General features: G+C 37.4%; 1 protein-coding gene across 1 annotated transcript; it reads right to left on the bottom strand.

Moving 5' to 3' along the window:
* Positions 1 to 58855: 58855 nt before the first annotated feature.
* Positions 58856 to 133055, bottom strand: LOC131049130 (uncharacterized). Its single transcript, XM_057983160.2, has 2 exons — positions 132569 to 133055; positions 58856 to 59126 (listed from the first exon to the last, which is right to left on the bottom strand). Exons 1-2 carry the CDS (start codon positions 132841 to 132843, stop codon positions 58997 to 58999), a joined length of 405 nt encoding a protein of 134 aa, XP_057839143.1. The 5' UTR covers positions 132844 to 133055; the 3' UTR covers positions 58856 to 58996.
* Positions 133056 to 144179: the final 11124 nt, after the last annotated feature.

Raw genomic sequence — 144179 nt, 5'->3', positions numbered from 1 at the left:
GGATCTGACAATAAACCAGAAGATGGAGAATTGTTGGTGATGAAGAGAGCTTTGTGTCATACCAGAGGAGATGAAGAGCCCTTGCAGAGGAAGAATCTATTCTAGAGAATATGTAAGGTATCCATTAAGTGTTGTAAAGTTTTATTGATAGTGGTAGTTCAGATAATCTTGTTTGAGAAGACATGGTGAATAAGTTGAAATTGGAGAGATTGAAACATCCTAAGCCTTATCATATAGCATGGATTTAGGATGAACATAAGTTGTTAGTAAGTGAACAATGTTTGGTGAAATTAAAAATTAGGAATTATCATGATGAAGTCTTGTGTGATATTATGCCTATGGATATTTCTCATCTTTTGTTGGGTAGACCTTGATAGTTTGATAGACAGACAGTACATGATGGGAGGAAAAATACATACACTATTGTGGCCAATAGGATGAAGAAAACCTTGTTTCCTTTGGAGGAACCTTTGAAGAATGAAGTCTGTATGAATGGTAGAATCTGTTTATAGTAGATGGAAGGAAATTCATGGATGGATTGAGACATGAGAATGTGTGCTTTGCCTTAATTCCTAAGAAGACTGAGAGACCACAACTGGAAGAAGAACACCCAGAAGAGATAAGAGAATTGCTGACATAATATGAGGACATCATTTTAGATAATGTACCTGATGGATTTCCACCTCTGAGAAGTATTAGTCATTGCATGGACTTGGTTCCTGGAGCTAATTTGCCTAACAAATCTGCACACCGGTTGATATTGATAGATAATGAAGAACTGAATAGACAAGTGTAGGAGCTTTTGAAGAGAGGTTTGATCAGGGAGAGCCTAAGCCCTTGTGCAGTACCAACAATATTAGCACCTAAGAAGAATGGAGAGTGGAGAATGTGTACAAATTTTAGAGCAATAAACAAGATCACAATGAAATACCGGTTTCCTTTGCCTATGATGGATGACACAATGAACTGTTTGAGTGGAGCCATATACTTTACAAAGATAGATTTGAAGAGTAGATATCATCAGATCAAGATCAGAGAAGGTGGTCAGTGGAAGACAACATTTAAGACAAATGAAGGATTGTATGAATGGTTGGTGATGTCTTTTGGATTTTCTAATGCACCAAGTACTTTCATGACGCTGATGAATGAGGTATTGAAGAAATAATTAGGTAAGTTTGTTATTGTGTATTTGGATGACATTCTGATTTTCAGTGAGACAAAAGAGGAGCACTTGTTGAAGTTAAGACAAGTTTTACAGAGATTGACAGGATAGAAGTTGTTGATCAATATGAAGAAGTGTACTTTCATGAAGGATGAGTTTGTCTATTTGGGATTTGTGATATTTGAGGATGGTTTGAAGACGAACCCTGAGAAAGTGAAATCAATTATTCAATGGCCTACAATGGAAAGCATTGGAGAGGTAAAGATCATTTCATTGATTGGCTATTTTTTACCGAAAGTTTATTTAGTTCAATTTGTAACCTTGTGACTGAGACCATGAGAGGAGATCGAAAGGAATTCAAGTGTACCACCGGAGCAAACAAAAGTTTTGAAATGTTGAAGCAGAAAGTGACTGAGCAGCCTATGTTAGCTTTACCGGATTTCAATAAAGTATTCCAAGTGGATTGTGATGCAAGTAGAACAACAATAGGAGCAATCTTGAGTCAAGAAGGAAGAGCAGTAGCCTATTTCAGTGAAAAATTGAATTATGCCCGAAGGAAATATTCAATGTATGATCAGGAGTTTTATGCCATAGTTCAAGTCTTGAAGATGTGGAGACATTACTTGTTGCCTAAGGAGATTGTGTTGTATACAGATCATCAAGCTTTGCAGTATTTAAACAGTCAGAGTAAGTTGAATCAGAGACATATGAGATGGGTAGAATTGTTGTAGAGTTACACCTTTGTGTTGAAGCATAGAAATGGGAAATCTGACAAAGTTGTTGACGCATTGAGTAGGAGAAGGAATTTGCTGATAGAGTTGAGAGTGACGGTATTAGGATTTGCAGATTTGAGGACCTTGTATGATGATGACCTAGATTTTGCAGAACCTTGGAAAGCATGTAGAGAATCGATTATGGTAGACACAAGCAAATGGCTGGATTACTTCATTCAGGATGGGATGTTATTCAAAGGAGTTTAGTGGTGCATACCTAAGAGTTCTATGAGGAAGAATCTGATAAATGAGAAACACAGCGGAGGATTAGCTGAACATTTTGGCATTGACAAAATAGTAGTATTGGTGAGTGAGCAGTACTTTTAGCCCCAGATTCATAAGGATTTTAAGAGATATGTGCAGAGTTGTAGAGTTTGTCAAGTTGCAAAATGTAGTAGTCAAAATGTGGGATTGTATAAGCCTTTGACAGTACCGGTAAGACCTTGGGAGGATAAAAGCATGAATGTTGTACTTGGATTGCCTAAGACATTGAGAGGGAATGATTCTATATTTGTGGTAGTGGATAGATTCTCAAAGATGGCTCATTTCATACCTTATAAGAAGACATCAGATGCATTGCATGTAGCAGACCTATTTTTCAAGGAAGTGGTGAGATTGCATGGATTAACTAAGAGCATAGTTTTAGATAGAGATACTAAGTTTGTTGGCTATTTTTGGAGAACACTTTGGAAGAAGATGAAGACAGATTTGAAGTTCAATTCTAATTTTCATCCACATACTGATGGACAAATAAACATTGTTAACCGGAGTTTTGGAAACTTGTTGAGATGTTTAGTGAAGTAGTCACCAGTGAGGAGGGACCTCAAGGAGATTAGTCCGGACTGGTCAGGAATAGTAAACACAATGGAAACACACAAATATGATGGAGGTAATGTAGAACATATAGTTTTATTGCATGAAATTTGATTACATCCAATCGGTAACAACCGGGTTACAATATACTATCACACAGGCCTGGTAGAATAGGTCACAACCAGGACCTTGAATCAAAAGATGTACCTTCGAGGCAGAGTCTATCTATCTGATACTCTGATTGATTCTAATTGATTCTGATTGGTTAAATTCTAAAACATGATTCTTGAAGCAGTTACCGATGAGGAGGGACCTCAAGGACATCAGTCCAAACCGGTCAGCAAGAGTAAACACAACATAAACACACAGATATGATGGAGGAAATGCAGAACAGATAGTTTTATTGCATGAAATTTGATTAAATTCAACCGGTAATAACTGGATTACAACATACAAGCATGCATGCTTGGTAGGATAGGTCACAACCGAGACCTTGAATCAAAAGATCTGTCTTCTAGGCACAGTCTATCTATCGAATACTCTGATTGATTCTAATTGATTATGAATGATTACGTTCTAAAGCATGATTACAAATATATATATATATATATATATATATATATATATATATATCGATCCAAAAGATCCAGTCAGCCCAAAAGGGATCAAAACCCGAAGAACAAGACCTAACATGCAAAATGAACAAGGTCGGCCTCCACCCAGAGATTCCTCTGGAAAATCCAAAGGATAAAACATAGATCACAGGAAAACGATGGCCACATGCCAAGGAACATCAAAATAAATTCTCAAGGCTCTGCAAGCTTTGGAATGGGTTTTGGTAGATCACTAGAATAGGTCTCAGACAACTGGTAACAAAGGAACAACCGGTACTAATAAATTTTCATGGAAACCGGTAGCGATATCTTGCCAGTAAGTGATCCAAATGAGATGCGGTCTGAAAGCAAGAAAGATGATCAAGTCTTTAAGTAGAATCCAACTCCATAGGATCCGGTGAGACAAAAACAAGACACACAGAAAGGAAAACTGAAACTCCAAACAAAACATAAAGGAAAATGTTTTTGGTTGACGCAAGATTGTTGTGAACCAGGGATGCTCTTGCATTTGGCATTTGGGTTTAATGAAAAGTGAACCTCTCACTTTGCTAGGGTTAGAGGGAAACCAAAGCAGTCTAGCTCTACCTGAGAAATCCAAGATGAATCTTCAACCGGTATACTCTTCCACTGTACCAGATATTCTTTGTACTGACTGTTCCGGTTACTACGCCCAATCCTACTATCCAAAATCTCTTCAATCTTATCCAGTTCCTTCTAGAGCAATTGTTTCTCAAGGTCTACAACACTGTCCTCACTGAATTCTAGTTTATGGTACTCATGAAGATCTACAATATTGAATATAGGTGAAATACTTAGACTATCTGGTAGCTCCACTTCATATGCATTTCTAGAACTGAACTTCCTCAAAATTTTACAGGATCCAAACTTCTTCATCTGCAACTTATTATAAGTTCCAACTGGGAATCTCTCTTTTCTCAAATATACCATCACTTCATTGCCAACTTCAAATTCCTTATGTCTCCTCTTCTCATCTGTTTTCTCCTTATATTTGTTGTTCATGTCTTCCAAATCTTGTTTAACCTGAATATGCAATGCCGCCATGTGATCTACAAAATCTTCTTCTTTTGAACTCTTCCGGTCTTCACTGCTAATGTCTCTCAATTCTGCTATACCTCTAGGATGCAATCTGGTAAAAATCTCAAAAGGTATTTTTTTGGTACTTCTATTCACTGAATTTTTGTAGGCAAACTCTACTTGTGCAAGGATCAAATCCCAACTTCCGGTTTTATCTCCCACTAAACATTTCAACAAGTTTCCCAAATTCTGGTTAACAACTTCTATCTGTGCATCAGTTTGTGGATGAAAAGTAGAATTGAATTTCAAATCTGTCTTCATCTTTTTCCAAAGTGTTCTCCAAAAACAACCAGCAAACTTAGTGTCTATGTCTAAAACTATGCTCTTAGGTAATCGATGTAACCTAACCACTTCCTTGAAAAATAGGTCTTCTACATGTAATGCATCTGATGTCTTCTTACAAGGTATGAAATGAGCCATCTTTTAAAATCTATACACTACCACAAATATAGAATCATTCCCTCTCGGTGTCTTAGGCAATCCAATTACAAAATCCATGCTTATATCCTCCCAAGGTCTTACCGGTACTGTCAAAGGTTTATATAATCCCACATTTTGACTACTACCTTTTGCAACTTGACAAACTCTACAACTTTGCACATATCTCTTAACATCCTTATGAATCTATGGCCAAAAGTACTACTCACTCACCAATGCAATTGTTTTGTCAATGCTAAAATTTCCAGCTAAACCTCCACTATGTTTCTCTTTTATTAGGTTCTCTCTCATGGAACTCTTAGGTATGCATTACTAAACTCCCCTAAATAACGTCCCATCCTGAATGAAATAATCCAACCATTTGCTCCTATCCTCGGTTCTCTACATGCTTTCCAAGGTTCTACAAAATCTAGGTCTTCATCATACAAGGTCTACAAATCTTCAAAACATAACATTGTCACTCTCATCTCTGTCAGCAAATTCCTTCTCCTACTCAATGCATCGACAACTTTGTTAGATTTCCCGATTCTCTGCTTCAACACAAGGTGTAACTCTACAATAATTCTACCCCTCATATGTCTCTGATTCAACTTACTCTGACTATTCAAATACTGCAAAGATTGATGATCTGTATACAACACAAACTCTTTAGGAAACAAGTAGTGTGTTCATTTCTTCAAGGCTTGAATTGTGGCATAAAATTCTTGATCATACACTGAATATCTCTTTTGGGCATCATTCAATTTCTCACTAAAATAGGCTACTGCTCTACCTTCTTGAATCAAAATTTCTCCTATTGCTATTCCACTTGCATCACAATCCACTTGAAATACCTTATTGAAATCCGGTAAAGCTAACACAAGTTGCTCAGTCACTTTCTGCTTCAACAATTCAATACTTTTGTTTGCTCTGGTAGTCCACTTGAATTCCTTCCGATCTCCCCTCATGGCCTTAGTCATAGGGTTACAAACTGAACTGAAATTTCTGATAAACTTCTAGTAAAAACTAGCCAATCCATGAAATGATCTTACCTCCCCAATGCTTTCCGGTGTAGGCCACTCAACAATGCCTTTCACTTTCTGAGGGTCCATCTTCAAAGCATCCTCAAATATCACAAATCCTAAATTGAGTAACTCTGTTGGCATTGCATGAAGATTTAATTGAAGAAGTATATTAGGAAGTGTTGTCATTGATGTCAATAGCAACCGGTAATGAAGTAGTAAAAGCAACCGGTAATGCAGCAATGAAGATCAACCGGTAACCCTATCCAGTTGAGAAGCAGAACCCTAACCGATGAAGCTTGGAGATCAGTTGTGATGATTTATGATCAGATGATTATCGATGATGAAGATGCCATGAAATCATGTTGCACGTGATGAGTTTCTAGAAGGTTTTGGCGCGTAAAGATAATCGTTTATCTTGGGAATGATCAAATTCATACTATGAAGTGACAAACGTGTGATGTGTTACAAGATTCAAAGTGTGATGATCCAGGAGCGGTTGTAGATGCCTAGAAGAATGTAAAGTTGTTGCCGAACCAGAAGGTGTGTTTGTAAAATGATGTGAAGGTAGATAGGAGCGGTAAAGGATCTGATTCAGCAAGGAAGTGTTATTTCCATATCGGCCAAAGAACCTGTTCTTCTCTAACCATTATAGTAGTTTGAAATCCCCTCATAGGGTAAGCTCTAACAGGCTTGTTGTTGAAATCCTCTAACCAGGTGATCCATTAGCATGGATTTGAAATCCTCCACTGAGGTTACCTTTAATAGGGTATTTGTAGTCAATCCCTTAACCGGGTGGTCCTTAATTGGATTTGTTCCTAATAGAACATTCTTGTATAAGATTCTAACCAGGCTTGGCTCCTAGCAGGGCGAACTTCAGAAGAGTTCAAAGAATACTCGTGGGTATTCATCCCCACCTTGGTTTTTCCCATTTGGGTTTCCACATGAAAAATCATTGTGTCCCCACTTATTCTAGCAAGCTGATGCCATAAGGGGTGGGTGGTAATTTAGTTGGTGGGTGGGAGGGAATTTTCATAGAATAGTAGGGGGTCCACCCCGAAAATTGGTTCTACTCTATTGTTTTGCCTCGATTGGATCTAGTTATCCATCAACTATAGTTAGGGGGTCCGATTGAACCTGTTGATTGAACCTTCCTTTCGGAAAGAATGTTACTTTCTTGTATATACATACACACACACACACAAATATATATATATATATATATATGTATGTATGTATAAAAGTGGTGAATGATTTCATGGATGTGTTTTTGGTATGGTTGATATGAATGATTGGTAAACCTACATAGATATATTTTAATGACTGGAAATGATATGAAATATGTTATTATTGGTATTAGTGAAGTGATTTAAGGTTTTGGTCATAGGATATTTAAGTTTTAGATCTATTGCATTATATTACTGAAGTATTAGATCAACCGGTAAGGTTTAATGAAGCAGATGCAGATTTGTTAAAGTGACTAAACAGATAAACTTTTTGAATTGATTCTAAGTTGAAAATAAGTTTGGTGAAAATTTCAGTTAATTTTCCAACTACTAATTCACCCCCCCTCTCAGTAGTTGACCGAATATTTATAGTTTCATCATATTATCAATTGGTATCAGAGCATTCCAGGTCCTCTTGAGTATAAGCCTAATATCTTGAGGAAACGATCCTAGAGAAAATGATGAAGAGAGAGGGTCCGAAGTTCAATAGAGATAACTACAGAATCTGGAGTGATAGGATGAAGATTTATATCAATAGCTTAGGAAGTCAGTATTGGGATCATGTTGTTACTAAGTATAACTTGCCTAGTGAAACTCTGACAGATGATCAGAAGAAGGAGAAACGGGAGAACAACCAAGCATTGGAATCCATCATCAGTACCTTGTCAGATTCAAAATATGTTGATGTTCATGGATTGGAGACTGCACATGAAGTTTGGAAGAAATTGTAAGAAATCTATGGCGGTGATGAGCATGTAAAGATAGCCAAGGAAGAGAGTCTCAGAGGAAAATTTGATGATATGAGAATTTTTGAAGGAGAAAACATTCAATAGTATGGTCAGAGAATCAAGGAGATAATTGGAGAAATAAAAAATGCTGGTACAGTGGATGATGCCACTGTGGTTAGCAAGGTATTGAGAACCCTTCTACCGGTCTATGCTATTAGAGTTGCAGCCATTCAAGAACTTAAATCTATTGACAAGAAAAAGATAACTCTTGACTCTATCATTGGTAAATTGACTGTATTCAAATTAAATGGTTTTGATGGAAGTGTTCAGAGGTCAGAATCTGCATTTAAAGCCTCAGTTTCAACCCCACTAGTAAGGAAAAGGAAAGAAGTAAGTTACAGTCATGAATCTAGATCCAAGAGAGAGGTAGATGACGAAGATAGCTTGATGGAACTCGAAGCATTGTTGGCCAAGTGGCTACCCAGAGGTATCGGTAAGTATAGAGGTAAATTACCACTAAAATGTTTTGCATGTAACCAGATAGGACATATTACTGCTAACTGTCCTAATGGAGATAACGAGGAAAAATAAGAGAAATATAGGAAGTTTAAAGGAAAAGGAAAAATAAATTGTCTCATTGCAGTGGATGAAGGTATTACAAATGAAGAATCTGAGGTAGATACAAATGAGGACATTATCTTTGTTGCTATTAAAGAAGACATATCAGATCAAAGGGCATTGGTCTCTCACTTGGATAATTCATATGATTGGATTATAGACAGTGGTTGTTCACACCACATGACTGGTGACCGGAGCAAGTTTCTAACATTGGACGAATTTGATGGAGGTGTTGTCAAATTTGGGAATAACTCTCCCTACATGTTGGAAGGCAAAGGATCCATTTCCCTAAATGGTAAGAGTAGTCTAGATGATATCTATTAGGTTGAAGGTCTGAAACACAATCTTTTGAGTCTTGCTCAAGTCAATGACAAAGGTAACCCATTAGAATTCAAGAATGGAGTTTGCAAGATCTTTGGAAGAAAAGGTGAACTCATTGCAATTGGCAAACAAACCAAAGGTAACCTATTTCACTTAAACTCTAAAGTCAACAGTTGTTTGTGTTTTCATGCTTAAAAATCATTAATGCAGAAATAGGAAATAAGGACAAATCACTAAATCCTTAACTATCAAAGAAATTTCAAACATAAACCAATATAAATTAACACAAGATAAGAATAAATTCAAATAAATGAAACTCCCTCATCTTGCATCATGGCTTTGATTGTGCTTCTCCAAATTGTGCTTGTAGGTGGCTCTCAGGTATTGCACTAGGATTCCTGCATAGATTAGACAAGTGTTTAAAGACTGTGATTCTTTGATTCTCTGATTCTAGAATGAAATGAGAAAAGAGGTTGAATTTATAGATTTTCAACACAAAGGGGGTGAGAAATAAAACTCGAGTGTTGATTGATAGACAACTGATTTAGATTGATCAGTTAACCAAGTTGATTGATTTGTTAACTCATTTGATTGGCTTGTTAACTCATTTGATTGGGTAGTCAACTAGATTGATTGGAGAATAAACTGAATAGATGGATTAGTAAACTCATTTGATTGATTAGTGAACTAAATAGGCTAGGGAGATGACTAAATTGATGGATTAGTCATAAAAAACTGATTTTGAGTTAAAAAGGATGCTTGATGAGTTAACTGAGTTAACTGATTTGATCAATCAGTTCTGATTTTAGCATGTGTTGTAGGAATTTGAAATTGAATTTGATTTTCATTTTCAATTTGAATTTGAATTTGGTCATTCCAATGATGAAATGCACATAAAATTAACTGAAATTCAGATTTGGGGGAATGTGAATTTGGAAATATGAAATTAGATGAAATGAATTGAAATTCGAATTCGGGGAAATATGAAATGAAATTAGATGAAATTAATTGGAATTATAATTTGGGGAATTGGAGGATTTTAATTAATTAATTTAAATAATTTAAAATGAAATTATTTAAAATTAGGAGATTGAATTAATTAAATAATAAAGATTATTTAACTAAGGAAAAGATCATAATTAATTAAATAATTGATATTTAATTAATAATTGAGATATGGTTAACTGATTAAAATGATTTGAGAATAGAAATAAAATAATTAAAAGTGTTGAAGGGCGATGATTAGAAGAAATAGTTAGCTTAATCAAATAATTAAAGAATTACTTAATAAATAGACGAATAATTAATGTAGAATTAATGAGACATTTTTAGGTGTCTACATTTGCCCCTCTTTGAGACAATATCGAAACAATATTGTTTGAAAGAAAATGAAAAAGAAAACTTCCCCAATATGCCCAGTGACGCTAGGGTATAATGCCCCCTCGAGAGATTGTTTGTGCATTGAAGACATGATTGATCTCTCAAAAGAAGAAGAATGTTAGATGAACGATGAAGAATGATTAATTTATGACATGAATTAGTTTGATTGGAGAAAAGAAATGGTTAGAATGATTTATAGATAAGATTGATAGAATTGATCTGATAAAGATAAAGTCTGGTTTTAGGAAGGACACATCTTGTATAAGACAAAAAATGATCAAAACGTCTCATTTCAGGAAGGATACATCTTGTATAAGACTGATCTATTTGGTTTCAGGAAGGATACATCCTGTATAAGACAAAGATAGATGATCATGTCTGGTTTCAGGAAGGATACATCCTGTATAAGACAAAGATAGATGATCATGTCTGGTTTCACGAAGGATACATCCTATATAAGACAAAGATAGATCAAAAACGTCTAGTTTCAGGAAGGATACATCTTGTATAAGATGAATACAGATAAAATTGGATGAGTGATAAATATGATGAAGGTGAGGAATAATTGATCGATAGATAGAATAGTTGATATGAGAAAATGATAGAATTATAGATGAAAAGATTGAAATTAAGTGACGAGAGAGATCATGTTAGATGAAAGAATGATTGGAAAGAATGATCAAGTACAAAAAATGCTTGATGAGAGAATGATATGAAGTGACAATCAACATGATGAGATTAAAAAAATGAAATGATATGATTGATGATGAATAGTCTTCTTGTCTTTATTCATAGTGCAATACATTTTCATCATTGAGCCTTATTATGTAACAATGAAGCTTTGTACACCAGGGTATAAGGAACCAAGATGCATAGATATCTCATTGCAAAAAAACAAACACATAGCAGACAAGGAATGAACCCTCCATTCTAGGAATTACACTAGGGGTCAAGGTATGTGTGGCATTCACAAGCTGAATGCTCCTATCACAAACACCCACTAGAGCAATTGCCCCAGAACTTCATTGGTTCAAACTACAAACAACAAACAAAGAAAAGGATCATGCCCATCACGGCTCCTCTAGTCACTTTTTGGACATCCTTGAGTAGCTAAAAGCAATGATTTTCGCCAATTGATAAAATATAAAACCAACTAGAACAAAATGCAGCAACCATATTGATTTGTGTCTTCATGTGATTGCTTGATGTGATTTTGATAATGTCTGGTTTCAGAAGTTTTGGACCCCGTATAAGACCGATCTGTCTCGTTTCAAGTGTACTGATTTCGTTTAAGACAAGATGTTGATCACATTGATAGTTTGATAGTTCGATAGATTAGACAGTTGATTAGTTTGATTGCAAATGTTTTGACAAGATAGTTGTATCCTTTGTTTAAGTTCGTGCGAAGTGTTTGTTGTATAGCTGTTAGGATATTTGATTCTTGTGATACATGTTTATTGAAATTTTTTGATGGTTTTGGATTTTTAGTTTGTTTTTTATTGATTTTTTTGATATTTGATGTTTTTTGTGTTGATTTTTCCAAGACTTTTTCTGAATGTTTTTGGTATTTTTTTTATGGTTTTTAAATGTTTTGTTATTGATGAAACATGACTTGCCATTAATTGATAAAGATAAGACTAACTTGGACAAATTCCAGCAGTCATACTAATCTATGTCATTGTTTTGATTTGTGTGATCATTGATAGGAATGTCTGGTTTCAAAGAATGAGTACCCCGTATAAGACCGATCTGTCTGGTTTCGAGTGTACCCTTCCTTGTATAAGACATCTTGATGTTTGATAGAATTTGATTGATAGATTGATTAACAAGACATGTGATCAGTTTGATTGTAGACTTTGAGAGTTTTCTTGTTGTTGATTTGATTTAATGGATTGCTCATGCTTTCTTGCTTTGATTTGTAGATTTTGTTTTTTGATTTTTAAGGCTTTTTTCAAGACATTTTCTGATTTTTGGATTTTTTCATGATATTTTCTGATTTTTTAGGATTTTTTCAGGATCATATTTGGTTTTTAGAGATTTTTTTAGTTATACCCCCAGTATGCAGACCTATGATGACATCATGATTTAGGTGATGCATATGGAGACAATGAATTTATCATATGAGTTATGCTAATGCAGGATGCATGACAAAAATGCAGTTCCTATTCGAACAAGGATGAGTGTGTGTGTCTTTCATTCTGAAATGCACTAATTGGATTAAAGGTGTGAAACGTTTCAGAGATAGAAGTTCAATCCATTCTCAAAAGACTTAAACCATCTATCCTAACACACTATGTAACCAAGATTTATGAATGGAGGCGCAAAAAACTTCTCCATCAATTCTTGAAATTTTTTATCTTCTTTTGCCCATGTGTGTGCAATTGAGTTCATTCTGACTCTTATAACCATCAAAGGCCCTTGGAATCCTATGTGGCTAGCTATGTGAGTTATTCTGACTTCAAAAGCAACCTAGATAGAGCCTCGCTACCAACAAGCTTTTAGGGCTTCGGCGAGGTTATGCATTATAATCTCTCAAACATTGCTCCATTGCCAATAGGCATCCATAGCTCTGATGGACTTACTTGCATGTTCCCATAATCAAGATTTTTTTTGTCGCACTTGTATGCATGATATTTCAACAATATATAATTTTTTTTATTTTGCCTTGAGATTGACATAACACTTTCTTTTATTTTCTTGTCTTTACTTCTAAGTAATGAAACCTACCTGGGTATGACAATTATAGTGGTGTTGAAGCAGAATTTTGGATTTTTCACTAGCCACATGACCAACTAGGTATCTGTAATGACTTAGAGCTTTTCATTAATGTGTGAGATATAGAAATTGATATATTTTGGGTAACAAGACTTGATAGTGAAACTTCTACCCAACCAAGGATAAAGCTTAATCACAATGTGACGTTGAAGATGAATGACTAAAGGCCTCCTAAAGACTTCGTGAACAAGTATCTAGGAAATGAGACAACCTTCGTTCCTTTTAGTGCAGACAGGTGAATAACTCAGACAATCATCATGTTTTATTAATGCAACTATATGAGAAAGCAATAATGATATGTAGCCATATGTTGTGCAATGGTGATATGCAAGCAACTATGATGCACTCTAAAATGGAGATATACAATGCAATAAAGAAATATGCAAATGCAGTACTAAAAATTGAAAGGAACCCACCCTTAGATGTAATATCTTTTTAGGTGCATGTTGTTATTGAGTTGGTATGAACTTTGTGTAGATAATTCATTAGTCTTTATTTGAAGAGTTGGATGAACCTAGCTTTTGCAATAGGATAGTTAGCTAGGAGTCTTTCATGTACAGTGTTTGCTATAGCCTCCTTATTTTCAAACCATTTCAGTTGTGGTAGACCTTCTTGCCCCCAGTCTTTCAAGTGTGGGTGTATGAGGAAAATAGATTTTGGTTTCGAAGTTGTGACAAGAGGGGGTGCTATGCCTGTTTCTATTGATGCACTTGAAGAGTATGATGAAGCCAACCAAGTGTTGATCTCATTAGTTGGTGCTATGCTTATGCTTGAAGAATACGATGTAACAATATGGGTGTTGATTTAATTAGCTGGTGTTATGCTTGTTTCTGTCATGACATTGGCATTTGATGATGGTGCATATACCATTGTTGACAAGTTGTCATGTGTAGTATGATCTGGATTGTTGATTTTATTGATAAGGGGTTCATTAACCACTTTTGTAGAGGCATTGGGATCATGAGGGAGACTAGGAGATATGGTAGATTCATTTGGTGAGATGGAATCTTGTGAGAGACATGGAGGATTATGACATGAAAATTATGGGATGTAGGGATATTGACTTGAAAAGATATTATTAGGAAGGGTGGAAGAGATGTGTTGATCTTGCTTAGGAGGTGGATGTTGGATGGGACTTGAAAGAACATCTTGCTCTTGAGAAACATGAGTGTTATTATGAGGAATAGAAAATAATGAGGGGATCATCATAAGATTCTTGATAGGTGGTCTTCATCAAAAATGGGTAGGATGAAAGGGTTTGTTCTTGATCTTGGTTTATTTTATGATTGATTTCTTCTGATTTTGGATTGTCCTCCTAACATGGGGAAGGAGTTTGGATATTCATGGTAGATTCTTAGAAGGTTTCAACCTTTTGACTTGATGAGAAAGGATTTTGAATGAGACTCTAAATCATGACTTGGATTGGATTGGGTTTGTGCTATGGATACCCCTTGGGAGATTGTATTATTGGATAGAGATGGCATGGGTTGGTCTTGTGTGACTTCAGGGATGATGAAATGGTGGATAGATATGATTGATTTGGATTTTGGTTGAATGGGATTTGATTTTGGTTGAAACGAGTATGATTTTGGTTGAAATAGTTTTGGTTTTGGTCGAAAGGAGTTTGAATGTTGGGTTGATGTGATGGGTATGTTTGATATGTTGGGTTGAAAGAAGGTTGACATGACTCTAATGTTGGTTGAACTGAGGTAGGAATAATTTTGTTGAAGAATGAGGGTTGGCATGTTTGAATGGTCTCACAAGAAGAAGAAGAAGGTTGGCTTGATAATGATTCCCTCGCGGTTATCACCTCCCTCATCATATTTTCTAACCAGCCCCTATGGTTGCTAGGACTAGTCATGTCTCTCATTTATTGAGCTAAGATTTCTATGGATGGTGATGGAATAGGAATGGAAGAGATGAATTCTTCACCTTCCCTATGAAATGCATAACGACAATTCATGATGTTTGTTTGATTGGTTTGAACCTAAGATCACAACATGTAAGATGTTTTCTTCATTTCCAGAATGTTGCAAAAGTTTGATTTGATGTTGATGTTCACAAGCTTGTTTGTTGCAGGGTTTTGATCTTGTTGATATTGCAACTTGACTTTGTTGAGGGATTTGATCTTGTTGATATTTTTGACAAAAAATTGGTTGAGATTCCACTTTGTTTTTGGTATTTTCTAAGATGTTTGAACTTGGTGAAATGTAGCAAAGGACACAATAGACACATCAAAAAGAATAGAACCATGAAAATAATACTTGTTTAAGGAACTTTTTTCAAACTCCCATGAATGTTGGAGTCTGTTTCAAGACCCCTTTTGTTTTCGTTTTATTTGGGAAATTCAATATCACATCAAGCAGGCTCTCCTAAGGTCAAAAGGTCACAAGTGTTATCACAACCCACATCTTGATACTCCATCAGCTCAAACAACCCTATCACACCTTAAGGTGCGCCCGTTTTTTTGCCTTTTTTCGGAAATTAGACCAAAGAAGATTGCTCCTCAATTAGCCCGTTATCCTGGGAGATATATGGTGAGTGTCTTGGGGGCAGATTCTTCCCGCACTGTGATAAAACAAGTGTCTAGTTACTAACTCATCTTGGCTTCTAATTTCTATGGTGGTTAGACAGGGTTCCGTTCGAGTGGTCACAATCAACGGTATTTTACACTCCGTTGAGGGAGGTCTCCAATCTGTAGAGGTTACGATCTATAGATTTTAACTCACCGTATAGGCATTGAGGGCATAACCTCGTTGTGACATCATGTAACACTCGTCGCACATGATTTTCATCACATACGCATTTGATTATAGTGTCTTGGATTACTTGGCTTTAGTTGTTGCCACTTAGGTCGTTTCCCTCTCACCGACCTTAATGGCTCCCTAAGGGCAACTCGGGAGGGCAAGCCTTCTTAAGGATTTAATCTCAAAAAATAAAGGAAAGCATGAAAGAAGAGAGTCTAGTTTTATCACCCATTGAAGGGGAGAGCATAATACCTATCTCTTCGAAGACACAAAAAACAAAATTATTTTTACCCTTCCATTGCAATGATTTCCTATTCTAGGTGGAGATGTTGCTCCACACAGACATGGTGTTCATTTTAACTAGCATAGCAATGATGAAAGTTGTATTGTTCTTTATTAAAAGCACCAAAAAGAAATATTTCTACTCTAACCCTGCAGAAAAATAACGTTAGTCAACACATGGTGGGCTATCCAACCTAATTTTCTAGTTATAGAGTTCTGTATTTTCACAGATAGAAAGATATCCTAGAAACTAGAACTGCAACATGACAGAAAATGAAAAGCTGAATCTATCAAATGCGACTTACCTACAAAGCAAATAAAAACTGATATCACATCAATTGTGAATTACTGTGTAAGCAATTGATACATGATGATTGTTCAACTGCGACATGATATGATAGCAATTGCGACCTTTAAAAAAAAAAAGATAGAAGAAAAAGACAGAAGATTGAAGGGTTATTCTGCAATGATATTGTCCCACACTGCGTGAGCCATAACATTAATTTCATCGAAGAATTTGTACTTGGTTAAAAAATGGTGGATGGTCCTATGATATTGAGCAATCTCCTCTTTTTCTTCGATCTCACGGAGCTCCATTTCTGCCTTGAAAATCCTTTGATAAGCCTTTTGTTGTCTCCTATGTTGTTTTACTTTCCTTGCACGTGAAATTTTGAAGGTCACCTTTCCTGTCATTGGATGAAATACATTTTATATGCAGAAATCATTTTTTCCAGAATTTAATGAAATTTCAGGGTTAGATGCGCAAGATAAAATAATGCAAAAATGACACTTTTTTTTTGAATTGGCAATCCTTTAGAGAAATTGTGATCTATTTAAGCAATTGCAATATCCTATCTGAGCAATTGTGATATGATGTCATAGCAATTGCGATATGTTATAGGCAATTGCGATAAGTAGTTTTATGTGCACGTATGGATCTGCAAAATTTGTCAAAACAGAAAATGAATGTTAGAGTGTTTCATGTCGGGTTCACCAAATATTTTCATGCTTAAAAATCATTAATGCAGAAATAGGAAATAAGGATGAATCACCAAATCCTTAACTATCAAAGCAATTTCAAACACAAACTAATAGAGATTAACACAAGATAAGAATAAATTCAAATAAATGAAACTCCCTCATCCTGCATCGTGGCTTCCATTGCACTTCTCTGAATTGTGCTTGTAGGTGGCTCTCAAGTATTGCACTAGGATTCCTGCATAGATTAGACAATTGTTTGAAGATGGTAATTCTCTGATTCTAGAATGAAATGAGCAAAGAGGTTGAATTTATAGATTTTCAACACAAAGGGGGTGAGAAATAGAACTCAAGTGTTGATTGATAGACAACTGATTTAGATTGATCAGTTAACAGAGTTGATAGATTTGTTAACTCATTTGATTGGCTTGTTAACTCATTTGATTGGGTAGTCAACTAGATTGATTGGAGAGTGAACCGAATAGATGGATTAGTAAACTCATTTGATTGATTAGTGAACTAAATAGACTAGGGAGATGACTGAATTGATGGATTCGTCATAAAAAGTTGATTTTGAGTTAAAAAGGATGATTGATGAGTTAATTGAGTTAACTGATTTGACCAATCAGTTTTGATTTTAGCATGTGATGTAGGAATTTGAAATTGAATTTGATTTTCATTTTCAATTTGAATTTGAATTTGGTCATTCGAATGCTGAAATGGACATGAAATTAACTGAAATTCAGATTTGGGGGGATGTGAATTTGGAAATATGAAATTAGATGAAATGAATTGAAATTCGAATTTGGGGAAATATGAAATGAAATTAGATGAAAATAATTGGAATTATAATTTCAAGAATTGGAGGATTTTAATTAATTAATTTAAATAATTTAGATGAAATTATTTAAACTTAAGAGATTGAATTAATTAAATAATAAAGATTATTTAACTAAGGAAAATATCATAATTAATTAAATAATTGATATTTAATTAATAATTGAGATATGGTTAACTGATTAAAATGATTTGAAAATAGAAATAGAATAATTAGAAGTGTTGAAGGGCAACGATTAGAAGAAATAGTTAGTTTAATCAAATAATATAAGAATTACTTAATTAAATAGACGAATAATTAGTGTAGAATTAACGAGACATTTTTTAGGTGTCTACAGTTTGATTGCAAAAGTAGAAGATAGTTGGCTTTGGCATTGGAGGTTTTGCCATGTGAAGTTTGATAACATTGTAAGAGTCGGCAAGTCAAAATTAGTAAGAGGATTGCCATAGTTGGACAAACCGATGAATGCTTTGTGCAAGGAATGTCCGTTAGGAAAAATGGCATCCTCAACCTTCAAGAGCATATCTTTCTCAGTTGAACATTTTCTAGATTTAGTTCATACTGACCTATGTGGACCAATGAAGACTAGGAGTATTCAAGGAGATCGGTACTTCATGATATTTACCGATGATTGCTCAAGGATGATGTGGGTCACATTCTTGAAAGACAAGACATAAGCATTCAACAAATTTAAAGCATTCAGAGCCTTGGTTGAGAATGAAAGTGGAAGGAAGCTAAAATGTTTAAGAACTGATCAAGGTGGTGAATTTACTTCAGAGGAATTCACTAGATATTGTGAAAACAATGGGATCAAGAGGCAGCTATCTGCACCAAGGACACCACAGCAGAACGACAATGCAAAAAAGAACAACCGGTCAGTGGTTGAAGCTGCTAAGACTATGTTAATCCAAGGAGGTGTAGCTAAGACATTTTGGAGAGAATCTATCAGCACAACTATTTATACATTGAACCGTATATTGGTCAAAAGAGGTAAGGACAAAACACCCTATGAATACTGGTATGGCAGATCACTGAATGTCAGTTACATCAAAAAAAATTGAAGACATATTAGTGTCATGGAGAAGCTCATTGCAGATCGGTGAAGCATGGATAAGAAACATAATGGTTTACCTTCACTTTGGCATTGTTGTCAAAGGAGGAGAAAGGTATATGATTAAGAGACAAAAAGGAAAAGTATATAATTAAGTGACAAAAAGGAAAAGTATATTATTGATAGCCTTATTTGTTAAGGAGAGAAGACAGATTGCAGACCAGTTACTAGCTAAAGATATGAAGATACAGTTGAAGGATGGTATATGTTGAAAAATGTAAACCAGGATTCCTATAGCTGAATCATTTTATAGATAGTATATGTTTTACTCTCAATCATGACAATCAATTGGTATTGATATTTGTGTTGCCATCAATGCCAAAGGGGGAGAATGTTGCCATTGCATGAAGATTGCATTGAAGAAGTATATTAGGAAGTGTTGTCATTGATTTCAATAGCAATTAATAATGAAGTAGTAAAAGCAACCGGTAATGAAGCAGTGAAGATCAACCGATAACCCTATTCAGTTGAGAAGCAGAACCCTGGCCGATGAAGCTTGGAGATTGGTTGTGATGATTTATGATCAGATGATGATCGATGATGAAGATGCCACAAAAGCATGTTGCACGTGATGAGTTTCTCGAAGGTTTTGGAGTGTAAAGATAATCGTTTATATTAGGAATGATCAAATTCATAGTATGAAGTGACAAATGTGTGATGTGTTACAAGATTCAAAGTGTGATGATCCAAGAGCGATTGTAGATGCCTAGAAGAATGTAAAGTTGTTGCAATGTAATCTAACGGTCAAGATTGAACCGATTTTTTTGTAATCTCTATGAGAATTTTATTGTTTGTGTTGTGTTACCGACCTAATGTATTTATTTATTAGGTCGATGGATTGATTGAATGAGTCGTTGACAAATTTGATAAAGTGTGAAAGTGATTGTTGTTGAACCAAAAGGTGTGTCTGTAGAATGATGTGAAGGCAGATAAGAGCGGTAAAGGATCTGATTCAACAAGGAAGTGTTATTTCCAGATCGGTCAAAGAACATGTTGTTCTCTAACCATTACAACAGTTTGCAATACCCTCATAGGGTAAGCTCTAACAGGCTTGTTGTTGAAATCCTCTAACTAGGTGATCCAGTATCTTGGATTTGAAATCTTCCACTGAAGTTACCTTTAACAAGGTATTTGTAGTCAATCCCTTAACTAGGTGGTCCTTAACTGGATCTATTCCTAACAAAACATTCTTGTATAAGCTTCTAACAAGGCTTGGCTCCTAACAGGGCAAACTTTAGAAGAGTGCAAAGAATACTTGTGGGTACTCATCCCCACTGAAGTTTTTCCCATTTGGGGTTCCATGTGAAAAATCATTGTGTCAAGTGGTGTATGATTTTATGGATGTGTTTTTGGTATGGTTGATATGAATGATTGGTAAGTCTACAAAGATATATTTAAATAATTGGAAATGATCTTAAATATTGCATGATTGGTATTAGTGAAGTGATTTAAGGTTTTGGTCAAAGGATATTTAAGTTTCGGATCTGTTGCATTATATCAATGAAGTATTAGGTCAATCAGTAAGCTTTAACAAAGTAGCTGCAGATTTGTTAAAGTGACTATACAGATAAACTTTGTGAATTGATTCTAAGTTGAAAATAAGTTTGGTGAAAAATCAGTTAATTTTCCAACTATTGATTCACCCCCCCCCCCTCAGTACTTGACTGGATCTTTATAGTTTCATCATATTATTAACTCATCCTTAATGAAAGTACACTTCTTGATATTGATCAGCAACTTTTCTTCTCTCAACCTCTGCAAAACTTGTCTTAATTGCAACAAATGCTCCTCCCTTGTTTTACTTAAAATCAGAATGTCATCCAAATACGCAATAACAAACTTACCCAAGAATTTATTCAATACCTCATTCATTAGTCTCGTGAAAGTACTTGGTTCATTAGTCAACCCAAAAGGCATCACCAACCATTCCTATAGTCCTTCATTTGTATTAAATGATATCTTCTACTCATCACCTTCTCTGATCCCGATCTAATGATATCCACTCTTCAAATCTATCTTTGTAAAGTATTTTGCTCCATTCAAACAATCCATTATATCATCCATCCTAGGCAAAGGAAACCAGTATTTCACTATGATCTTGTTTATTGCTCTTGAATCGATACACATCCTCCATTATCCATTCTTCTTCGGTGCTAATATTGTTGGTACTGCACAATGGCTAAGACACTCCCTGATCAAAACTTTCTTCAACAACTCCTGCACTTGTCTATTCAATTCTTCATTCGGTGTGCAACTTTGTTAGGAAAACTAGCTCTAGAAATCGTGTCCATGCAATGACTAATACTTCTAACAGGTGGCAATCCATCAAATACATTATCTAAAATGATGTCCTCATACTCTATCAACAAATCTCTTATCTCTTTCGGGTACTCTTCTTCAAGTTCCGGTCTCTCAGTCTTCTTAGGAATTAATGCAAAACACACATTCTCATGTATCAGTCCATCCATGAATTTCCTTCCATCTACTAAACAGATTCAGGCATTTCTACAAACTTCACTCTTCAAAGGTTCCTCCAAAGGTAACAAGGTTTGCTTCATCCCATTGGCCAAAATAGTGTATGTGTTCTTCCTCCCATCATGCATTGCATGTCTATCAAAATGCCAAGTTCTTCCCAACAAAAGATGACAAATATCCATAGGCATAATATCACACAAAACTTCATCATGATAATTCCCAATTTTCAATTTTACCAAACACTGTTCACTTACTAACAACTTACGTTCATCCTGAATCCATGCTATCTCTCCAATTTCAACTTATTCACCATCTCTTCTGACACGAGATTATCTGAACTACCACTATCAATAACAACTTTACAACACTTACCAGATACCTTACATCTAGTCTTGAACAGATTCTTCCTTTGCGAGGGTTCTTCATCTCCTCCGGACAAAGCTCTCCTCATCATCAACAGTTCTCCATCTTCTGGTTTATTGTCTAATCCAGTGGGGTTTTCTTCCACCACTGTTTCTCTTCTGGTAGCCTTTGTCTTCTTACATTTGAATGCACGGTGTCCTTCTCTACACATTGAAAGAAAGTTCCTCTAAATATCCTCTTGTCTTGTCTTCCAAAGTTCTCATTCTAGTAACCATCTAGTTCTCTCCTCCAATAGAAATTTCTATCATCCTTCCGGTATGAATCACCTTCTTTGCTCACTTCGTTGTCCTTGTTTTGACCAGTATTGGTTCCTTTTCCTCTTTGAAATCTCCCTCCGATAAACCTTCCACCTCTACCTCTCTGTCTCTGCTCATGTCTTTTTCTGTAGCCTTTACTGTATACGGGTAAGCCTCTTCAACACTCTCCAACTTGATTATACGGAGTTCATCTTGTATAAACATCCGCAATCCGTTCAAATATCTTGTAATTTGTTCAACTTCATCATCAACATGTCTGGATCTGATGTTCAATTTGTAAAATGCATCGGTGTACTCCTTCACACTAGATTCCTTCTGTCTCAGATTTTGTAACTTCTGAAATAAATCCACTTGATAATTCACCAGTACAAATTTTGATTTCAACTTAGCAATCATCTGATCCTGTGTCTTAATCTTTTCTTTACCTCTTCTTTGTCTATCAACTTGCAAATGCTCCCACCAAGGAGATGCATGACCTTTCAAATGGGTATAGGCATATTTCACCTTCCTCTCTTCTATAGTATTTTCAAAATCAAAATACTTCTCTATCTTTGAGATCCAATCCATCAATTCATCCGAATCTAACTTTCCATCATATTCTGGTGGGGTAAAATGAGGTTTAGTGTCTGCCCTACTTAAAACCCTTAAGAACTTTTCTTCATCCAAATCAACTGTCGGTAGGTTTACTTGTTCTGCTAGGGCTTCTTCTCCTTCATCTTCACTTACATCTTCAATATGTCAGCCTCTTCTTTGGGCTGTCTCCATGGCTTCTAACCGGGCTGCTATTCCTCGCAACATCTCCTTCACAACAGGGTATGCATTCCCATGCTCTCCACAATTCCTAGTTCCTCTCTGCGCCATCGATTCATGCTAGTCCTCTGCAATTGCAGGTCAGATCTGTAATCCGCCACCGTACAACAAAATTCAGGACATGTAACCTCTGGAACGAAATTTCGCTCTGATACCACTTGAAACAATCACCGATGAGGAAGGACCTCAAGGAGATCAGTCCAGACCGGTCAGCAAGAGTAAACACAACTGAAACACACATATATGATGGAGGCAATGCAGAATAGATAGTTTTATTGCATGAAATTTGATTACATCTAACTGGTAACAACTGGGTTACAACATACCGGCACATAGGCCTGGTAGAATAGGTCACAACCGAGACCTTGAATCGAAAGATCCATCTTCTAGGCACAGTCTATCTATTTGATACTCTGATTGATTCTAATTGATTCTGATTGATTACATTCTAAAGCCTGATTATATATATATATATCCAAAGGATCTAGTTAGTCCAAAAGGGATCAAAACCCAAAGAACAAGACCTAATGTGCAAAATGAACAAGGTCGGCCTTCGCCAAGAGATTCCTCTGAAAAATTCAAAGGATGAAACGTAGATTGCGGGAAAAGGTCGGCCACACACCAAGGAACATCAAAATCAATGTTCAAGGCTCTGCAAGCTTTGGAATGGGTTTCGGTAGATCACCAAAATAGGTCTCATGCAACCGGTAACAAGAAATTGTCATGGAAACCAGTAGCAATATCTTGTCGGTAAGTGATCCAAATGATATGGGCTCTGAAATCAAGAAAGATGATCAAGTCTTCAAGTAGAATCCAACTCCACAAGATTCGATGAGCCAAAACCGGGACACACATAAAGGAAAACTGAAACTACAAACAAAACATAAAGGAAAATGTTTTTGGTTGATGCAAGATTGATGTGAACTGGGGATGCTCCTGCATCATTTAGTGGGAGAAAAATCGGAAGTTGGGATTTAATCCTTGCAGAAGCAGAGTTTGCCTACAACAATTCAGTGAATAGGAGTACCGGAAGAACCCTTTTGAGATTGTTACCGAAGTGCATCCTAGAGGGATATCAAAATTGAGAGACATTGGCAGTGAAGACTAGAGGAGTTCAGAAGTAGAAGACTTTACAGAGCACATGACAGCATTGCATATTCAGGTCAAGCAGCACTTGGAAGACATGAACAACAAGTATAAGGAGAAGGCAGATGAGAAGAAGAGACATAAGGAATTTAAAGTTGGCGATGAAGTTATTGTATATCCGAGAAAAGAGAGATTCCCGGTTGGAACTTTTAACAAGTTGCAGATGAAGAAGTTTGGACCTTGCAGGATTTTGAAGAAGTTCAATTCTCGAAATGCATATGAAGTGGAGTTACAGGATAGTCTAAGTATTTCACCTATATTCAACATTGCAGATCTTCATGAGTATCATGAACCAGAATTCAGTGAGGACAGTGTTGCAGACTTGGAGAAACAATTGCCCCAGAAGGAACCAGACCAGATTGAAGAGACTTTGGACAGTAGGATTGGGCATAGTACCCAGAGCAGTAAGTTAAGGAATATCTTGTGAAGTGGAACGACAATCCAGTTGAAGATTCGTCTTGGATTTCTTAGGCAGAGGCAAACCGCTTTAGTTTCCCTCTGACAAGGACAAAGTGAGAGGCTCACTTTTTCAATAACCCCAGATGTCTGATGTAAGAGCATCCCTGGTTCATAGCAATCTTGCATCAACCAAGAATTGGTTCAATATTAATCAATATAAATGAAACATCACTTACATTAGTCATGTCATGTATTGCATGTAATTAGTGCGAAGAAGAAAAGTTACATATGGAGTACAAGTCAAATAGGTACCATCTCTTGCTTCTACTCTTGTTTTGTACTTCTATCACCCTTTGGGACCTGGCCTAAATTAAATATCAATTGAGTGAAAGGTTAAATTGATCTTGTGCCTTTATCCATGTGGCTTTAATTCTTATTTATTATGACACAAATAAACAAGAACAAATTTAACAAGTAACAATGTAAAAGAACAATTTTTGGCTCTCATACACATATGTAATGCCACTTTTATCTCTTATATAAAATCGGTTAGACTTAATATATCAAAGTTACCTTTAATAGATAGTGTATTTATTAACTTGGTCTTATTTCAGTTCAAACATTATAAAATATCTCTATTTAGAATATATACACATAAATGTGCTTTTACCAATAATTAATAGTTTAAAACTTTAACGTATTATTATCACCATCATTAACATATAAATTGCTATCCAATAATATAAATATTATGGAAAGAGAAAAAAATAATATCTTTAGAGAATTTTCATTATACTAACTTCGACTTAATTATATGTACTTCTAAATATTATTTAGCAATAATGAGTTTGATACTTATTTGAATCAAAGAACTTGGAATGATCATTCTAATCCTAGGAATATTTTAATGGTTTTGGTCCTCATATCTATGACAAACTCCAATAGAATATAATTCTTAATCAAAATATAACATACTAAAAAGTAATTACTCAAAATGCACAACATAGCATGCTCCAAAGTAATCACTCAAGATAAACAACACTACATTCTACAAAGTAATTACTCAACATGCATAACACAATATGCTCTAGAGTAATCACTTAACATTCAAAAAAGTTTTGGCTAGGATAATCTTGAGCATACTTTGTACCCCAACTTGGACACACTTTGTGTGCCTCTTCTTCAATGCCATATCCCACCAAACCACCACCTTCTTCCTTGAGTGATCTACATGCCACTTTGAAGTCTCACGTAACATCTTTACATAACCTTTAAGGGGTGTTTTTCAAACCATCCCACCCTTTCACAAAGATTTCCTTTCATTATTATTTAATAAATAAAACAATCCTCCCTCTTAAAAGAGTTTTCAAAAATATTTTTTATTAATATTTGTTTTATTCAAATAATCATATTATCCTTTATTTCTCTCTCCCTTTTATGCTAAATTATTGTTTCATAACTCTCTCTTTCACTTTGGGGAAAAAGTTCCATAACAAAATCAAGAGTAAAATCAACTCACCTGTCTAAACATATGTGAATGATCTAACAAACAAATAGGAGATTAGCTAATTAAAGAACACAAAGAACATCCTAAAATATTTCATTCCACACGTTAACAAAACCTATCTAACACACATTCAAATGGAGTATCATCACCCATTAAAATAGTTGGCATAGAACAAAGCTCCAAATATGTAAACTCGTCTCGAGATGAAGCCATTTGGTATGAATAACCTAAATCAAGAGGTGTAGAAGAAATTTCAATGAGGAACTTACCCTTTCCTTTCTCCTTGTTATATTTTGCTTTATTAGACCTCTCATGTGAACTCTTGAAGCAGTCACCGGTGAGAAGGGACCTCAAAGAGATCAATCTGGACCGGTCAGCAAGAGTAAACACAACGGAAACACAAAGATATGATGGAGGAAATGCATAACATATTATTTTATTGCATAAAATTCGATTACATCCAACTGGTAACAGCTGGGTTACAACATACCGACTCACAGGCCTGGTAGAATAGGTCACAACCGAGACCTTGAATGTTATAATATATCTTCTATGCACAATCTAGCTACTTGATTCTTTGATTGATTCTAATTGCTTTCATTCTAATTAGTAATTAAAAATATATATTGATCCAAAGGATCCAGTCGGCCCAAAAGGGATCAAAACCCGAAGAACAAGACCTAATGTGCAAAATAAACAAGGTCGGCCTCCACCAAGAGATTCCTCCGAAAAATCCAAAGGATGAAACGTAGATCGTGGGAAAAGGTCGACCACACGCCAAGGAACATCGGAATCAACGCCCAAGGCTCCACAGGCTTCAAAATAGGTTCTGATAGATCACTTGATTAGGTTTCAGGCAACTGGTAACAAAAGAACAACCTGTAACAGGAAACTGTCATGGAAAATCGATAGTGATATCTTATCAGAAAATGATCCAAATGCGATGTGGTTTGGAAGCAAGAAGGATGATAAGGTCTTCAAGTAGAATCCAACTCCACAGGGGCCCGATGAGCCAAAACCAGGACACATAGAAAGGAAAACTAGAACTACAAACAAAAAACAAAACAGAAAGGAAAATGTACATAATTCTTATCTCAAATGTGAAGGCATCATGCATTTATGAATTTTTTTGTGTTAAATCTTTAGAAAGAGAGGGAGGGGATAAAGATAACTCACAAGGTAAGATATATTCATATTTCTCAATATGTTCTTATTTCAGTTGTTTTAAAATAGCTACACAACAAACTATTAAGAAATAGTAAATGTTAAACACACTATAGCCACCACGCGAGACAAAACACTTGAGAGATAAATGAATAATAAAACCCCACATAACCTAAAATAGAAAGAGATATTCATGATTCATTGAATCACTACAACATAAAATACAAAAACAACTTACATCGAATTAGAATTTTTTATAATCAATGATGATAAAAATGAGAAATCAACCATATCTAACTCAATTTGTAAATTAATATGTTCATAAATCATTATCAAATATGATAAAAGTGTCATTGGTACTTGTAACCAAAATGCCATAGTTGTACGAATAATTTAGAGTTGCATGAACAATGTTCACAAGTAGGAAAATAAAAGGAATAAAATATAAAAGTAAATCCTATAACATACCACAGTTCTGTTAAAGTATTTGACTATAAGAAAAGAAACTCAAGCACATTCCTTATTACTTTTTACAGCTAAAATTCGTAGAATACATATTCACAAAGGAACGAATCATAGACCTGTTTGACATTTTTGTTTGGAGCATGCACATCATTTTGTTTGGTGGTTATTTGAGCCTCTTTGTAGAATGCTTCATAACACAAAGGGAAAAACAATTTGATACCAAACAAATGCTTTTCATAAAAAAAATTCATCATATTCTTGTGATGATGTTTTGCCTCTCCCCGAGTAGGAAGTTTTGCATTTTCTAAACAATGGAGGATATTGGAGTCAAAGTTTTTGAGGTTTGGGATAAAGTGTGATGTGGTTCCCAAAGTGTCCGAAGTTTTTATGCATGAGAACATGGGATGCATTGGAAATATATTGCATTGGCTCCCATGGACATTCTTTCATATTGAAAACATGGTATGAAAATTTTAACTTAGATCTCTAGGAAGATTTGGGACGCTTAAAGCATTTTCATAAAGTACCTATTTTATTGATGATATCAATTTTCACAATCTATTTTGTTTATTGCTGCAATTTTTGGATTTGATTATATTTGTATTTTTTGTTTCAACATTTTCGAATCACATTTTTTGTGATTCATCATCAAGATGATAGAGAGCTCAAGGACTAGAAAGATAATGAATCACCGTGTGATTTGAAACATTGATGAAAAATACAAGCACAATCAAATCCAAAAATTGCAACAATATACACCCATTTTATTTTATATTTAATCATAAACAATCTACCTTTGTGATCACATATACTTGACTTTTCCATCAAAGATATTTCTATTGTGCTACTCAACATTGAGTACATAGAAAGAATGAACTTGTGCGTCAACAATTTCATGGATATTAAGGTTGCATGCAAAATATTTTTTGTGATCGATAAACGAGGATATAACCCATCTATTAACCACACAACCAGAAATTGAAACAACCTCAAACTGCAAAGTTATATTTAAAAAATGTCGTAGTTCATATTTTCTACAAGCAGTTAAGGCAAAAACATGGTTTGTAATCAGGGAGGTAATTGTTTAGTGGAAAAAGATGCATAAGACAAAATATGATGTAAGTTAGATATATAGAGGTTAATTATGGGGAATGTATGTTCTGATAAACCTATAAGGCACTCAAAAGGGGGGGTGAATCAGTGCAAGCAAAAACAACACAAATCTGATCACCACTTTTATCAATTTGAAACTTAACAAGCATGCAAAGAAAATAACCACATAAGCTAACACCCAATAACACAAGCACTGCATAACACAATGTTTTTCACGTGGAAACCCAAAAGGGAAAAACCACGGTGGGATTTGGTACCCACAAGATCAACTATCTACAGAATAGGGATCTGACCGGTTAAGGTTTTACAATTTCTATGTTAGGAGCACACTCAGTTAAGAGTGTTTTAGCCCGATTAGGAGCTATTACAATAAGGTCTATTAGGACCAACCCTGTTAGGAGCTACCCAGCTATGGTATTTAAATGACACAAGTTAATGTGTGACCCTATTAAGGGATTTAACCTTCGGACCTATGAGGATTGTATCACACCCTCTTAGGAGTGACCTTGTTAGAGGATTTTATCTTGTTGCAACTGTTAGGGAACAACAAGTGATTGATCCTCATATAGCACCTCTGTGTCTGATTAGATCCACTTCAAATATACTTCTAACACCGACTAAACATTAATACAGAGCTTCTTCTTTCACCGCACAATCATATTCGCACTATATCTCATATCTCATACATCATCACACAATATACTCCTTTTTATAAATAGCTTTGCTAAGTTGGCTAAGAACCCTTGGAACAATTTTTTGGTTCAATGTATCTAGTCAATCTTGCTCATCACACTTTCCTTATGTCGACAAAACATAACATGACACAAAAACATAACATTATGTCTACCAATTTATCGATCTAAGTAATTCTGCTCAACCTGTTTTGTGTTCGTCGTGACTAACTACTCAGAATATCATAACTCGCTCATTTAGTTGAATCTGTCAATGTGGTTCAAGTCATAGACTCCTGCCAATGTCATGAACATGTGTTTCAAAACACAACACTTAACTCATCACCGATCTTCCATACAGGTCGCTTGAACATCGCACTGTCCCTATTTGCCGATTTGTTGTCTTGTTTACCGATTCACTGTTTAACTGCTTCCACTACCTGTTAAGCTTTACCGGTTGGACTAAAAGACTTAGATGACTGACAAAACATGGTTGCCATCAATGACAACACAAAACAAGTCATCAATCAACCTATTACAACAAAATCATCATCATCAAGCCAACAATCTCCCCCTTTGGCATTGATGGCAACACTTAGGAAAAATTTTGTCAACTAAATGTCACATTACAAAAATTATGACTCATGACTCAAATACATACAAAACTCCCCCTTAGCAATTACATGCTATTACAAAATTTTATCTGACCAATACTACTCTCCCTTTGACAACAATGACAAAGGTAAGCAAATACATGTGAAACAAAATGAATACAATAGACCAAAATTTGTATTACCGATGCAAAGTGTATAAGAGTCAACAAGTTACATATTACATTTTTGAAAAAATGTCATCAAAATTAATCTTCAAAGCCTGTAGGTCATTATCTCGTGTTGCCAAAAGAGTGGATGTGATCTCTGTTAGAGTCATCTTTTATTAGCTAATAATTATTTATTTAATTATTAGTCTATTATACTTTATACTTAAGCTAAACTTAGGAATCCTATAATTTTTTAGGGTTTTCACCTTTAGGGTTTCGAGTATCCTTTTATATGGATTCTCTCTTTGTATTTTCATAACAATTGTAATTATTGAATTGCATTCTTGCTGCACAATCAATATGACTCCTCTTTTCTGGATCTCTGAATTCTCGCCTCCATAGCTTTTTTGCTTCTCTCCTTATGTGGCAGGTTTGCATGCACGTGATCTTTGGGAGCTGTAGAGTTGATTTTTCCTCAACTCCTATAATCTTAATGTGTGTACGGATCTAGTATGCAAGATCTTCCATGGCATCTAGAGTGATCATCTTCGGTATTAGCAAGATTGCCTTTATTTCATTGTAGCCTCTCTGCAAAATTTGTAACTTGGGAGCTATATGTATCTGTAACTCTTGTAGAGTTGCAGTCCTCTTAACCTTTTCTGCCTCATATGACTTCAACTTATGTTGTATAGCTATAATAGAATGGCCAAAAACTGTAGCTGAATCATTTAGAGGATCAAATGATTCACTCATAACCTTTATTGCCCATTATTCTGCCTTGATCTTCTTCTCTGTATCATCAATAAATAATGAAAAATTACAAATTGTAGATAGTATTTTAACTCTGGTCTTGAGTGCATCTTTTATCTGTTCCATATTATCACTAAGACCTACCCTGTATCTATCAATTTCCTTGGTCAAAATTGCAATCCTTCTCTTCTCATATTCCTTCTCAGCATTCTTGATTGCATCTTCTTTCAGGCTCTTCGTCTACTCACCTGCTGATGTAACCAAATGTTCCAGTTTGTCAATAGGTGTAGGAAGACTGTCAATATTAGTCTTCGGTAATATACTGGAAAGTATATTTATTGAACTTTGAATAGTTTGTGCTTCTTTTCTCTGAGCCTTCGTAATCTTCTTTTGTGCCTTAGATTGCATGGTAGATGCAATCTCCATTAGCTTAGTAGGACTCAACATATCCATGTTTATTGGTCCTTGTATGCTCACAGTGTCATCTTCCTTATCATCGTCAATTATCTTCTTTGATCTAAGGGATCGGGGAGTCACTTCATGTTCTTCCTCTTCCTTTTGTTTTTATTCCTCCTTCTGTTTCTCTAGATCCTTCTCATGTTCCTCTGTTTTCTCTTCAACTTTTTCCTCTTTCTTCTCCTTGTCCTTCACCGGTGGTGCAGTGGTTTGCACATCTTCTATTTGTGTAACTATCAGTGGCTCTTGTGCTTCTGTCTTGTCTGGTTGCTCAGTGGGTTGTTTTCTCATTCACTGGTTGGTCTGTCATTTCTTCATCTTGTTGTTGTGCCTTCTCTGCATCTTCTTTACACGTATCGGTTAGATTCACTTCCAGTAATACTGTCTCATCATCAGTGATAGTGATTGTTTCTTACTCAGTGAGTGTATCAACTGTTGTGCCATCAAACACAATTTCATCCGGTATGATTTCATCAATATTCACATTGTTAGGGAGATCTTCTCCATTAAGTCTCTCTAGTTCCTCTTCTTCTTCTTCTTCAGGGACTAATCCTAAAAACTTCTTCAAAATCTCCTTAGTCTCATCTTGTACCGACTGGGATTCTCCAGCAAGTAATATTGTAATCCTTTTCTTTGATCTAAATAATGGTTTTGAATTCAAAAAGATATTTTGCAAATCCTCCTTTGAGGATTCTGGTTGTAAACTTACAAGAACAAATTCAATAATTTCCTTGTCTTGTTTTATTGAAGCTTGCCATCTTGCATATAATTTATTGTACAAAGAATTTGGTATTTGCCATTTTAATTCAATCATAGCTTTATTGAATTTATTCATTAACAAAACTACTGCATCTTCAGTTTGCCTTTGCTCTTCTTCACTAAATTTGTCATAAAGTTTATTCAAACCAGCTAATATACCATACTCCTTAATGTGTAACACCATTTTTCCAAAGGGAGTAAGTTTAGTTACCAGTTTCTTAACTAATTTTACAGTAGACGCTCCAACAACCTTTGATTCCTTACCACTGGCTCTCATCTCTTTCTTCTATCCTTCAGACTTTGTTTCTTCTTCATCTGCAACTCTCTTTGCTTGCTCCTTCTTCCTCTTACTGGTGACTACCGGTGCTTTAGGTGTAGGGGGCTTGATTTCTTTCCCCTTTCTCTTGAATTGAATTTTAGGAGGTTTCTCCTTAGCAGTTGTGCTTCTTGTTTGTCTACCAGTACCGGTATCGGTTGGGGCACTAGAGGATTCAACAACCTTCTTTGCTTCAAACTAAGCTCTAACCTCTACAATTGCCTCTTTAGTAAAACCTTCCTCAACTGCAAATTGTTCCACTTCTTTTCTTACCTTCCTTACAATGACCAGTTTTTATAACTTAGAATGTACCTCAATAGATTTCTCCTTATATGTTCCAAACCTTGTTGCACTAGGATCTACTGGTGTAGATATAAGATGATCAGCATAAACAATCAAAAGATAAACTTCTACCTCATAACCCATCGACATCACCCATGATGTCCTAGGTTCTACTGCCTCCATCTGACAAGTGTCAGTATCAACCATGAAATAGATAGAATCTTCATACCTTTTAACAACCTGTTCCAGTGTCCTTTCTCTTTCATGCATCCTCTTCTGAAAATCTTTAAAATATCTCCAAATTAGCTTTGTAAACTCATTACTGATCATCTTGATATTGTTCTTTATTTGTAACATTGTCAGTGTACCTTCTGACCATTGTATGTCACCGATATCGGGAAAGGAGTTCTGAAAAATCGAAAAAATAAACCTATGATCTACTGTCCAAATTTAAATTTCTGCCTTTTATCCTTCTTGATAGATTCTAGATATAATATCAATTGGGTTCTCGGGGCTTCAGCAACATCATAGTCTGCATTTTATTTTATCATCTAGTAGGCACTGTGAATCGGAGCTCCGAGAGTACTGTTTGTTTTGCTTGATTGATCAACCCTATATCCAATGACCATAGATGCAAATTTCACCTCGGGGTCTTCAGTCTCATTTATAGTCTCGACCATCCCATTTAGACTTTTTTAATTGGTCGACTTCATCCTTCGAGATTGATCTTAGCACAGGAAGTTCACCGGTTGCCCACAATCCGATGAAGAAATGAATAGCTTCCTTTGTAATCTTATGAGGTCGATTAAGCCACATAAATTGATCATGTATTCTGCTCAAGACATATCTGATATGGTCTTCTTCGAATTCATCAAGAAAGTTCAACGCATGGTGAAAACCCTTGTCGGTAACCCTTCGAAATTGATCTTTTATAACTCCTTGCTTATCACAAAGTTTGATACTGATTAAAGATAGCAATAGTTCCCAAATCTTCCAATTCGCAATTAATATAGGATTAGACATCTTCCACATATAATACATCATAGGGTACGCTGGATAGGGCTCCGGTTGGATTGGTTTGTGTCGAATTATGTGGATGCCTCTTGAATTCCAGTCAAGGCCTTTCAGTAGCATCTACAAAGTGAGGTGTATCCATTGCAAAATATCAAACACAACCTTAGATTCTCAGATAAATACCTTTTCAACTTCTTTGCTGCTAGGGTTTCTGCACTTTGTGGTCTGAATGCACTACACCGATTCACTTCTCCACAAATCTCTTCAATCCGCAATCAACCTTGCCAATGCAGTAATCAAAAGCTCTTCTTTGCTTTAGTCGCTCTCCAAATGTTCTCTAGAATGCAAAGGTAACAAATGAAACTTGTAAAACACTTTTTATTTACCTTTTACAAACTGTACTAAATGCAATACCCGGTTGAACAAAGCCTAAACACCGTTCAACCCTAAAACATGCTATCGGTTCTCATAACACATCCAATTTATCGATTTCAACTCAAAATCATTACTCATCGTCAAATTACATCTGAATATGCAGATTTAACTTACCCCACAGTCCTTCAAGGGGTCCAAAAAGGGATCTGACAATAAGCTCCCCCTAAGCTTTATAACTAGCTTAGTTTACCGGTGAGGGGTTCTCCACACTAGGTGAAGAATTAGAATCTTCCGATGGTTTCTCCTCACTTTTATTTATCCGGATCTTGTTCATCTCTTCTCTGGTTTCCTACACATCAACCTTCTTCTTACCTTTCTGGTCAACAGACTGATTAACCAGTTGGTTCATTCTTATTCTGCAAAACTTCGCAAGGTGTCTCAGTTTGTGACAATGAAAACAAGTCATTCCAGATGCTCTCCAGGGTCCAGCATTGCCTCTACCAGTTCTTCTCTGACAGTTCATAGCAACATGTCCAAAGTTGTGATAAATTGAACAAGTCACATTATGTCTATACTCCATCTCATAAGGACTAGACTGGTTCACATAAGGTCTCTACCAAGTAGGGTTTCTCTGGTTATTGAAAGATCTTTGCCATTCACCATTAGGTCTCTGATTCATGTAAGGTCTCTGAATGTTTTCTCCAGGCCTGCACTCAACAGATCTATGCCCATACTTGTTGCAAGTGTAACAATAGCCATCAAAATTTCTAGGCTTATATCCTTCATAAGTGTTAGACCTATAACCATCAAAAGAACTAGAGCTACTTCTACAAACATTAGTAGTATGACCTGACTTATGACAATTAAAGAATACTGGTTTGTAGGGTTTTTTACCGGTGTTCTTCTTTGTCTTAGGTGCAGATTTTCCTTCATGTGTGATGTCCTTAGTACTGGAAAGCTCTCCTTTCTCAAAGGTAGTGTATCCCAAGCCATGTGTATCTCCATTATGCCTTTGTGAGTAGATATGGTCATCAAGCATAGTAGAGCTCTTGTTGTATTTAGCTAGGATCTCGTTAGCAACATCCAAGTCCTTAGTAAGATCTTCATTCTTCTTCATAGGACTTTCTCTAAGAGATATAGCCATGTCTAGCAGCCTGTATTTCTTCTTTTTCCTCATGAAGATGTGCATGCAGAGTACCAATCTCCTGATTTAGGTTAGAGATCTCATGATCCTTCTCTCTGATCTTGTCTTCAGTAGCCCTCTTGGCTTCCAGCTCTTGACTCATCCTAATAGTTAGGGCTTCCAACTCTCTCCTCGGATTTGACTTATCATCATTCAACTTTTCCACCTCATTAGCCAATGCATCAATGTTAGCTTCTTCATATGAACTATTTTCACTAATTTCATACAACTGTTTAGCTAGCTCTCTCCTCTTAGCCAATGAAGCTTTATACTTGACCCTTAACTCACCTAGGGCTTCTTCGGATTCTGCAAGCTGGTTATAAATCTCTCTATAACTCATATCCCCCATGATAGTCTTAAGGATCCTTCCCAAGCAGTTAAGCCTTAAGGGAATTAGGCTCTGATACCAATTGATAAACTTATAAGGCACTACGAGGGGGGGTGAATTAGTGCAAGGAAAAACAACAACACAAATCTGATCACCACTTTTATCAATTTGAAACTTAACAAGCATGCAAGGAAAATAACCACATAAGATAACACCCAATAACACAAGCACCACATAACACAATGTTTTTCATGTGGAAACCCAAATGAGAAAAACCACGGTGGGAATTAGTACCCACAAGATCAACTATCTGTAGAATAAGGATCTGACTGGTTAAGGTCTTACAATTGGTCTGTTAAGAGCACACCCGGTTAAGAGTGTCTTAGCTCAGTTAGGAGCTATTACAATAATGCCTGTTAGGACCAACCCTATTAGGAGCTACCCAGCTATGGAATTTAAACAACACAAGTTAATGTATGACTCTATTAAGGGAATTAACCTTAGGACCTATGAGGATCCTACCATACCCTGTTAGGAGTGACCTTGTTAGAGCATTTTATCTTGTTGTAACTGTTAGGGCACAACAAGTGACTGATCTGCATATAGCACCTCTATGCCTAATTAGATCTGCTTCAGATCTGCTTCTAACACAACTAAACATTAATGCAAAGCTTCTTCTTTCACCGCACAATCAAATTCACCCTATATATCTCATATCTTATACATCATCACACAATATACTCTTTTTTATAAACAACTCTGCTAAGTCGGCTAAGAACCCTCGAAACAATTTCCTAGGTTCAATGTATCTAGTCAATCTTTCTCATCACGCTTTCCTTATGTTGGCAAAACATAACACGACACAAAATCATAACATTATGTCTACTAGTTTACCGATCTAATGAATTCTGCTCAAACGGTTATGTGTTCTTCATGATTGACTGCTCAAAATATCATAACTCGCTCATTCAATTGAATCTGTTGATGCGGTTCAAGTCATAGAATCCTGCCAATGTCATGAACATGTGTTTCAAACTGCAACACTTAACTCATCACCGATCTTTTGTATCGGTCGCTTGAACATCGCACTGTCCCTATTTGTCAATTCGTTGTCCTGTATACCAGTTCACTATTTAACTACTTCCACTACCAGTTAGGCTTTACCGGTTGGACTAAAAGACTTATATGAATGACAAATATGGTTTCCATCAATGACAACACAAAACAAGTCATCAATCAGCCTATTACAACAAAATCATCATCATCAAGCCAACATGTTCAAGAGTTGATAATATGTTCATTCTTATAAAAAAAACATGTAATCTAGGAGTAATCTTATGTCATGAAGCAAGGTCACTAAACTAACATTTGTGAGTTGGATTATAATACGGAGTTCCACATATTCAATCATCAACATAAATAGAGAATATTAAATGTCTTTGTAGAGATATCATTTGTAGCTTTGATATAGTTTGTACAAAATGCATATTGGATAGTTCACAAATATTAGATGAATGAATTTTGTGTTGTGTTGGTAGCTTGTTTAGCTCATTGGTTGATGAGGATAGCTTGGATTTAGAAATTCAAGACAAAATTACTTGATGATTGGTACACCCCTTACAAACTCAAATGCACAACAACAATAGAGAATAAACAGAAAATGCAAGAAAGGAAACACTTATTTTCTATTATCCCAATGAAATGAAACTACGAAAGTATGAAAATAACATGTACAACCACATTGGCTTTCTCATTATAATAATTTGTATGCCAAAGACACAATCTACACTACTAGAACCTTATTTCGTAACCCTTGTTAACCTTCTTTATCTAGAATGTATAATTGCCCTATAATGTTATGAAAAGTGAAATCCCCTATTTTTGGGTGCCAAAAGACTAACCAACCACTTTCCCACCCACTTAACATTTTATTGGCTTCCTCATACTCAAACTTCTTGGAGCTACAACTTTCATACTGGCTGTAAAATCTTTAATCATCATATATCATTGGAAAGCTTGTAAGGAGAATTTTAAAGTGGAGTGTGCCTCCAATTTGAGGCCTCTAAGACCCCCAAAATTGCATTTGAAACTATATTGGGGTTTTTGTTTCCCAAAAAACTCAAATATCTCTCAAATGCCACAAGATATTGAGATAATTCTTTCACCATTAGCTTCATTTCACCATTTTGGAAGTTTGTGTAAGATTTTATGCAAAAATGACAACTTGCTAAAAATAGCAACCCTACCAAAAATAGTGACCCTATTGTTATTAGTCCTTGTTGAAAAATGAAACAATATTTTTGGGTGATGCAAGATTGTTCTTACACCCTAGATGCTCTTGCATCAGACACCCAGGGCAATTTGAGAAGTAACTTTGTCACATCTTAGATAGTCTAAGGAAAACCAAGGTCAACCTCTACCTTAGATAGCCATGATGAATCTTCAACAAATCTTCCTTTCCATTTAACCAGTTACTCTTTGTATTTCTTGTTTCTTCTGCTTCTACCCGCATGGCTATCCAAAATGTTTTTTATCTCTTTCTTTTTTAAGTAGGTGTTGGAATATTTCATTGTGCTTCTGCTATTTCATCTTTAGTACCTCCTTCATGATACTATGGCAAATCTAAAATATGAAACACATGTGAAGTGTTAAGTCCACTTTGCAACTCTACCTCATAAGCATTTCTTAAATCATGCTTCTTTAGGATTCTATAGAGCCCAAATTTTTTCATCTCTAACTTATTATATGTTCTTTTGGGAAACCTTTCCTTTCTCAAATGAAGCATGACTTCATCTCCAATATGGCATTCCTTATATCTCCTCTTTTGATCTACCCTAATCTTGTACTGAATATTCATTTTATTAATATTCTTTCTCACTTCTTCATGCAAATTCTTCAGGTGCTCTCCAAAGTCTTCAACTTCAACACTAGTTTTTTCTCCTTTGTCTATCTTCCTTAACTCTAAAGCAATCCTTGGACTACTTCCATATACAATTTGGAATGGTAATTTACCAGTGCTCTTATTGACAAAATTGTTGTATGCAAACTTTGCTTATGGTAAAATCAAATCCCATCCCTTGGGATTACCTCCTACTAAAAATATTAGTACGTTACGAAAACTCCTATTCACCACTTCTATCTTTTCATCAATTTGTGAATGCTACATTGAACTAAACTTCAAATATGTCTTCAATTTTTTTCACAATGTCCTTAAAAAACACCCAACAAACTTGGTGTCTCATTATGAAACTATACTCTTTGGTAGACCATATAGTCTTACCACCTCTATGAACAACATCATTAGTCTTCTTACAAAAGATAAAATGTGTCATCTTTAAGAATCTATCCACCACCCTAAAAATGGAATCATGTCATGTCTGATTCTTTGGTAAACCAAGAACAAAATCTATATTGGTATCTTCCCATGGCCTCTCTAGAACGAGTAATGACTGATATAGCCTTGTATTATGCCTAGTTCATTTTGACATCTGACATACTTTACAACTCTGCACAAACTTCTTCACATCTTGTTGCAATTGTAGCAAATAATAATGCTTAATAACAAGAGCAATGGTTTTATGTTGACCAAAAGTGTCCATCCAACCCTCCACTATGTTTCTCCTCAGTCAGGTTCTCCCTCCTAAATCTCTTTCGAATGCACAATTGGATTCCGCTAGATAACATCTCATCTTGGATTATAAAATCCAACCACCTTATCCTATCCAAAGTAATAGGCTCCATGCAAGCTCTCCAAGCCTCTCAAAAATTAGGATCCTCTAGATACCAACTCTTGGGTTCATGGAACCCAACAACTTTTATTTGCATCTCCATCAACAAATTGTGCCTTCCAGTCAAGGCATCTGCAACTCTGGTTGACTTTCCACTCCTGTGCTTCAAAACAAAAGTGTAACTCTGCAAAAACCCAACGCATTCAAATGTTTTTGATTCAATTTTCCTTGATTATTCAAATACTGTAATAAAACAAACCCTTTTTGCAAAAGATAATGTCTCCATTTTTTCAATACCTAAACTATAGCATAAAACTCATGATTATAAACAAAATATTTTCTCTTGGCATCATTCAACTTTTCACTGAAATAAGTGGTGGGTTTACATTCATGCATTGCCACTAGCATCACAATCTGTTGACTTCGTCAACACCTCCTTTAGGATTTGCGACATGTGCTTCCTCTCGCCTCCCATGGATCCTTGTCTCTAGTCGCTCTCTCATTCATTGATAGCTCGAGCTTTTGGCATAACAACAATAATGATTCCATCAATTGGTATTAGAGATCTAGTTTACGGGTTCGAATCCCAGGAGGCCTCCTTCATTCCATGGATGCGGAACCCTCAGTCGGCGCTGAGGGGGAGATTGTTGACTTGGTCAGCACCTCCTTCGGGATTTGCTACATGTGCTTCCTTGTTGGTCTCCTTCCAGCAACACCCAATTTTAAATTTTCTATATGATCCTTGATCCTCATGTTTCACCCAAGTGATCTTATCTTCACCATGTTATGGTACCCGTCACCAAGAGTCAATTTAAAAAAATGGTCTGGTTGATGTATTCAAAGCACCAAGTTCAACATTCGTTTTAATGTATAAGAGAGCCAATTAAGTTCTAGCATCACATAAACCATTTGTGATAGTGGACACGACTAAGCAATTTTTAAAAAAAAGTGTTTAGTGAGTTCAAAACCTATTAAAGTCAGGTAATCGACACCTTGTAGAAGTCTAGAATCGAGTTCAAAGTTTCTTATTTCCTCTGATCTACCAATCACAAAGACCAAGAAAGGGGAAAACATAATGTCAGCTAGTGAGTTCTCTCTCGAATACTCTAGACTTGACCCAATTCATGGAAAGTTATCATATTAGTCAGAACTCGTGGGAAGTTTGAAACAAGCCAATCAAATTCCGAAGTTCTCCAACTCTTCGATACTCTAACTTAATGCATTGTCGGATGATATTCATAGTTTCAAAGTTCTTGTAATCCTCGACTACCCAACACCAAAAGGATCACAATATTTCAAGGACAGTATGAGACCCATACAATATAACCCAGAGTTAAGGCAATATTGTATTTGCGGAAGGATTGGTCAGCATAACTTCGAGCAGTAAAATGACACCTGAAGGAAGTAGAGGGAGAACAATATAAGGCTGAAGGAGACGTTGTTGCTTCTTCTTCAACAACAAAGTATTAGAAGCATTGGCCGCTTAGGTTATGCAGCTAACAACTAAACAAAAAAATGCCATTCAAGCATACAATGGCCTTATTTGGCTATATAAGCCTATCATATGGAACATCAAAATCATTTGTTAGATGAAAGCAAACAACTTAATTGGAGAACTAGCGATGCTATGAGGTTTTGATCAATAAGAATGAAGGAACTTTCCTATTGCAACACGTTGTGGGTGTGCAATTCTTAAGTTGAGTTTTTTGTCAATGATAGAAGAGATGAGGAACGAAGGTACTCAATGTTTTCAGGATGACTTCCAAGATGATTGGTCATTAAGAAGTTAAGAATGTTTGCCATTAATCATACTTTTATAGCCGGTGAAGTGTAATTCTGCAATCCCTGAGAACATCGAGATTTCGAAAATTAGTTCAAGAGACAATATTTGAATCTTATTGTTGTCATTGAAGAGGTCAGTATGCTTACAATGAAGAAAGGGTCAGGAGGCACACTAATTGTTTTCTTAGTTGTAATTTTGGAGAGTTCTTGCCATAAACAATCACCTTTCAATTTTTTTTTAGAAACCTCAATCCTCTTCATGTGGAACAAAATGAAATTATTCAACCTTCTTAAAGCTCAGACAACATTGATCAGTAAAAGAAGTAAACATAGCATGGAAGGATCTTCTAGGTTCTATTAATCGGGAGAAAATATAAATGGTAGTGGCTTCAAGAAAGCTCCCATTCAGTTATCAGCTATCTATATTTTACATCGAAAAAACTAGTTCAAGGATCAACGATTGACAATAGGCAATCAATTATCAGGGTTTTAAACAGACAAACCAAGGAAAGATATCTTGAAATCAATAAATTTCCATACCCTTTTGATGATACAATTTGACGAGAAGTCGGGAGATCTATTATGGGTAAACTTTGGTATTTGCTAGAATGCTCCAACAATCATCTGCTAGCTATCAATCTCAAGACAAAGTACTTAATTAAAGCTTGTATATGTAACGAATTAAATGAGAAACATAAAGGTCGAATCAAGAATCAATTACCCGCAACTGATAAGGAGAGAGCCTTTCTCTTTCTATTTATTTGCAAAAAATCATTCGAAGGAGGGAGGGGGAGACAACAATGTTTGGTTATGAGGAATATAATCTTTGTGCAGGATTGAAAAGTCTTTGAACTTTCTGGTTTTGTCTAAGAAATAAACGGGATTTAATGAAACTTCGAGTTCATTTATCATTTTTTATGATTGTCAATTTTCCTATGTTGATTGCAATCTCTTCTTGGATAAATTCTTTTGTCACATGGGTTGTGATTGTGATTATTTCATAAGCTTTGAATTCTGAATATTCACATTAGCTTGAGGGAATTATTTTTGTTTTCTTGTTTATCTGTTGAGCGTATTTGGAAGATGGGTTTTGCGTTGTTTATCCTTGTACCTCTTTGTTTATAAATCTGTTTTTCACATATGTATCATGGCTATCAACAGATGTTAGTTGCCTTTATTGCTTTCTGGTTAAAAGCATATATAGAAAACACACATTTTATCTAACGAAGGGAGTTGTACCTTCATATCAAAATACAGAGAGGAATGATTACGATTTTCTCAACTGTTGGTTGCAATTGGTATTTTGCGCTGAAGTGAGTCATTTGATTATAGTTTAAAAGGCTAAATCTGTTAACCAACAGGTTTTTGGCAACTCTGCTGGGGAGAACAAAGAAAGGCCACTGTACTTTCTTGTTTTATATATTTAATGGTGTCTTGCCAACATGAAGGCTGGCGACTTTGTTCTATTTGAAAATCTCAGGAAAATGATTTGAGGCTAGGCTCAATCAAAAAGTTGATTCAGATAAAGATCTGCACCAACAATTGAAGAAATTCTTGCAATAGATGATCCCATACTTCAATCTCTATGGAATGGTCTCAAAGTAAGCATATCTGAAGCTGAAAAGAAAGGGTTGCATCCATCTCAAGATCATAAATAGATATCTTATTGTCCAGAGATTTGTGTTGTAGATATTATACTCTCAAAGATTTTGAGAAAACAAAGATAAAAAATTTAGAGAGGCTCAGGGAAGAATCAAAATCTGAAAAGTCCAAAGTTGTTCTTATTCCAAATTGGTGCCTAGAAAGTTCCAATGACTTTTTATGTGGGATTATGGAAAAATACAACCACATGACAAAAGTGAGGGTAGCGACTTGTTCTCCCAACGAAGAAGGAGAAGGTATAGATGATACTATGTTTACTCCTAAATCATAAATCATTGGTTTTGATATGGATAAAAACGTAATAGAAAATCCTTCTTGTAAAGTTGGAAAGGGGCCTCTAAATGATAGTTCAGATATGGAGTCTTTTGTCTTTGGTAATACCAATTTAGCATTTGATAAAATAGACAAAGAAAAGTCTGATAAGGAAATGGATAAGTTGTTAATACAGTGAGGATCCGGTTAATACAGAGAGGGTGGGGGGGGGGGGGGGGGGGATCAGTATTAACAAAAACTGAAACTTTCAACACCAAAACAGACTTATCTCAGATCTGAAAACACTCAACACTTAAACCAATTCTTCATAACATATTTCCTTATCAGATCTAAACAATCCTTTCCACATATGCAAACTTTTAGCCATCAACTCAATATCACATCAACAAACACTATTACCAACTTATTAATTGATCAAAATGCTTCATCAACCATTTAACTATCAATACCAATAACCACTTTAAGATCTCTGATAAACAAACATAAACTGTCTTAACCGGTAATCAATAATAAAACATGAACATCACAAGAAAAGCGTTCCACACATGAACACCATAATTTTGACGTGGAAACCCAAATAGGGAAAAACCACAGTGGGAGTTGGTACCCACTAAAATTTGTACTCTTTTGAAGTACGCCCTATTAGGAGCTTACAATACGCCTAGTTAGGAGCACACCCTGTTAGGAGTCACCCGGTTAAGGGATTTACCTATCACTCCATCTAGGAGCTTAATGATATGTTAGGATCAACCTCACGAGAGGATTTGCCACCCTTTTTTAGAGCTGTCATGTTAGGGACTTAAATGATAAAGGCATGTTAGGACCTACCCAGTTAATGGATTTAAGTTGTTGTAGCTATTAGGGAACAACAATGAAAAGTGATCTATTACTTTGCACTTTCAGCTTGCTAAATCAGATCCAGTTATGCTTCACAGTCTGCAACACTCAAACAGATCCCTATCTTCTCTGGGACAACTTAACTCATTCTCCTCATACCACCGACACATAAAACATCAACTATGTCATCCTAAATAGACATCTTAATTAGGTTGGCCAATAAACCCTAATTACATCTTGAAATTACAATACAGATCATAAGAGATCATCATAGATCACTATACAGATCATTACAACAAATTAAAATGCAATATCAACCGTTGGTTGATCATAACCCATCATGGAAATCCAATTTGTATCCTCAAAACACTCTACTAAGCATTTTGTTGTTTCCCAAGAAATTCTTCCTTGAATCGCGCAAAAACAACATTTAAATCATCTTCGCGAGTTGTGTCATGTTATCTCCTCCATCATGTAGACTCACCGTCATATCAAGAATCATTACCGGTTAAGTGATTTCATCATCGATCCTTAAACCCTACTAAAACCCTAGAAAAAATTCATCAGAAATTCAAAACATGTCTTTCAGTAACCATCATAGGATGCGGTTATGGTTACATACTCAAGTCAATCATAAAAGCTTATTTTTCAAACCACAAGTCACCAAACATCACCAATCACCCGATTTCATCAAAACTTATATGTTTTATCGGTTAAGGTCCTAATTTCCAATCTTGTCGGTAATCCCTGTCAAACTCTAACTCTAACTCTGGTAGACCAAATCACTTAGCCAACAAGTTTTTCATCGAAAACCATCTGTAAACATCATCAAACATTAGTTGACCCTGGTTGTCATCAATGACAACACAAATAACTGATCATGTCATCTTTTCTCTACCAGTACAGTCATTCATCATCATCTCATCTACATCAGTTATGCCAATCATGCCAACATAAGTTGCATTCCTCTTTTTCTCTCGGTGATGATTTTCCTTGTACAAGAAATGAGGAGGTTCTTTCTATCAAATTTGATCCTATGCTTGTAGAATGTGATGTCCAAGGATATCAGTCAATAATTACTCTTCTAGAGGTTGATTCATTGGGCAATCTACAAAAAGAGGGTTTTATTTCTGACGTTTTCTCTTCTAGACTTGACATTGACGAGATTTTGATTGACACAGAGCCAGAATATGTGACTTTCACGTTCCATGAAAGAGATGATGAAGAAGGGAAATTGCAGCCCAAGGTGAGTAAAGAATGTATCTTTGAGTCATTTTGCTTTGAAGATGCAATTTTGTTGGTTGAGAATGATTCACTAAGCCAAACTTGTGTTAAAAATGAAGCAAAGATATGCAATACAAATGTTAAAATTAATAATCGTGTTGATGAAAGTTCACAACCCCAAAAACAATTGAGCTTCAGACGATAATCTCCTTTGTGGAAAGAAAGTAGGTGTGTCTTATTTACAAGCAATCAAGAAAGATGAATCAAATGGTGAAGATGGAGGTGAGGTCTTTTCTGTTGTTCATGATATGGGCTGTCTGGTTGATCCAAAAGAGGTCAGTGTTGAAAATGGTGCAGAAAAAGAACCAAAAACATATGACGAAGTATGGCTGTTTGGTAAGTCTTTGTATGAGTTTCATTGTTTCACATGCTTTGGTTTCATATACATCCTCCTTACTATGTTGGTGAGTTTGCAAGTCCTTCATTATTGCTCACCTCTTTTCCACACCGGTCTCTATTTTTCCCAGCTAGTTAATGGTTTTGCATAACCATTTAGGAATTGGGTTTGTTGTACCTAGCCCAGGTGCGTAGGTGTCTTAGTATCCTTTTCTTGTTGTGTCTTTTGGTGTGGTCTTATTTTTGAGTTTCAGTTGTGTCCCCGATTGTCTCGTCTTTCCCTATGCTCTGCTATTCGTTTGACTCTGTTACCCAATGGGAAATGCACTGGTCTTCATTAGAGGTGTTTTGGATTCTCTGCATCCTTTGTAGTCCCCATCCCAAATCAGAGCCAGTTGTTGGCCTCCTTCCAGCAACACCCAATTTTAAACTTTCTATATGATCCTTGATCCTCATATTTCACCCAAGTAATCTTATCTTCGCAAAGTTATGGTACCCATCACCAAGAGTCAATTTTAAAAAAATGGTTTGGTTGATGTATTCAAAGCACAAAGTTCAACAGTCTGATGCAGGAGCACCGTAGTAGTTCATCTGGTTGATGCAGGAGCACCAGAGTAGTTCATCCGATTGGAGCAGTTAACAATGGAGTTGCTTGGATACTGTTGCATTTCTTCATGTTTTTGGATTTTGAGTCTTCGATTTGGATTTATCACATTGAGATCATTGTCTTAAACATATTTAAAATTCATGGCATTTGGATTTGATTCCGGTGAGAGATCGATTCTGGTATTGGTGTGTTTTTACTGGTTGGTCCTGCAATGAGTAAAGCGAAGCTGAATTGGGTTGCAGATGGTTTTTGTAACTTGCGGAGCGTTAAGAGATGTTGTTTTGGGATTGACCAATGTTCTTGGAGGTCCACGCGAAGTTCTAAGCATTATTGGAGGTGTTCTTGGTGATTTGGGCCAACATATTATTGTTTGCTCGTTTCATCATGAACCGGTTGATCTTTGGCCGACTTGATTCAATTGTTGTTGCTTTTGGATGGTATAAAGAGGATGTTTGGAGATTCATTTTGGAGGATAGAGGTCCGAGGAAGAAGAGATCCAGAGAAGATGTAGTTTCTGGAGAGATTCTAATCTGGGGGGAGGGGGACTGAAGTCCAGAGGGACTGAGGTCCAAATCAGTGCAGACTGTTACCAGAGGCCGAATTGCTGAGCAGATGATCTGTGTATCATAGATTTGAGTTGTAAGAATTGTTTTGTAATCCTGGGTTGTAGTCCAGCATGTGTAATGCCTGAGGGCATATGTAATTCATTAAATTATTATAAGGAATGCTCTTTCTATTTTTCTGGTTATATCTTGGGTTGTGTGAATCGGTTACCGGTATCTTTCAGGCTGATGGTGTTAGAGGCTGCAAGGAGGGGTTATCCTTCATTGGATCTCCCTACCTTGTCTGCATCCATATACAAGCACACATCAAATCAAGGGACAATCAAATCGAGGGAGGAATATAGAGTTTGCATTTTAATTACTTTTTATCTTGTTTATCTACTTTTTTCTTGTTCTTCAAAGTCCTATTCTTGATTGTGGTTGAAATATGTGTCTGTTAATTGTTTGGTTTATCTTCTCAATAGCTTACATTCATAATTTTCTACATACAGGTCTAATATAGGATTCCCAAGGTAATTTACCGATTAGGCCAACCTCCATTAGTCAAATTGAGGTACAGGGACCAAAAACCATCGAGGAGGGAAAGTACATCGACCCATTTGAATTATGGCTTATTTAAGGAGGACCATGGTGCCCAGGGTACCCTAGTCCAGACAGAGGCACCCCAAGCATCCTTGTCCTCCCAAAATATGGCAAATAAGTAGGCAATAAGGAGGGTACAATATCGAGATAGGGTCCACTTAGTCGTGCAACTAGGTGACATCATATTTGAGGTAAAAAGGGGATAAAACGAACCTAGAGGATAGTTGGGATGAGCCACGTTAAAGTAGGGGCACAAAAGGTGGTGTAAATTGTACAATGTTATAATTTACGATGCTACATTAACCAATTTACATTGCATCATTATTTGATTCAAAGTTGTTGCAATCCTTTTTGTGATAACTAGATGAAACGATATGAACTTTATTTTAGGATAATCTTGTACATGTTTCCATTCAATTGTATTTGGCAGAGAAAAAGAGGATATTCAAGCAATCCATAATGCATGACTATTATTTTGGATTGTATTTTGAGAATATATATTATATGGTACTCAACGATGAGTGGCTGCATAGTATGGGATATGTAGGCCATTCACTAGGCAAGTGCTATGTGTTCACATGATAATACTTTCATAAATTATTTGATAAATTTACACATAAAATATTAAAACATCTATATTTAAAAAAGTGGCTTACATGGGTGAGCAAAATGATAAAGTTAAATGGTTATGCGATTAAACATATAGAATAGTATTAGCTCTTCCATTGTGAATTCATGATTTATTTCATAAAAAATATATACATGGATTGTGGCAGGGTATGTTTGACCGGTACTTGATTGAACTTTGAATTTAAAATCTAACCAAAAAATATTATTGAAAGATCTATGAATCTTAAAATAAGAGAAAATATGGATGATGTAAGAAAATAAACTAGCATACCTATATTTTATAAATAAAATTTTTGTAGATGATGGCGAGAGATATCAAATTCAAAAAATATTTACCTTTAGCATAGATTAATTAATTTCATATGGTTAATATTTATTAGAATTTAGTCTTATTTTAGAATATGAAATGATTTGCATGAAAAAAATAGAATTTCCTTTAAAATCTAGATTTAAAAATATAATTTTTAGGGTCTTCTCTTAAATTTTTTTTTTTAAAGGGTTAAAAACTTTATTAAGAATCAGAAAATAGCATTACAACCATAACCAAGGGACCCAGCCCAAGAACAGAATCAACTGTCTTCCAGAGTCCCTCTATCCTCCTCAAGGAACCGATTCAAATCCTAATGCAACTCAAGGGACACCTACATCCAATCATCGATCTTCCAGCCATCATCATGCTCAGAATCCCATTTGGCCAAGCAATCAGCTACTTGGTTCCACTCCCTCAGAATATGAACAAATGAAACCTCCTCCATCCTAGAACCAACTTGAAGAACCCATTGAACTACCAAGGCTAACTGCCAAATAATATCAAACCTTTTCCTCCCATTCAACAGATTAATCAAGATCTGCGAATCAACTTCACAAATAACCCTTTGCCATCCCAAAGCACAAGCCCTCTCTACAGCACAAAGAATCACCAAACCCTACATTAGATTAACAGTCTTCTCCCCCTCATGAATAGATAAAATATACATCACTGAACCCTCTGAGTCCTTAGCAACCCCATCGATCCCAGTAGGTCCAGGGCTTCCTCTAGAAGATCCATCAGTATTGATCTTCAAAACACCAGCTGGAGGAGGTAGCCTACCCATCCTCTGCACCCTCCTGTTCCCATGCTTGCATCTCTTGAAACCTCCATAAAAAGACTAAATCCCTTGAAGACCAAGTCTATCCAGCAACTCATCATCCCTTTTCCCCAAGGGGAAAATCACTTCACTCTTAGCTGCAACGGTCTCCTGTATCATACCTAACATACACATCCACACTTGTTGACCCACCAATTTCATACCGCGAAATATCCTATGATTTCGCTCCAGCCAAATCTACCATAGAATAAAAGTAGGTCCAACATACCAAACATCCTGCAAAAAGGAGGTCATCAAGGGGGGTCTTCCCATACTATCTCGAAACTCCATCAAAGAGGAAGCATGAACACAAGGTTGCTTCCAAAACACCCACCACAAATGCCAAAGTTGCATAACAAAGAAGCACCTGAAGAACAAGTGTGAGGAATCTTCCTCCTCTTTTCCACAGAGAACACAAACAGAAGGCCTGTGGAAACCACGTTTGCGAATGTTATCTCAAGTCAAGCATCTATTCCAAGCCAAAGTCCAGACAAAGCAATTACATTTTGATCACGAGAGCTTATTCCACACCCTCTTCCACCAATTAGCCTCCCTCCTAGCCAACTTCTAAGCCAATAACACCTGATAACCAGAAGAAACAAAGTATATCCCCTTAGGATTACGAGTCCAAGCAACAATATCCTCTTCCGGAAGAGAACTACAACATCTACTACAAAGAATCTTGTGAAGCTCAACACTTTCTTCCTTCATTCCCATATTTGGCCACTCAGTCGGATCCTTCCAACAAGCCCTCTCCAACTTACCATTAAAGGAGAAGGACTTGAAGTCACTCACCCTTTCCCAACCAGCCGCAAGAAATCTTTGGCACAGAGGAATCAAGTAATAAAACTAAGAGGTAAGTGGAGGGAAACCATCCCAAGAGTTCGACCAAAAAAGAGCTTCTGAACCCCACCTAAAATCCAAAATAAACCATCCTTGATGAGCTTTGCACCCTTCTGAAGAGTATTCCAAATCATTGAACCTTTCCCCTCGAGGGTATCTAGGAAGATCATACCGAGGAGCTCTAGGAAAATACTTATGAGTAATTATTCTGGCCCACAGCTAATCTTACCCCACACACCATCTCCAGAAAAGCTTAGCAACCACAGCCTCTCCGAACAATGTTGATTGTTTGAGCCCTAGCCCACCATATTACTTTGGACTGCACACATCTTTCCCCCTGACCAGGCTCCACTTGGAGGAGGACAAGCATCTCTCCCATAAAAACTGACTCTCCAAAGAATCCAATTCCTTAAGAAACCCCATCGGAGCCACCAAAAGCATACACATGTAAGTAGGGAGAGCCTGCACAACTAACTTTAGAAGATGAACCCACCAAACAAAAGACAACCATCTATGTGTCCAATGATTGACTTTCACTCAGAACTTGTCAATAATACTCTACCAAGAACCCTTAGGAAGACGACCAACAGAGATTGGAATACTTAAATAAGTAAAAGGGAGGGCCCCAATCTAAAACCTCAAGATATTAGCAATTCTTCTCTGGATGGGTATAGGTGTATTAAAGAAGAAGATTGAGGATTTATCCTCATTAATCAATTGTCCCAAAGCCGCAAGATAAACATCCATCATCTACCTCAAAGAAGTATCCTCCCTAGCAGTAGTCATCCCCATTAGGGCAGTATCATCAACAAACTGCAAATGAGACTGCAGAGGCAAATCTCCACCCCAGCGCCAACCTTGAATGATGTCTAACTCAACATTTCTTTTCAACAAATGTCCAAGACCTTCAGCAAGAAGCAGAAATAAGTACGGGGAAAGAGGATCTCCTTGGCTTAAACCCCTAGAACCCCTAAAAAGCTCAAAATGATCTCCATTTATTAGCACCCAAAAGGACACTGATGTAACACAGCTCATGACCCATTGGATCCACTCCTCACAAAACCCAAAAGCAACCAAGATCTTTTGCAAGAAGGACCGCTTAACCTTGTCATAAGCCTTAGTCATATCCAACTTTACGAACATTGTCTTCTCATGGAAACTCTCATAGAGTGGATGGTCTTTTTAGTAATAACAACTCCATCGAGAATCTATCGGCCCTCAACAAATCCACTTTGTTCCTTCGAGATCAGCACTTTAAGCCACTTCTTCAACCTCTCAGTCGTTAATTTCAAAATAATTTGATAAGCCACATTGCAAAGAAAATTTGGTTGAAACTAAGTTAACCTATCCGCCCCTTCACACTTGGGAATGAGAGTAATGAAAGTCGAATTTAAAGCTCGTAACATTTGTTTGTTCCTCTGGGACTCCTAGACAACTGCCAAAAGATCCAAATTTATAATCTCCCAGAATTGTTGAAAAAACTCTATTGGGAAACCATCAGGGCCAGGAGATTTTCCTCTCTTAATCTGAAACACAATCCCCTCCAGCTCCTCAAGAGAAATCTCTCTCAAATACTCATTCGCCTCCCTAGAAACCAACTAAGGTATACAAGAAAGAACCTGTGCTTCCTCAACCGAACCCCCTTGCGCATCCTCCCTGAATAAAGCAGTAAAATATTGTGACGCCTCAGCAGCAATTTCTTGAAACAAGGCCAAACAATCCCCATGTCATTAACTAGAACAGATATGGAATTACCTTGCCTCCTAGCCTTCACAGAATTAAAGAAAAAGGCAATGCTTTTATCCCCTTCCTGCAGCCAATCCACCCGGCCTTTTGCTTCCAAAATACTTCTTTGTGAAATTCACACTCCACCACCTTCAAGGTCCTAGCCTCCTTTCTCAAAAGATCCTCTAAAACCCCATTTTTCCTAATCAACCACGTAATCCTATTTAACTCTTCCTGTGCAGCAGCCTTATCATGAAAAATATTACCAAAACATCATTGATTCCATCTTTTAAGCTGGTACTTGACAAACTGAAGAATCTTGGCAAAAGTATACATAGTTGTACCAAATGCAAGTCTATCAATCCTCCACCAAACAACCATATGGTTAAAAAGAGTAGAGTCTCATAACCACATAAGCTAGAACTTGAAGGAAGGAGAACAAGGCACCCAAGCCGAGATGATACTGAGCTTGATGGGCTAGTGGTTCGAACCCCTCCAATCCAATATTTCAGACGAAGTAGACCACATATCCCCAACCCAATAACATGAGACCAAGAACCGATCCAACCTTTCAACCACACAATCCTCACCAATCCTCCTATTATTCCAAGCAAAACAACTATTACTAGGTTGCACATCAATAAGATTTACCTTCGAAATACTATCCCTGAGAAGCAATGTGGAAGGCTCCAACCTCGCAATTCCACCCCTTTTCTCAGACAACTCCACGATAGCGTTCAAATCACCAACCGTAACCCAAGGATGGAAAGGAACCAAGCTGCGAACAAATTGAAGATGGGACCGTAGAAGGTGCTTACCTTGATACTCCACCGAAGCATACACATTAGAGAGGAGAATACACTCTCCTGTCACAAAGCATGAGGCCACCAAGGAAATAGAAGATCTACAAACTACCCACCAAAGAGGGCAAAGCCTTCAAGGGTTCCATAAGCAAGCCACCCACCCAGACGCACCATGAGCTCCAATACACTAACACTCCCCAAACTTCCACAGCTTAGGTACCATACTCAGCATATTCTCCACAGATAATTTAGTCTCCTAAAGAAAAAGAACATTCGGAGATTGATTCCTCACCAAATCACGAACAATTTTTTGTCGAGGGCCACTGTTCAAGCCCCTTACATTCCATGATAGAACAATCATTTTTGGGGACACGAAAAGTGTGAATCCAGGGTCTTGACTGCCCCTAACTCCACCAAAGTTTCCCCAATTGATTTAATCCTTTCCATATCCTTTTTCCTACCCAACTTGGGATTCTTCTTACCAACCCTTTTCTTTGGTTCCTTTTGTTGAATAACCATGCGAGAAGAGGACAAAGAGCTCTTTCAACCTTTCGCGCCATCCTTCAGGGGCAAAGGAGATCCACCTCCCCTACTCTTCAAAACTCCAATAACAGGATCTGACTCGATCTGAACAATCAACAACTGATTTGTATCCATCTGCCCAACACCTAAATCCTGCACAACCTGCATAGCGTCCAAAGGACGTCCATCCTTTCCTATACCCAAAGTTCCCTGATCCAAATGCATCAATCTCAGATTCACTTCCTCTTGGCTGAGATCGTCCAACACCTCAAACCTGTTAAAAGTGTCATCCTTCTGCCTTTCCCTAAAGGTTCGCTTATGCCCTTGATTCCTATTATGAGCTTTGACTCGGACAAATCCATCCTCACCAGTACCATCACCCAAAATAGGTTCCTTCCCCTTATCCACCCTAGGTAGTTTGCAAGAAGATTGAGGAGTCTAGGGCGTAACAGGCTTAGTCCTAGGGCACCTACGCTGCAAGTGTCCATATTCATGGCAAAGACGCCACCAAAAAGGTAAAGTTTCATAGTCTTACTATTGCACCCAAGTATATGATCCTACACTTACTTCCATAGAATCTGGCAATGGTTTGCTTAAATCAATCTCCACATAGATACGGGCAAAACTCATTACCTTTTTAAAATGTGTCTATTGAGAAGACCCAACGAGTTTACCAAGCATTGAAGCCACCAGATGTAAAACATCCTCTCACCAGCATTCAACTGAAAACCACGACAATCGAACCCAAACTGGAACCTTATTCAGAAGCTCTTCAATCGGATTGAAGCCAGCATGCCACGGCTTCATAAACAATCCCACTTGGTTATAGAAATAGGGCCACCCTCAAAAATCATGTTCCAATCAGTCGTGCTATCAAAGGTAACCATAAAGTAATTATTCACCAAGAGCCTAATCCACATCTCTCATTCCGACATCCAAGTCTTCTAAGCCCAAGATTCCAAAAACTGCAGCGAGACTCTCAAACCCATAAACTTGCAGTAAAAGGAGTTCATCTCCATCGGGATAATCAATTTTGGCCTCTCTTTACATCTCTCCAAGTAACCATCGATCTTCGTAACCTTAGATCCTCCAGAGGACCCAGAACCATACATCTCGTGAGATGACGCAAACAGGTTATTATAAAAAACCGTCGCACCCTGTGTCTGAGCCTTCGATCCAATCGCTGAGCAGAAATCCATCATTGGGCTATCCCCGAATGGTTCCCCATGAGACATGAGCAAAGAATGAAACCCTAAGCGGGTATGCGGTTGAAAGAAAATAAGAAGACACACACATGAGGGTTATAACAATACCTCTCCGAATCCACCAAAATCAAATGTGCCAACTTTGAATAGCCTAGCTACACACCGAAGCCGAACAACACTCCAACCAAAGAGAGTGGTCGAATCACATTGCCAATCACCAACGACCCTAGCCCCACTCGAGCATTGCAAATAAACAAAGCCTCCCCGAGATGCTACACTCCAACCCACACTCGAACACCTCCTCCCACAAAGCTAACTCGGGCCTAAACCTTGTCGAAGGAAGCCACAGTTCCAACATTGTGCGCCAAGGAAAATCACCACCACAGAGAAGAGAAGAATAACGGTGAAAATCTGCACCCTGAATGAGCTAGGGCATGAGAAGAGTAATAGTGAAAATATGTACCCTGAAAAATAATATCCCCCCCCCCCCCTCGTTGCAACAGCAAGCAGCTACAAAGAACGAGCTAGGGCACGGATGCCCTAGCTCGACCAGCAGAGCACGAAGTTGCCATCTCCTAGATTCACAAATTTTTTTGTTGCGAGTCGTATCTTAAAATTAAATCTAGATTTAAAAACACAATTTTTTAAATTAGAAGTTTCTTTTAAATCTAGATTTTAACAATAACAATAACAAATAAAAATAACAATAACAATAACAACAATAACAATAACAATAACAATAACAATAACAATAACAATAATAATAACAATAATAATAATAATAATAACAATAATAATAATAACAATAATAATAGGAAGTTGCTTTTTAATTTAGATTTTGTTTCTTTTAAATCTAGATTTAAAAATATATATATATTGTATTTCATAAATAATAAATATAATAATAATAATAATAGAAGTTGTTTTTCAATTTAAATTTTAGTCTTTAACTTATTTTTAAATTATCTATTATCTAGTCATTAAAATTACACACAAAAAATAGTTGGATGGGTGCCATGGTAGTGTTACACCTCTCAGCGTAAATAGAAATTTTATGATATCAACATAATTATTACATGAATAAATAATGTAATTATAATCACCATCTTCATTGATTGATTGTGTTTTTTGAGTTGTGATATAGATGCCTCTCATGCTTTCAAGGATAGTAGATAAATTACAATATTTTTCCCCAAAGCAAAAAAGACATGTATATATAGTTAGATCATATTTGTTTTTGGAAAAGTGATTATTGAACTTATGAATTGAAAATGAAACCAAAAATAATTATTGATAGAAGATGTTTATGTTCGTGGTGGTGAGGGGAGAGACAAACTAGGCTTGCAAAAGTCTTCTTGTTGACTTTTAAGAGGAAAAAACATAATGTTAAGGATGCTTAAATTACCATTGAGCCTATTCCTGATGTCCTTTATATTTTCTCTTCTAAGGTGGCATCTGATGAGGTTGAGTATTCTTTGCCTTCTTGGGAAGATATGTCTTCCTTTGATAATTGCACCCCTACTAATACTAAAGGGGCTAATAAAGAGGAGGACAAAATTTGTGAAGAAATGGAGAAGATAATACTAATGTGATACTGAAAAGTTTAAAGTTAGGGGGACCCTTCTTGAGGGTAATGAAGCGTTGAATGAGATGCAGATCAGGTCGAACAAACTTGAGGAAATGGTTGTTAAGTTTCAAACTCAAGATTGAAAAGTTGAAGAATATGCATGATATTCTAAAGACTTTCCAAAACAAGTTTACTAACTTGGAAAAATCCATGAACTAGATGGTACAATTCATTGACAACATGATCAAGAAAGTTGTATCTAGTGTGTTCACTCTCCAAGTTAAACTCAATATATACAAGCAATTCATAAAAGGAATTCCTTTCCTCTAAAAAGAAGCTATAAAGGATTGTGGATCACCTACCATTAGAGATGCCAAGTTCTAGGACGAGACCTTAAGTACGATGGCTAAGGATTGGAACTCCCTAGTAAAAAATTATAAAGTTTGATATTTTTGTTTGGGTCTAGGAGCTATTCTCGATGTTGTTTGAATTTGTAGGGGTTCATCTTGTTGTTTAGGTTTGGCCTAGTGGTTTCTATTAGGGATTTTCTTTATTTTGTCTACTTGTGTTGCATGGATTGTTGATTTTTCTCTTGTTTTTTGTAAGGTTTTGGGGGCTTTCCCAGCTTATCTAAAACACTTGTAGGATCTATACATATAAAAAATTGAAATATGCAAGATACTAACAAATATAGAGATCATCCATAGCACAAGTGATGTTTATGGATCAAGAGGCCCTAACATCCAACATACTCAAAAATAAAATAAACCCCACAGGTAAGAGAAAATTGTACAACACACCTTATACAAGAAGCCAATCTACATTATATCACCAACATGGAATCCAAATACATACAATATTCTTCACCTAATCCTTACAATGATATTCCCATATTATATACAGACTTGATCGCATAATGAATAGGTAAACCACTAATTTTAACATAAGCCATCTCATCACCCAACATAATTACACAAGTTATCAACATAACTCAATATAATTTAACTAGAAAGAAGGATGTGTATCACATGTGAACCTCTCCATTGCCCCATCATACTGATAATATGATGAAATTGTAATGATCCGGTCAACTACTGAGAGGGGGGGGTGAATAAGTAGATAGAAAATATACTCAACTTTCACCAAACTTAGCTCAAACTCAGAAACAACATGCAAAACTTAATCGGTTTAGTCTTTGAATCTAAAAACTGCAACTGCGCTGTCAAGCTTTACTGGTTGACCAAAAAATCAATGATATAGTGTAACGGATCTGAAACTCAAATACCATTTAACTAACATCAGTAATAGCTCATTTCAGATCACTTCCAGTCATCTAAACATGTCTAAGTGGATTTATCAATTATTCATATTAACTATATCAAAAACATACTCACAAAATCATTCACCACTTGACACAATGATTTTTCACGTAGAAACCCAAATGGGAAAAACCACGGTGGGGATGAATACCCACAAGTATTCTGAACTCTTTTGAAGTTCACCCTGTTAGGAGCCAAACCTCGTTAGAAGTTTTACAAAAATGTCTTGTTAAGAGCAAATCCGATTAAGGACCACCCGGTTAAGGGATTGACTACAATACCCTGTTAAAGGCAATACCCTGTTAGAGGTAACCTCAGTGGAGGATTTCAAATCCAAGCTAATGGATCACCTAGTTAGAAGATTTGAACAAAAAATTTGTTAAAGCTTACCCGATTAGGGGATTTAACTGTTGTAATGGTTAGAGAACAACAGGGTCTTTGCTAATCTGGTAATAGCACTGCTTTGCTTAATCGGATCCTTTTATGCTCCTATATGCCTTCACAACATTCTACAGATACACCTTCTAGTTCGGCAACAACTCACACTTATCCAAATTTGCCAACACAATTTACAAACAACTCATCGACCTTAAATACAAATACAATAGGTCGATAACACAACACAACACAAAACCTAAGATCTCATAGAAATTACAAACATATCAGTTCAATCTTGACTGTTAGATTACATAGCAATCAGCTGCACATTGTTCAAGACAACTTCGACTGCTCCTGGATCACTCCTTGATCACTGCACATTGGATCCCGTAACTCATCACCTGTTTGTCACTTCATACTAAGAAATTGATCATTCCCAAGATAAACAGTTATCTTTACGCGCCAAATCCACTTTGAAACTCATCACGTGCATCATGCATATGTGGCATCTTCATCTCCGCTCATCATTCGATCATAGATCAACACAACCGATTCACCAAGCTCCATCAGTTAGGGTTCTACATGTCAACGGGTTAGAGTTACCGGTTGATCACTTTGCTTTAATAGTAATACCGATTTCCATCACTGCTTCACTAGCGGTTGCTTTACTGCATCACTATCGGTTATAGTACAACTTCATTACTGGTTGCTATTGACATCAATGACAACACTATACTTCATGAATGCAATCTTCATGCAATGCCAACACATACCATATGCATAAATGCATAGCATTTTACTTTATCTCCTTTCCAAACATGTAAATTTGACAAACAAAATTTTTAATGACCTTTTATTATCAAGTGGCTAACAACCAAACTTCATAATCATTCAATATAGTCAAAAGATGCCTATAAAACATATACCAAATTTTATCTCTTTTTTTAAAAAAAAACACATTTGGCATATATGAGTTTTCCCCAAGTAGAGCAAATATGGTCAAAGTATGCTAGTTTAAATGGGGTATATTACCACAATCTCACTTTCAGATTATTTTTGCACCTAGTTAGTTATGTTTACTTCAGGTATTTAGATTATTATTGCACCTGGTTAATTATGTTTACAAGTCAAAACTATCTCCTTTCACAGTCCCATAAAATCCCCAAAACTTGCTTAAGAAGGCTCACTGGGGAAAGTTACATCGCTTTTGGTTGTACTTAGGCAAAAGTTGGGTAGCTCTTGATGAGAAACAAAATCAATTATTCTGTTTGAAATTTATCATGGAACAAGTTAATTTCTATGCATTTCAACCAAACTCGAATAAGTCTTTGGCAGACAGTTGAAATGCATCGCATCATATTTAACAACAGGTTTTTTACATGGTCTAGATGTATGCTCAGCCATAATCACATCTATATTTATACAAGTAAAAGAAGTACAGGTATGAGAAGTAAATATTGAGAAACACAACATTTAAAAAAACAGTTAAAATGTGAACAACATGCCAACAACTTAAACACAAACAAAAATTGACAAAACATTTATTCATTATCAAGAAGAATAGTTTCTGTATGACAATATAATTCAAGCAGAAATAAAGCAGTACCCTTACTTGATTATAAAATGAAAAATAATTTTTTATTTAACAAGGCAGCTTTTAAGAAATGGGATTATTTTTTCTCACGAGACAAAAACAAGATGAGCCCAACAGATAGTGGAACCACAAAATATGCAGCCACCTTTAATACTGCTTCAACGTCTTTGGAAATTACCCCAATACGAGACCAGTCGCCACTGTACCTGAAATTGACCCAGCCAAACAATACCATTAGTTCGAATAATAAAATAAAAGTCAAGATGAATTTGTGGTAATCCAAATCTTATAGGACAATGTCTGAAGTGTGTGGGTGGTAAGTGATTTCTATATAAGCTCACAATAACTAAAAGAAAATATGAAACTCAACCATTTGAGTACTTTTTCTCAACTGACACCACGTAACTAGCGTACTTATATTTAGAAAAAGTTATGTAAAAAATGTTGATAGATATGATTATTCAGGAAATTATTTTATTTATCTATCATTCCATTTAGAAATGATATATTATTTGCTATCACAACTTTCTTTCCATCAATCTTTTCTTCCTATTTTCAATGGGGGCTGAGTTGTTAAATAGAGCAAAATCCAAATCCAACAAAAATAGAAAGTTGCAGTCATTAATATTAAGTCATTATTTATATTATGCTATCGTAATTAATATGCTTTGTTTATTATTTGCAATTATTAATACTAAATCATTATTATATTATTGGCTTTTTGTTTTTCTTACACGGATTGTGCTGACCTCCTATAGACCCTGCTGCCATTGTAGAATGCCTATCGACATTATAATTATAAAGAAAACTAAAATCAACTCTACAGGATGTGCATGTTACTCAGACCATCACACTTTCCCAAACTTACCATTTTGTATCCTGGTCATCCCTATATCTGCGTATGTCAGTGCCCCCTCCGGCCTTTAGTCCCTTATAATTCAAATGTTAAATGTGTACAGAAGAATTTTGTAGGACTCAGATTTTGCTCTCAAATATCAAATCACAAGTCCAACAAGAGGAAATTGGTTGGCTCAAAGGTGCAATTTTTTTTTATGGCCATAGGTGGATGTCACAGAATTATTTTGTTTGCAAACAAAACGGGAAATGAAGTCCTAAATCAGCAAGAAATAAAATGACATAATATTTTCTTTACAGCAAAGACACTTTGGTGTTTATCATCTCATTAGAGCTCAAAACTGCCCGACAATAAGCCATCAATGCAGGCTAAAATAGCTTTTTAAACAGATTATGCTCAACAAATTTCGTAGCTTTCATAGGTGTCTTCTGCCTAGGAAATGCACGTTGCATACAATGCAATATACAATCGAGATGAATGAATTAAAAGATATGAGCTCAAGCCCATACAGACTATGATATAACAACTAGGATCGATCTCAACCGGCCGTGTACAGGGGCCAATTCTGGAGGTAGTTTGTCCCAAGTTGTGTAGACCCAGAAAGAGAAGGCTGAGACCAGATATCATCTTTAACAGGAAATTCTTAGTAGTATCAAAATCGATCTAATCAGCCTTTCATCGAATAAAAATAGATGACAGATAGAATCTACCGCCTCTGATATCTTCTATTGCAAATTAAAGAATTATTGACAAACAACACCATACAAAAGGCAAGGCAAAAAAAAAGAAGTCATTGTGTCACCTTTAATCACGTAAAGATAAAATCTTAAAATTATAGGTGAAAATTTCCTCTACATCAAAGTATAACAGAAAAATGAAACTAAAATCAAAAGTTAATTGGAATCACATATTTCTCATTAGTTGCTAAGCAGCCTCAAGTTTCAACATGGGTTGTAATTATATGAATCATAACTGACTAATATGAACGATCTGCAATTGACTATTCTATGAATCAACATAATTCACGGAACAGATCTGTTATAAATTAATTCTAGGCTCTAAACTATTATTAGTATGATTTCAAAATCTCATAATTTTTTGTGTGTAAGAAATCAACTAATGAAAATGTTGAACTAGTATAACATAATAGAAATGCGCATCCAAATAGAAGGAAAAAATAGTCAACATGGAGAAACCCTGTTGAGATTGAAAACCTCTGAGAAGTCTGAAACTGCCTTCATTCCTTTTGGAATATTTGATATCAATCACAAAGATGTTTGCTCATTTTGGGACAATTACAACCTAAATTACCAGGTCCTTCAAAAAATGCCCTCATTGCCACATTGGACAGGCCAGATTCAGGAGCAGGATGGGACCTGTGTTCAGCCAGGGCACAACCTTGCTGTACCAGTTTTCCCTGGCTGAACCCAGACTGTTCCCAATCCAAACACAGCCTTCTGTCCCATTCTTTAACTGAACACTTTTCAATCTTGAAAGGAAACCGCTCTACCCAGTGAAATACTGGTGTTTTATATATATGTATATATATATAAGGATATGATTGGACTTCAAGGCTCTAGGGTAAATAGCACAATCGAATCATTGATAGTGATAAAGATAATTGATAATTCTCTTATTCATTAATATAATTATGCAATTAATTAGAATTTCATTAACTAAAATCTAGCTCCCGTGTTTTTGATCAAATCTTTAATGAATGACATTGAAAGTTTTCCATACCCTTTAGAATTTTTATATTCATATAACAAGATTGCAAGGACTCTTAACTATTTTAAACTTCTCCAAAAAATATTATTATTTACCCTCATACCATCTATCTATAAGTCATCTATAAGACCACTGTCTTAAAAAGGCTCCTAAATATTCTTAAAATGACTGCCTGAGATATTTTAGGAACCTAGCTCCTCCCATTATCCCAGTATCATGGTGCTTACGTATCTCAACAGCTATAGTCTTATACTAGTGCTTCAGACACAATATTTATTGTCAAAAGCTGAGTCAGATTTTTCCAATCTCAAGTTTTTTTTGCCAATTATGGTCATATTTCAAAAGCTGACTCAGATTTTTCCTATCTCAAGTTTTTTTTTGCAAATTATGGTTATACTTTTAAATATTTTTAATACTATATCCATACAATACCCAGAGGGGAAATCGCCATACCAGCATACCTTAACTCTGAACCACTACCCAATCCCTACCCAAACCAGCAACTTAGATTACAACATGAACTCTCCCTTACAAATATTGCAACAATGCCTCCCCCTCTTTCTCCAAATGATCTCCCCCAACTCTAATGGCCTTGGAGGATGGTTTAATATGACAATTATTTGGTCCATGACTAGAACGTCAACTATTTTCAGTTACAATGATTTCTTGTCTTCTCTTATCCACACTTGGCTGTAAATGACATCCAGATGGGATATAAGATGTCGTCTACTCCCAACTGGCTTCAAGGTATGAAAATATTTTTGTACCTGAATAGATTATCTTTAAAAAATCACCTTAATATTATCACCTTTATAAAACTAAAAACCAGTCAACTGGAAATAGCAATCTCCTTATGTTTCTTGAGCCTCGACTCCTAGCTAACAATCTCCTTGCCTTTTGTTTGTGAACCTCCAGGCATACCTTTCCTTCTTTTAGGAGCCTAACTCTCCTCATCATTATGCGTTCTAACATTGCTTATTGTCCTTTCATCATCATTGAGAGAGGACTCCTCATTTCTCATCTTCTCATAGGTGAAGGTGACCTTTAGTTTTCTCAACTCATTAATGTACTTGTCCTCCCATCCCCTAGAGTAATCGTTCACATCTCTCATCAAAATATTCAAATCTACCAACTCGCGTTGTGACCAACCAAGCAACGTGATAGGCTTGTCTTTCTCATTTGCATACTACAGATGGATATGATCCCTGTCATCTTGCACCTGATCTAGATTAGAGAAGAAGTTACACTTCCTCATGAAGTCCATTGACATCCGAGATCACATCTTCCTTCTAACTGCAAACTCATCCACGAGATTAGCCCAACAGTCCTCTATGTCAATCCTATGTATAAACTTCCCTCCCTTAATCATTACAATTCTCTGAAATGGATCAAATCGATCCCTACTGTTGATGTGTTTTTTACGCACATGCGAACACAGAATAAAATACCATAAGTATCTTATCCTCTCTTGAACAAAATTATTCGTATGCTGAAAATTTGCCTAAGGATCAATCGAAATAACTCCAAAGTTCTAGTATGTAGGGTCACTACGTGTGGATAAACTCATTGGTTTGATGTGATTATGCTGGAATCACAAGGGGACTTACATTTGAATGCCTTAATGCTTGATTTGCTGGAACTTAATCATCCGATATTGCAATATGGTGATGCTCTTTGATCCTAAACTAGCTAGAGCTAGAAAAAATGGCAAAAGATGAAGGTTGAGAAGGTCTATTCTAAGGCTTAGAATGTAAGAACATGGATGAATGACTATATGGAATTCTACCGAGTAAGGTCTCACCATCAACTTGACCAATTTGACACAAGATCAGTGCAATCTTCTAAGGACGTTTCAAAGATGTTTGAATCAATACCATGACACATTTATCATCATTCAAGTTAATGTATAAGCAACGAGTGTAGAACAATTCGAAGTTAGGCTCATATCAATCCAATTGACCACACAAGGCACACTCACAATCAGTAAGAGGCTAGTGGTATGGACTAAAGGATTCCACACAAGTACGTTCAACAAATTCCTTCATTCAATCTAATTATTTACCATTTAACATGAAGATCCAACAAGAAACCATGCGTATTGCAAGAAACAACACATTTCACCATAACTTCAATGATAAATGAAGTTTATTTACAATTTTGGGCAACAATCTCTTGCCTTCTCCTCATACTCTATTCTAATTGCTATCTAAGCTTCTATTCTTCTATCCTATTCACAAACTATTCACTATTAACCCCCTTTACAAATGAAGAGCCAGAGCTTTATATAGAGAGCTCATTACAATTCAATGGCTCAGATTAATTTACAATCAATGGCTAGGATTACAAGATGGAAACCCTAGTTAGGGTTTGTTACAACAAACTCTCTAAGCCAATGAAAAAATTACATTCAATGTTTGTGAACCAATAGGAAACCAGGGTAGGTACATCGGAGTTTGTACCTTCATGTATAAGCGTGGTTCACTGAATTTGGACATGCTGATGTGGACCTTTCTGACTGGAGGAACAGTGATTGGGATGCCACCTCGTCTTGCGTTTGTGCTTGGTCAAGGAACGTTGAGCAATACCTCTTGATACTCAATGTGATGATGATGAGAAGAGGACTTTGATTAACTCTTCTAAAACTATCTGCTTCTTCGATCATGTTCAACATACCCTTGCGATCACCTTGGTTAATCCTCCTTTGTCCTTGGTATACTTGATGAATGGTGTACCTTTCCTTGACTCCCTTGTGCTTGATGAAGCTTCCTCTTCATCTCACGGTCAAATCATTCCTTCTTCTCTGGTAGCTTCTCTCGCCTCGAGGTGTTTGTAAAACCTCTTTTTGACATCTTGTGATTTCTTCATGTGATAGAATGAGGACTTTGAGGATAGCTTGCTTTATTGTTCGCAACTATTTGAACACTTGAAGTCTTTCAACTTAGTAGCACCTTGAGTTCTCTTTCATGCATTCAAGGCGTCCTTGATTCTGATGAAGCATCTTGAAGATGTCCTTGATTATGATGAAACTTGAAGAGGTCCACCTTGTCCTTGCCTGATCTCCCTCCAACTTGATCTTGTTAATCTACAAAACAAACATAAGATGGTGTTAAGTACACATGATATATTCATCCTAGCATGGTATTTCTCACTTCAAACCATCAACAAGAAATATTTGAGCCAATTTTGCATGAAGTTGGGAGGAAAGGGCATGCTCATTCTCCTTGTTCAATCTAGTTATTACCTTCTCCTTATCATTATAGCCTTAGATTGGATCCTTCTCATGTGAAGGTACCATCATTTTGACCCCCAAAAGGCTTAAGAGTAGGTTTCGCTTGGGTGCCTTGACAAGGTACATAGTCTCTTTGGTAATTCGCTCTTGTCCCTTGAGAGGTACAAGAGCGAATTTGGTTTGTTCACCCAAATTCTTAATTTCTCCTTCAAATTTTAAGTCCAAATTTGCTCAAATTCATCCCCCAAGGTCGGTTCAAGTTAGTCCTTCTCCAATCAATGCCCTAGAGTGAGATTTTCATCCAAAATATGAGCAAAAAGGGAGTCTAAGAAGAATTCGCTCCTATACCTTTGGAAGGGACAGGAGCGAATTTGGTGTTCTAGCTCAAATTCTCCAATCTTCTTCAAGTTTAACATTCGGGCTTGTTCAAATTCATTCTCAAGGGCGAGTTCAAGCTGATTTCTTTCCAATACAAGCCTTAGAGTGAGGGTTTTGTCCAAAATAGGAGTCAAGAGGGAGCCTTAGAAGAATTCGCTCTTGTACCCTTGGAAGGGACAGGAGCGAATTTGGTGTTTTAGCTCAAATTCTCATCTCTTTGTCAAGTCTTCAAGTCTAAACCTCATGGTCTTGCTCCTCCAAAGGGAGAATGAGTGAAGTTTGCATCAAACAAGTCCTTGAAATGGAGGAGTCCATCCAAATTAAGGGAAGAATCTCTCATTTGAAGAATTCGCTCATGTACCTTTGGAAGGGACAAGAGCGAATTTAGTCCTTTTGTCTACATTCTTCCTTGTCCATGACCAAAATTCGTTCAAATACATTCCCAAAGACACATCCAAAGGTCAACTTCACCATAGTTGAGGCTTGAAGCAACAATTTAACTTGATTGAAAGGCAAGAGGGGAGGTCTTGACAACACTATAACTCAAACAACTCACATCTTCATTCACATTTTTGACTCACTCTGACTCAATGGCATAGGTCTCAAAGGCAAGGCTAAACTCTTGGCATGATATAATGACTTTCTTATCTCCAATCAAGACTTAAACCTAAGACAAGCCCATGGAGTGATCAAGAGGCTTTCAAAAGAGACCTTGACCTGGACCACCTACTAACCCACTTATCCTAATGAGCCTTCTAGAAACTCTTCAATGCAAAGATTAATAGCAAAGACCCAAACGAGCACGCTAGGAAGGCTAACCCTAGAAAGCAAAAAGTAGGTGTCCCCATTTGCAATGGGGCGATGTGTGAATACGTCACAACACCTACCTCTATAGATTCCAAGATGAAAGAATTCCAATTCTTCATTAATTGTCTCTATTGCGGTTGCAATGTGCCATACCTCCATCATCTTCCCAAGCATGACAGGAAAAGTTATCCCCTACCTGTGCTTCGTCTTCTAGATGAAATCAAACTCTAAGAGCTGCCTCGCTGCCTCAAGTAACACCATCTTATCTGTCGGATACCTAAGAAGTTTGTATGGTTCTGAAGTGAATCCCTGAATCCTTAGGTATGTAAATGTAGGAAACTGGATATACCATTATCCGTACTTCTCTATGAGTGTCATTGCCTCCTTAGACAACCATTTATGTATTCCGCCTTGTAGCAACCTCGTGATGTACATGGTGAAAGCATCATTCACCCTTCTATATTGTTCGATTTCATGTAGGTGGAGTTGTGGGTAACACTCATACACTCTCTATTGTCCAGGCCCGTTTCCAACTTCGCCCTTGCATATCAATCCTTTGGAGAGTATCTTTCTTGCAGGGATGTAGACAAGGTAGTGTTGTGACGTCTTCACACATCGCCCCATTGCAAATGGGGACCCCCACTTTTCGCTTTTTAGAGTGGGCAATTTTGCGTTTCCCGTGCCCGAGTCTCGGAGTTTTGATCATGCCTAGTGTCATCTAGGGTTTTTGAAGTGTTAGGATCAAGTTACAAAAGATGATATTTTTAATGATCCTAAGTTTTGCTAAGTGTTTGACCATTTGAACAATAACGTGTTTTTAAACACGCGCATCAGTCATTCTAAAGTGCCAAGATATTCACAGACCTTTTGGAGTTGTTTTCTCGCTCCTAAGGTATTATTTAAGTTGGTTTCGCACTTTATTCCAATATTTTTCTAGCATTTCGTTCATATTTTTGGAAAATTAGTATAAGTCCAGTCAAATTTAAAGTCGCTGAGTGATTTTGAGTGGTTAAAATGATAAAATCCTAAGGGAAATTCATATTCCAAGGGTTAAAGGGTCAAAATCCATGCTAGAGGTGTTTTTCCCCTCACATTCCAGACTACCCAACCCATTCCCCCACTCAAAATCCATACTACACATGAGTTTCCCTTGAAATCCATACTGGCTACTAATTTCCCCCACTGTTTATCCACACCTGGGTCAAATTTCCCCTGGAAGTGCTAAAATTTGGCTAAGTGTCAGGATTTATCCAGACTGCCATCGAATTTCCCCTGGGAGTGCGGACTGGAGTGCGGACTAGAGTGCAAGGATAATTCCATGCCTGGGTCGATTTTCCACCAGGATTTTTGTGACAACTAAGTGAGGATTTTTGTCTGGATTTTCATCCAAACAGAGATAGAATTTCCACTGGGAATATTTTTGAAGAGTTTTGAGTCCGGATTTTCATCCAGACTGAGGTCGAAATTCCACCAAGGAGGTTTTTTCCAAGTTAAGTGAGTTTTGAGTGTGGATTTTTGTCCAGAGACACATCAATTTTCCCCTAGGATGGTTTTTATGTGCATTTTGATGAATTTGAGCATGGATTTTTATCCAAGCATGGGTCGAATTTCCCTTATGGGGTAAATTTTGACACTTAAGTGATTTTGAAGGGATTTTTTAATCCCAACCTATAGCAATTTTCCCCTGGAGGCTTTATTTTGGATTTAAATTATAATATTTTAATAAATAAGCCCCATTTAATTGCTTTTAAATAGTTATTAATGATTGTTTAAAATTTAAAAGCAAAATTTAATAACTTGCAATAATTATTAAATGTTTGAACCTTCTTGAAGCAAGTTAGGGTTTCACCAAGCAAGTATTTATACAAGTGTTTTTTATCCCACATTTCTTGTGTGATGAAAGCAAGTATATGAGAGGAGACTTAGCATTATTTTATTATTATTTTTACCAGGTGTCACCATGAAAGGTGATTTTTCTCCCTTATTGGCGAATTTTGGCAAAGTACTCAAGTGAAGTGTTGCGTTGAGGATTCTTTCCTCCTCCATTTTTTCTAGCTTGGCTGTTCCAACCTCCATTGTTGCAGATCTAAGCTGCCATTGAAGACATTTTTTAGAATCTTGACATTGGTGCCATAGCTGGGAAAATTTCGATTTTTATTTTGGAGTGCTTTGTGCCCTTGTTTGAGTGGCTGCCATTATTTTCAAACCTTGCTGGGCACCATTGCTAGGAGTGATTTGACCTCCATTGTTGGCTGGGAACACATTTTCAGAATTATTCTTCATTGCCCAGCTCATCCACACTAAGACGATTTTGGTTAAGGGCTGTTTGGAGGAGTTTACAGTGCATTTTCAAGGGCTGCCATTGTTGTTACAGTCTGAAACTCCATAGTTGCAGGTTGTCTTCAGACTGATTTTCATTTCCAACCACTTGCCAACTTGGAAAATTTCACTTGGGCATCATTTCTTATGAGTTTTTTGGGCATTTGGTGGAGCTTGCATTGCTGATCTAAGTCTGAAACTCCATTTTCTGATTTGTCTTCAGACTTAAATATTTTTTACCAGCCCTTTGTTTGTGCCCAGATTTGACAAACTTCACTTCGGGAAGGTGAAATTCATCAAATACAGGTGTTTCCTATGACTGCGACAAGTTTAAATGACTGATTTATTGAAGTTGTAGGTTGTCTTTAGACATTGGGCAGCCATTGTTGGACCTTGGAAGGGTGTTTTCAGACTTTATGAACTAAAAATCAGACTTTTCCACACCCTTTTCCAAGCATTTTCAGAATTGTGGTATACTTCCGGGCACCATTTTTGACATTTTTCTGAGTATACCAGGTTGTCTTCAGACTGAAACTTCATTTCCAGCCACATAGTTGTGCCCAGATGTGACCATTTCTGAGTTTTGAAGGTCAAAATAATTCAAATGCAAACATGTGACATGGCTGTGACCACTTCCAGCCATTGATATTCATCATTTTCAGTGTGTCTTCAGACTTTTTGGAGCCATTTTCAGACTTTCACAGGGTGTATTCAGACTTAAGAATCAGAAAATCAGACTTCAATACACCATTTTTTGAGTATTTTCTGACATTGGAGGGCGTATTCAGACTTTGTCCTCAGAAAATCAAACTTTTATTACAACTTTGATATAAAAAATCAGTCACTTTCTGAGTGTTTACAGACCTCCAAGTGATATTTCCAGACCTGGACATTCATTTTTGGGCTCCAAATACTTGATTTTCTGAGTTTACATGGGTGTCTTCAGACTTAGCAATTATGATCAAACTTATCCTAAGTCTGAAAATCGGTTTTTCTTAAGGAAAATCTTCCAAACTTTAATCCAGACCTTCATATTTTCCAGAATTGGTGTTACAATTTTCTAAGATTACCTAACATGCTGGGACAAAATGTCAGGAACAAAGTCTTGATGGTGTCCGGATTTCCACTCCATGCAATGGTGATCCAGTCAACACAAGATTTTCAAGGACAGTGAGTCTGGATGAGGATCGGATTTCCACTACAGGGCGGAATTACAAAAGAAGGAAGTTGTCCAGATAGGCATCAAATTTACACCAAGTGAAGAATGGACAAGGATAATGCGGATGGTTTTGAGGAATGATCAATCCATATGTGGATGAATTTCCCACCAAGGTTGAAGTTAAGTTTATCATACTAGTGTTTGATTCAATGCTTATTTGTTTTGCAGGACTGTTACGAGGAAAGGAAGCATGATCAAGGCTTAAAGTGAAGGAGGATGCACGCAATGCGGATAAGGAAGATCAATACTTCAAAGATTGGATGGGGATTTCCGGACAGAGATTCCAGAAGGTGAAGATGAGGACTAGATCAATCATGAAGAAGACTTCACCTTGATGATGAATAAATGAATGAAGGCGAGTTCGAGACATGAGCACAAGGGATTTCATATCAAGAAATCCGGAATTCCAATGTCAAAGTGCGTCAAGGAAGGATTTGAGGATTCCAAGATTGAGAAATTTTCCAAACATAAGGAGGGAACAATTCATGGAATTCCTTAACATAAGGATGGAATGCAAAGTATCATAAAGGATTCCAAACATTGTGAAGATGAAGAATGTACAAGGCAAATTGATTAAGTGTGCAACGTAAGCTGAGGTGGCATCCTAGTCACCATCCATTCAATCAAAGGGTGCCAAGTCAACATTCATTCAAGGAAGGAATAGGTGACACATGGCGCTACATCAAATATTATTTATCTTACCTACCCTTGTTTCTTATTGGCCAATGTAATGGTGGTTGTACAAACCCTAATTAGGGTTTTATCTTGTAATCTTGGCCGTTGATCTTAGATCAATCTAGGCCATCCATTTTGTAAGAGACTCTGTATATGCCTCCTTGTCTCTCATTTGTAAGAGAGAGTTTTTGTAGAATTGTTGGTATATGCTACAGCTATATGAATCCTAATCATTGTCCAATTGTTGGTGATTTTGCTCTTCAAATGTTGTCTTTGCATTCATGGTTCTCAATTCCTCCAAGTTAGATTAGAATTTAGATTAGAATTTATTTTCACGTATGTTAGATTGAGTGGAAGATTTGTTGAATTCATTTGTGTGGAATCCTTAATCCATACCACTAGCCTCTTGGCTCTGGTAAGTGCGCCTTGTGTGGTCAACTGAAATTTAAGTAAGCATAACTTCAACTATTACTCGTCCGTTGACAAGCATCAACTTGGATGGTGTCCACGTTTGATGGTAATAGCCTGAAAATCTTTAAGTATACCTTAGATGATTGCACTAAGCTTGTGTCAATACCTAATTGTGAGACCTTGCCTAGTTTGATTCCACTAAATCCATTCATCATTTCCTACATTTCTAGGTTTAGAATAGATTTCCTAAACCCTATTCCTTTTGTCCTTTTTTTAGTAAGAATTAAGTCTGGAGCTTCATTGCCAAATCCTAAGTTAGCGGCATACTTATCCTGATCCATGATAAGATTGAGCATTCATGTACAACGTAAGTCCCCTTGTGATTCCAGCATTATCACATCAAACCATTGAACTTATCCACACGTCAAGACTTGACATTTCGTAACCTTGGAGTTGTCTCATTTGATCGCGAAGCATAGCATATGAGAGACTTTATTCAAGAGAGGATAAGATACCTTGGTATTTTATTCTGTGTTCGCATGTGCATAAAAAACACATCAACAGGTAGGAAGTCATGTAGAACGTCTTTGTTCTCTCTAAACTCCTCAACCGGATATCAAGGTTGTCACTTATAATCTTCGCCCAATTGATCATGAGTGTTCCTCCTACTATCTCTTCAATAAAATAATACATCCATGTCTCAAATAGTGCCCCTTGAGGTGCTCCCATGACTCAGTTGAGTAGAAATATCAAATCACTGTCCTTGAAGTCAGAGCATAAGAGTCTCTTGGATAACCTGGAGTGGTGATGCCTTGTCTCAACGAACCACTCATTGTTGATAACTGTCAAACATGACTCTGATCTTCTTTCAAATTTACCTTGAGCTTCCTCTTTAGTTCTCTCATGCATGTCTATATATATAGGGATTCCAAATGCCTCCCCAATTGACTCCTCAGCTAGGTATGCAAGCACCAACCACTTAGGTGATTTGATCGTCCTGGTTTGTGGATCATAATGCTTTGCACACTCAACTATGAGTTCATTGCACTGAATAGATGGTGGAAAACCAGTTGCATGGTAAATTCCACTCTTCATGATATTAGCTGTCAAGGTAGATGGAAGGTGATTCTTCGTTCGAAACATTCTCCGCCTCATTCTCTTCATATCCAGGTACTCCATATTGGTGTCTCCAATCTTCTTCCATCGGGATGTTATTTGTGACTTTGTGTAGTAATCTTCTTGCACAACCTTTAACCGAGTCTTCCTCACAGCTATCCCTGCTTTAGACACGGCACCTATACAAAGCTGGAAGTTAATATCATGATAAAATAATGCTAACAATTCATTTTCAGAATTACCCTAAGTTCTGATTTTTTTTTTAAATTTCAAATTTGTGAGCTCAAAATCAGAATTTTAGACAATGTATAATGCGAATTCTGAAAAATGGATGAACTTTGATCAAAATGAGACATATCGCTCTCATAAACCTGATTTTCAGACTTAACACAAGTCTGATTGCAATGTATAAGTCTGAAGACACCCGTGAAAACTCAGAAGATGAAGGTTTTTGGATGTAAAAATGTAGTTCCCAGTCTGATTTTCTGAGTTTGAAGGTCTGAAACACCTCTGCAAACTGAACTTTAGTGGCTGGGACCACTCATAATCATGGTGCAACACATATACTTGATGCGATTTTGCCCCAAATTAGCTGGAAATCAATGTGCTTGGGCATACACAATGGCTGGGATTAATCACCTAAGTCCACAAACAAGAGCTGGAAACAATGCAATGGTGGCTAGAAATGTTGTCACAGCTGAAAAAAATGTCCTTAACCAGCAATGGCGCCCCTTTTTAAATGCTCAAAATATCTCCAATAATGGCGCCACAAGGGTCTTGGATAAAATCGCACATTCCTTCAGCTGTAGTGAACCTCTCTTTGTCTTCTAGCTCTCTAACTATCAAATCAGTCACAATATAATATAATATAATATAATATAATATAAGGTGTTGGGTTGTGTATTTTATTAATGTTTTCACCTTGTAAAGTCAGCACACAGCCAATATGGGATAAAAATTTGCCTTTACCAGCCAAGTGGAAAATCGATATGCATTGGGATTTCAACACACAACAATATTTTCCCTTTGTTTGATCATTAAATGCACATGTAGGGGAAAATCGATTTTCATTGGGACACATTTGTCCTCAAAATTTCATTAAAATTTAATCTCCAACCCATTGGGGAAAATCGAACTCCATTGGGACACATTATTTTCACTTAAATTCATCCCAACGAGGAGAAAATCGACCCTCATCTAAACATTGAAATTTCATCACTTACTCATTTCCACCCACAAATCCACTCCAGGGGAAAATCGATGGTCATCTAGACAAACAAATTTGATCATTTTCATGTAAAATACCCCTTGGTGGAAATTTGCCCTTCATTGGGACTCAACTTCCCATTAAAACTTGTCAAATTCCATCAAAATGCCCTCCAAGGGAAATTCTAAATTATAGGGGGATATTTATTCAAGAAATTTAATCAAATCCACAGAAAATTCAACATACAATTTGCATAAAATTGATTTCAATTTATTCACCAAAAATACACTGAAATCATTAAACTTAAGATTTAGACAGACATCCTGAAATTTAGATATTAATATAACCTCAAATCCCTTAATAGAGCAGCAACAACATAATCCAATAGTAGCCATAGAACTTACAATTTGATTGGATAACCAGTAAATAAAACCTGAAGCACAGAGTGAGCCACCTAAATGATAACTCCAACTAACAATGGGTTCCTGTCCACTGCCTCTAAGCTCGAGGGTTTGCGTCCTCGAACCTGCTGAAAATTAGAGCTTCCCAGAAACTTTCCAAAAGAAACAATCTTCAAACATAAAAAAACCAAGCATGCGAAAATGAGCCTCTCCAGGTTATTAAATAGCTCAACCTGTGACTCTTCATTCACCCACTGCCTGTCTCTTGGAATTCCCTTCTATTTATTAAGTGACTTTACTTTATAATTTGATGTTGACATAAAAAGTCACTTTTAATCTACATTAATAAATAATTAAATTAAGTTGTCTTTTAACTTATTATGTGTTAACTTAATTATTTAAATGGATTTCCTAATGTCCCAAAAAAGGGACATTACAGTCCTCCCTCCTTAAAGATTGCTTGTCCTCAAGCAATCATGTATCTACTTACCAATGCCAGGATCCCAAACCATCCTTAGGAACACTGTTCTACAAATTCATTGCGCCACACTGATTAAAACATCTGCATACCCACGATGTAGCAGCATTTCTCGATCCACAAGAGCCAATGCACCAAACATATCACTACCTGAATCCCATATCAATCTATAGAAACCACTATAAGCAATGAAGGAGTTTGTCAACCAATCACCCTGAGGTAACCATTCTTGCATGTAGAATAAGCAAACAATATGAAGATAAACCCCCTCATGCCAACAAACCAACACGAAGGGATACCAAATCTCGCTGCCATAACTCTGATCAGCAACATAAATGGTCTCAAACATGTCACCAATCCAATGCCAATCAAAGGAAAACCTTCCACACTCCATCTCTAACCAAAAGAAGCACCCCTCAACACTCCCATACCACTGAAGTGCTGATATATTCAATGAAGAATCAAGAAATGCTATATGGTCCCAACTAGGACAACCACCAACCCATAAGAAATTAGAGAGTATGAAGTCGCCAAGCAACAACAATATCGCTGTCCTACTAAAAGAAGTAGGTGATAGTCTCACGAATGAGGTGTGTATGCCTTCATTGGCCGACACTGATAACTCTCAAAAGTCTGGTTCACTACAAGTGTCACTAATAAAAACAACTTCTTCACCAATAGATTGATCACCATCAAGTGTATCTTTAGAGCAGTTAAAATCCTGCCTATCATCATCCCGATGCACGACTTCTTCTAGATTTAGAAGCTCATAAGTAACCGCTGTCCCATGACTGAAACTATTCTGAAATCTGCTTGTATACCCTGTTATCACAGCCATTTCATTACTGCAAATTATTTTTCCATCATCAAAATTAATGAGTTTGTTCCCCTGCTGGTCTTTCTGCTCTCCATTGTTATCTTTTGAATGACAAAGGGTAGGAATATTGTGCAATGTTTCGTACCTACCAATAGTATTGATCCTTTCAATGATTTGCATCATCTCCATGCTCTTAGAATTAGCTTCTTCTTCCTCGGGAGTCATTGTAGTAGTAGTCTGATTTGCTAATTTGGATAATTTATAATGCATCATACTCAGTTGTAAACAAAGCTCATCCAACTCCTCCTCTTTATCTTCTACAAACTTAATAGCAAGATCCCTATCCATTAGTAGCTGCAAATAATCTGATTTCATCCCTTCAAAAGCTTCTTTGATCGTGCCCAACTGAGTACTAGTGACTCCACTTGCAACTCCCTTGTGTCTCTCCTCAATTTGAGTTTTCCAAGTAAGATCCTCAATGTATTTGTGAGATTCATCTGCCCTTATAAATACTTGCATTACTCTCTCCTTTGTGACTAAAAATCTGTCCTTCAAATCTTGCAATGATAAAGGCTTAATTTCAAATTCATCTAAGGAACATGGGATGTCACAGTAAATTTTCTGATTTGTACTCAATTGTGGGAGCATTATCACTATCACACTTAATAGATTCTCTAGATGATGCCATGCACTCTTCATGATGTAATAATGGAACGGCATTGTGATTATATATGTACTCACCAAAGGAGTTCTTTTCTTCACTAGTTTTATCAATAGTAATCTACAAATCACCAATTATGAGTTTTGTATACCTCTCATCTGAAGCAACTGATTCTTTCTCCGTAGTATCATCTTTATTTGCTTGGTAACTATCAGGCGTATTTGTTTCAGCTTGTTCTTTATGAATCAAGGCACCATTAACATCTATAACTTGGTCCTCATCTCTACTTGGCTGCGTTATATTTTTCTCCTTATTAACTCCACAATTATGATCTGGTGTCCAAGCCTCCTGGCATGTGAAACAAATCTGCTCTCTTCTCATTTGATTCTTACTCTTTTTTGGAGATCCTGAAACCTGTAAACCCAAGGAGATTAGTTCCTTTTCAGTCATCTCTTCCCTGAACCTTTCAATTTTTTGTTCAATCAAACCTTGACTAACTTATAAGCACAAGGTGAGAATACAAGTTCCTCTCTCCAAATAGCTAACAAATCTGATTGTAACTGCCTGCAAATATCATCATCCTCATCTAAGATCATGGACAATATGTCAAACATATTTGTCTTCACCTTATCTGAATGGCTTTTCCTAATTTCAACAATAAAACAATTGAACATTTGAAGAATCAACTCATCACATTGGAGATCCGACATAAGGACAAATGATCTAGTCCATGCCATAATATCTAAGAGTTTAGCCCTCTTACCAAAAGTGAGAGCTTTGACATCACATAACCTCAGGAAACTATCCACAATCAGCTGTAAAACCTCTCTCATAGTACCATCCTTATAAAGAACTACAGGTGTTGTAATCCTCATAATCTCAGATAAACAAGAAGTCACCAACAACTTGATTTCATCTAGATATCTAAGCCACTTATGTTGTTTCAGGGCATCCACTGTAGGAGACATAGCCAATTGTATCAAATCACAAGGTGACTGCTCAACAAGGATCAAACAGTCTTCCATCCTTTTAGGCATGTTCATGACATCATCCTTAGATCGTAATTCATCACTGAGCTGAGTACCTGCTTCATAGGGTGATCTTGCCAAATGTTTAATATCTTCAGTTGCCATGGTTTGAACTGAAAATCAGAATTCTCAATCTTCTTCCAATAGGCTAACAAAACTTTGTCCCAAATGAGCACTAAAATAAACAATACACTAATGCCCGACTCTATTTGCTACTCAATTTTGCACCAATCTATCTTACTTCAATTCACAGACATTTGACAGATAGTTGACATAAAGGTAAACACGATAATTCTCTACAACTGTTTTGAATGTTGTTGTGATTTCAACATCTGTAATGAGCTGGCCCTATTTACTACAAACACCCACTAGGGCAGGTATGAAGGTATTTGACCAAATAAATGTCTTTCAATCCCTGTATGTGTTGGCAATTTGGAGGAATTGATTATGTGTTGCAATGATGTTTGTCATTGATGTCAATACTATTTGTATTGTTATCTACCGGCTTCCAGTAGAGTGGTTGGATTATCATGTTGATCTGGCGATTTGTCTCCAATTTTGGTCCGGTTGTTGGCATTGGTTTGGATTGGGTATTCATGTGTTCCTGATGTGTATCACATTCAGTTGGTTCGGGATTTGGTGATCTGGATGCTATCATATGTTCTAGTATGTCTTTTGGTTACTGACAAGGGTTCTACCGGCAGCGCTTTGATGAAGATCTTTTGGTGAATCTGATAAGTGGTGTTGGTGCGGCTTCTAGAAGGTTATCAAGATGTTGATGGTTATCATGTTTGTGTTCCAGTTGTTCGTGGTGTTTCATTTGGCTTATGGCAACCTATTTTGGGTCCAGTGTGATTCTGTTAGGTTATAGACCGGTTTATGTAATGTGTTGGATGATGCTCCCGATGCATCACCGGTTGGATTTACTGTTTGATTTATGTTATTTCGGTCTTAGGCCGACTTGGTTTATCATTGGTTTACAGGATTATGTAACGGATCTATTGTATTATCTTTTATGGGGCCAACTTAATTGTTTAGGTCCCGGGTTGGTATAAATATGATGTAAGATCTCTTTGTAGATCATGGCATGAAGTTTATAGGATTATTTGCATGCGAATAAAGTTGTAATCATATGCAGAGGTTTTGGTCGATCATAGGTGATCGAATTGGATTTATGAAAGAGGTTTAAGACCTCTGGTATTGAGCTTAACCAGAATTGTACTCAGGCATAGGAGATGTTATTCTTGCAGTGCATTCATCTTTCCGGATTGTAGTCTGGATTAATTTTGTAGTTAGTGAGGCTCCTTTTGTGATGAGCAGTGCGCTCTAGGCTGTTGACCTTCCTACATGTGCAGGCCCCTCTTATTGTAATCACATACTTGTTGCAGAAGTATTATCTAACTGTGGGTAGGCTTCCTACCGTGGTTTTTCCCTTTATCGAGTTTTCCACGTACAAATCATGGTGTTATGTGTTATGGATGGTTGGTAATTGTTCTGTGATTTATGTTTATGCTTAATTGTTATATCTGTTTTTCCGGTATTTGGTTTATGCATTTTGGTAAAAGGTTTTGTGTGCTTAAAGTTTTATAATCTGTTGACAATTGATTCATCCCCCCTCTCAGTTGTCCACTGATTATCCTAACAATTGGTATCAGAGCTTGGTCTTCTCTGCAGAAGCTTAACCGCTTGAAGAAGATCCTATGGCAACTAACAGTTCAACTGCATCTGTTTTCCGGAGAGGAACCCCTAAGCTTGATTCGACAAATTACAGGGCATGGAAGATTCGGATGGAAAATCATTTGAGATGTATTGGGAAAGAGATTTGGGAGGTCACGGAGAAAGGCTATACTCCTCATAATCCGACATCTGGCAATCCTCCTCCAGCAACCTTGGATAAGGACATTGAGAATGATTGTAGAGCTAGAGAAGCACTCTTAAGTGCAGTTTCTAATCAGCAAATTATGGGATTGACTGACCAATCATCTGCGAAGGCTATATGGGGTAAGTTGGAGGCTCTGAATAAAGGTGACCCCACTGTTAAAATTGCTAAACTTGATGGTTACCGGGTAAGGTATGAGAACCTGAAAATGGAAGAAGATGAAAGGATTACTGCTTTTATGGAAAGAGTTAATGAAATTGTTATGGGAATTCAGTATTGTGGTGGATCTTTGAGGGGAGATGAGATTGTTTCTAAAGTATTGAGAGTTTTCCACCAGCTTACAAGATGAAGGCTACTGCAATTAATGAGCTGAGAACAACGGCTAACACTTATGTTAACAGGGATACTTTGGTTGGAAAATTATCTGCTTTTGAGCTTGAAGAATTTGGTCCTCAAGGAGCTGCAAAGACTGAATCTGCTTTTCACACATTTGCATCATCAACTGGCAAGAGTGATTGGAAAGCCTTACATGCAAAGGAACTGGAGGAAATGAAGAAAGAAGATGATGAGTTTGAGCAACTTGAAGCCCTATTTGCTAGAAGAGTACCTAAAGGTCCGGCACGAAGTATGAAGGAAAATCACCTTTTAAATGTTTTGCATGTAATAAGATAGGTCATTTTGCATCTAGATGTCCTGAAAGGAATTCAAGATCTGAAGAGAAAGCTAGAAGATCTTTTAGGCATAACCATGATTATCGGAACAAGCATAAGTACAGGAGAAACAAAGACAAATCATGTTACTATGCGGATGAGGAAGGTGTGATAGATTCTGATGATGAACCAACACAAGATTCAGCTAGTGGATCCGGCAGTGGAAAGGAATGGGTATTTTTGGCTATCAAAGAAGATGCTCCGCCGACACCTGTTGTTCAAAATGAGGAAAAGGTCCTTGCTGCTAAAATTGAAGACAAGGATGAATGGGTGATAGACAGTGGATGCTCACATCATATGACTGGAGATAAAAGAAAGTTTTTATCTTTGCAAGAATTTGATGGTGGACTGGTTAGATTTGGAGATGACAAAGCATGTATGATCAAAGAGAGAGGAACTATATCATTGGATGGTAAGCATAACACTGATAATGTTTATTATGTTGAAGGTTTAAGGCATAATATTTTGAGTGTAGGACAATTGGTGGATAAGAGATTTCAATTATAGTTCAACGATGGAAAATACAAAATCATTAACAGATTTGGATTGAAGATTGCAACCGGTACACAGACTAAAGGTAACATCTTTCATTTGAACTCCGATGAGAAGACATGTTTTATTGCACAAGTTGATGAGAGTTGGTTATGGCATAAGAGATTGTGTCATGTGAATTCTGATTGCATTGTAAAGATCAGTTCAACTAAGGTTGTTAGAGATATACCTAAGATTGTGAAGCCCTATAATCCAGTATGTAAGGAATGTCAAATGGGAAAGCAAGTCAGAACTTCTTTTAAGAGTATACAAGACAAATCTAATGATGTTCTTGATCTTGTTCATACTGATTTGTGTGGTCCTGCTATAATAAAGAGTTTTCAGGGTGATAGATATTTCATGCTAATCATTGATGATTATTCTAGAATGATGTGGGTTACTTTTCTAAGGGAGAAATATGAAGCTTTTGAAAAGTTTAAGATATTTAAAGATAAACTTGTAACAGAGACAGGGTTGAAGATTAAATGCTTAAGGTCAGATTAGGGTGGTGAATTCACATCCGGTGAATTTAACAATTATTGTGAGAAGCATGGGATAAGGAGACAGTTGTCTGCTCCTCGGACACCTCAGCAAAATGGTGTTGTGGAAAGAAAGAACAAAACTATCTTGGATGCGGCCACAACTACGATGATGTAAGATAATTTGCCTCATATCTATTGGAGAGAAGCTGTGAGCACGGCGGAATACACATTTAACAGAGTTCATATCAAAGGAGACACCGTTAAGACACTTTATGAGTTATAGTTTGGTCATACAACTACATTAAAAGAGATGATTCGATTGGAAAGTTTGATCCTAGATGTGATTAAGAGATATTTCTTGGTTATTCTAATGAAAGCAAATCATATAGATGTTACAACAAAAGATTGCAGAGAATTGTGGAAAGTGCTAATGTCAAGGTAGATGAGTTGTACAAACATCAAATCAGAACTTATGAGAGAGAACCGGAAGTGGAGACGATCATAACTGAACCGGTAGCACCTGTACTGGAACACAATGTTGAACCAGTTACCTCGGCAGTATCAGAAAATTCAACAATAACTGAAGATCTGAGCAAAGGAACAAAAAGTCAGAAGACTCCTAGGTATGTAAGGTTAAATCATTCAGAAGATTAGATCATTGGAGACAAGAACAAAAGAGTACTGACAAGAAGAAGGTTGGCAACTGATGAGGTATGTTTAATTTCTCAAGTTGACCCGGCATCAGTTATTGAAGCTTGTAAAGATGAATGTTGGATGAAAGATATGGAAGAAGAATTAGATCAGATTGAAAAGAACAACACATGCACTTTAGTTCCCCGGCCTAAAAAATAAGAATGTTATTGGAACTAAATGGGTTTTTAGGAATAAATTGAATGAGGATGGACAAGTTGTGAGGAATAAGGCTAGATTGGTATGTAAAGGATATTCTTAGAAAGAAGGAATTGATTATGATGAGACTTTTGCTCTGGTAGCTAGGATTGAAGTTGTGAGATTATTTCTTGCTTATGCTGCCCATAAGAAATACAAGGTTTAACAGATGGATGTTAAGTGTGCATTTTTTAATGGAGATCTTGAAGAGGAAGTTTACATTGAGCAACCTGATGGATTTTCACTTTCAGATGACAAAAACATGGTTTGCAGGTTAAGGAAAGCTTTATATGGATTGAAACAAGCCCCTAGAGCTTGGTATGCTAGATTGGACAAATATCTTTTGAAGCTTCATTTCACTAAAGGTAATGCTGACAGTAACTTATATTATAAGATTACTGATGATGACATATTGATTGTTGAAGTCTTTGTTGATGATATCATATTTGGAGGTGAGGATAAGTTATGTTTGGAATTCTTTGAAAATATGAAAAATGAATTTGAGATGTCTATGATTGGGGAGATGAAATTTTTCTTGGGTTTGTAGATTACTCAGAATGATAAAGGTATTTTCATCTGTCAAACTAAGTATGCTAGAGAGTTGTTGAAGAAATTTGGTATGGAAAATTTCAAACCGATTGGTACCCCTATGGTTACAAGTGAGAAATTGACAAAGAATGATGCATCAATTCCGATAAATCCTACAAGGTATAAATCTATGATTGGAGGTTTGTTATATCTGACTCAGACTAGACCAGATATAATGAATGCAGTTTGTATTGTATCTAGATATCAGAGTGATCCTAGAGAGAATCATGAGAGTGCGGTGAAAAGGATTTTCAGGTATTTGCAAGGAACAACCGAGTATGATTTGTGGTATCCTAAAAATGATGACTTTACACTATGTGCATATACAGATGCTGACTGGGCTAGAGATGTTGATGACCGGAAGAGCACATCCAGTGGAGCTTTCTTTCTTCGAAAGAAACTTGTTTCATGGATCAACAAGAAACAGTCATGTACTTCTTTATCTACTGTTGAAGCTGAGTATGTGTAATGTCCCCTTCCTTGTGATGTTGCATTCAGTGGTCCATTGGCCTATTCCGGAGACCCATAGGCTATGTGGAAAGATGAATTTAGGGTTCCCATGTTCCTTGGAGTTCTGACCAGACTTGTCAGGGGTGGAAGGTGAACTTACTATTTTTAGTAAGTTAGGGTTTGGCTGTCATGATGGTACAAAGTTGCTAAGCTCGCCAAGCTTTTTCTTTGGTTGCGAAGATAACAATTTTTGGAGCATTATTTCATGACTTACTATTTTTAGTAAGTAGAAGTGTGGGGTATTCTATTTTTGGCAGTCCTGGATTTGGTCCTGTACCGACACAATTCAGTGATCCTCATTGTTCAGCCTCATCTGGATTCTGTTAATAATCAATACTGGAACTACAAGCAATTTAATTAAATATTATTCCTTATCCTAAGGTTATTATTTAATTATTTTATCACTTATTGATGTTATGGGAAATTGTGCAAAATATAATATTTTTCCTAAGTCATGTCTGGGCGATCTATTTGGAGAATTAAAGGGAGACTTCATTCTTTATATTTTAAAGAATTTATAATGCCAAAAATCGTGGCCCCTCTCCTTGGCATGATTTTGACTTGGGAAAGTGGGCGCCACTTTGGGTCCACCATGAAATGAAATGCAATTGGAATGAGGCGAAATTGGGAGGCAGTTTCATTTGAATTTCAGATTAGGAAATCTATATAAACAGAGGTTGGGCTCCTCATTTGGCATCCAGAGAAAATATATAGTTATGCTGTCGGAATGACTCCAGACATTCTTCGAGGGTCAATACCTCCTAGATCCTTCCTTCCGGTTTCGAGTGTGAGACATCACTCCTAGCTATGGTGCGTAGTTGTGAGCTTCTTGGTGATTTTTGGGTGTGTTGGTGAAGTTTTGTCTATGCTGCTGGTTTTTTGGTATTGCTGGTGTGTGCCGGCTAAAAGTGTATTTCGCTCGTAGCTGCCTGTGGGTTGAATGCATCATTCTGGGTGAGGGCTCGTTGGAAGCGTACCGGAGAGACGATAAATCTCCTATATTGGCGTGGCATTTGGAGAACTCTCCAATCTTTAGTTGCACATCGAACTTTTCAGCAAAAACGCCATTTCCAAAATTGCATTGGGATGCGTGCCTTGTTGGTGGTGCTCTTCATTTGCAGTTTCGAGGAATTGTTTTGTTTTCTTATGTCATATGCTTCATTTGCTTCTGATTTGGCATGATTCTATGGGGTTTTGAGTGAGTTACAAGCAATTTAGTGGGTTTCGGGATGGCTGGTTCTACGTTTTCCTTGTATTTGATTTCAGAACAACTAGTAGTATTATTGGTTAGAATGTGTTAGTGAATTCATAAGATATGTACTTCACTCTATCTCCTTTCACATTTCTATCATTGTAAGAATTGTTTCAGTAGTACTGACCAATTCATTTTATGTTGTATTTCCCGCTGAACAAGTGGAAGAGGATGGCTTAGCCGCTTGTATGTTTGTAATTCAGTTTTGTCCTCCCACTGAGTAAGTGGTTGAGTGATATTGTCCTCCCGCTGAGATATGCGGTTGAGTGATAGTTTCATTTAAAAGTCCTCCCGCTACATAAGCGGTAGAGTGATTTGGTTCTATTATGCTTTGTTGCCTTGGCTGGTTTACCGCCAAGTTTGTGTTCTTCATCCCGCTGAAAAGTGGAAGGGGCTAGCTTGCCGCCCAGTTTTGTAATTGCATTGTAATTTCCAGCGGATTAGAAAGCTAACGAACCCCTTGTCACCGTATGCTCTCACCTTCCCACATTGGGCTCTTGGTGATCAGAAAGTGGAAGGGTTACCTTTCAGCAGCATTTGGTTTTCATTTCCTAACCATAACAAGTGTTGTGTTGAATGTAATTGTGGAAAAATTCAAAAAAAATAAGAGGGAATTTTACAGTGGTATCAGAGCTAGTTTTTCCTGCCAGCCTATGAAGTCAGGGTAAACAGAGTTCTCCATGAGTGATAGAGACGTCCGCTACTACAACACAGAACAGAAATGCCAGCAGTATCAGATCCCTATAGTGCCTTGTGAAGAGACTTTTTCAGAAGTCTTGAGAAACAGAGATAAGGAAGTTGATTCAGTAGACTCAGTACATTCAATGGGGGAAAGATTTTTTGGACAGAATGAAACAGCTATGGTTGTAGAGAAAATAGAAAAGAAATTTGACACTATGATGGACATGATGTCCCAGATGATAGCCACCTTTAGGCAGAATGCTGGAGGAGGGCATAATCAAGATCCAAATCAGAATATGAGTGGTAATAATGGCAGTACTTCCAACAACTTCGGTGGTAATGGGAATGGCAGCAACAATGGCAGCCATGGAAATGGAATGCCTATTGGATCGGTGACTAGACCATTGCAACCTGTTTTCCTTCCAAGGGAAACACCGCCTCCAGAAGTGGAAGTTCCTGTAGCTGAGGAGATTCCGAGCCAGCTTTGTGGAGTATGCAGCATTTCCCCAAGAGATTCGAAATGCTATGTCTCTTGACCAATACATGAATCAAAAGAAGAGAAGGGAAGGGAGATATGATAATCGTTACTCCACCCCCAGAGATTTCCAACAAGCCCTTGGGAAGGTCACTCTAGCACACTTTGATGGAAGCAGTGTGAGCACAGCTAGAGCTTGGGTGCAGAAGTTGGACAACTACTTGTCCTTGAGACCCATGCCTGAAGAAGAGGCCATCAAGTTCGCCACCTTGCACCTAGATGGAGTTGCTCATGAATGGTGGTACCATGGGTTGATCACCCTTGGTCACAATTTGATCCATACCTATGCTGAATTCACCAACAAGTTGATAGAAAGATTTGATACCAAGGATTCGGAGGTGAAGTTTAGAGAGTTAGCACAACTCAAACAACAGGGTTCTGTGGACACCTTCATAACTGAATTTCAGAGTCTTTCAGTTATGGTTAGTAGTATCTCGGAGAAAAGACTGGTGGTCTTGTTCATTGAAGGACTTGAAGAGCCATTGAGAGGTTGGGTAAAAGCCTTTGACCCGCCCACCTTGGCTGATGCAATCAAGAAGGCTAGAAGCATGGAGTTGGCTGCCCCTAAGTCTACATTTCAGTCAAAGCCTTTCCCATTTCGTAAGGACAAGAAGAAATTTTCTAATCAGCCTAAGAAGTTCGCTCCCCGGATGGATGATGAGCTCCGTCAAGAACTTCGGAGGAAGAATTTGTGTTACTCATGCAAGGAACCTTGGGTTCTGGGTCATTGATGCCATGGAAGGGGTAATGCTCGGCAAATGGAAGCATATTCAGCTGATGGATCAGATTCTGAAAATTCAGAACAGCAGCTTGACTCGGAGGAAAGTGAGTATGAAGAGGCTCCAAGAGGGCCTGAAAGTGATCAAGATGATAAGGGTATAGTTGCCCAACTCTCTAGCTTCCACAAGAATGAATCATTCAGAGTTCGAGGAGCATTGGGAGAGCACCGACTTGTTGCTCTAATTGATACAGGAGCAACTCACAACTTCATTGATGCTAGGATTGTTGCCAAGAGAGGTCTTATCACTAATGATGTTGAAGACATCAAGGTCATGGTGGCTAACAACAATTTGTTGTAAACGGATGGTGTCGAACATGTCAATGAAGCTTGGTAATTATCAAGTCAAGGATGACTTCTATGTTGTCAATATTGGAGGGACCGATGATGTGGTCCTAGGCATTCAGTGGCTGCGATCTCTTGGTGAGATCACTCTTAACTTGCAAACCATGGAGTTAAAGTTCATGATTGAAGGGAAGAAGGTGGTTTTGCGAGGAATGTCTAATGGGGGTCCTCGGATTGTATCCTTGAAGAGGATGGAGAGGCTGATCCGTCATAACCAAGTAGAGTGGGCAGCAGAATGTGTGTTAATGCCATCAAACCCATTAGAAGACAAGGGCAGCTACACTACTGATATTCAAGCTCTAATCACAGACAAGAGCAAGGCCTTTGGAAATCCACCACTTAGAAGATCTCTTGACTATATGGTCATGCCATCCCCCTCATCCGAAGAAAGGAGAAGCTATCCTGAAGACATTCAGGCTTTGATTTCAAAGAGGAGCAAGGTGTTTGAGACTCCACCCCCAGGTAGGCCGCCTGAGCGCGGTACTGAACACATCATTGAGTTGGAAGAAGGTACTAAGCCTATCATGATTACTCCTTACTGTTACCCAAAGAAGCAGAAGGATGAGATTGAGAAAGTCATCAAGGAGCTTCTAGACATGGGTTACATTAGGCCAAGCAAGAGCCCCTTTGCTTCGATTGTTGTATTGGTGAAGAAGAAGGATGGGATCATGCGTATGTGCGTGGATTACCGAGCCTTAAATCAGAAAACCATCAAGAATCAGTACCCCATTCCGAGGATTGATGAGCTCATTGATGAGCTGCATGGTGTCATGTACTTCTCCAAGATAGATCTTAGATCGGGCTACCATCAAATCAGAATGAGGGCTTCTGATGTGGAGAAGACTGCTTTCAGATGCCACTTCGGGCATTTTGAATTTCTAGTCATGCCTTTTGGTTTGACTAATGCTCCGGCCACATTTCAGTCTTGCATGAACAAAATCTTTCAGAAGCAGTTGAGGAAGTTTGTGCTCATATTCTTCGATGACATTCTCATCTTCAGTAAGTCTTGGAAGGAGCACTTACAACACTTAGATGAAATTCTTAGCATTCTGGAGTCTGAATCATTGTTTGCCAAATAATCTAAGTGTGATTTTGGAATGAGGGAGTTGCTCTACTTGGGGCACATCATTAGTGCAAAGGGTGTGAAGGTGGATCCCGAAAAGATTAGAGCTATCCTTGATTGGCCACCACCTGAGAACATAACTCATTTGAAAGGATTCTTGGGTCTATGCGGTTTTTACAGAAGGTTTGTGAAGGGTTATTCTCAGTTGGCTGCCCCCCTCACAGATCTCACTAAGAAAGGAGCCTTCGAGTGGTCTGCAAAGGCACAAACAGTGTTTGATCAGTTTAAGGAAATCATGAGCTCATACCCGATTTTGGCCTTACCAGATTTCACCAAGCCTTTTGAACTACAATGTGATGCGTCAGGGGAAGGTGTTGGTGCAGTTCTTATGCAAGACAAGCACCCTATTGTCTTTGAAAGTAGAAAGCTGAGAGGGCCTGAAAGGCTATATTCAATCTATGACAAGGAGATGCTTGCCATAATGCATGCCCTTGCGAAATTCAGGCAGTACCTAGTGGGAAGTAGGTTCGTTGTTAAGACTGATCATAACAGTCTTAAACATTTCATGCACCAGAAAGATTTGAATGAAAGGCAGCAGAAGTGGGTTAGTAAGCTTCAGGCTTATGACTTCGACATTGAGTATGTGAAAGGGAAGAACAACATAGCGGCAGATGCCCTTTCACGGAGACCCCATCTAAGCTCTATATGTGAGCTAACTGCTGATTAGAGGGACCTATTGCTTGCTGATTATGCCAAAAATTAGTTTGCAACCAGCATTGTTGAAGGCACTTTTCATGATGAAAAGTACAGTTTGATTGATGGATTGATTTTGTATAAGGGAAGGATCCTCCTTCTACTTGAATCGAAGTTGAAGGAGAAGGTATTGCGGACTTTTCATGACATTCCCCTTGCTGACCACCAAGGTTTTTTCAAGACTTACAAGTAGATCCGAGAGAGATTCTCTTGTAAAGGGTTGAAGAGAGATGTCTTGAAGTACGTTAAGGAATGCCATACTTGTCAGAAGAATAAAGATGAGCACACAGCACCCGCTGGTTTATTGCAACCATTGCCAATTCCCGGTCAAAAATGGGAAAGTGTCTCTATGGATTTCATCATTGGGTTGCCAAAGGCTAGTGGGAAGGATTGTATCTATGTGATGGTGGATAGATTGACAAAATTTGCTCATTTTTTTGCCATCACTAGCTCATTTACAGTAGCTCAGGTTGCTGATTTGTTCTTCCATGAGGTGTTTAGGCTACATGGGCTACCTAAAAATATTGTGAGTGATAGGGACAGCAAGTTCCTAAGCTCCTTCTGGCAAGAGATTTTCAGATTATGTGGTACTGTGCTAACCCCAAGCACGAGTTACCATCCCCAGACAGATGGACAAACAGAGATAGTAAATAAGTGGTTAGAGGGTTACTTGAGGAACTACATTTTAGAACAGCAAAAAGCTTGGGTAAGATGGCTACATCTTGGTGAATACTGCTACAATTCCACTTATCACATGTCCATTAGGATGTCTCCTTTCATGGCACTTTACGGTTATGAGGCCCCTAGCTTTGTTGATTTGGTGTTTGGAGATAGTAGAGCACCTTAGGCTAGGGATATGGTTCAGCAGTGTCAGGACATTCTGAAGGCATTAAAGGACAACCTCCAGATTGCATAGAACCGGCAGAAGTTGTATGCTGATCAGCAGCATATTGAGCGCTCATTTGAGGTTAATGATATGGTCTACCTAAGACTTCAACCCTTCAAACAGTCTACTCTCGAGAAGAGTGGAGCGGAAAAACTCAAGCCACGTTTTTATGGTCCATTCAGGGTCATCGGGAGAGTGGGAGTTGTGGCTTACGAGTTGGAGCTACCAGCGAGTAGCCGAGTACATAATGTCTTCCACATGTCACGCCTCAAAAAGGAGCTTGGGCACAATGTGATAGTCTCTCCTGATCTGCCTCCTTTGGATGAAGAGGGAGAACTGGTGCTAGTTCCTGAGGCCATCCTTGATGTCAGGGAACGATTGTTCAGGAGGAGAACCATCCGAGAGTTTTTGGTTAAGTGGAAGGACCTACCGGTGGAGGATGCTAGTTGGGAGAATGAGGAGGTTTTACAACATCCTAGCTTCCGATTGCTTGAGGACAAGCAATTTTGCGAAGGGCGGATTGTAATGTCCCCTTCCTTGTGATGTTGCATTCAGTGGTCCATTGGCCTATTCCGGAGACCCGTAGGCTATGTGGAAAGATGAATTAAGGGTTCCCATGTTCCTTGGAGTTCCAACCAGACTTGTCAGGGATGGAAGGTGAACTTACTATTTTTAGTAAGTTAAAGTTTGGCTGTCAAGATGGTACAGAGTTGCTAAGCTCGCCAAGCTTTTTCTCTGGTTGCGAAGATAACGATTTTTGGAGCATTATTTCATTACTTACTATTTTTAATAAGTAGCAGTTTGGGGTATTCTATTTTTGGCAGTCCTGGATTTGGTCCTGTCCCAACACAATTCAGTGATCCTCATTGTTCAGCCTCATCTGGATTCCGTTAATAATCAGTACTGGAACTATAAGCAATTTAATTAAATATTATTCCTTATCCTAAGGTTATTATTTAATTATTTTATCACTTATTGATGTTATGGGAAATTGTGCAAAATATAATATTTTTCCCAAGTCATGTCTGGGCGATTTATTTGGAGAATTAAAGGGAGACTTCACTCTTTATATTTTAAAGAATTTGTAATGTCAAAAATCATGGCCCCTCTCCTTGGCGTGATTTTCACTTGGGAAAGTGGGTGCCACTTTGGGTCCACCATGAAATGAAATGCAATTGGAATGAGGCGAAATTGGGAGGCAGTTTCATTTGAATTTTAGATTGGGAAATCTATATAAACAGAGGTTGGGCTCCTCATTTGGCATCCAGAGAAAATATATAGTTATGCTGTCGGAATGACTCCAGACATTCTTCGAGGGTCAATACCTCCTAGATCCTTCCTTCCGGTTTCGAGTGTGAGACATCACTCCTAGCTGTGGTGCGTAGTTGTGAGCTTCTTGGTGATTTTTGGGTGTGCTGGTGAAGTTTTGTCTGTGCTACTAGTTTTTTGGTATTGCTGGTGTGTGCCGGCTGAAAGTGTATTTCGCTCGTAGCTGCCTGTGGTTTGAATGCATCATTATGGGTGAGGCCTCGTTGGAAGCGTACCGGAGAGACAATAAGTCTCCTATATTGGCGTGGCATTTGGAGAACTCTCCAATCTTTAGTTGCACATCGAACTTTTCAGCAAAAACGCCATTTCCAAAATTGCATTGGGATGCGTGCCTTGCTGTTGGTGCTCTTCATTTGCAGTTTTGAGGTATTGTTTAGTTTGCTTATGTCATATGCTTCATTTGCTTCTGATTTGGCATGATTTGATGGGGTTTTGAGTGAGTTACAAGCAATTTGGTGGGTTTCGGGATGGCTGGTTCTACGTTTTCCTTGTATTTGATTTCAGAACAGCAAATAGTATTATTGGTTAGAATGTGTTAGTGAATTCATAAGATATGTACTTCACTCTATCTCCTTTCACATTTCTATCATTGTAAGAATTGTTTCAATAGTACTGACCAATTCATTTTATGTTGTATTTCCCGTTGAACAAGTGGAAGAGGATGGCTTAGCCGCCTGTATGTTTGTAATTAAGTTTTGTCCTCCCACTGAGCAAGTGGTTGAGTGATATTGTCCTCCAGTTGAGATATGCAGTTGAGTGATAGTTTCATTTAAAAGTCCTCCCGCTGCATAAGCGGTAGAGTGATTTGGTTCTATTATGCTTTGTTGCCTTGGCTAGTTTACCGCCAAGTTTGTGTTCTTCATCCCCCTGAAAAGTGGAAGGGGCTAGCTTGCCGCCCAGTTTTGTAATTGCATTGTAATTTCCAGCGGATTAGAAAGCTAACGAACCCCTTGTCACCGTATGCTCTCACCTTCCCACATTGGGCTCTTGGTGATCAGAAAGTGGAAGGATTACCTTTCAGCAGCATTTGGTTTTCATTTCCTAACCATAACAAGCGTTGTGTTGAATGTAATTGTGGAAAAATTCGAAAAAAATAAGAGGGAATTTTACAGTATGTTATTGCTGCTACTAACTGTACACAAGTTCTATGGATGAAACAAATGTTGAAGGATATAAGGGTGGATTGTAATGAACTAGTAGTTATTCACTGTGATAACTCTGCTGCTATTGACATATCAAAGAATCTTGTATTTCATTCTAAGACTAAGCGCATTTCTATCAAGTATAATTTTCTGAAGGAGAAGATGGAAGCAAATGAAGTCAAACTGGTTTATGTGAACACTAAAGTGCAGATTGCAGATATCTTCACTAAACCTTTTCCTAAGATATCATTTGAATACTTCAGAGATAGATTGGGAATTTTTGCCCCTCCGGTAAAGACTGGAGTGATGTTGACTGGCATCAGTCTGGTATGCATTTATCAATGCTATTATTCATTTCCGGATTGATGTGGTGGAGCTACTACTCAAGGGGAGTAGTCAGCTGTGTGGTTCGGAGGTTTTATGACTTTTCTTTGATGTTTATGTCAGATTTATGGCATTGATGTCAAAGGGGAGAGATATTTATGTGAAAAACAGAGCTTAACAGGGATATCGTTCACAGGGGGAGTTTGGTCTGTTGGTTCAGAACTTCATTGTCATATCATTTTGGGGAGATTGTTGGATGTCTTCCTTTGGGGCAGACTTGTTTGGCACTTCTTGGCACTTGGATGTTTTTCACATCTAATGTTGCCATCAATGCCAAAGGGGGAGATTGTTGGCAATTTGGAGGAATTGATTGTGTTGCATTGATGTTTGTCATTGATGTCAACACTAGTTGTTTTGTTGTCTACCGGCTTCCGGTAGAGTGGTTGGATTATCATATTGATCTGGAGATTTGTCTTCCATTTTGGTCCGGCTGTTGAAATTGGTTTGGATTGGTTATTCATGTGTTCCTGATGTGTATCACATTCAGTTGGTTCGGGATTTGGTGATCTGGATGCTATAATATGTTCTAGTAATCCTTTTGGTTACTACTAAGGGTTCTACCGACAACGCTTTGATGAAGATCTTTTGGTGAATCCGATAAGTGGTATTGGTGCGGCTTCTAGAAGGTTATCAAGATGCTGATGGTTATCGTTCGTGTTCCAATTGTTCGTGGTGTTTCATTTGGCTTATGGCGACCTATTTTGGGTCTGGTGTTATTCTGTTAGGTTATGGACCGGTTTATGTAACATATTGGATGATGCTCCCAATGCATCACTGGTTGAATTTATTGTTTGGTTTATGTTGTTTCAGTCTTAGGCCGACTTGCTTTATCATTGGTTTGCGGGATTATGTAACGGATCTATTGTATTATCTTTTAGGGGGCCGACCTAACTGTTTAGGTCCCGGGTTGGTATAAATATGATGTAAGATCTCTTTGTAGATCATGGTATGAAAGTTATAGGATTATCTACGTGCAAATAAAGTTGTAATCATATGCAGAGGTTTTGGTTGATCATAGGTGATCGAATTGGGTTTGTGAAAGAGGTTTAAAACTTCCTGTACTGAGCTTAACCGGAAATGTACTCAAGCATAGGAGATGTTATTCTTGCAGTTCATTCATCTTTCCGGATTGTAGTCTGGATTTATTTTGTAGTCAGTGAAGCTCCTTTTGTGATGAGTAGTGCGCTCTAGGTTGTTGGCCTTCCTGCAGGTGCAAGCCCCTCTTATTGTAATCACATACTTGCTGCAGAAGTATTATTTGACTGTGGGTAGGCTCCCCACCGTGGTTTTTCCCTTTATCGGGTTTTCCACGTACAAATCATGGTGTTATGTGTTATGGATGGTTGGTAATTATTTTGTGATTTATGTTTATGCTTAATTGTTATATCTGCTATTCCGGTATTTGATTTATGCATTCCGGTAAAAAGTTGTGTGTGCTTAAAGTTTTATAATCTATTGACAACTGATTCACCCCCCCCCCCTTAGTTGTCCACCGGTTATCCTAACAGTATGCCGATGGTTTTTAATGCGTAAACATGTTGCGTCTTAAAGGTTTTCTTCTTGCAGCATTCATAACACTTCAAACATACATATAATAGCAAACGCTCTACTATTCTTTAATGTAATTGGCACATGTTATGTTCCAAAATAATAATTTAAATTTTGTCATTACTATTACAAACCAAACTCAAGATTCTTTCAAACTTGTTTAAAAACAACACAGTCCACTTACAAGTTCGTTGTCAAGCTACCATAGCATCGCTGCTTTGATCCTTTCAAACTAGCTGCAGAGTGTATTTAGCTGTAGACTCTATCCACTTGCTTGCTAGTATTGTGCTACTGGTTATGTCTCCCTGTTGTCTAAACCACACAACTATTGACAATGCAAATTGTTGCTATACTTCCATACCTCGACAAAGCTCAATATGTTGATTCCAAGTTTTATGACAGACATTTAGCTTTCCTCTAACCAACACCCATATTGGATTTTCCCAACCTGACAGTTCAGTCTAAGGATGTCGCGCAGCTGCGTATGAAGGCAATAATGGTTGTTTGGAAGCTAATCTGGAGGTACCGAACTGAAACAACTCAGAGGTAATCATTCCTTCTATCATGCCTTCCAATCTGCAATTATACTTAGGCATTCAACCAAATATCTTTGCCACTGCATAATCAATTATGCAACTCGTGGCTCCTAAAGAGAAAGCGTACTCAAAATCTATAGCTCCTTCAACATTCACGACCCAGCATTGGGTTGTGTCAATCAGCCCAACTTCATCCCAAACGTTCTGTGTGCAGCAAACAACCGATGCGCCACCAAGTATCTCCCAACAACTCGCATGATAATATCTTCTAAATCGCACGACTAGGGAAAGGCCAATATAGTGTTGTATGGTGGTGTCTCCAAATCCCGTCCAAAAAAGAACCACTACAATAATGCCCAGCGCTACAGATATGGAGATTTGACGTCTTCCTCCCAGCTGACTAAGTGCTGCAAACTTCACTCAACCACAATGCCAATCGAACTCCCAGCTACAATTATATCTTCTCATGAGTTTACCAATTAATGAAAATTCCTTGATGATTCTTATGATTACCTTATACTCCCTGTAGTTTCTACGGCAATGATATATTTTGTTTTGCATACACAATCATTCCCAGCTACAAAGACTCCCAATCTGTAACTATTCTCGCACCTTCTTTCAACACAGCAACAACAAATAAGAATACACCCGCCAATTTGCCCCCACGATTCCTTAAATCATAAACGGCTAGAATCGAGAAAAAAAGATCTGAGGAAAAAAAACACTTCGAACTGGCACTACCAGCATGAATATCAATTAAACAAATTATACTGAGAGGGGAGGTGAATCAATATAATGAAACTTTTCAATTCAATATTTTATATGATAGAATCAATCACTAAAAATAATTTTGCATATGAACACAATAACACAAAGATTTAAGTGGAAACCCAATGCGGGAGAAAACCACTGAAAATGAATGCTATATATTTATGTTCTTTTACAATTTTGTGAGCACCAACCCACTGGAAGCACCAACCCCCGAATTCTGTTTTGTGAGCACCAACCCACTGGAAGCACCAACTCTCTCTGCTGAAATTGTAAGCACCAACTCACTCTTCACAAATCTAATTTTCCATCTTGAACATGTTGTTGTAACAATGGATGATGGACAATGGTAACACTCTTTAAATCTACATACACATCTTCATACAAATATGTCACAATTTCTTTCTTAAATCTGCTGTAAGCTGATCATAAATCTGCCTTACTCTTCATTTCAAATCTGCATGTGCTAAGTTTATATATCTGCTATCATATTCTAAACTTATGCTCTTTTAGGACTGATTGTTCATGTTTCTCTTTGCACACCTCTTACTTCACCTACGTGAGGTATACTTTCAAAAATCCACAGTTTTATACAAAGTATATATATCCAGCATATCAACATCATTCTCACAGCATTTTTAAAAATTCATATATATATGTGCTAGTTCCACCGGTTGCAAACCAACATGACTTTTAGTTTGAAAAGTCATATCCTTCAATATTTCAATAACTTCTTTTTGTTAAATTCTATTAATAAACTTTTTACGGGAGTATTTGTTTGCCAAACACTTTTGTTTATATTAATAAACTCTTATGCCACTATACCTTAGACAATACTTTTCATAATAAACAAACCACCGAACTTAATGAAGCCCGATAATATGTATTGTAAAAAAAAGGTATGTAATTTATTTACGATATTATTTTCTCCCAACCGGTATTAAGTAAGTTCCGCAAAACACAAAGTTTAATAATTTTTGCTGTCGAGATTTATTTTTCACTTTTAATTTTGCCGCTCCATATCTATCTCCGCTTTAATTAATTTAAAGTGTGCCGCCAATAATATTGTTCAATATATTAACGCTCATGAGGTGCTGTAAAAAATACTTGGTTAATACATCCGCCACCAAAACATTTTTTCGCTTTAATAAACTTGCCGCTATATTAATATATTTGCCGATAATTATAAAGTCTTTCCATATTATATATCGGGTAATAAATATATCGGATTATTTATAAAGTCTTTCCATTAATAGTTTTCATTTGATTTCTATTTTTGCCTTCAGATAATGATATAGATACGAACCATGCTCACTGTAATCTTCTGCTTCATTGTGTCGATTTGCCAGAAAACTTCCAAACCAACACCCGACTCTAGGATATATTTTAGATACTTTCATTCTTTCTGTGATGTTATTTTAGATGCTTCCTGCTTTCAATTAATTTGACATCAATGACAATACTTGCATCAATCTCCCCCTTTGTCATTGATGGCAACCTTACAATCCAGATTGCTCCCCCTCAAACCAACACTCCCCCTGTCTCCAATTTCTCCCCCTTTGACATCAATGGCAAGGGATTTTCTATTGTTTGTAACCCGCCCCTTTTTAATGTATGCTTCATACGAAGTGCTTACTGAGAGGATGAGAGTGACATTACTCCCAATTTATCCCTTAGGTACTCAAAAGTCTCTTTTCGAAGAAGCTTTGTAAAGATATCTGCCAACTGTTCCTTTGTTGGAACATATTCCAACTTTACTTGCTGCTCAAGAACCTGGTCTCTTAAGAAATGAATTTTGATAGGGATGTGTTTTGTCCTGGAGTGCATCACTGGATTCTTTGACATACTGATTGCACTTGTATTATCACAATAGATAGAGATAGGATGATCATACTCAATCTTAACATCTTGCAAGGTTTGTTTCATCCACAATACTTGCGTACAACATGCTGTTGCTGCAATGTACTTTGCCTCTGCGGTAGATAGAGATATTGAAGCCTGTTTTTTGCTCAACCAGGATACAAGGTTATTGCCAAGGAAAAAGGCTCCTCCACTGGTGCTTTTGCTATCATCCTTGTCACCTGCCCAATCAGCATCTGTGTATGCTTTGAGAGTGAAATCATCACATTTTGGGTACCACAATTCAAAATTCATTGTACCCTTCAAATACTTCAAGATTCTTTTAATTGCATGTACATGTGTTTCCTTTGGTGATGCTTGATACCGTGCTGCTACACCAATAGCTTGCATTATATCTAGCCTGGTAGTTGTTACATATAAGAGACTTCCAATCATGGATCTATATTGAGTCTGACTCGCATCAAGGGATTCATCATTTTTACTAAGTTTGCAACCAGTGACCATAGGAGTACTAACAATCCTCCATTCTGAATTTCTTCAACATCTCCCTAACATACTTAGTCTGTGAGAGAAATATCCCTTCATCTGATTGTGAAATCTGCAATCCCAAGAAGAAAGAAAGTTCTTCAAGCATAGACATCTCGAATTCTTTTTGCATGTTAGAAGCAAATTCTTCACACATTTTATTCTTACTACCACCAAAAATGATATCATCTACATAAACAACTACAATCAGCAAATGATTACCTTCACATCTGAAGTACAAATTATTGTCTGTTGCTCCTTTTTTAAACCCTTGTGTTTGAAGGTAGTTGTCTAATCTGGAGTACCATTCCCTAGGGGCTTGTTTGAGACCATAGAGTGCCTTCTTTAATCTGCATACATAATCTTCCTCTTCTGACAAGATAAATCCTTCGGGCTGTTCAATATACACTTCCTCTTCTAAATCGCCATTTAGAAAGGCTGATTTCACATCCACTTGATAGACTTTGAAACCCTTATGACTTGCAAGAGCTAGAAACATTCTGATAGCTTCCAATCTGGCAACTGGGGCAAGTGTTTCTTCAAAATCGACTCCCTCCACTTGTGCATAACCCTTACACACAAGCCTTGCCTTATTTCTTGTAATTTCGCCATCCTCATTCATTTTATTGCGAAAAACCCACTTGGTCCCAATGACATTTTTGTTTGAGGGTCTTGGAACAAGCTCCCATGTGTGATTTCTTTCAATTTGGTCCAACTCCTCATTCATAGCATTTACCCAATACTTGTCTTCACTAGCTTCATCAAAATTCTTTGGTTCTATCTTAGAAAGTAGACAGAAATGAGCATGTTCTGTGGTGGTAGCTAGTCTCCTCCTTGTCTGAATGTTTGTATCCAACTCTCCAATAACCAAGCTTTCTGGATGATTTTTCTGAACAAACTTTGATGGAGTTTTTGATGGTGTTTTTAAAGGTGTCTTTGATGGTGTTTTTGATGGAGTTTCAAAACTTTCTTGTTCCTCATTTTCACTTTCTTCTTTTAATTAGGATGATCTTCTATAGCTTTCTCAAATTGCTTTCCTTCATCTATCTTCACATTAGCACTTTCAACCATCTTGTGAAGTCTTTTATTGTAGCATTTATAAGTTTTGCTTCTGGTGGAATATCCAAGAAAGATTCTTTCATCTGATCAGGCATCAAACTTTCCCAAGTCCTCTTCATCTCTTCTAATGTAGCAAGTGCTGCCAAAAATTCTGAAATAATCAACAGTTGCAGCCCTTCCTTTCCATAGTTCGTATGGTGTCTTGTCGTTGTTTACCCTTATTTGCGCTCTATTCATATGTACACTGTTGTGTGAACTGCTTCTTTCCAAAAAGTGTCTGCAATCTTTGATTCATTCAACATAGCTCTTGCCATTTCCTGAACTGTCCTATTCTTCCTTTCAACAACTCCATTTTGTTGTGGAGTTCTTGCTGCTGAAAGTTGTCTTCTTATTCCATGTTTTGTGCAAAAATCTTCAAACTCATTTGAAGTGAATTCCCCTCCTCGGTCTGATCTAAGACACTTAATTTTGACATTCATCTCATTTTCAATTAACTCTTTGAAGGCTTTAAATTTTGCAAGAGCTTCAGATTTTTCTTTTAGAAAGGCGACCCAATTCATCCTGGAGTAATCGTCTATGAGTAGCATAAAATACCTTTCCCCTTGCAAACTTTTTGTTCTGGTTGGTCCGCATAAGTCTGTATGTATCAGCTCTAGAGGCTTTGAAGACGAGTATTCTTTGGATTTAAAACTTACTCGGGTTTGTTTCCCAAATTGACATTGTTTGCAAATAACATTAGATGGTTTTGTAATTCTAGGCATATCCCTTACTGCTTCCTTTTTGCTGATCTTGACAAGATTGTCAAAGTTAAGGTGGCCTAGCCTTTTGTGCCATAGCCAGTTTTCATTCTCTTGAACAAAATTACACGTTTCTTCATTTATTTCATTTAAAATATATAAATTATTTGTAGTTCTATGGGCATTTGTAATGATTCTTCCATTCTTTTTAATCTCACATCCCTTAGAAAAAAATGTCACACTATGTCCTTGATCACAAAGCTGGCTAACACTTAATAAATTTTCTTTTAAGCCTTTGACATATAGCACATTCTTAGTTTTAGTCTTTCCATTATGTAAACTAAGTGTTCCTTTACCTTTTATTTCTCTTTTTGTGTTATCACCAAACCTTACTGATCCTTCATTTGCTGGTTCAAAAGAGATGAATTTGTTTTTGTCCCCTGTCATGTGCCTTGAGCATCCGTTGTTTACATACCATCTATCCTTCTTGTTCTTTGCATGAAGAGCTATTTGAACAAATAAGGATTCTTTCTCTTCTTGTTGTTTTTTCTTCCAAGTCATTCCAGATGTTTCCTCCCTTTTGATAGGTACATCTCCCTTTCTTGGTAAACTAGGGAAGATAGTTCGGCAGAATCTGGCTGTGTGTCCAAAATTGTGACACTTATAACATATTACATCATAATTCATTAGAGGAGAAAATGAATTATATATCTTTGGAGTGAAGTTAGAAATATTTCTAGTATGACTTCTACAATCAATTGCTTTATGACCAAGCTTATAGCATGAAAAACAATGTCCTTTGAATGGATAATAATTATTAGTTACATGTGATTTCTTTATGTGAGATGTTTTCAACACATTTGTGGGAGAATGAGATTTTTGAGCATCATTCTTCCTTCTTTTGTTTTCTACTGTCTTCCATGAATCATCCAAAGTTTTTGACTTAGTAGCATTTGTTGTTTGATCATCTTCATGTCCTAGACCTGATTTAATGAATGTAGGTCTTTGTGCCTTAAGAAGTCGATCCATTTTCTTGGTGTTGTCTTCAAATTTTTGAAGTTTCCCCAAGTCTTGTTTTAAGGAGACAATTTCTAATTCTAATTTGTTGCATCCTTCCTTTTTTCTTTTAAGCTGATCCCTTATTTCCTTCTCATTCTTCTTTGCTTCCTCCAAGTGTATTTTTAAGTCTTCAATGAGCTTGCTTGATTCTTGTAATTTTGTCTTATATTTTGAAACCCTTCCTTTTAGCTTTTCATTTTGTTTATATGCATAATGTAACTCTTCTTCAAGATCTACATCTTCTTCATCACATATAGCCTCTTGTCCTTCCTTCTCATCTTCATCATCTTCGACTTTCATTGCCATAAAAAGAATCTCTTCTCCATCACTGCTGGACATATCTTCAGAACTTTCCTCCGATGAACTAGAACTTTGCTTAGACTAGAAGCTTTTCTTATGTTTTGAGTAGTTCTTCTTTAAGTATTTCTTTCCTTTCTTCTTTGAATAGCTTTTATTCTCCTCTTCATTGCTATCACTTTCATTTTGAGGACACTTTGAAGCATAATGCCCAACCTTTCCACAATTGAAACATTTGAAAGGGAATTTGCCTTTGTATTTGCCTTTGCCCTTTTTGAACTTTCTCATGAAGTAAGCTTCAGCCTCATCTGATTCACTGCTTGTACTCTCTTTTGGTGTATGATTTTTGTTCTTGCCCTTCTTTGATGCTTTGAAAGATACCTCCTTTTGTGATGGTTTGTCTTCTCTCCTCATTTCATAGGCTGTGAGGATTCCAAACAATTCATCTTTTGTTAATGTTTTCAAATCCTTCATTTCTTCTATTGCTGATATCTTAGGATCAAATTTCATTGTCAACACTCTCAACAACTTTCGAACGAGAGGTGTGTCTTCAACTTCTTCTCCTAATGCTGTGATTGCATTTACGATTTCATCCACACGCAAAAAGTAGGTGGCGATATCTTCATCTTCCTTCATTTTAAGGCTTTCAAATTTCTTTGTAAGTGATTGAAGCTTGGCCTCTCTTACCTTTTCATCCCCTTCATAGATACTTTTCAGTTTGTTCCATATCTCTTTTGCTGATTTGCAATGCATGACTTTTGTAAATTCAAAATCAGCCAGGCTACATAGGAGAGCATGTTCTGCTTTGGCATTATTCTCACTTTTCCTCTTTCCCGTTGCATCAGTCGGAGGAGTTGATGGAGGTGTGTATCCATCTACCATGGATTGCCAAACATCATAACCAAGTGCGTTCAGATAGGCTTTCATCTTGATACTCCAAAATGCATAATTTGTCCCATCGAAAATTGGATTTCTAACTGCATAGTTATCTACCATTGTGCTCTTTTGAGGATCTACCTTCAAGCTGTAAGGCTATCTCCGAAGGAACCGGCTCTGATACCAATTGAAGAACACACAGTTATACTGAGAGGGGGAGTGAATCAGTATAATGAAACTTTTCAATTCAATATTTTATATGATAGAATCAATCACTAAAAATAATTTTGCATATGAACACAATAACACAAAGATTTAAGTGGAAACCCAATGCGGGAAAAAACCACTGAAAATGAATGCTATATATTTATGTTCTTTTACAATTTTGTGAGCACCAACCCACTGGAAGCACCAACTCCCTAACTCTGTTTTGTGAGCACCAACCCACTGGAAGCACCAACCCCCGAACTCTGTTTTGTGAGCACCAACCCACTGGAAGCACCAACTCTCTCTGCTGAAATTGTGAGCACCAACTCACTCTTCACAAATCTAATTTTCCATCTTGAACATGTTGCTGTAACAATGGATGATGGACAATGGTAACACTCTTTAAATCTGCATACACATCTTCATACAAATATGTCACAATTTCTTTCTTAAATCTGCTGTAAGCTGATCATAAATCTGCCTTACTCGTCATTTCAAATCTGCATATGCTAAGTTTATATATTTGCTATTATATTCTAAACTTATGCTCTTTTAGGACTGATTGTTCATGTTTCTCTTTGCACACCTCTTACTTCACCTACGTGAGGTATACTTTCAAAAATCCACAGTTTTATACAAAGTATATATATCCAACATATCAACATCCTTCTCAAAGAATTTTTAAAAATTCATATATATATGTGCTAGTTCCACCGGTTGCAAACCAACATGACTTTTAGTTTGAAAAGTCATATCCTTCAATATTTCAATAACTTCTTTTTGTTAAATTCTATTAATAAACTTTTTACGAGAGTATTTGTTTGCCAAACACTTTTGTTTATATTAATAAACTCTTATGCCACTATACCTTAGACAATACTTTTCATAATAAACAAACCACCGAACTTAATGAAGCTCGATAATATGTATTGTAAAAATAAGGTATGTAATTTATTTACAATATTATTTTCTCCCAGCCGGTATTAAGTTCGTTCCGCAAAACACAAAGTTTAATAATTTTTGCTGTCGAGATTTATTTTTCACTTTTAATTTTGCCGCTCCATATCTATCTCCGCTTTAATTAATTTAAAGTGTGCCGCCGATAATATTGTTCAATATATTAACGCTCATGAGGTACCGTAAAAAATACTTGGTTAATACATCCGCCACCAAAACATTTTTTCGCTTTAATAAACTTGCCGCTATATTAATATATTTGCCGATAATTATAAAGTCTTTCCATATTATATATTGGGTAATAAATATATCGGATTATTTATAAAGTCTTTCCATTAATAGTTTTCATTTGATTTCTATTTTTGCCTTCAGATAATGATATAGATACGAACCATGCTCACTGTAATCTTCTGCTTCATCGTGCCGATTTGCCAGGAAACTTCCAAACCAACACCCGACTCCAGGATATATTTTAGATACTTTCATTCTTTCTGTGATGTTATTTTAGATGCTTCCTGCTTTCAATTAATTTGACATCAATGACAATACTTGCATCAAAGGTCTCAAAAACCGCTTTCAAAACAGAGTTGCTGAAGTAATTCTTCTCATCATAGCGGCAGATGCTCCTAACCCAACCAACTACCAGAAATCATGCCCAGTACCTTTCCCAATATCGACAAATATTGGTCGATACACTTCTTTGGCAAAACTCCTTAGTTCGCAGTAGAATATAACCACGACACTTTATTCATAGCCACCAGAAGAAAATTATGCAGTGATATTTTTGTCAAATATGTGGCCTCGTAACATATGCAATACCTTCAATAGTCAGCGATACCATACATAGAAGGTAATAAGAATTTCTCAGATTGAAGATCGAGCCCCACAGTATAATTAAATATTGATTACAGCCTTGATCACCCTAGCCGTTAATAATAGCCTTATTAGTCGACAAGAATCATATATATATCAATGGCACATAACATCGATATCAATTGCACACTCCAAGAATGAGTAGCTTTTCATTACAATCGGTTATGGAAGGTGAAAAATGGGTATACAGCCCCTAGAAAAAACAATCTCCACTAATAACATCGTCGGTAACATATATAAAGGCTTCAGGCTGTAAATACCTTTCTTACTGCAATTTGTCTTCTAATGGAAACTTCATAAATTTGGCATAAATGTGAATCTCGTCGTGAATTCATGCCTTGAAGAACTAGAGTTCCAATTTCATCAATTCAAACATCCTTGTTCTCATGAAATCCCACAGGCTAGCAGAAAAACCAACTCGAATACCACTGAAATATCCCCCTAGGGATATTAATTGCAGAAATTTAATCAGACAATCCACAAAAAGAATCAACATACAATTTGCATGAAATTCATTTCAATTTATTCACCAAAAATACACTGAAATCATTAAACTCCATATTTAGACAGACTTCTTGAAATTTAGTTATTAATATAACCTCAAATCCCTTAATAGCGCAACAACATCATAATCCAATCGTAGCCACATAACTTACAGCTTGATTGGATAACCAGTAAATAAAACCTGAAGCACAGAGTGAGCCACCTGAATGATAACTCCAACTGACAATGGGTTTCCGTCCACTGCCTCTAAGCTCGAGGGTTTGCGTCCTCAAACCTGCTGGAAATTAGAGCTTCCCAAAAACTCTCCAAAAGAAACAATCTCCAAACATAAAACCAAGCATGCGAAAATGAGCCTCTCCAAGTTATTAAATAGCTCAACTTGTGACTCTTCATTCGCCCATTGCCTGTCTCTTGGAATTCCCTTCTATTTATTAAGTGACTTTATTTTATAATTTGATGTTGTCATAAAAAGTCACTTTTAATCTGCATTAATAAATAATTAAATTAAGTTGTCTTTTAAATTATTACGTGTTGACAACTTAATTATTTAAATGGATTTCTTAATGTCCCAAAAAAGGGACATTACAAATTCAAACCTGTTGTGACCATTTCACACATCGCCCCATTAGAATGGGGACCCCCTCTTTTTTGCTTTTATTTTGCCTATTCTTCTCTCTGCTTTAGGGTTTTGAATTAAATGAGTGAGTCGTCTGGATTAGGGTTAAGCCTTAGGGTTTCCTTTGATATTTTCAAGCCAAAGTCCAGTCCAATTTTGACAGATTATTAAGCACCCTCGCATTGATTGCAATTTTGAAATAAGATGAGCCTGCCAAGAAGTCAAGATTGTCTCAGGATGGGTCCAGTTATGATTTTGAGGGCACATTCAAGTTAGGTTTAAAGGGGTTAGCATTTCAATGATTAAATTTTGCAATTTTGTCCAGGTGAATTTTGACCAAATTTTGGAAAGTTTACTAACTTGCCCCTGGCCTTGGAAATGGCGTAATTTTGCCTTGTCAAGTGATTGAAGACCTAAAATGTGGATATTTTAGCCTATAGAGGTGAAAACGCCCCTGTCCCTCACCTAGAGAACAGGGCGAAATTGATATTTTATGCAAATTGGTTATTGACTTGCTTAATTTGTTTTGTGTAGGATCGCCAGGGGATATGATCGAACACGAATTAAAGATTTTGAAGATTTCGAAGACTCAAAAACGATGAATTTTGAAGATTCAAGACAAGTTCGCTCCTTTCCCTCACCCAGGGACCTGAGCGATTTTCCTCAAACACACCTTCTTGGACATTTTTTTTGGATTTGGACTTTTATTCATAACTTGCGAAATGATGGTATCTGTAATGTCCCCTTTTTAGCGCAACATGATATGGGGTGTCGTTAGCCTATTCTGACATGGTCTCGAAGGCTAACAAGGACATTGGTGGGATCCTGAGGTGTTTTGGCCTAGGTGTTTTCAGTTTCAGGCCAATCGGTGCTGCTCTGACAGGGTTTCTAGACACTTACTATTTATAGTAAGTTAGTCCCCAAGCAGTGACTTGAAATTTTTAGTGTTTCCCTGGTTGGCATAATTATCAGTAAAAATGTTTGAAGGCGACAATGATTTAAAGAGATTATCAACAATGTTTTAATATTTAAAGATAAAGTGTAAAGTTAAATTAAATATTTAACTTTATCGTTATATTATAAGGTTGGGAATATAAAGTAATGTTTAAAATATTAAAAGTTCCCTTTAATGTGTACATTGTGGGAAATAATATTTTATTCTAAAATGTATTATCCCACATTTAGGAAATGAAGTGTTTTGCATCCAGGAAGAAGATATAAATGGAGGTTGAGAGCTCGCTTTTGGGGTATGCTGGGGATGAGATTAATGTTATGCTGTTGGATTTCGTAGAGATCTGATTATTGGGCTTGGAGGACGGAATCCCTCTTTGCTAGCATTCTCTTCGCTGTTGAAAGACACAGTCAGGAGGATTAATGGTGTTTTCATTCAAGAAACACATTGGGCTTCATCTGGTGCTCTCGCATGAAGTTTTATAGGGGTTTGAAAGTGCAGATTTGAAAATAGTGTTTTTGCTACAGTACTGCGTGAATAGTGATTTGCTACAGTACTGCGTGAATAGTGTTTTGCTACAGTACCGCGTGAATAGTGTTTTGCTACAGTGCCGCGTGAATAGTAAAAATGCTACAGTGCCGTGAATAGTGCAGCTACAGTGTGTGAACAGTGTTTTCAGCAGGTCTATACTTGTGGAGTTCAGGTTTGAATTTGTTTATTATCATATGGTCTGTAATACTCTTCAAATCTGATTTGTATGCTTGGAGTTGGAATTAAATAAATACCATCAGCATTAATCTTCTTGTTTTTGGTATTTGATATGTCTGGTTGTTATTATATTGAATAAACTTTGAAAGCTTTACAAAAAAATAACAGTTTATCCAATTTATCCTATTGCAAATCAAGAACCAAAAATCCAGTAGTCAGCTTGCAAGCCAACTGTTTGACAAAATTACACTAAGTAAAAAGGACATAGATTTAGTGCCGAACAAGGGGTGCCCATTACAGTATCTTTCCCAGCAAAAGAGAATTGAGATGAAAATTGTGAAGATTTGACCCTAAGGACCAAAATCGCTCCTGTCCCTCACTGAAGGACCGGAGCTTGAAATCCAAACTTACGTTGTCCACACAAGATTTAAGTGATTTCGTGACTTGAGAAGGTCAGGAGAAGAATGCTTTGTTCATTGAATATAACTTGAGCCGTCTACGAAGTTGAAAATCAACCCAAATTGGCTAAGGCGCTCCTGTCCCTCTCCAAGGGACCAGAGCGATTTCCTCGTAAGGCAAATTTCCCGCAAAGTTAGAACGAATTCTATGTTGGAGATGAGTGAAAGAGGGCACAATCAACCCATTGGAGACAATTTTGAAAGTTGGCGAAACACAAGTGAGCTTCTAAATGCAAGATCGCTCCTGTCCCTCTCCAAGGGACCAGGGCGAAATATAGATTGTCAAGACTCCCTCTCCAAGTTTGGACAAGTCCGAGCCTAGGTGCATGATGGAGATGATATTAGGAACGCTTCGGAGAGGAACAAAGTTGCAAAGACCACAAGAATTTGATGGAAATGGCCAAAGCGCTCCTGTCCCTCACCAAGGGACCAGAGCGAAATATTCAAGAGTGCCTAATTCTAAGATGCCACTTTCGTTTCAAGCATTCAGGATGGAGTAAGCAATGACATTTTACGCCTTGAAGACAATTTGATATCAATATGATTGAGGATTTGCGCCATGGACTAAAGTTCGCTCCTGTCCTTCACTGGAGGACCAGGGCGATTTCCATTAAACTAGTCATTTCCTTCCAAAACCATATCAAGGCGAAGTCATGCAAGGTCCGAAATGTCTTTAGGAAGACGATGGATAAGGAGTTAACGTCAAAAGTCGACAATTTTAAGCTCAAGTATAAAATTCGCTCCTGTCCTTCACTGGAGGACCAAGGCGATAATCTTTGGAGGAGCTCATTTTGTCTTGGAAGGCAAGTTAAACATGCATAAAACAAACAAGGATGATCCTTGCCTACCTCGCAAATTGACTTGGCAATTAAAAAGACAAGGATCAAGGACAAAAGGACAAAATCGCTCCTGTCCCTCACCAAGGGACCAGGGCGAAAAACACACTAGCCAACCTTCCTCTCCAAATTTGGACGAATCCAAGTCAAGACGCAAGGTCAAAGTGATGTTTAAAAGGTTTCACGAAGGAATGAAGTGACAAAGGCCATCAAGTTGATAAAAATGGCTGGGGCGCTCCTGTCCCTCTCCAAGGGACCAGAGCGAAATGTTCAATATGCCTAATGGCCTAACGATTAAAATACCATTTCTCATTTTCACGACTTAAGATAAAATGGGGAAAGCATGTGTTATGCCTTAAAGGTAGTTCAAGGACGATGAGATCAAGAATTTGCACAATCAACTAAATAGCGCTCCTATCCTTCACTCAAGGACGAGGGCGAAAATGCTTTAAAATGCACTCATTTCAAAGATTGAATGGATCAAGCTCGAAATATTCAAGTAAAATGCCATTTTGGGCGTCCAGGATGAAGTGTTGAACGTAAAAAACAAGAATTACAAGGCTAAGAAGCATGAGGCGCTCCTGTCCCTCACCAAGGGACCAGAGCGATATTACTAATGTCCCAAATATCTCCCATGCCAGGCGCCAATATCATTCAAAGTGCATTAAATGCCAGTTTTGCTAAAACTCCAAGATATTTTGAAATTAAATTGGCATTTAATGAGAGCGCCTAACATTTATTAATTGATTTTAGCCTTTTAAAAAAATCGAAATTCAATTGCAAAGGCATTTAATTAATTAATTAAATTATTAAATGAAAGGAATGCGCTTGGGGTTTTATTTTAAATATTTTGTAAAGGTCGGCCTCCTTTCTATTTAATTTTGTTTATTATTTGCTTCATTTCCACCAAGTCGGCCTATTGGAAATTGCCAAGGTAAGCGCCTATATAGTGGAGGGGTGTTGAGCGATTTTAATCCATCATTCATTCATTTGTTCAAATGTGATTTGGAGAAGCCATAGAAGGAGCGAAATCTCATCCAAAGGAGGTGCGAAATCTCAATCCAAGAGGGAGTGCGAACTTTGTTGGAGGTAGAGCGAATTGTTCCTCAAGGCGTTGAAGGTTAAGGGTGGTGAAATTGCTAGAGGAAGCTCACGTTGAAGACTTCAATCCACATTTTGCCTAGCAAATTCCTTAAATTTTTGCATCTTTTTTAGAGTTAGTTCTCCAAGAAAGCTATGGCAAGATCTTCCTAGCCTTTTTGGAATTTTGAAATTTTGAATTTCCAATTGCATAATCGTCATATTTAGGAAATGATAATTCAAAGATTTATCATGAAGTTTCCTAAATTCAAAGCTTAAACTTAATCTATATTTTTACGTTCCAAAGTATATTGCTCATTATGAAATGTTGTGTAGGTATCACGATGGCGACCCCAAAGGCAGGAGCATCCACCAGTCGTCCAGCCCTTATGAAAGAAGATCAAAGGAACGAAGAATTGGAGACCAAGATCGTGTCGAAGTGGAGCAACATTGGAGATACCAACTTGGGAAACTTCAGTGTGAAGAAGTTTCAAGAGGTCCCTTACATTGGGAAGCCATCACCTGTCGCAAGGAGAATAATTGAAAGTGGCATTATCAAGGCGGCCGGCTTCCCTCCAGCAATCCAGTGCCATGAGCTGATGATCGAGTGTGCCCACCATTATGACCCACAGTCAAGATCGATCGTGTCCAAGGAAGGAAACACTTTGGCTTATCTTTCAGATGAGGCTATCAGTGAAGCTCTTCATCTACCAGAACATAAGGACATGATTTACAAAAGCTTGGAAGGAGCCAGATCCATGTACGAAGATGATCCAGACACTTGCTTGAGCTTCATCAACAAGAATTGGCTACTTAAAAGTCGTCCTCACCTGAGCAAAATTCCCAACACACCACATAGGATCCACTTCCAGGAGGAGTACAGAGATTTGATAACCTTACTCAATCGAGTTACAGGGGCTCCTCAAGCCTTCTATTTTGAGAAGTGGATGTTCTTCTTCATCCAAGTGATAGTTCAAGGAAAAGGAACAATTCATTGGGCTAGAATCATTAGCCATTGCTTGGACGTACAGTTGAGAAGACTGAAGGCTACCAAGTCGTTTCACATGAGCTCATACATCATGTATGCCTTGATCAAGAGTTTTGAATATGCAGGACTACCTCACAGAGGATCGATTGGAAGAGGACCTGGAGAAGTCAGAGTTTGTGAATCTTATGTTCATTTGCATCATCCACCTGGGAGTAATTACAAGTTAGTCAATGATACCTTCACAATGAACATCACCAGGACACTGCAAGGCGGGATTCATAATCGGCTATCTCAGGAGACACAAGAACTTGTAAAGAGGTATGGTGCTTGGTTTATCCAATTCCAGAAGTTTACATATATCAGAGTTCATGGATGTCCTTCACCTCCATACATGTTGCCAAGATATCCGACAGACAGAATAGTACTACTTGAGGTAACTAGGCAACTGGCAGCTTATGCGAAGGCATTCAAACACAGACATGGAAATGGGATTCCTCTACCTATCATACTAGGAAATTCAGTTGAGGTATGTCCTAATGTTCCAGCTTTAGATGATGCAGAAAGGGAGTTGGCCTTGTATTCATTTTCATTCTTTTCATTAAGGGAGAATTTTGATCCTTATGGCCATATAGAAGAGACAGTTGGTAGAAAATACAAGCATGAATGTCAGGTAGAAGACTTTTGGATGAACCTCTCAGATGATTTAGAAGTAAAAAGAAAGATGCATTCCAGATTGCCTTTGGATTTCATCAGGAAATGCAAAGTTTACAGAGTGGCCGATCAAACTCAGGACAGTGGCAGGCACCTCCAATCCTCTTATGATAGAGAGGACAAGGCAGTAAAGATAGATTGGAATGAACCTGAGGTTGTGGACTTGAAGACTCTGATGGCTCCAGTTTTGTCCTGTACTCACAGATGGGTTGATGTGCAACATCAAAAGTTGAGAGAGCAAAACATATCAATGACTTTTACTTTGGAGGAAAGGTCGGCGGAAGGAGCAAGCGTAAGTGAGGGCCATCCTCATCCTAGAAGCACAAGCGAAGGCAATCCTCACCCCAGAAGCGTAAGTGAGGGCAATCCCCATCATAGAGGTGCGAAGAGGAAGGAAAGACCTGAGAAAAGAGAATCTTCCAAGAAGAAGCAAGAGGCCAATCGAGATCGCTCATCCAGCACATCTTCTCGACAGGAGAAGAGGACACTTGAAGTTGAGGAATCTATGGAGTCAATGGTTCAGAATGATAAACCTGAAGAAGGACAGGCATCTCAACGATCATCAAGTCAATCTCCCCAGGTCAATGAGCTACATGAAGGCAAGGATGATGATGAAGCGACATCTCCTCTCCGGAAAGAAGAGTCACTACCTAAAGAAATACAAGTTAGAGAGACAAGGTCCGCCATTCCAGATTGGTTGAAGGAGAGATTAACAAGGGTAATTGTGATCGAAGACGAAGATAATGTGATTGATTTAGATAGCCTTGTTGGAGATTCTCAGGGAGTAACAGAAAAGAGGAAGGCCACCAAAATGTCCAAGATGATCAGAGATGAGACAGGGTCCAGGAAGTTGCAGATAGCTACACCGGCAGTGGACAAATATGAAGGTGAGATCCTTGCAGAAGAATATGATGTAGAAACCGTTGAGCTTGGTCCACTCACCACCGAGCAGGCATTGGATGAGGCAACTGATTCATTTGAGGCACTTAAAGATAAACTTAAGGAAGAGATGGAAAAGAGTAGAAAACTTGAGAGAGAGGTCAGTGCTCGGAGAGGCTAATTTAGCCACCTCAGTCAGCCTTTGGGACGTCAGGATCCAGCAGTATCTCCTGTGCAAGCACTTCCCCTTGAATCAGTTGGTGAAGCAGAGAAAGTTAAGAGCTTGGTCCAGCTTATGAGCTCTTGGATTGACAAATCCCATACAGTTGTTGTTAAGTTTGCAACAAGAATGATGCAGACCATTCATCGGGCTATCCAGGTCCTTGAGATCATCCACAACCTAATGATAACAGTAGCCGCCTTTGCTCATACTAAAGATGTTATCATTCCTGTCCTTCAAGTAATCAGGCAAACACCAAGAAAGATCTTAGCACAAGAAAAGATAATGGATGGAGGAGCTCATAATTTACTCCAGTGGTCTACTTTACTCCAGATGAAGGAAGTTCTCTTCGAGGACACCAGCACTAAATGCAATCAAGTAGAGGAGGTCATCCATCCAATCCAGGACAAAGTGTTTGGGGTTTTATGTACTATTCTCGGCAGAAGGATCGAAGTTGAGACGGATGTGGATCTTCAAGAATTAGAAGAAAGGGTCAAAGTCATCTTTTGCAAGGATGAGAATGTGATTACAGATGAGCAAAGAGATCAAATGTTTGCTACTATGCTCCTGATTGAGAAAATTAAGGAACTCGAACCTGAATGGGACGCAGCTCTTCTCAAGGCCTTTGATCAGATTATTCACTTGGAGGAACGAATGAGGAATCTTCCTGAGATTCCTATTGCTGAGATCGAGGGAATCGTGTCTAGATTCATTGCATATGCTAAAAAGGAGCATTGGAAAGGGAATAAAGTTCTAGAAGAGAGGTTGTTATAGATGACATGGCACCTTAATTGTCATTGGTCTATGTTTCCTAGATTTTTGTGCCAAATTAAATATTTGGCTATGCATTTAATGTTGTGCAATAAAAAGGGAACTTTTGTAATAAAACCCTAATTAGAGTTTAGGTGTCAGAATCTCAGCCATTGATCTTCTTTTGATCTGGGCCGTTCATTGTAATTGAAGATGCTATATATACCCTCGCTCATTTTCATTTTGTAAGAAGAAATTAGAGATTAGAGAGCAATAAGAAATAGTTAGAAGATTAGAGTTTTGGAGAGAAGAAAGTTATTTTGTAGCAAGATTGAGTTTGAAGAAAGGATTTCAAACAATTGTTGTCTATTTTGGCTTTGAGATCAATAAAATATTGAAGTTATGGTGTTTTATTGCAATTCTTGTGGCTATCTTCATGGTTGTTCGTTTTCTTGAATCATTCTCAATCGAAGTAGTTTTTTAAGTTTGAAGGACTAAGTGTTGGGCTTGATTTTGGTGAGATTCACGTTCCAAACCACTAGCTTCTTACTGATTGTGGGAACGCCTTGCGTGGTCAACTGGAGATACCTGAATTACTTAAACCTTCAATCGTCATTGAGCTTTGGATATGTGCCTTTGTGGTAGTGTCCATGATCCTTGATGAATTGAAAAATCATTTGCTACCTTAGAAGATCGCATCAATTTCAGTTGGGTTGTTATTTCATGGCAATATTGAAATTGGTAGAATCTCGCCAAGTCTAGCCTACATTGGGTCATTCATAGGATTAGATTAGAATTTATCCCTTGCAAACTCTACCTTTTGATCTTTTTGAAGAAATTGTTAGTTTTAGGAAAACTTGTTCCTGCAGCTTGGAGAACGTAAGGCCCCTTGATGAAACAGCATTCACAACGACCACTGGTGCTTATCCACACGTAGAGACCTGTTGACGTGTATTTTATACACAATCATACACAGAATAAAATACCCAAAGGCATCTTATCCTCTCTTGAATAAAGTCGCTAACTGCTGAAGATTCGTAAAAAGGATCAGTTAGGATGACTCCAATGTTCTTTTGGTAGGGTCTCTACGTGTGGATAAGCTCCAGTGGTATGATGTGATTTGCTGGAATCACAAGGGGACTTACATTTGATGATTGAACTTCTGATCTGCTTTGCTGGAACATAGGCTCTTACTAGCTTAGATTTGAAAAAATGGAAAAAGGATGAGGGCGAAGAGAAGATTTAATCCTAATACTAAGAATGTAGGAGCAATGATTGATCTTTGATAAAAGTCTAACTAGGTCTTGTTTTGACATCGCAGGACCATCTCCACAAGGCTAGTGCGATCTTCGAAGGGAAGCTTTATGATGTTCAAATCATCACTGCAGGCATAGACACCATCAGGTTGATGCATATCAATGAAGAAGCGACAATTGAAGTTAAGCTTAAGCTGAATAATTCCAGTTGACTACGCAAGGCAAGTCTGCAATCAACAAACTGCTAGTAGTATGGATGTACGAATTCCACCATCAATCAAGCACATTTCTTCCACTCATCTAATAACATGAAATCAAATATGAGAAGTATAAAGACCATGCAAATTGTCGAATCGACCCATAAATTTTACCATTTCTTTAATGAAGTTACAAATCTTTTACAACAACCTCTTGGCAACAATCTTTGCCTTCTCTCTCTACTCTACTCTAATTGCTATTCTAATCACCTTCTAACTACTTTCTATTCACTAACTAACTCCAACTCTCTCTAATTAGCCTTTACAAAATGAAATGCCAGGGCTTATATAGTGCCCTCAATACAATTCGATGGCTTAGATCAATTCGAGATCAATGGCCAAGATTCAACAATGAAAACCCTAATTAGGGTTTGTTACAACCATTACATAACATTTAATGCTTGACCAATGATAAAATTGTATTGCTTGGACACATGTCCTCTTTAGAAAATTCCACCAATGGATAGCTGGGGTAGGTACATCGGAGTTTGTGCCACCTTCCATGAGTTAGGTACATTGAATCTGGACATGCTGAGGTGGACCACACTGACTGGAGGAGTGATGACTAGGATGCCACCTCATCTAACACTTGTAACTTGGTAAATATTCAATTTGATGTCGTTGAGAAGCTAGCTTTAATTAATTCATCTGGAACTATTTGCTTCTTCAACGAACCCTTGTTCTGACTTCTTGTGTCCTTGATGTGTAGGATGATTGATGTACCTCGCCTTGAAACGCTGGATTGGAGGAGGCCGCCCTTGTCCTTGCTTGATCGTCCTTGAGGAGACCGTCCTTGATCTGGCTTGATTTTCCTTGAGAGTCGCCCTCTTTGTACCTACACAACATTTCAAAATTAGTAATAGATTCTGCAATGTATACACATAGATTAGATTAAAGATTAATTTTAGGAAACTTCATGATAAGTCTTTGAGTTATCATTTCCTAAATATGATTGAGCTACTGGAAATTCAAAATTTCAAAATTCAAAATTTCAAGATTGAGGTTAGGACGACCAATACTCAAAATTTAGACAAAAGAAGTTTTCGCCATACCTCACTTGAGAACTAACTCTAAAAAGATGCAAAATAAGGAAATTCGCCTAGGCAAAATCGAAATTTGAAGCTTTCAATGTGATCCTCCTCTAGCGAACGCCTTCCTTGTCAATTTCACCATCTTTGGGGGGTCTTCAACGTCTTGATGGCAAATTCGCTCCACTTCAAACCAAGTTCGCACTCCCCTTGAATGGAAATTTCGCACCTTTCCTCAATGAAATTCGCACTTCCTCCTTGTCTTCTCCAAATCGCATGCAAAGGAAGTTTGAATGATGATTTGAAAATGAAATAACTCACCCCTCCTTTATAGGCGCTCACCCTCTCATTTACCTCTAGGCCGACTTTGTAAAAATAAGGCAATTGAAACAAATTTCAAATAAAAATCAAGGCCGACTTTTATAAAATATAATCCAAGCGCACCAATTTTATTAAAATTAATAATTAATTAAAATGCCTTCGTGATTAATTTTTTTTGAAAAAGGCAAAATTAATTAATAAATGTTTCATGCGCTATTTTTAAATGCTAATTTTAATTGAATATTTCAAACTTTATCGATTTTTAGCATTTAATGTAATTTGAAAATGATGTTGGCGCCAAACATGGAAGATGTAAGGGGTACAAACCACATCGCTCTGGTCCCTGGGAGAGGGACAGGAGCGATTTTGCATTTTGCTCTTGATTTTCTCGCCTTTTACGTTCAAAATCACTTCCTCTACGTTGAAACTGGCATCTTCATTGGGAATCTCGAGCTTGATCGATTCAATGTTGTAGATGGATGCCTCTTAAGACCATTATCACCCTGGTCCCTTGGTGAGGGACAGGAGCGAACTTGCTTTTTCTTCCTTGGTCTTTCGCCTCTTTAATCACCAATTTATATCACAAGGCAAGTAATGACTTTGTTCTTTCATTCCACACATACTTACTTGTCTTTTACAAGGCAAATTTGATATTTGAATGTTCATCGCCCTGGTCCCTTGGTGAGGGACAGGAGCGAACTTTGAATCCTAGCTCAAATTTGTCATTTTTTAACCTCAACTCCTTGTTCATCACCTTTCTAATGACGTTTTCAATCTTGTGTAACTTTGATTTGATGTGATCATTTAGAAAGAATGATTGATTTTATGAATATCGCCCTGGTCCTTGACTGAAGGACAGGAGCGAACTTTCCTCTTTGCTCAAGTTGGTCACCTTTTGACGTTTGGTTCCTTGCTTATCATCTTCTCAAAGGCATTTTCGACCTTGTGCGACCTCGCCTTGACTTAGTTTTTTGAAAGAAATGACCAGTCTAGTAGAAATCGCCCTGGTCCTTGACTGAAGGACAGGAGCGAACCTTTGTTCCTTAGGCTAATCCTTGTTCTTATCAACTTTCGATTGTCTTCAAAGTATAAAATGGTGTCTCTTACTCCTTCTTGAACGTTTGAAATGGAAGTGACATCTCAAAATTAAGTATACTTGGACATTTCGCTCTGGTCCCTAGGAGAGGGACAGGAGCGAACTTGGGTAATTTCATCACTTTTCATGGTCCTTGCAACTTTGTTCTTCTTCGAAGCGTTCCAAACATCATCGCCCCCTTGTACCTTGGCCTGGATTTATTAAAATTCGAAGGGGAAGTCTAAATAACCAAGATTTCGCCCTGGTCCCTGGTTGAGGGACAGGAGCGAATTTGCATTTGTAGGCTCAATCACTTTTTGCCAATGCTTAAAACTATCTTCAATGGACTTGTCATGCTTCCTTTCATTCACCTTTGACATGGAATTCGTTTCATCTTGGCGAAAAATTTGTCTAGGGAAGAAATCGCTCTGGTCCCTGGCTGGGGGACAGGAGCGCCTAGGACAATATGGGCTTCACTTGGCGTTTTTGCAATCTTCAAATTATCTTCAACGGGTTCGTTACGCCTTCTTTGTTTGCCTCAAACTTAAAACTTGCTTGATCTTCGCCCAAAACCTGTCTTATAAGGAAAATCGCTCTGGTCCCTGAGAGAGGGACGGGAGCTATCACTTAAATTCGCCCTGGTCCCTTGGTGAGGGACAGGAGCGATTTTGCTTCTAGGGTCAATTTTCCTCATGATTGCGCTTTCAAGTTATATTCAACTGATAAAATGTATCTCCTTTGATCTTCTCAATTCGCGAAATCGTTCAAATCTTTCAAGGACAAGGCAATTTTGGATTTCAAGCTCCGGTCCTTCAGTGAGGGACAGGAGCGATTTTTGTCCTCCAGGCCCAAATGCTTCACTTTTCACCATGAAATGTCTTTGCTAGGGAAGATATCATCCTGCTTCAGGCTATGAATAAAAGTTAATGTCCAAAAAAGGTCTAAAATTGTGCATATAAAGAAAATCGCTCTGGTCCTTCAGTGAGGGACAGGAGCGAATTTGACCTTCTAGGCAAAAACTTCATCATTTCATCGTTTTTGATCAAGTCTGGATGCTCTATCATGCTCATTTTACCCTTCACCATGCCTTTGATGTCTCAATTTAACCAAACAAGGCGAGGAATGGCTCAAATAAGCTTTATCGCCCTGGTCCCTTGGTGAGGGACAGGAGCGCTTCGCCTTGGTCCTCCTGGGAGGGACAGGAGCGAAATTCGCTCTGGATCCTCAGTGAAGGACAGGAGCGAAATTTGACTTTTCGAACTCTCAATCAGGAAAATTTTAATGGAATATAACATTTAAGTATAAGTGACTTATACTTTAAGTTATATTCCATATATACTTTCAGGATGTTTGAGAGTGGTTTCAGGCCTCCAGGAGTTATATTGCAAAATCTAGTTTTTGGAGGTTTTTCAGTTTCCAGACTTAGTCAAATTCAAGATCAGGACATTCCGGACTTAGCCAAATTTCAGGATCAGGACTTCACTCAAGATGCAAAGGCTAACTAACAAAACCCTAAAAGACCAAAAAAAAAAACCCTAAAAAGCAAAAACATGGGTCCCCATTTGCAATGGGGCGATGTGTGAAAACCTACGTTACCCCAAGTTTCCGGGACGGGGGGACGGGGGGACGGGGGGACGAGTTTCCGGGACGGCAAATTTTTTTGCCAAATTTGGGGACGGGGGGGGACGGCAAAGGGGACGGCTGTATAAAATATAGGGAAAATTTAAAATATATAGGAAAATTCTAAATGTTCATATGAAAACATGGATAAAGCATGCATCTATACATTATATTCATATGAAAACATGGATATAGCATGCGTATGATACTATGAAAACATTTTAGAATGCAAACATCGAACATACAACATTATCAATAGACTCAATACTCAATATGCACTCATAATTCAGAATTTCAATTCATTCACATTGTCAATATGCATATCATAATAGATATTAAAGAAATAAAATACATAATGGAGCCTAATCAGACTCAGAGGTTAAATTTTCACTACTTCCATCAGTGCAGTTCCCCCCTATATTTTTTGACGAGGGTTTGGGGGCAGCGCCCCCAACTTGGGGTCAAGGGGCATCGCCCCTTGCGGGGTCAAGGGGCAGCGCCCCTTGCGCGCTCCCTGTCGCGATACAGGGCGGGGTCGAGGGGCAGCACCCCGCGAGGCCAAAAATACTTTTATTATTTTATATAGGCATCGGGTGTTATTTTTCTATTGGCAAAAAACCCTTCATGAGATATTTCACTCCCTCAATTACGCAAAAAACATCATTAAAAAAAATTTGAAAATACGACTTTTTTTATTTTAATATTTTTCCCTAGCCCTAGATGTGGGGGACGTCTGGCCGTCCCCGGGACGGCTGGGACGTCCCCAATCCGTCCCCAGCCGTCCCCGGGACGTACGGACGTCCCCCATAGCTAGGGAAGCCGTCCCCCCGTTTCGGGGACGTCCCCTCAAAATTTTGACAAATTGGGGACGGGGGGGGGACGTCCCTTGGCCGTCCCCAAGTCCCCGAAACGTCCCCGGGACTGGGACGGGGGTTTTCAGGTAGGGGACGTGTCCCCGGGTTTCGTAGGTGAAAACGTCACAACAAGACCCTACATAAAAGAACATTGGAGTCACCTTGATTGATCCTTTTTTGCGACATCTTCAGCAATCAGAGGCTTTATTCAAGAGAGGATAAGGTACCCTTGGGTATTTTATTCTGTGTATGATTATGTACAAAATACACGTCAACAAAACCCCATCTGGACATGTAAACTTAGTCATTTTTCTTCATTTTGTCCCTAGTGGAGAATCGACCTCCATCGGGACACACAAGTTTGTCCAAATTTCACTTCATTTCACTCATTTTCCCTCTGGTGGAAAATCGAAACTCATCAGGACACTCAAATTCACACTCAAACTTAGTTGTTTTACCTCTTGATGGAAAAATGTGGGTCATCGAGACACACATACTTCATGCATTTTGCTCATATAGGCTTGGTGGAAAAATGACCTCCATCAAGACAACCTCAGTGGAGATTCCTGATGCATCGAGACTTTCCCCAAAAACACTTGCAAATTCGGTCCATGAGGGGAAAAACACACCTCATCGAGACTGAGACCATTTTCATCGTTAAAATCACTTCTTTCGCTCAAAAATGGAGTGGAAAATCATGCTCCATCGAGACAACTTACTTTTATGCCTTAATTTCATGGGGGAAAAACGTCTTCCATTGGGACTGTGATGATTTTCACACTATAGAAGCCCAAACTTATCAAATTTCATCATTTTATGCAATGGAAATTCTATTTATATCGAGACTTTTAACATTTTATTGTATGTTACCCCAAGTTTCCGGGACGGGGATGGCAAGGGACAGGGGTATGCGTTTCTGGGACGGTGATTTTTTTTGCCAATTTTGGGGACATCTAGGGGACAGCAAAGGGGACAGCTATATAGAAATAGGGAAAATTAAAATATTCATATAAAAACATGGATAAAGCATGCACATATACATTATAGAACCTTAACATATAAGAACTAGCAGAGTTCTTATGCCAAATTTGTGTTAAGTTGAGAGTCAAAGTCAAATTGCTTATAGTATTCACTGTCAATATGCAGAATTTATGGGGACGTCCCCTAGGAGTCCCCTATCCCTGGGACATTCCCGAGACGGGGATGCCTGAAAAAAAGTCGAAGACGCGTCCCTGAGTAACGTAGATTTTTTTAACTGGATTTGAGGGGGGGTGGGGAATAGGAGTCCATTGGGACTTTGTGCATTTTTTACTTATTCTACCTCCTAGGAATGGAAAAACGACTCCTATAGGGACTCTTGATGGTCTAGCACAAAATTCACACCAATTTGCAACACTTAAACACATTTCACGCTCACATTCTAAAGCAAGTTGCAACTTCAAAACTTAGGATCACCTTGACATTTTAAAATCTTTTTAACAGATTGATCTTATTGACTTCAAAACTCAAAATTTAACATTGCATGTACATTGAAGACCTTTGGGCATGACCATATCAAAAATGAGACTCGGGCATGAAAGCTCAAAATTGCCACCTAACTGCCAAAAACCCTAAACTAACAAAAGTAGGAAAGCAAGAAAGAGGGGGTCCCCTTTTGCAATGGGGCGCTATGTGAAAAGGTCACAATAGTCTCCAAATCAGCTTTGCAAGTGAAACTTTTGTTCAAGTTTCGTGCCACACCACCAGCTGATCACTCATGGTTTATGAAAACATATGAAAGACTTCGCCACAGTTTTTTCTGTAAGGCATGAAAACAATTTCAAACAATTTGTGGTACAATGTAAAATTTGTCAATAGAACAAAGGTGAAATGGTTGCCATTCCCAAATCAACTTCAACCATTGCCCATTCCTATCCTTGTGTGGATTGGCATTTCAATGGACTTCATCAAACGATTCCAAAAATCTATAGGCAAATCAATCATTCTCATGGGGTGGATTGCTTCTACAAATATGCCCATTTTTTTCCCTTAGCCCATACCTATACTTCCTCCACTATTGCCCAAATGTCATGGACCAAATCTTTTGCCTCCTTGGAACAACATAGTACCCAACTTAAAATGAGCTTTCCATATCATCCAAAGCAAATAGCCAAATCGAAATCATCAATAAGTGCTTGGAGACTTATTTACCTTGTTTTGCTTTAGATCACCAACATCATTGGAACAAATGGTTACCATTAGTAGAATGGTGGTATAATACCATTGATCGCATTGCAACAAAGATGACACTATATGAAGCAATGTATGATCAATCTCCCCCATGTCCATAGGCATATATACTTGACAATTCAAAGGTACATACAATGATTTCTAGCCTTCACACATGTGACAACATTCTTTGTACCCTTTAGGCCAAACCTAGGAAAAGCACACAGAAAATACTGAGAGGAGGGGAATCTATATCCCACACCAAAAATGAAGACAACGATTAACAATAGAAAAATAATCTTGAAAAGCTTGACATGCAACATACATGCTTGTCTCCATAAACTCTAAACAAGGAACGGTTGAGGTATTTATCAATTACTTCAGAATTCAAAATCATTCCCTTTTTAATATTGACGTTACACAACCATTGTCGGGAATAAGCCACCCCACTCACAATCAAACAAAGGATCTATCATCACTCAAAAAGGATAAATAAATTAATGTGCCGCCAATAATCAAAGTCTGAAATTGTCAAAGTATACAGACACTTGCAGCCATCATACACTAAGAATAATACCATATCACCTCACTAAATTACCACGTCCAGCAAATGATATTTATTTCACCAAACAATATCATAGATAAAATATAATTGCCACTAATTAAGAATCATTGACTAGCTTTGACATCAATGACCAAATATTCAACAATCTCCCACTTTGTCATTGTTGGCAACTCCATTTGAAACTAAACTGAAACCAAAACTGTGCTAAAAAGAAATGTTGCTCCCCCTGACTCACTACTCCCCCTTTGACATCAATGACTAAAACCAACTTCCATAATTGAAATGGGGCTGAAAGAATATGGCAATGAAAACTCCCCCTGACTCAAAACAACAATTCAAAGATGGAGTGGAACTACCCTCAACTTCTCACTTCTGATATCATCAAGAATGTACAGATTGTTAGCAGCCCTACTTGCAACAACAATATGTTTACCGTCTTTACTAATTTCACAACAATCTGAATTGAAAACTAAAGTGTCATTGATCACACAATCGACTCACACTTAATAGATTGTGTTTTAGACCTTCTACATATAAAACAATCACACTTTTGGTCTCACCAGCATCTAAAACAAGTGTACCTTTACCTTTGATTTTTGTAGATGTATCACCACCAAATCCTACCTTACCTCTATTAGTCCTTTTGAGAGTAAGAAACTTGCTCGTCTCCAGTCATATGCCTAGAACAGCCAGTGTCTGTATACCATGTCTTTTTCATTTTGTGCATGAAAGGTTGTTTGCACAATCAAGGATTCCACTAAAACTTCTTTCTCCTTCTTCCTCCAAACCTTAGTAAACTCCTTTTCTTTGTCCTCTTTTTCAACCTCCTTGTTCTTCTTAGAGAAATCTGCCATACCACTTCTACAAACTTTTGCAGTGTGACCAAAGTTATTACATTTATAAAATATAGCATTGTAATTCCTCGAAGAAGCAAAAAAGTCCCTACTCATAAGTCTGAAATCATTTCTTGCAAACACTCTATAGTTGATTGCCTTGTGTCCAAAATAATTGCAAGAGAAACAATAACCATAAAAGAAAGAATTATTAAACCTATTCAAAAGTGCTTGCCTTGAGATAGGAGGCCTTTTGAAAGCATTATATCTGATTTTTTATGGTGAATCCTTTGTGTTGTCCATGTTGGTCTTCTTTTGTAGACTTAAACTTTGACCTTCTTCAAAACCAACTCCACCTTTATTAGTAGATGATTTTTGTGAGCCAACAACATTATCCAAAGACATGAAACTTTTTTGATTTATCTTCTCATGATTCAGTTTTGTCAAAGATTTATCTAACTTTCCAAGTGAAATAATTTCAGCTTCAAGCTCTCACAGTTTTCTTCCTTGAGCTTAAGCTGATCTCTAATTTCTTCTTGTCTTTCCTTTGCTTATTCAACCTAAACCTTCAAATCAAGTATCAATTTTTCTGCTTCTTCAAGAGCATGAGATGTCTTGGTTTTCATCTCATTCTCTTCTTGTAGCAGCAACTTCAAGTTCTGATTTTTTTTCTAAGTCTCTTGATTTCACTTAGAGCACTTATTAGATCTTCTTCAAAATCCACTTCTCCTTCTTCATCAATATGATCTTCTAGAAAAGCACACAAAAAATACTGAGAGGGTGGGGGGAATCAGTATTTTGAACTTTTAAACACATGAAACCACATAAACAAAGAGATAGAATAGAGAGAGAAAACATCAACAAGGAGAACACCAAATTTCACATGAAAAACCCTTTTGGGTAAAAAACCACAGCAAATCAATAGCTTCATTCACGAAATGGACACCAACACAAATTACATAAGTAAGCACCAACTTCAATTTTCACACAAACTTGAATGCACTGAAACTTATTGACACTTTTCATAATACATTGAGCACTTCGATCACCATACACAAATTACACACATCCCGCTGAAATAGTTCTTGACTTTTTATCTGCAGCAAGTTAAAAAGACAACTAAAATATATCCCACACCAAAAATGAAGAGAGAGATTAACATCAAAAAAAAAAATTTTAAAAGCTTAACATGCAACACATTTTTAATGCTAACGTTACACAACCATCGTCGGGAATAATCTACCCCACTCATAGTCAAACGAAGAATCTGTTGTCGCTCAAGAAGGATAAATAAATTAATGTGCCGCCAAGAATCAAAGTCTAAAACTGTCAAAGTATACAGACACCTGCAGTCGTCATACACTAAGAATAATACCATATCACCTCACTAAATTACCACATCTAGCAGATGATATTTATTTCACCAAACAATAGCACAAATAAAATATGATTGCCACTAATTAATAAAATCAATGACTAGCTTTGACATCAATGACAAAATATTCAACGACCTACACATAGCACAAAACCACATGAAGCAAGAATGTCATGTCCCCTTTCTTAAAATAGTAAGTTTGGGTTTCTAAAAATAGTGAGTGCATGATTGGTAATAAGCCATCCATTTCCCTTGTAATAAAAGAAGCTAGGAAATATTCATATTTAATATTTAACTTTGTTTGGGATTAATTAACGTTTTCCAATAGATTAACTATTAAATTAATTAATAGTTAATCTATTAATTTCCCTTGCCTTCTTGCTTTTGTCTCAACAGCCTTGGTTTTCTTTGGTTTTCCCTATAGAGGTGGCCCTATCTTCTTTTGAGGTGGAGATGGATGGTACTGGAGATAACCTTTCTCCTATTGAGGTGGAGTTGGGTGCTATGGTTGATGCTGGGAGGTGTTGGTGGGAGGCTAATGGTACCCTGTCTCTTGGCCGTATGGGAACTGAGGATGTTCTTTTAATTAATTTCTCTCCTTTATCCCCTATTGAGGTGGTGATCTTGGAGGTTATGATGTACTCAGCTCTTTTCATTCTCAAGATCAAGGTTATGGGAGCCTTTCAAAACCCATTGTTAAGGTTGAGGGTGCCTGGAAAACCCCTATGGTTATGTTGGTCTGAGCTTTCTAGTGTTTGGTTTCGGCCTTTTTCTTTTTCAGCTGGCTCTTCAATGAATATTCTATGTTGTTAGGCTCAGGATGGGCTGCTGAATGTCTATGTTTTATCTTATGGCAGCGTTCTTCTTTGGGTTTCGTATCCGTATAAAATTTGAGGGTTGTGTTGTGAGGTATTCACACATCGCCCCATTGCAAATGGGGACCCCCACTTTTTTACTTTCTAGGTTAGTCGTCGTAGCTTAGTTGTTAGTTGTTGTTGAGACTTAGATATTAGCCTTTGCATTAGGGAGGTACAGATGCTTAAAATGGCTAGGAGTCAGGTGAACAGCCTTGTGTGAAATATGAAATGAGTAAGTTTGTAGGGTTTTGGTCCAACTAAAAGGTCTAATGAAATTGCTAGTAGCAACAATCCAAGAGTACAAGGTTGAAGGTAAACTCCAATTGCTTTAAATACCCTTGGCCGAAGTTGTTTCCAAGAGTCTTCATCTCACAAGCTTGAAGGGAGAGAATGAATCAAGGTGATATGCAAATGAGCAATTTTAAGATGTCAAATCACCTTAGTCCCCAAGCCTCAAAATCACACTTCATGTTGAGTGATAGATGAGCGAATTTTTCCCTTGAGTGCATTTTTTGAGAATAGGCGTAAGTATGAGTTTGAGCTTTTGAATGAATTATTCCAAGGATTGAATTCTTGTGCAATGCAATGATCGATAAGCTCATTTGTAATCCGCCTCATCTCTAAGTCTTCTCTAGTTTTTTTTAAGTTCATGACTTGTCAACTTGAAGCGAACTTCATGAGTGAGAGATTTGGAGCGAACTTCTTCATGTTGAAAGTGGAAGAATGAGGGAAATTCAAAAAGCACCTACTTCATGATCAAATACTCAAGAGCGAGCTTCATGAGTTCAACATTTGAAATGAATTTCATACTTCATGAGTTGCAAGTTTGGAGCGAACTTCATGACTTTGCCTTAAGGAGCGAACTTCATGAGTTGAGCAATTGGAGCAAAATTTCCTATTTGATGAGTTGAGCAATTGGAGCGAAATTTCCTATTTGATGAGTTGAGCAATTGGATCGAAATTCCTATTTCATGACTTGAGCGATTGGAGCGAAATTTCCTACTTCATGAGTTGAGCATTCAGAGTGAAATTTCCTACTTCATGAGTTAAGCAATTGGAGCGAAATTTCCTACTCCATGAGTTCACATTTTGGGGCACATTTCCTACTTCATGACTTTGCATTTTGAAGCGAACTTCATGTTTGGAAGAGTTGATCAAGCTTAGCAAGCAAGGTGATTGAAATAAGACTAAATGTGCACACCCCTTAGAGCAGATTTCAAATGCACTTCATGACTTCACCTTTTGGAGCGAATTTCCTACTTCATGAGTTGGGATATTGGAGCGAACTTCACCTTCAAAGATTCATAAGAGAAATGGAAGATGAAGAGATGAAGGAAATTTGGGATCACTTAATTCATGTTCAAGCATTCACAAGCGAACTTCATGACTTCACCTCTTGGAGCAAACTTCATGACTTCACCTCTTGGAGCGAACTTCATGACTTCATTTCTTGGAGAGAACCATAAGTTGGACTTTTGGAGAGAAATTCATGAATAAGGAGCTTAGAGAGAATTGCATCTTCAAGCCTTCATGAGTGAAGTTGGGAATAAAGGAATGAAGCAAATTTGAGAACACGAACTTCATGACTTTGTATTTTGGAGCGAATTTCCTACTTCATGACTTTGCATTTTTGGAGCGAACTTCATGACTTTGCAATTAGGAGCGAACTTCATACTTTATGAGTTGCAAGTTTGGAGCAAACTTCATGACTTCACAATTTGGAGCGGATTTTATCAATGAACACACATGAGCGAGCCTACATGAGCAAAGTTGAAGGAGGAACAAAAGATGTTTGATAGCACGTGCCTTGGATGGATTTAATTTGAAATGAACTTCATGAATTGATGATTCCAAGCGAACTTCATGAGTTCATGAATTGGAGCAAATTTCCTACTTCATGAGTTCAAGGTTTGGAGTGAATTTCATGACTTGGCCTTTTGGAGCGAATTTCATGTTTGAGACATTTCGAGCGAACTTCACAAGTCATGAAAATGGAGCGAAGTTCATACAAGTCTACTTCATGAGTTGATGATTAGGAGCGAATTCTGTTCAAATGAACTTCATGAATCAATGAAATGGAGCGAACTTTATACAAAAATGCACTTCATGAGTTCAAGGTTTGGAGCGAATTTTAAGAGTTGAGGATTTGGAGCGAATTTCTACAAAGGTGAACTTCATGAGTTCAAGGTTTGGAGCGAATTTCATAAATTGAGAACTTGATAAGCAAGGTGATTGAAACAAGATTTACGTGCACACCATCTAGAGCAATCTTCATCTTCAAACATACATAAGCAAATCTCATCTTCATCTTCAAACCTACATGAGCAAATCTCAACTTCATGAATTAGCATGAATGAGCGAATTTCACAAACTCAACAACATGAGCAAATTTCATGAATTCAAGGAGGGGAGTGAACTTCACCCTCTAGCATACAAGAGTCAACTTCATGAAAATCAAGGGGGGAATAAACTTCAAGAACTCCTCTCCAAAGAGCGCTAAAACAACTTCAAATGTCGCTTCATGAGGGCCAATTCTCTTTATATGTTCTTATTAAATCTATATATCAAATGTATTTGATACTGGCTTGTTTGTTTTGCAGGAAATGAAGAAAGATACAAGGAGAACCTCTTCAAGAAGCTTCATCAAAAAACACAAGAACATCAAGGAGGAGAAGATCTCAACGTGTTTAAAGCCTCTCACCACCTCAATTGCATGAAGAAGACTCAAAATGCTACTAGGTTGAAAAACTTCAAATGTTCAATAGTTGCAAGCAATAGAGTGGGATATCTTCAAGGTTCTCATTCTATCACATTGACATGGAGAGATCATAGGAGTGCAAAGGAGAAATCATCCAACTACCTCAAGGCACTAGACCATCAAGGAAGGATAACCTACATGATGGAAGAATGTTCTACAATCTTGAATTCCCTTCGGTAATCCAAGAATTGAAGTCGGCCCAATGAGGAGCTACATTCAACCAATTGCATCATTCATCAAGTATGTCAAAAAACGAAGGAGGATCAACCAAAGTCATCACAAGACCTACATCGAACATGATTGAAGAAGCAAATAGTTTCAGAAGAGTTAATCAAAGTTTGCTTCTCATCATCATCATCACATTGAGCAACTGAATAATGTTGAGTATCAAGAGATATCTCTCAACATCCCTTCATGATGATGAATCAAATCAAGTTTACAAGTGCAAGATTGAGGTGGCAGCCCAATCATCCCTTCCACCAATCTGAGGGGTCGACATCAACACATCCAAGTTCAATGAATCAAGCTCATATATGAAGGCACAAACTCCATTGTAACTACCCTCAATATCAATTGGTCCACATTCTCTGAATGTAAATCTTTCATTGGCTAAGAAGAGTTTGTTGTAACAAACCCTAATTAGGGTTTCATTGTAAAATCTTGGCCATTGATGGAGATTAAATCCTGGCCATTCATTGTAAATGAGCTCTCTATAAAAGCTCAGACTCTTCATTTGTAATAGTTAATAGTGTTAGAATAGTGAATAGAATAGAATAATAGATAGCTTAGAAGAATAGCTAGATTAAAATATAAGTTAGAGTAGGAGAAGGCAAAGATTGTTGCCAAACTTTGTTGTAAAGAACAATTGATTTCATTGAAGTTATGGTGAATTTGATTTGTTATTTCAACAACTCGCATGGTCTTTGCTTCTCAATCTGCTTTCATGTTGATTAAATTGAGTGGAGGAATTTATTGAATGTATTTGTGTGGAATCTGTTTTGTCCATACCACTAGCCTCTTGCTGATTGTAAGTGTGCCTTGTGTGGTCAACTGGAATGATATGAGCTTAACTTCAAATCGTTCTACACTCATTGCTTATGCATTAACTTGAAAGGTGAGCAATGTTTGATGGTATTGATTCGAACATCTTTGAAACGTCCTTAGAAGATTGCACTAAGCTTGTGTCAAATTCTTCAAGTTGATGGTGAGACCTCGCTCAATAGGATTCCATCTAATCATTCACTCATCTTCATGTATTCTTGGGATTAGAATAGACTCTCTCAACCCCTCATCTTTTGCCCTTTTTTCAAACCCAGGTTAGTTTAGGAAACAAAGCATCACCATATTGAAATATCAGATGATCAAGTTCCAACAAATCAAGCATTCAGGCATTCAAATGTAAGTCCCCTTGTGATTCCAGCATAATCACATCAAACCAATGAGCTTATCCATATGTAGCGACCCTACAATCATGAACCTTGGAGTCTTCTCAAGTGATCCTTAAACTAATCTTCAGCATTTGAGAGATTTTGTTCAAGAGAGGATAAGATACTTTTGGGTATTTTATTCTGTGTTCGCATGTGCCTAAAAAACACATCAACAGGTTGCAAGTCCCTTCAAAACTTGTTGTAAGGGGTTTCGGGTCCCCTCAAATCCTGTTTGATCCTTAATCAAAAACTATTAAATAAATTAATTACCAACACGAGTGGGATTTGGAAATTTGGAAGCATCTTCTCGTATTATTTTATCAATTTAATATTGGCCCCATATGGCAGCTTTAACAAAATGCTTTGATGACTATGACGGAGCTTTGACAAGTCATCATAACCTATTCTAGACAATCACTTTTTAGAGTCTTCTTGTAATATCCCCTGCTCATTAATGACTGAAAATGCAAGGAATGTCATCAAACACTTAGCTGGCAACCAGCTAATCTAGGACTCAGACTGTATAACCTGCGCATTATGCGGTTTTGGACAGCGGTATGTTCTTGCGTGTTATGCAGCCTTTGACTGACATTAAACTTCAGACTGATAATCCTTGTATTTGACAACGATACAAATGTTTATGCAAGTGATTTTCAATCAAACGACTCAATGCAAAAGGGACTCTTTGATAGTTGCAATGCATATATGTATTACAATGACCAATGTGCCTTAATAATCAAGGGACATTTCTTCAAACATTTGGCAGGCATCTTCAGATTTAAAATAAGACTTATTAAGTATAAAACTCATAAACTGATTCCTTTATTTGAAAGCATCCCCATTTACAATTATCAAGCTCTATGCTTGCAAAATATATGTATTATCCTCTATATTTCAGTAATAGAAATAATCATCTATGGCAGCCACACTTACAGTCTTTATAGGCAATGTAATGATAACAAACACAAGGTATGAACCTGGTCAAAGATGGTGCCCTGCACTGGAAATGAAGAAGCAAGCCGAATCCACTGAAAAGAGGACCTCTATGATGCCAAACCACCTCCTTCCCAAAGTTGCCCTTGTTTCAGATATGCTTCAGGCTGTGGAAAATATTGACAGCTTCTACGACCTTTCATAGGCACCCAAAATGGTCGATATCCTTCCCCAAAGACAGCGCTACAAACAATTGATGGCTTTGATGCTTGAACAAGATGGAATAAGCAAAATCGTAGGTGAGGCTGACAGTTCTGACATGCTACAGATCTGCAGATTTGTATCAATTAATTACCAGCTCACAACCCTCCTCTCAAACTCCAAACATGATTGCTGTCCTTCACCAAAGTAGCACTATCACCCAATAGGAAGCTCGATGCTTAAACAAGAGAACATGCACAAAATCGTGGTGATGGTGGGAATATTTCGATTTGTGTCTCAGATCTGATTTTTCATCTGCAATCACACTCATTCACCTTCAATTTGCTGATAGAAAGAATCGCCTTGTGACCTCAATAACACTCAATGCCAAGATGGGAGTCAAAGAGCAAAATCGTGGAATATGGCTGACAATTATGGTTTGTCCTCAGAGCTGATATATCAACTAAAACCTTCTTTTTGCACCTTCAAAATACCTCTAGCTGAATCACCTTATGCTTCCAAGGCTATCGCTGACCTCCATTGATTATCATGTGGCTTTAACCAAGGAATATTAGCAGAATCGTGGGTTAATGATCATAAAGTCGATCTGTCACAGATCTGCAATTTTATCAATCCCTACACATTTCTGCCTTCAAACAGCTGCCTCCTTATTTAAATGAAGATTGATGCAATGGGCACTCAAATCTGAAATTCTGAAGATGCTATAGATACCCATCCACCATGAATTCTATCGTAACTCAATATGCTCAGGTGAAAGGACTGATTTGTCCTTCCCAACCACCATAAACTTGCTATACACCATGTGGAAAATTGAGTATTTCCCACTCCCAAGAAGAAGAAACTAGGGTTTCGTCCAGACCTTCTATCAATCTGCTGAAGGTTTGCATCCTCAGAGATTAAACTAATGGAATGCATCAGTCAGTTCATCAAATCCAAATCCATTCTCCCATCATCATACAATGAGGCTCAACCTCTATTTATCTTTTTTCTCCATACGTCTCATAAACTTCTAGAGGATTCTAGAAATAATATTATTTCATTTTAGTGACTTTATAATTAATTGTTTTATTTTAAGCCACTAATTAATTAATTAATTAAATATAAAGTCACCCCTTTTAATTTTTAATTTATTTCATGACTTTATAAGAAATTAATTAATTAATTTCTCCTTATTTCTCCACTTAGCCAAAAGGCTAAAACTTCATAAGAGGCGAGAAAAAATGGGGACATTACACTTCTAGAGCAAGGCATGGGAGTTTGGGTACCCATTTTGAGACTATGGTATATAAACATCAAAAGTTATTCTTTTTGGAGGATTACGTCTTTGATATGTCTCTCACAAAGCTTTATGCTTGTGTTTCCTTCAATGGATGAAAACCCCTTGGAGATTGGAGCTTGTGGGCGAAAGCCCATGAGTTTCAAGAGGCCAGAGAACAAAAACCCTTTGTTCACAAAGGGCAATTCCATCTATAATGTCCCCAAATTCACAAGCCCATGAGTTTCAAGAGGCCAGAGGACAAAAACCCTTTGTTCACAAAGGACAATTCCATCTATAATGTCCCCAAATTCTAAATGCACAAATTTTGCCCTAATTGAAGTGAGGTAGGGGTTAGAGATAACCTGTCACTTTGATTGAACCCCTGCAAGTAAGTTAGGAAATACACATAATCATAATTCATTAAATAGATCTATTAATTAGGAAACACCAATCATACATAAATAAAGCATAGTCCTAAGTACAAGATTAAAATATGCTTGAGAGAGTTCAATCATAGAAGGGCATAGAATAGGGTGACTAGATAGGGTGCCCTAGAGACCCTCTACCCTAGGCCCAAGGGTGGACCTTATCCCCCCTTGGTCTCACATGGCCCATGCCATCCATATGAGGTGGCATACCTAGTGAGGTATCCTATAACTGTCCCCCTTAATCTTGTCACCCCTTTCCTATGTCTCATGATTAATGCATCCATTCACCATGATAAGAGCATGAGGGCCATCACAATAGGGTGCCTTGAAAGTATATCCTTCATAGGCCCAAAGGCAGTACCCTCTGTACCCCTTTGCCTCATAGGAATCCCCGGTCTTATACCATGAGGTGGTGTGCCTAGAAGATAACTCCAACACCGTTCCCCTACTTGTAATTCTCTCTCCCTCTATCATGGCTGGAAATACTCAGAATATATGCAAATAGACAGGTAGACATTGAGAACATATGCAGGAATATATTTGACATATGATAAACCAACTGCAGAATATAATTAATCAGATTTCTATTTACTGATTTATATATGAATAAGCAATCATAAAGCATTGCATCATAAATCATGAGTATGCAGTAATAATGTATATAGATACGGCACTTTATGGCATTATGCTATGCACAGGAATTCATACCAGCTGTAGTGATAAGTCGGACTGCTGAGAGAAATATTTAATGACTATAATAAATCAGAAACCTTCGATGGTTGAATGATTGATGAATAATTGATTGATTCAATGAATTCCTTTGATTGTATGATTTGAGGTATATAATCAAAGGTGGATAGGTCACTTTCTATAATGCTTTGTCTAAAATCATGGACTAAGGAATTGACATCTTGCATCCATTCACCTTTGTGTCTCATAGCTTTCTCAGTACAACCGGCCAAACCAATCCCGAGTATACAATCAAAGACCTAAGCTCAACATGCTTCCTTTCTTTGTAATGCCCCCTCCATCAAATCAAACTACGTTTGAATATTCACAAATATTATTAAGGCAGTGTGAAATGAGACACAACTATAATATAATAAATAGTCACTACAAGGCAAGGAATAAGACAAAATCAAAATCAACCTAACATAAGAAAACAAAACTAATATCAAAATTAACTGCAGACCTTTGTCTTAGAAGACAAAAAAACACCAGATGGGTAAAGGGCAGAGCTTAATTTATTAATATTATGTTATTATAATTAAAGTTTAATTTTATCAAAAAAGTCAAAAGGGGCATTATGAATAGTAATGTCTAGGAAGAAAAAAAGGTACATAAGAGAAATCAAAAGGGAGAAGGAAGCATCATATTTGAATACATTTTATATCTAATTATTACTCCTTGTGGAGCATGGACTGTGGTTCAGCAACCAGAGGACAAAACCCTTCAATGCCTAAAATTAGAGGACGAAATCCACCTAATTTCCATTGCTAAGTTAATGGACGAAAACCCCTGATTCAGGCAGATTTGGAGACAAGTCAAAGACATTTCAAGGAAGATAGATCACTGCAGATTTGGGATAATTAACAGCACATACAAAAGATAAGTTACCTTTTTTTCTGAAATATATTCTAAATATTATATCTAATAAACTTTATAAACTGCAGTTTTATAAAGTTGATATCATATTTATAATTGCCTGTGCTGCTATTATTGTAAGTCAGATTTTATTATTTTAAGAGGAAATTACATTTTTAATCAAACATTCACGGCCGCTTGTTAAAACCAAAGTGCAATCAAACAATTGAAGCTCATCAAGAGCGTTATTCAACACAGCCATGATTATTGGCAAAAGTACCAAGACGCATTCATGGTAAAATATGACCAAAATCTAACACAGTTTTCTTGTAGAGGAACAAAATAGCCCAAAATTGAAAAGACATTTATACAATCCCTAAGAATTTCAGGCAGGACATTTTCAAAGGCCAAGATGCCCCATTGTACAGACTCAAAAATTTGATTTCTAACTATAACTAGCATGTTACCACATTGTAGTGTAACGAGTGTAGAAAATTTACTAATGTAATCAATTTTATAAATCTTCGTATACATATACGTATATGGCAATTTGTCTTCTGATTTAATTTACAGAATATTAAGTTTACGTTACCACATCCACCTGTGTAAATCAACATTGAAATTCTATCCAAGAGAAGAAGAAAAATTATTCTATTTACAAAACTTAAAAATATATCGATGAATATTCTATTTACAAAACTTAAAAAATATATCCGTACCCGGCATCGATAAAACCCAATGCAAAGACACCCACAGCAGCTTGAAGAAATAATTTCTTTAACGAAGGAACGGAAAATGTAAAACCATTAGATTTGCTTAATTCTTTTGACTCGCGTTGAGCTTGGGTTTTTGTGATTTTCTTTGAAAACTGCAACGAAATTCCGTTGAAGCCTTTGGAATGATTCATGAACTTTGATTGCTTGAACTCTTGTAGGTGATGGTTGCTGGAGTGTAAACTTGGGAAAAAGCACGGAAACAGATGAGTAGCAGACATGATCTTAATTACGTGTACAAGTGGTTAAAAGTTGTTTTAATTGACTGTAAGTTACAAGTTATTGAGCCCCTGCGGGCGAAACCTATCCATCGGTGCTAAAAGTGTTTTGCTGCCGTATGATTTAGATTTGAATCTCCAACATCCTGTTGTGGATCTGTTGATGTGGAGGTATGGTTCACTCAAGTCACCCAATTACACAAATGGTGGGTGTTATATGGGAAGAGGAAGATTATCAATAGTGCTTATAGTCAATTTATATGTATTTTAAGTTTTTAAAAGGTGCATTAGATTTTGATAAATATTTTTTGTTTTTTCATATATAATTTAATAGTTTACAGTTATTGTTTTATTTTTGGAGTAGTTATGGGGAATGTATGAAATTTCAAATTTTGGTTATTTTGAGGATTTCAAGATTAAAAATTGGTTATTTATCAATTGAAACTATTTTATTTACTTTAAAATTAGGTTATTTCATTTTAAATTATATTTACTTTAAAATTATGTTATTTCATTTTAAATTATATTTACTTTAAAATTATGTTATTTCATTTTAAATTATATTTACTATATATAAAAAAATTTAAATTATATTATATTTACATTATATTTTATTTTGTCAATAGTGGCATGTTGTGATGGTTAAGTTGTTGTGTTGTTGTTCTTGCCATCAAGGTTCAAGCCCCATCAGTTCATAGCTCTAGGTTAAAAGCATTTACCTCTTAAAAAAAGAAACATTATATTTAAGATAAGAGATAAAAGTTAACATTAACACGCTCACTCCACCCCTTGCTATTGTAGAATGTCTATCAGCAAAAATTAACCATTCACTTTGACCACCACAAAATTTGTGCAATTGATCTAATACTTGTCTAAAAATGACCCAATAGATGAATTTTTAGTGGGCTTTAGATCAACATGTTCTCATGAAACCTTATTGCGACTTGAGATGTTTCATTAGATATTGAGCTTATAATTCTTCTTACAGTAAACAATAAAAAAATTTAAAAATCTTTTTATTTTTTAGATAATTTTACAAAGGCAGTACATTCATTTGGAATAATTTTATAAAGGTAATTCATTCACTTGGGATTCATAGTGTGGTTTTATGATAGTGTTTGGTTAAAGAAATAATTTATGCTAAATGACATGTTAATGGGAGTTCAATTGTTGCCTATTATACTCTTCAATAGAAAAAAGAATAGAATGGTTATATGTTTAGTTCTATACAGTTGATGTGGTCTTATTTTAAATAATATTATACACCTAAAAATGCCTTAAGTAAATACTAAGTATTCTATTCTCTCTTGAATAAGGAAACCTCAAGTGCTATACTATGTGAACAATTAAGGTCACCCCAAGGTTCCTATTGTCAGGTTTTGACGATGCAATGGATAGACTTAGTAAAATGATGTGATTTTATTGTTTACACAAAGGGAGTTACACAATTGTTTGAGATTTCATCTCCTAGGGAAAACTTCAACAACTCTTTAGCTTCAAGACCTTGGATAACACATAGTTTTGCAATGGTGTTCTTCAAACTAATCCTAAGAAAGACTTAAAAACAAAATGCAAAACAATAAAGGTTTAGGAATCTAATCTACTTCTAACAATACAAAAAGTTATTGCCGACTTAGTGAAACCAAACCAAGCTTTGCTTTGCCATGAGGAAATAACTACATAAAGATGATGCAATATCCAAAGGTATGCAAAGGATTTTCAAATCACTTAGACACATCAACACCATGGACATGCAAATCAACGAGCATAAAGCAACTAAAGTTAAGCTTCTAAAATGAGTTCAGACTAACCATGCACTTCAATTTGCAATCAAGAAACTCCAAATGGTATGAACATATAGGTTTCACCATGAATTAACAACAATATCTTTCATTCAACTACTCAACTCAATTTAACTAATCTAAACTAATGAGAAGTAGGAAACCATGCTAACACTCCAAAACAACACAATTTCTCACCAAGCTTCAATGATTTTGTATTTATTTTGGTAGTATCTCAGCAACAATTTCACAAAAGTCTCTTTTACAAATGAAATGGGCAAGCCTTATATAGATTTTGAGTTACAAAATGAAGGGCCTAGATTGATTATAAATCAATGCTCAAGATAATTTAAAGAAACTCTAAGTGGTGTTAGTTATAACTACCACTCTATCTACTTTACTTTTATTAAATATTGACCAATAAAAAATAAAATATATTCCACGACACAATTTGTGAGGATTAACATCAAATAGGAAAATTCAATGTCACCTAGGATTATAACAAATCATCTTCTAGGATTATGTGTCCATTGTCTCTTTCTTTGATAGGAAATTTAATGAGCCTAGACATGATAATCTCAATTACATCCATTGGTGGACTTGGCGTAGCATCTACCTTGTAATCAATGACTGTCAAATTAGCTATACATGTTGCGAAAACATTCTCCCATTCTAATCCTTGTTATTGAAAACCATTCATAGAGACTATGAATAAAGCAACATCCTCTAAGTGATATTTTAAAATAGAACTTGTAGATTTGAAGAAGGTACTTTTTATTTCATCTTTCAATACTTTCACATTCATATCTTCATTGTCATTCACCACTTGACCAAACATTCCTTCCACAAAAATGAGAATTATATCTTGAATCTTCTTGACCATTTGTCTTAGTTCAACACAAGCATCATTTGCCTTAACAAGGATTTCCTTTCTCAAAACTAATGCACAATACCAACGATGGAATTCAAGTGTTTGATTTGCCTCTATCACATTTCATCCACCAAGGTTTGATTGGGAATATCCATTTACACACACAAGCATGGAATAGTCTTTTCTTGAACAACACGAAACTATTCACATGATACAACTATTACTTGAGATTGTCCAATATAGTTATAGCTCTCTCATATATTTGTACCAATTCTTCCATGAACTCATATGCTTTGTTAGAAATAGTTCAAACCCATCCTTTGCTTCCTAAGCTATCATATTCATTTGCTCTAAGTCTTGAATTGATTTTGCAACTCAATAAAATTCATCATTGTTTAACTAGAAATAATAAGGAAATCATGAATCCCTATTCTAGCTATGAATTTTAACAAATATCAATAGAATAATGCAAACAAGACAATAAAAATGTATAATATTCAATCAAAATTCCCTATTTCATGATCGCATATAGCTTCAATTGTCCTTCTCCTCTTTGAGTAATGATGTTGGCTCTCTAATACTGCATTGCTAACCTACATAAAGATGGCACAAAGATTTGGAGTTCGTAATTGTTGAAAATGGAGAATTGATGTTGAATTTATAGATTTTTGGAGAGGATTGAATGAGAGGTGGAACTCAAGTGAGCTCACATGTTGATTGATAGTTGAACTGTTGATTGGGAGGTGGAACTCAATTGATTGAATAGATAAATGAGTTAATTGATTGAAAAAAAAGTTGATTGAAAGATGAAAAAGAATGATTGGAGGATAATTGAGGAAATGATTTAATTAATCAATTAATTGAATTGATCAATTAAATAGATTGAATTGTTAACTAGAGATGACTGGTTGAATGTTTTTTTGGAAAAACCAAATTAGAAGATAGAAATAGAGATTGGAAAGATAATTGATTTAATTAATCAGTTAATTGAATTGATTAATTTAGCATGTGTTGTAGGATATTTTATTAATTGAAATTCAATTTATTGATTTGCATTCTCTTGAACTTGAATTAGATTTTTAATTTAATCTTTGCATGAGAATTTTGGAATAAAGGGGTAAAAACTTTATTGAAAATCAGACACAAGAATTACAAAGAGAACCAGGGCCCCAAGGCCCCAGAAATGAACCGCAAGCCCAACCCAAGATCAGTCAATTTCATACCCATCCATGTCCTCAAGAAAAAATTATGCAAGTCCTAATCGTAATCCGAGGAGAGATGCTCCCAACCTTCAACTTTCCAATCACTACCATGTTCCGAGGCCCACTTAGCCAAACAATCTCCTGCTCTATTCCACTCACAAGGAATGTGGATGAAAGACACCTGCTCCATTGACGAGCTAATATGAAGAATCTAACGAACAATCTCTGCCAACTGCCAATGAATCCCACTCACCTTCTGCTTTGTCAACAAGTTCACAACAATTTGTGAATCCGATTCATAGATAACATTCCTTCGACCCAACTCCCAAGCACGCTCCAAGGCATAGAGAATTGAAAAACCCACCATAAAATTATTAGAATTTTGCCCTTTATGTACCAAAAAGAAGAAGACCACCTCCCCCATACGATCCCTACCAACACCACCAACCCCAGCAAGGCCTGGGTTACCCCTAAAGGAGCCATCGATATTAATCTTGATAAACCCATCCTAAGGAGGCATCCATCTTCCCACCCTTTGAACCTTCTTCATAGTACATCTACCTCTCCTGACACAAGCTGAGGCAGGAGACAACTCCTGCAATCCCAACCTACTCACAATATTTGCCTCATCTCTATTCAAAGGAAAATGCACCTCACATTTAGCTTCCACCGTCTCCTGAATCATAACAATGATTATATTCCACACTTGCTGAACTACCAGTCTGACCTCCTGAAAGATCCTCATGTTCCTCTCGAGCCAGATCTACCATAGTATGAAAATGGGCCCAATGTACTAGACAGTCTGGAGGAAGGAGGAGAAGATAGGAGGTCTGCCCAAATTGCTCCAAAACTCCACCAGAGAATCTGCGTGAACACAAGAATGCTTCCACACCCCCCACTAATAGTGCCAAATGAGCATAGAGAAGGGGCATATGAAGAACAGGTGTGAGGAGTCTTCCTCCCCATTACCACACAAGGCACAAATGGAAGGCCCCAAAAATCCCCGCTTGTGAATATTGTCCCAAGTTAGGCATCTATTCAAAGCCAAAGTCCAAGAGAAGCAGTTACACTTCGGCCAAGAAAAATTATTCCACACTTGTTTCCACCAGAGCACCTCTCTTCCCTCAAGTCTTCGGTTCAACAGTTCCCGGTATCCACTAGCCACCGTAAAGACACCCTTAGGATTCGGAAACCAAGCAAGTCCATCCCTACCCTTGAGTGAACTACAATGTTTATTCGCTAGAGTGCCATGCAACTCAGCACACTCTTCCTCCATCCCAGCAACCGACCACTCATTAGGAGCCTTCCATCGCTCCATCTCTAGCCACCCACACCTATACACAGCCTTGAAGTCACTCACCCTAGACCACCCTGCCTCCAAAAACCTCTGGAAAAGATTCCCAAGGTTGGGAAACTGGTCTAGGATGGGGGGGTAACCATCCCAAGAGTCGTTCCCAGAATAGGACCTCTTCTCCCCTCCTGCAAATCCAAAAGCGACCTTCCTTAATTAGAGAAGCCCCCTTCTTAAGAGTACTACAGATCGTTGAGACTTTTACCTCAAGTGGATATCTTGGAATTTCCTCCATCAGGATCCTGTGCATATATTTGTAGGCCAAAATCCTAGCCCAGCCACGATCCTGCTCAGCACACCTTCTCTAGTACAATTTAGCCGCCAGAGCCTCCCCAAATAAAATAGGCTACCTTAAACCAATCCCCCCCGACTGCTTTGAGCTACACACCAAATCTCAATTAACGAGACTCCATTTGGAAGAGGAAATATTGCATGCCCATAAGAATTGCCTTGCCAGAGAGTCCAATCCCTTCAAGAACCACTTAGGAGCCACTTGAAGCATACATCAATAAATCGGAAGAGTCTCAACCATTGACTGAATCAACTGAACCCTCCCAGCAAAGGATAACCATCTATTTGTCCAGTGATCAACCTTCGTGCAAACTTTATCCAAGATACCCTACCAAGATTACCCAAATAAGTCAAGGGTAAAGAGCCAACTTGGAATCTCAAGATAAGAGCAACCCTCCTTTGAATAGTACCAAGAGTGTTGAAGAAGAGGATAGAATATTTATCCTCATTGATCAGTTGACCCGAAGTTGCAAGATAAACATCCAAAACCTTTCTCAGATTAGTGGCCTCTCTGATCTGAGCAAGTCCCATCAGGGTCATGTCATCAACAAACTACAAATGAGACTGTGGCTGCAAGTCATTACCCCAACTCCATCCCTGAATAAAACCTAGACCCACATTATGCTTAATCAACCTCCCCAGACCCTCGACCAGAAGAATGAATAGGTAAGGGGATAGGGGGTCCCCCTGGAAAAGACCCCTAGAAGCACCAAATAGCTCAGTATGATCTCCATTGATTAGCACCAAGAAAGAGGTAGACATAACACAACTCATAACCCATTGGATCCATTCGTCAGCAAAGCCAAATACCCTAAGAATCTTCTGGAGGAAGGACCGGCGAACTCTATCGTAAGCCTTAGGCATATCCATCTTAATAAACATAGCTTTTTCCTTGGAAGTTTCCATAGAGTGAATGGTCTTCATAGCAATGACCACCCCATCCAGGATTTGGTGCCCTTCCACAAACCCACTCTACTCCTTAGAGATAACATCCCCCAGACACTTTTTCAACCTATCTGCTATCAGCTTAGAGATGATCTTGTAAATCACATTGCAGAGAGAGATAGGTCGGAATTGGCCTAACCGATCAGCCCCATCACACTTGGGGATAAGTGCAATGAAAGTCGCATTCAAAGCCCGAAGCATTTGCTTATTCCTCTGGGACTCCTGAACTACTTCCCATAAATCCAGTTTGATAATATCCAAGAAATCTTGAAAGAATTCAACCGGGAACCCATCTGGTCTAGGAGCCTTTCCCTTTCTCATGTGAAAAACAATCCTCTCTAGTTCTTCCAGCATAAGCTGCTCATTCATCTCCCTAGTAACCAGAGAAGGGATGCAATCGATAACTTGATTCTCCTCCACCGATTCCCCCTGAGAATCCTCCCTGAAGAGGGACCGAAAATAATGTAAAGACTCCCTAGAGATCTCCTACAAGGATAAAAGTTGCTCACCTCTATCATTGACCAAAATAGGAATGGCATTTCCATGTCTTCTTGCTTTCACTGAGTTGAAGAAGAAGGTAGTGTTATTATCCCCCTCTTTAAGCCAATCAATACGAGCTCTTTGTTTCTAGTATATTTCCTCCCTAAGCTCCCATTCCTCTAAAGCCTTGACAGCCTTGTCTTCCTCCCTAAGCAAGGCTTCAGACAAACCATGCTCTCTGATGGCGCTGGTGATGCCATTCAACACTATTTGAGCAGCTTTCTTAGCATGAAAAATATTCTCGAAACCCTGACGGTTCCACTGTTTAAGCTGAAACTTAACAAATTGCAGTTGCTTGGAAAAAGTGTACATAGCAGTGCCAAAGGTAGGCCTCCCTTTCCTCCACCACTCCGCTACAAGAGTCTGCAAAGCAGGATCCCGAAGCCACATAAGTTGGAATTTGAATGAAGGAGAGCGAACGACCCGAGCAGAAGAAGAAACCATCTTGATGGGCCAGTGGTCAGACCCTCTCTAGTCAAGAATCTCAAAGCTTGTGGACCACTCCCCACTAATCCAAAAACTAGAAACCAGAAAACGATCCAACCTTTCTGCAATCCAATACTCCCCTACCCTCCTATTGTTCCAAGTGAACAGACCATTACTAGGCTTAATGTCAACAAGATGCAACGATGTTATATTATCCCAAAAAAGGAAAGACGAAGGTTCCAACCGCATAACACCTCCCTTCTTCTCAATCAACTCAAGGATGGCATTGAAATCGCACACCATAATCCAAGGCTAAAAAGGGGCCAACCTTCGCATACAAGAAATATGGGACCATAAGTTCTGCTTACCCTGAAGATCAGTGGGGGCATAGATGTTAGTAAACAAGATATATTCCCCAGTCTCAAGAATAGAGACAACCCTGAATAACGAAGATCTCGAGGCCACCCACCAAATAGGGCGAATCCTTAAAGGGTTCCAAAGAAAGGCCACCCCTCCCAAGGAGCCCACAGCCCCAATACACTAACATTGGCATCTCCCCCATAGCTTTGGCACCAGATCCATCATACTTTCCACAGAAAGTTTTGTCTCCTGCAAAAATAGGATATCAGGAGAATGACTCCTTATCAACTCCCGTACAACTTTTTGTATAGGGCCACTATTCAAGCCCCTCACATTCCATGATAAAATCATTTAGGGGGATTGGAAAAGTGAGAATCCAGAGTCTTAACTGACCCTGACTCAACCAAATTCTCCCCATCAATTTGATCTTCTCCAAATCCTTTTTTCTACCAACCTTTGAACTCTTCTTCGTTGATCCTTTCTTAATGTCCTTCTGATGGAGACCCAAATGTAAGCCCGTCTTGTTACTTTTGGCCCCAGCAGATTCTAATTTTTGAGCTGAAGGAGAAACATCCCCACCAGCCAACTCCACTACAACACTATGAATGGTCCCCAACTGAGCCACAACTGGCAGATCATCTCCATTTGTTGGCTCCCATCAATTTGCAAAGCCTGGGTTGAGTCCTAATTCATACTATCATTGACCAACCCTAATGCACCCTAATCCAAAGGAGTCAGCCCAGGGTTCACCTCCTGCGGGGTGAGGTCGTCCAAGGCTTCAAACCTGTTACTCTCCCCATGATGCAAATGACCATACTCATGACACAGACGACACTGAAATGGTAAAGTATCATAATCGAGCTGCTGAACCTAGGAATAAGAACCCGCACACATTTCTATAGCATCTGGCAAAGGCTTACTAAGATCAATTTCAACATAGATACGGGCAAAGGTCATTACCCTTCTCCCCAGGGTTTGCATTGAGGCTCCAACTGGTCTCCCAAGAACTGAAGCAAGCATCTGTAGCACATCCTCCCGACAACATTCCACTGAAAAATGTGGTAAACGGACCCACACTGGGACCCTATTCGGGAGTTCCTCTGAAGGGTTGAACCCTGCATGCCAAGGTTTGATGAACAACCCCACCTGGTTGTAAAAATACGACCATCCTTCAAAAACCCTACTCCGATCCTCCATGCAATTGAAGGTAACAATGAAGTAGTTGTTTGCCAGTAACATAATCTCCATTTCCCCTTCTAGGGCCCAAGATCTTTGAGCCCAATTCTCCAAAAATTGCAGAGAAACCCTCATCCCCAAAAACTTGCAGTATAATGAATGTTTTGAAAAGTAATCAACATCTTCCGCTATCATCTCCGGAGGAATACTCAACCTTGGTCTCTCACTGCACTTCTCCAGACAACCATTAATCTTCGAGATCTGAGAGCCCCCAACACTTCCAGCCCTAGACTCTAAGCAAAAAGGTTATTATCAAAGGTCCTTACATTTTGGGGTGGAGATTTCAAACCCACCGCAGCCCAAAAATCCATATCGTGAGACGCCTTCGAGGCCTCTCCACCAGATCTAGGCATCACACCACTCAAAGAGCCCACCTCCTAAAAGGAAATGGGCAAGGACGCCACACCCCCTTGCAAGAACACACACTCTCCCCACCATGCAGATCAAAAACCCCACTGCCCTTCCCCGCCAATAGGCTGCAAATCCGCAGGAACCCCAAGCCCCTGCCTCTCGCAACACCTCCCACAACCTGCAACCACTGCACCACCTTCCACCCCCGCAACCCCATAGCTAACCCCTCCCACAGCAACACCCACACCTGCAAACGCCTCCCTCCCATCGCCACACCAACATGCAGGCTCCACTCATGAGCTAGGGTTGTGATGCCCTAGCGCACGTACGGCTCCCACCACGCACAGTTCCATCTCAATCCTCTAAATCATCTTTACATGAGAATTGACTTAGATATTGAATTTATTTTAAATTCAATTTGATCTTTGAAATCATGCAAACTTGATTTAGGAATTCAATTTGATTTTTGAAATCATGAAATTGAAATGCACATGTATTTGAAATTAGATGAAATTGGAAGAACATGAATTAGAACAACTAATGAAATCAAATGAAATTATAATTTGGGGAAATTGGAGTTTGAATTTGAAGAATTAAATTAGCTAATTAAATAATTTTAAAAAATTATTTAATCATTTAAAAATTGAATTTTAATTAAATAATAAAGTATTTAATTAAAAGAATTAAATTATAATTAATATTAGGGAAAGGGGTTAAATGATTGATTGATTAGGATGAAATAGAAATTGAATAATTAATAAGATGACGAAGAAATATGAATTTAGAAGATTAAGATTAATTAAATTAATTAAATAATTAATGAATTATTTAATCAATTAGATGAATAATTATTGTGTAATCGATGAGACATTTTTAGGTGTCTGCATTTGTCCCTCTTTGAGACAATGTCATAACGATGTTGTTTCAAAGAAAACAAAAAAAATTATGCCCTAGTGACGCTTAGGGTGTCAATATGCCCTCTTGGAAAAGTGGTCCAAAAATTATGGAACCAAGACCAATTTAATGATACAGTACTCTTTAGTAATCATGTCAAGTTTCGTACGATTTTGAATCTGTTTGACTAAAATACAAGTGTGTTGAAATTCAGGGGGACCACGGTCGTCGGAAAGAGAAAAAACCTTAATTTCTAAGTTATAAATAGAAATTTCACCCTTTCATTTGTTAGTGTAGGTTTTTTTATTTTCCTTATGTTAGGGGGTATTTATTTTTCCTACACATATATTATTAAGCTTGCTTAGGTTATTAGGTGTGGTTAATATGAGGACACGTGGTGGAATACATTAGCTACATGTGTAACTCTCCACCTCACATGGGTAGTTGAGTTACACACCCTCTTTTGGCTTGTTGTGCCACCTCTCATAACCACTATTTTGTCATTTCCTAAGTGGGTTATGGGGTAGTTGGGTTTCTCACCCTCTTTTGGCCTTATGTGCCACCTCTTATAACTCCTTTTTTGTTTTCATGTAAGGAGGTTATGCCACATGTTTTGACATTTACCAAGTAGGTAAAAACCTCCCACCTTTTATGGGGTAGTAGGTAAAACCTCCCACTTTTTATGGAGGTGGGAGTTAATGCACCTCTTGGTTGTATATGCTATTATTTTTCTATATAATAAGCAATATACTCTCACCTTCAGAAGTCAAGCGATAGCTCGGTGAGAGTCTTCTCTAAATTCTCTTCTTTATCTCTATTTTTCTCTCATATTAGATTTATCTTCATTCAGCTATTTTGATCTTCGATCATCCGTTGCTTGGAGTTGCATGTGATCTATGACCGACATCAGATCCTGGCTCAATTCTTACTTCTCACAGAATTTAACATGGTATCAGAGCCGTGTTGTCTGGTATAGCTCATTGCTTTTCTGATTTATTTGAGAGATTTGAGATTGTTAGATAGCTAATATTTTTCTTAAAAACCAAGTATGCTCTTCTCCTGCATTTTCGTGTGATCTGGAGAATCAGAAC

This window comes from Cryptomeria japonica, chromosome 3, assembly GCF_030272615.1.
Source record: "Cryptomeria japonica chromosome 3, Sugi_1.0, whole genome shotgun sequence".
Classification (NCBI taxonomy): Eukaryota; Viridiplantae; Streptophyta; class Pinopsida; order Cupressales; family Cupressaceae; genus Cryptomeria; species Cryptomeria japonica.
Note: the sequence above shows the minus strand (reverse complement) of the source record. Positions and strands in the feature narration are given on the sequence as shown.

Coding starts and splice junctions, on each gene's coding strand:
- LOC131049130 (XM_057983160.2), bottom strand. CDS start 132,843: ATGTCTGCTACTCATCTGTTTCCGTGCTTTTTCCCAAGTTTACACTCC. Junction 59,127..132,568: donor TTGGGTTTTATCGATGCCGG/GTACGGATATAT, acceptor GGTCAATTTCAG/GTACAGTGGCGACTGGTCTC.